The sequence below is a fragment of the Plectropomus leopardus genome, chromosome 12, assembly GCF_026936395.1.
Source record: "Plectropomus leopardus strain MGB_pleo_1.0 chromosome 12, ASM2693639v1, whole genome shotgun sequence".
In the NCBI taxonomy this organism is placed as follows: Eukaryota; Metazoa; Chordata; class Actinopteri; order Perciformes; family Serranidae; genus Plectropomus; species Plectropomus leopardus.
This window is the reverse complement of record NC_142187.1, coordinates 34,467,179-34,577,437: the sequence shown is the minus strand read 5'-3', so window position 1 is coordinate 34,577,437 and position 110,259 is coordinate 34,467,179. Positions and strand designations below refer to the sequence as shown.

General features: G+C 40.6%; 1 protein-coding gene across 2 annotated transcripts; it reads left to right on the top strand.

The window, feature by feature from the left end:
- Window positions 1–6,628: 6,628 nt before the first annotated feature.
- adcy8 (adenylate cyclase 8 (brain)) lies at window positions 6,629–107,928 on the top strand. Of its 2 annotated transcripts, XM_042497525.2 has the most exons (18): window positions 6,629–8,817; window positions 44,446–44,595; window positions 53,891–54,021; window positions 54,382–54,493; window positions 55,640–55,767; window positions 60,310–60,468; window positions 63,505–63,775; window positions 75,352–75,549; window positions 80,120–80,220; window positions 81,091–81,292; window positions 83,489–83,578; window positions 84,921–85,093; window positions 88,102–88,180; window positions 95,250–95,408; window positions 100,985–101,131; window positions 103,109–103,201; window positions 104,050–104,164; window positions 104,764–107,928. In XM_042497525.2, exons 1-18 carry the CDS (start codon window positions 7,912–7,914, stop codon window positions 105,261–105,263), a joined length of 3,714 nt encoding a protein of 1,237 aa, XP_042353459.1. In that variant the 5' UTR covers window positions 6,629–7,911; the 3' UTR covers window positions 105,264–107,928. The 2 variants fall into 2 exon arrangements, with proteins under 2 accessions (XP_042353459.1, XP_087942050.1); XM_088085924.1 differs by lacking the exon at window positions 75,352–75,549 and having other exon boundaries at window positions 6,631–8,817.
- The last annotated feature ends 2,331 nt before the right edge of the window (window positions 107,929–110,259 follow it).

Below are 110,259 nucleotides of genomic sequence, written 5' to 3'. Positions count from 1 at the left end.
TCATTTTGAGGCTGATAAATTTGGCATTTTTGGAAAAGCATTTGGCAAAGGCTGGCTCCGGAGGAACACCCTTCAGTTCAGTTCAGTTCAGGACCGAGCAGCAACCTCTGAGAAAAACTTTCCTCCTCAAATGTGTATGCAGTCGTCTCTAAAATTCCCCTCACGCTCAGTCTGAGCCCACCTTGTTATGCGGCATCATTCTGTCTTCCACAGTCATGTTTCTGACATTTGTTTTCAGGGCAGCGAGGCTTTGGCTGCCGCACTGCTTCTCATTTGTATTGTTGGTAATCTTTCATTTATTCTGCTGCTCGCTGTAAATCACCGCGGGCAACAGCATCAGTTTACCAAAACTAAAAAATGTACATAATATTCTCGGTGATGTAACGCAATCAGGAATCTAACCTGAGGCTCGCAGGGCCCTCAAGTTACTCACAAACAAAAAAAGCTTTAGATTAACCCTTTGAAACCCGAGCAAACTGGCTGGATTTCTTTCAAAAACATGGAAAGAATATACCCTTTTGTCTTTGACAAAAATCAGTATTATTGCCAAATTTAATGTAGGCTAACTGTTCCCCCTTTTTGTTGTTTTTGTTTTGTTTGTAAATATGACATTCACATTATGTACATGTCTTGCACATGCACTATTTTGTGATTAAATAAATAATAATTATAAATGTAATTTTCTGGGCAGTTTTTTTGGTAATTTTGTGAAAATTCTCAAATTTTCAAAGTTAGTTTTCAGGTAATTTGCTTGTCAACTTTTTTTTGTGTAATGTGCAGGACATTTTTTGCCAAGCTGTTTTTAAAGAAATCAAACCAATTTCTTCAGGTTTCAAATGCTTGAGTCTGAACACTACACAAGAAATCTAAAGTCGATCCAGGGTTTAAAGAGTGAATCCTGAAAGAGGAGCTCCCCAGAGATGTTTTTACAACCACAGATCTCTCCTCACTGTCTGGCCTGGAGGACTCTGTTTACAGCGAGATTAATTCAGATTAATTCACCAAAATGCCCAAAATGTGGAGAGAAAATTGGAGGAGAAATGTGCACGGTGGAGTCTCCATCCTCCCCCCGCTGTGTGCGACTGTCTTGTCCCACTTTCCCTTATCCGAGAGGAGCAGAGCCAAGGCCCGTCAGAGCTTGCTGGACTCGGATTAGCTCGGGTGAAATTATTCCCTGCTAAACCTTGAGGAGCTGCAAGAGGTCCTTATGAGGAGAAGCAACCCCCACTTTGACTCATGCGTCGCTCCGGGCGAGAGGAAAGTTGCCTCATTGCTATTCAGTCTATTTTTACTCTCTTTTCGTCTGCCGTGTCTCCACTGTAGCTGTTTTTCTGCTGATTCCCAGGAAAGGAGAATTACTGAAATCCTTCCTCAAACTGAAACTCACTGAGTGAGAGCCGGCTATTATTCACATTGCCCTTTATTTGTCCTTATAAGAAGGGTGTCCTAAATGAAAAAAAATCTTAATATTGAAATTGTAAAGCTGCACATGACTGCAGTCTGAGCTGCAGGAGGAGAGCTGCTCCAGAAAGACAAGGTGGCGGGGACAGAAACTGCACGCCAGAAAAACTCAACAAACACGTCTCCAGTTTCTGACATCTTGTAATAAATAAAATAGTCTGGAGAAATAATGTGGATATTTATCAAAATGTAATAATGTCTTCCTTTTAATGTGTCCAAAATATGATTTGACTCAGTCCAATGACTCTGCGGTGCATTGGACATTGGAGTTGTCATAGCTGTTACATTACTGAGCCAATTTTTGTGGTAAATTGTTGCATATTTTAATGTAATTAAATTGTCTTTATTTATGATTCTTGATATGAAGCTTTGTGAACTCAACCAGGCATTTGTACATGAATCTCCAAAAAAAACCCCTTTCTTGACCGTTTGAATCCTGAGCAGAGGTTTGTTAAACAAAAGAAGTAAAATGGAAATGTCTAAAAGATCATTTATAATTTCTGAATGTATTTAACCCTTTAGGCCCACTTTAATATTACACACACTTATATCGCTCCAAACACAAAATGCTTTTCAAAGTCAAGCTTTAAATTTTTTTACGCACAACTATTATATTTTACTTTCATTGAGTTAATTTTTTTACACACCAGAGTCCTAATCCTAAATATCAAATATTCATTAATTTTCAGAATTGAACCTGTTAAATGGCAGGTGTTTGTCATGATGCCACTATGTTTTCAGATGAGGAAAACAAATATATTTTTAATATACGACACGCAAAGTAGCTGTTCTTGTTTGTTTCTTGTTGTTTTTTGATGATGGCAGTGTGGGATACGTTAATGATTAGCAGCAGCATTGGTTGTGACAGTGCACTTTTCTCCATATGCCAAAAAAAAAGTTAAAAGTTCTTCCAAAACAATGAAGCAGACTGAATTTCTTTGTGTTAATTTGTTAAATTATGAAAATCAGGTGCTAATTTAAATTTGATATGTCTCCTTTTAAAGTGAAAACCTTCATTTACTTTCCCCCAGTCACATGACAGGCCGCATACATTATCTGAAGTGCATGAGTGCACGCGGCCCCCTTGGCCATCAAAATGTCGCAGTCTCCTCCGAAATTAAGCCATTTGCCATTTCGCCCGGACCTGCTCATTTCGGGGTGTCAGCCCCCTGACAGCTCCGCGGGGTCGCCCCTGACAGCTCATCAATTCCACCGCGCCGTAATTTGAGGTTTCAATGAGGGGATGACAGGAAGTGAGGGACGGCTCGCCCTCCGTTTATATGTACAGAGCTTAAGGGCGGCGAGCGAGCGTGTGAAGCAAGGACGGATGTGTCCTTTCCCCGAGCTGCCACCTGACTGTGTGTCAAGGCTGCAGTCCTGGCGCGGGCCGTGCCCCGCAGCTAGCTGCAGAGCGAAAATAGGTCTTACCTTGAATAATGGAGCAAGACACGGGAAGGTTTTTAACACTGCAGGAGCTTTTATTCTCATCATTCGTCCCTGCTGGCGGTTACAACCTGCCGGGAACAGGAAGTGGATCATTCTTTACTTTCTTCTTGTCCAGTTTAAGTTTTGCACAAGTTATTCTAGCAGCTAATTTGTCTATGAATCATATTAAGGCCCACAGCAGACACATTTATTATCTAGGAAACACACAGCCGTGGTCAGGGGTGAAAATTTGCAAAGATTTGTAATGTTGGAAGGAAAATTTAACCCTTTGAAACATGGATCAGCATCAGTTTTCTTGTTCTGCGTTCAGATGTCTTCCACTAGCGTTTGAACCTTTCAGACTTCAGATCGGTTTGATTTCTGGAGGAAACATGAGGAAAAGGGCAATGAGGAACTTGACAAGAAATGTCTCAAAAATTGCAAGAAATAAGTAAAAGTTGAAAAAAAAAGCAGAAATTTTGCTTTAAAAGAACAGGGTTAAATTGCGAGAACATTATATTTATATGTATTTTTAATTTAAAATTCTGTTACAAAAAAACAAACTGTTACTCAATCTAATATAATTTTAACACTATATTCAGGTCATGTTTGTTTTTCTTTCTTTTTTTTCTCATTTTAAGGTATTTTTCTTTTAACTTTTTTTGGAGCCATTTCTAAAGTTGCTCATTGGCTTCTTCACAGGTTTTTAGAAAGAAAAATCAGGCCAGTTTGCTCAGTTTTTTAAGGGTTAATGGTAAAATGTACTTTGTCTTTGAGACAAATATATTAGTTGTGTATTAGTAGTGTTATGTACACATTGTGTGTATTGCAAAGTCAGTGGGTCAGGTGCCTGCATGTGTGTGTGTGTGTGAGGATTATTATAGGGTGATAATGCCATCAAATATAACAACAGTCATTTGAAGTTTAATTGTTAAACCTCAGTAGGAGCTTTGAAGTAAAAAAAAGGGAGATTTGGTAAAAATCCTCAGAGAGAGAGACCGGACTGACCGGCAGAAACAAACGCTGTCTGTGTCGACGCCACACGTGTGTAACCGTACAGCGAGGCGGCCGTCACGCACAGGTAGAGGTAAGCTGAAGTTGTGGTGTAATGATGGACAGACCCTCTTTTTTTTTTTTTACTGAATGTGCCGGAGCAGCTGTTAAAAACACAAAAAAGCAACATCCAACCAAAATCAGTGCTAATGTTAGCAAGCTAGGCTAACTAGCTTCCTCTTCACGAGTGAAAGACAAACTTAACAGCATTTCAGGTGCTCTAAAATCCTTAAAAGTGGGAGAGAAACATGATTTGAATCACAAACAGTAGATATATTTGATTATAAAATAAGAAAAGATGTCACATGTCAACATGTTGTTAGCTGACTGAACGCTACAGCTAATGTCGCTAAATTAGCTTCTTGTGAGAGGATAAAACATTCAAAAAAAGAGACTGAAGCTTAAATGCTGACTGCAGCTAAAAGAAAAGTCTTTTTATTATATCTTTATTTGATAAGCAAGATATAAGATGACAAATACACTGCTTTTGAATTATTAAAAGATGTTTTTTTGTTTGCTTTTAATGAAGCTAAGCTAGTGTTTCCCCCCTGCTACCTGGGTCAGAGACGTGACATATTTTGTTTCCAGTTGCATTATCTCCGTTTAAAATTACTTAATTAATTCATGACTTATATTACTTTATGATATAAAACCTGTTTAGTTTGAACACATTGTCAGTACATTCAAATAATATGTTATTTTATGTTTTGGCATATCAAACCCCAAAATGTCTGGTGGTGCAACCAGACTAAGAAAACTGTTAAAAAAAATGTGTTTTAATGATAATAAATTCAAAATAAAATACTATGGCATGATGTTTTAAACCTTACAAATACTTATAGCTGTTTTTGTGATTAAAAATAAATTTGTCCAACATTTTGCATGTCCTCAAACGTGAGGACAGCACAACCGTGAATCCGTCTGTTTATAGCTGCGTTCATGTGATGTCGGGAAGTCATAGTTTCCGAATTGGGAAGTTGTTCTTCCGACTTTGTTGTGTTTTTGTGCTCTGAGGTCGTAAAGTGGGAACAACATGGAAGCTACAAAGAAGCTGGGCTGCATTTTAATTTATTTCAAAGCGTTTACACAAGAGGTTGATAGTTGTTTCCAGTTCATTTATATTTTTATATATAATTTTATTTTATTTTATTTTATATTTAATCAAGGTCATGTGGACAGCAGTCAACATTAATACCATATTACTCTCTTACATGTGAACAAAAATTATATTTAATACCCAAGTTAATAAAAAAGTCTCTTACCATTGACCAAACATTGAATTTTGCCCGTCATGTTTATGCATGTACGACGTCAAGTTGGCGACTCGTGTTATAAAATAACGTTGTTATCAATGTTGTACTCGCCTGGCGTCCTTAATAGTTAAATGTTTGCTTTCTGCAGTTGATATATGCAGATGTGAAACTACTAAAACCACATTATAGCTACTAGGAACAAAATAACGAAATATATAATATTTTTTTGTCAGTTTTTTGACAGTTGTCATGTTTTGCTTACTTTCTAAGCAAACAATCAGAGAAAGAAACATCAAAACTTGGCAACTCGGGTATCATTGAAATCCCCTAATTTCCCACTTGTAATTCTGACTTTGTGCTCGTAACTCATAAATACTGTAAATACGGTATTTCCCAGGAGCACGTGAAGGCAGGATCACATTACCTGGATATAGGTCAAGGTCAAAAGGTCACTTATTAGCTTTAATCACACTTGTGTGTTTTGGTAGTCTAATCATATAGAGGTGTGGTCATTTGGGGTCGTATTTGCCATAATGCTGCGTTCACATGGAATCTGGCAGACAGCAAACCGTACCTCATTTTAGTGAACAACAGCAGGACGGTAAAATTAGCCGAAGCCGGCAGAGAATGCTGCCAATGGCAGACGTCATTGGCGGCCAAAGTCAAAGATTTTAACTTTTTGCTGTTCTCCGGGACAGAATTTAATTGGGATATTGTGTAGCTCCTACACTAGGAGAAAACGTGGCTGATCTGGACTTCGAAAAGCTACTAACACTAATAAAGCATGTAAATACTGGCGTGCAGATACAGCACGCTCTCGTTGTTGTTGCCCGAGCGTGTGCATGTGAACATGACTCCCACACCAGGAGCTACAAGGCTAAAAACATGACGTCAGTGATGATTTTTAAAAGTACATTGGGGCTTCATATCACTTGGATTACTTTGCATGCGCAGTCTGGAGCGTTTTTGTGGTTTTATTATGACTTTTTTAATAATGTTTGAATCCTGGTCACCGAATCCTGGTCAGGCATTTTCTTGCAATGCCTTTTCCCTGTGAATCTCTGGCAGTGTTTGTGGACTATAAAACTTAAAATGACCTCCCACTGACATGAGGGTATATATACATGAGGTAGACATGAGGTATATAACAACTAAATCTTAATCTCTGAGTGAACTATTCCTTTAAAGCTGGTTACATTTGCTACATTACGTTACATTATACAGAAGAGTACTGCAACAATGTCAGCAAAATGCCATGACTTTTCCAATTTTTTGGAATTTTTTCTTAATTTCATGAGTATTTCAGTACTGAAAGATGAGATTGTGGATTTCATGATTATTCCAGGTTTTCAAGGACCGTGGGAACACTGGCAAACTTGGGATAAAGGAGAAGAAGAAGCGAGTGGGATCAGAAAGACGGTTAAAACGTCAAACACACACACACACACACACACACACACACACACACACACACACACACACACACACACACACACACACACACACACACACACACACACACAGAGGTGACTGTGACGTCAAACCGGAGCCCAGCTGACTCGCGCTCTCCGCGGTGCCTCTCGCTGACCAGCCTCGCGCTCTCTGCACATCAACTCCACGCGCTGCTGCACGCCCTTTTAAACACCGAGGAGGAAGACGAGGGGACGAAGAAGAAGAAGAGGGGGAAACCGTGAGGACGCACGCGGGGAGATGAGGCTCCGTTCTCATCCTCGCGCGCAGCACGGGGACATATAGGACGTTATTTTTTGGGCACTTGGAGCCGCCTTTCCTCGCGCAGTTGATTGTGCAGGAGGGTTGTGTCTTCCCCCATCTCCTCCCCCCACCTCAACCAGGTGTTGCATTCAAGCGCGAGCCCCTCGTGTCGATGGAGAGGCACAAGAAGGAGGGTTGATCCGCGCTGCGGAGCTCGCGCACTCGACTCTGATCCTGTTCGCGAGCCTCTTGAGCAACAACAAGTTGACTATTTTAAATTTCGTCTGGCTCGCGACCTCGTTTAAAGACACGGATTTTATCAACGGATTTTTATTTTTCATTTTTTGGCATTTTCTGTCCGCTGTCACCGGATTTGTCTTTTTGTCTTCTGTGAACGTTGCAGAAAACAGGAATTAACGTGATTTTTTTTTCGCTCCTCGGCTGCACGCGCAAATTGGAAAAGAATGGCAAAGTAAACCAGCTGTGCCAACGACGCGCGTGCCATTTGGGGTTGTATTTAAACATCACATTTTTCTGCCATTACCGAAAGCTGCTGACTGACATCGCGTGCACCCCTCGCGCCTTGTTTTTTGGCTCTCCGTGGCGCCGCGGCACCCTGATGGTGCGGACGGTCGGCGCACGGTGGCTCGAGCTGCCGCTTGGACACAACACCCGGTGATTTTCAGCTCGGAGTCACGGTGCACGGCGGTGATGATGATGATGATGAGACGCGGTTAATCCGAGGGATGCTTTGCCACTCGAGTCGGATTTACATGCTGTTTCTTCAGTGGAATCGCGTGACGATGACCTCCAACCGCGCTCTACCCCGTGCCGTGCTCGCCGCAACCCGAGAGACAAGCACGCACCCCCGGTTCAATGCGCACGAGAGGACATCGTCTCCCCAAAATCGTTGAGCGCCCTCACAACCGGGAAGGAAGGGAGGGATCATTTTAACCCACACAACCGAAAAGGAGGACAATAACAGCGGCAGCACGCGGCGGCAGTGATGGAGCTGTCCGAGGTCCGGTGCTCCAGCGCGAGCGAGGAGCTGTACACAATCAACAAGACCCCGAGCAGCAGCAACAACAGCAACAGCAGCGGCAGCGCGCGACCCAAACGGCTGCTGTGGCAGAACGCGGTGCGGCACATCACCGAGCAGCGCTTCATTCACGAGCAGGGCGGCGGAGGCGGCGGGGTGAAGGGCATCAGGCCGGACGAGCCCTACGACCCGAGCCAGGATGCGCGGAAGCAGTCGGCGGGGCGGACGTCGGTGGGAGACCGGCACAACAACGGCGGGACCAAGGTGTTCCCGGAGCGCGCGAGCAGCGACCTGGGCTTCCTGCAGATCGACTGCGCGCCCAGCAACTCAGACTTTTTCCTGAACTGGGGCTACACGTACCGGGGCGTCATCTTCCCCACGCTGCGCAACGCCTTCAAGTCCCGAGACCTGGAGCGGCTCTACCAGCGCTACTTCCTGGGCCAGAGGCGCAAGTCCGTGGTGGTGATGAACATCCTGGACGTGATGACCAAGCTCACCCTGCTGGTGCTGCACCTCACGCTGGCCTCCTCCCCCATGGACCCGATCAAAGGGACGCTGCTGGGCTTCTTCACGGGCATCGAGGTCGTCATTTGTGCCTTAGTGGTGGTGCGGAAGGACACCACGTCGCACAGCTACCTGCAGTACAGCGGCGTGGTCACCTGGGTGGCCATGGCCACGCAGATCCTGGCGGCCGGACTGGGCTACGGGCTGCTGGGGGACGGGGTCGGGTACGTGCTCTTCACCCTGTTCGCCACCTACAGCATGCTGCCGCTGCCGCTCACCTGGGCCATCCTGGCCGGCCTGTTCACCTCGGGGCTCCACATCCTGGTCCAGCTGCTCATCTCCCAGAATGCACAGCTCTCTACCAACCAGGTGAGTCCACACCTGTCCTCCTCTTCTTCTCCATCATTGTCATCCTTCCCTATTTACTTTTAAACTCCCCCCTCCCCCCTTCTTTTCCTCCTTTATTGACCTTCTCTTCTTTTGACTTCTACTATAGTCATATTCAGCGTGAAATGCCCTAAAATCTTAGAAACTCCCTAAAATCCAAGAAATGTCCCAGAATCCCACAAACCTTGTAAAATCTTGTAAATGTGTTAAAATCCTGGAAACATCCTAAAATCCTAGAAACGTCTTGAAATCCTTGAAACATACTTAACTCTATAAATATTTGAAATGTCTAAAAGTTCTGTAAACATCCTAACATCCTTGAAATGTCTTAAAATTGTAAAACATTGCTTAAATTCCAGAAATTCCCTAAAATCCTTGAAATGTACCTAGCTGTAGAAACTTCCTGAATTCCTGGAAACGTCTTCAAATCCTGGAAATATCCTAAAATCCTTGAAACATGGGGCTGCTGTGACTGCCCCCTCAAACAAAGCAGGCTGAGTATCCCTGGTCTACCACCTCCTGCCGATCCTCCTCTTTTCCATCTTTCCCTCCTCTTTGTTGCTCATCTCCTTGCCTCCTTTTTTCTGCCCCCCCGACTCCCCTCTTTCCTCCTCCATTCATCCCTGCCTCCTCTCTCCCCCCCTCTTCTCCTTTATTGACCTCCTTCTCTATTTACTTTCCTTCCTCTCTTTAGCACTCCCTAATCCTCCTCTTCTCCTCCTTATCTCACTTCCCATCTTCCTCTTTTCTCCTTTTCTTCTTCTCCTTTATTTTCCATCTCTTCTTACACCCTCTTCCTCCTTTATTTTCTACCACCTCCTCCTAATCCTCCACTGTTGCTCCATTAGCGTCTTCTCCTTGACTCCTTTTTGTGTTCTCTTCTTTTCATCTTCATCTACACTTCTCTCTCCTCCTCTTCTTTTTTACTAGTCATCCCTGCCTCCTCTCATCCTCCTCTCCTCCTCAGCCTGTCCTTTATTGACCTCCTCCTTTCTTTACTTTTCCTCCTCCCTGCATCCATCACTAATCCTCCTCTCCTCTTTATCTCATTTCTTATCTTCCTCTTTACTCCCCCTCTCCTCTTCTCCTTTATCAACCTCCTGTTTTCCATCTTCCCCTCCTCTATCTCCCCCTTATTCCCCCCCTAATTTGCTCTCCTCTCCTCCTCTACTTTCTTCCTCTTCTCCCTCCTTCATCTCCCCTGGCCTCCCCCTAATCCTCCCCTCCTTTTGTCCACTTTCTCCATCTTCTTCTTCCTTCCATCCTTCTCCTCTCCTCCTTTTTCTTTATCTTCCAATTTTCTTCTTTTCCATCCTCAGCTTCAATCATTATTGACCTCCTGTTCATCTTTCTTTCCTCCTTCTCCTGCATCTCTTTACTCCTCTGTTTGTTTCGGCTCCTCTGCGCCTCCCTGCAGAAACCTACAGACTTGTTGGCTTGTTGTGTGCAGCGTGCTGACTGATGCCTGATGGGATGTTGGTGTTTACTGAAACGCTAAGCTGCGTGAAGGAAAACTGGTTGATTTTCATCCCTCGCTTCATATTCTGATCACAAAACTACAAACTGTGCAGCAGATTACACCAGCGTTTGCTTGTCGATGAAACTGCACTTGGCTGTGTGTGAACAGGTGTTAATTTGTTGTATTACCTGGGTCGTTTGTGTCTGTGACTTTCCGATGTGTGAGATCTTGAATTTGTTTTGTGAAAATTTTCAGCTTTACTAAAGCAGAAATAATGATGTTTCTGTGTGACATCAGCCTCGTCTGAATGCTGCGGTTTCAGCACCGGGAGCTGTCCTACACACACACACACACACACACACACACACACACACACACACACACACACACACACACACACACACACACACACACACACACACACACAGAGATCTGAAATGCACTGCAGCTCCGAATAAGTTCAGCACCCCCTACTGGTGAATATTATTATCATAAACCTGCTGTCACATAACCTGAATGCATCTTCTCCAGTCTTTTCAATATAAACATCAATATACATATTATAGATATACGCAGTATATGATGCAGTATTTGAGCTCTGACTTCTGGTATGTTGGATTTAGAATTAATATCTGGTGACACTGAGGTTAAACTGCTGTTTTTCAGCTTTAACTTCATGTTCTTTCCTTGGTTCTTAGTTTCCACTTCCCTGGATTCTTATTTATTTTTTATTTATTCAGTCTGTGTCTGAAACATCAGATATACAGTTTGTGCAGTGCATTTAAAACCTACAGAATAATGCGGTCTGTGTCTGTGGTTGATTCGTGGAAGCAAATAAGAGCATTTTAAACTGTAAATCTGGGCTTTTATGGGGTTTATTTTACTTGCCTGCACATCTGAAAGCGTTCTATGCCTCTTTGCTGGCGACAGCAGTGTTTTGTTTTCTTGCTTGTCCGTCCATTCGTCTGTATGTACGTATGAAAAATGTGTGTGTGGCGTCCATGATTTCACAGACCATGAATGTAAATGTTAACTGCAACTTTACTGGTGTGCGGAGGCATACAAGCATGTGGTGGTATTTCTAGTTTGCAGTTTATTTTGGGGGAAACTTGAGCTGTGAGAAAAGCCTTCTTCCTCATAATCCTCCTAATGTGTATCTCGTAAGTGGTGGTGCACATGTGTCACATGGAATATCATGCTGCAGGTGATGACTGTGCAAGCTGTAAGTCAACAAAAATGCATTTTTTATTGGACCATGTGGCTGCACACTTGACAGATTGTGCTGTTAAAATGTTTAGTAGTATCTGTTTGCTGTCATGACTAAAAGTGTTTTTGAAGCAATAATGAAACCACAGGCGTGCACACCAAGTTAACAACGTAATTATTTATCACTCAGAAGCTCATTTATTCCTATTGAAAGTTTGCATCATTTGTCGTGACTGGTTTTAATGGAGCCTGTTGGCCTGAATGTGAACAGACGGCTGCAGGTTGTTATTTAGAAGTTGTCATTTACATCTGTGGTTTTGGAGCATTGTTGGTTTAACAGTTTAAAATGAGCCTTCTCTTTATTTGTTCAGTGGTGAATAGTTCAAGGACAAACTGCAGAGAAGCAGAAACCGTCATTGTGTAGCAGATAAGGCGTGTACGTGTGTGCTTTGATTGAAAACTCACCTGAAGTGGATTACTTAACAAATTCAGAAGCCATTGAGTGTTTTCAGTGCGTGAAGAAAAGCCCAATGAAGCCTTCAGATGTGTTTAACTTTTAACTCTGCATTTATTTTCTGTCAAATAGTCTCAAGTGCGGCGCAGATCGCCTTTCTGTATGTCTACATTAAACTGTCCACATCAGCAGTTAGCTATGAAATGTGTTTCCCCGTCAGCTTGCTCATTGGCTCGTGTTGTTAATGCTGTGAGAGGAGCAGAGATGACAACATGTCAGGCATCCTGAGGATCACTTAGAGTCGAGTTTGCATCATAACACAGAGGACACTCACAGGCTGCAGTTTGAGGGTTTACTGGAAACAAATCTAGACAGAACAGAAACATGACATATAACAAAGCAACAAGTCACAGTGCACATCTGGCCTGAGTACTTAACGAGACTGAAGGTTCTCGCTGATTCTTATAAAGTATGAAAATTTTTGTCAGTTTTAAAAAAATTGAGAGTGTGGTGCAGTATATAACCGAATGGTTTATACAGGGAATTCAGGGAAATTGTCAAATACTGCCACTTTGTCAGTGATTTTGGTGTAAGATACCAACGCAAAAAGCTACCTGGTAAACTGTTAATAACGGGTCAGTTTATAATGTGGCCGGACACAACTGTTTGCAGCGCCATGATATGTCACTGGTTGGGTGAATCGCACCAGATGCAGGTGATGATATGCCGAAAGGCGGCGGCAATTGATAACGCTGCCAGATGGAACCCGTTGCGGCTGTATGATATGCCGCTGGATGACATCAGGTTGTAATGCTGCTGGTAACGATGTATTAAAAGGAGTCTGAAGGTCCCTATAGGGCGGGCGGGAAGAGTGGTGGACGTGTTCAACACCTGGAGCCCACTGTTGGCTTCATGTATGAATGTAGAGCCAAACCGTGATGTTTTTTCTTAAACTTAACCCCTCGTGCTTTTGTAGAGAAATTGCAACCATGTGCTTTTGTTGACCTCCTGGAGTTGGTTGCCATGTGCTTTTGTTGTCTAAACATAACCACGTATTTTTGTTGACACCCTGGCGTTTTTTGTGGCTTCCTGGAACGGCAACAGCAGACGCAGGAGGATACCTAGTGCGTAATATGTAGACGTGGAAGACCACTGACAAGGTGGCAACATGTGACGACTTGAGATGAGAATGTGTTGGTATGTGTATTCCAACAGCACTACAGATAAACAGTTCAGCTATAAAAATAACAAATCAACGTGTAGGCAGATGTTTTAATCGTGGCGGGCCGTCACAAAGATGAGTGGTAAACCCTGATTGGTCTCAGTTTGTTTCATCCTGTATTTACTTATTCACATTTACAGATAGTGGCAATTGCACACATTGTCTTTTATTGAGTAACATTTTAAACAGACCAAATCTCGCTGTTGTCCTCTACAAACCCGGGACACGAGGCAGTCCACACAGAAGTTTTGAGTCATGCCTTATTTTCAGTGCGCCTGTTGATGCAGCTCACAGTCATGCATGTTCACGCATGCAAGAAACTCCAAAAATACTCCAGAAACCTCAAGTACTGCAGCTTAAACACAGTGAAAAGACAATGAGCGTGCTCAGTGCGACTCATGCTGCCTGATCTGAGGGCTGGATGAACAGAGCCTCGTCCTCCTACCGCTGTCACACTGAATCCCATCATGCCTCACTCCTAAGTCTCAGCTGACCCTCTGCGTAGCCGTATAGATGACTGTAGATGTGCTGCAGCTGACTGTACGCTGCGCTGCGTGTCTGTTGTTGTGTAGCTCAGGGGGGATTTCCCAGCTTCCCCTTGTGTGGTTCAGCTGTGTCGCTCCGCTCGCAGCCAAAGACCCAGCGAGCCTCTCAGAGGAAGGTCAGAGGTCGAGGCTGCTGGATTCGGGAGTCTGACGCTTTGCTTTGCAGTTAATGACTGCAAATGTTTTATGATTTTTGCAGATCTATAAAACCTCTGATAAGTGATAGATTCAACACAACAGTGACTCAGTCTGTTTTCAGGCCATAAAAGCTTTTCCATTTGCTGTGGTTGATTGTTCTCCTGTTTGTTTGTTGAAGTGACTGAAATGACTAAAAGTCTCACTTTATGAAACATCACCAGTATACAGTTGTGCTATGCCGTAATATGTGGGGCTTTTTTTTAGTCAAGATAAAGTGAACTTGAATGCAGCCCAGCACAGATCATTTTTTAATGAGCAAAATAATCAAAACAAAGTCCAAATGCTGTTTGCAATCAATTGTGGAAGTGTCATTTTGTCCTGAAATTGACTTCGAGTCAAAAGCAATAAGTTGGTGTCTTTTTTGACAATAATATGCAAAGAAGAAAGTTGAAAAGCATTCTGGCGACTGCAGTAAAACATAGCCCTATAGTGGATAAAGCAGCAGAAGCGGTTGGTTTAACACCCAAAGCTACGATATTCTTATTATTTACATGCAACTTTATATTTTAAAAAGTCTTTGGATGACATTTTCATTAACAGGAATTCAGTTTGTTGAGGTTGATGGCTCCTGGCTCTTATGATACAATATTTAAAAGCAAATTTTTCATGAGTCACCAACATGCAGAAGTGTTTTTTAATTTTAGTGACGGTTCCATTAATTAGCCTCCACTCTCGCTGTGATAAGTCTCAGTTTGTGTCATTATTATCAGCTTTAACTCGCTGGAAACTGGGGATTAATTTAGCATTGCGTGTTGGTATTAGTCGACCTGAAAGTGCTCTGAGATCAGCGCCTTACACATTCTGTCTTAAGTCTGCTGTGATGACATGCGAGCTGTATTGTGGCCGAGTGCATGCATCTGGACGGACGCAGTGGCGGAGGGAGGATTAGGACGGCTCTTACTACACTCCTGGGGTTTGGAGGACAGGGCTCGCTGTGAAATTAAACATCCTGGACTCAAGCAGGGCTAATCTGCTCTTATTAACTGTGTTTGCTTAAGGATGTGGTTAATATATACATATGAACCACAGAGAGCTGGGACGAGGAGGGGAAGACACTCACCGTCAGTTTCATTAGCCAAACGTCTCAGAATCACAAGAGTTAAATAGGAATTGAAAATATTCCTGCAGAGCAGCACAAAGACATATTTATGAAGCAGAACTCTTAATTTTAGCGAATTGAGCCACTATTTAAGGAAACTCCAATGCAACAGATGTTTTTTTTCAATAATTTATTTCAATTATAACTTGATTGAAGGCCATGCTGAAGTGTTAATAGGATGTGATCTGGTGCATTTAATCAGATGCTTTGCGCTGACTTATGGACTGGAATATAAAATTGAGACTGGAATTTTTGACCTGTATATTGAATTTGTTTTTTGCAGAGGGGTTTGCAGACTAGCCAATAATTGCTGGTTTGGCACTTCACTTGTAAACTTGTGTCCGTCTGTTTTCAGGCACACATACCTGTGAAATGTAATGCATCACAATTTGTATATAACCTATGTAACATGGAGGGCTGTGATCATGTGACCAAAACACTAACTGATGTAAAAAAGAAAGAGCAAAAGTCTTGTTCTTCTTTAACCACGGTCCCCATATTTCTTTTTCTAACATATGTCATTTTATTTTCTTAAGTTGAACCTATGCCCCTTCCCTACAAAATTAGCATGTGCACGCAGTTTTTTAAACACGAGTAAACCCACTAAATATGAGCATCTGGCTGTACTCCTACTGCCACTGAACTCACCGCTGGAGAGTGAGTCTGCTTTTCTGTCAGCTGGCATGTGTGTGTGTGTGTGTGTGTGTTGTCTTGTTGGTGTGTCTGTGTGACATCACAGACAGGCAGGAGAACAGGTAAACAGTAGACAGCAGTAGGATGAGAGGTCTTTGAAAACTTTTCAACGGTTTGTTCTCTTTATCTGTCTCTTACTTATTGAGTCCCCTTTTCAAACTCGCTGCAGATGCATTTGGATCGATGTTTGAGCGTTGCTTAGAAGGAGATGGACAGTAATTAGTGACAGCATGTTATTGCATCTCGCCTGTTAAGGAGCTGTAATCGTGTTCACTCCGATGTTGCATTTCTATCAATGCCATTCGGGGCCGGAGACGATAAAAACCCGTGTCTACTGCAGTGTAATTTGACAAGGGTGTGAATGCCAATTGTAGGCAGACCCTTTGCATTGACAGAATGTAATAATCTAATGTTAGCGGGTGAATGAGGCTCTGCATCACTTCGTGTGTAAATAACCTTACACAACATCTGTGATGTGACAATGCCATTAGATATCATACAAACCTTTCTACGTGCATTTATGCTAAATGTCATACAAACTGTTGTGTGAGCATATGTTGCATTCGTACACTATGCACTGTGTAGGATTATAGACTTTAGTCAAGAAATCTGTCCAAGATATCTAGTGTTGAAAATATATATAATAAGAGAAAAGTGCTATGGTAAGGTTATATTTTTCTCCAAAGCCTGAGTTGTGACTAATTTCAGACTAGTGTTTGAGACTTGAATATGTGCCAGAAAAGGCGACTGCCAACTATGATCAAGCCAAACATCTCTGCCCTTTACTGTCACTGTACATTATGGAAGTTAAATACTGACTCCTTACAGAGTATTTGAGTGCAACCAAATACTGAATAAGACTTTATCGGCGACAAAATCATTACAATTAACTTTCATGAACTGAAAACACACTGAAATAGAGACAGCTACGGCTGTACTTTGTGAATTTGGGGTTGCATCATGGCTATTTATCCAAAGTTATCACTGTGGTAGTGACTTGTCAATGGATGGCACCCACCTGTGACACAATTGGCCCCTCCCATAATTATGCATAGCTTTGAGCCTGAATAAAATGTAAACGGGTGAGTTATAAAAACAATTCACCCCTCATGCAACTGTCATGAGTGTTGAAATTATCTATAGAGACCAGAACTGTTTATTGCACAAGGGTGTTGACATGTTTATTTCTGCTGCAAAGTTGGGCATCTTAACATGGGGGTCTACGGGGATTGACGCAGCCTTGTGCAGAACTTAGCAACATTTTCAAAATGTCGATGAAACACAATATGACGGCTTTTCCACTGAGTGATGTTATGCAATTTCCCATCAACCATGGCGATGGATGTTCAAAACATTAGCAGCTTTATTTCTATTGCAGACACCGCACTCGCCGTCATTATTTCCAATCCAAGGCCACGTAGGCGTGTTATGGAGCCATGATGAAAATGCGAGCCCCTTATACGTGGGAGCGGCCACGTATGAGGGATTTCTGGGAGCTGATAGTCCACGATTTCACAGAGGAATTGTGGATTCAAAACTTCCAGGTGATCCGCTCAACTTTCTCAGAGTTATGTGATGCAATAACAGCTCTGTAGCTCCTGCTGCATCATGAGGGAGCCAGTTCCTACTGACAAGCACATAGCTATAGCATCATGTGACCTAGAAAAGACTAAAAAGTGTTTCCATTGCAATTTTGCAAACCAAGGCTTTTTTCAAATTGCCTGAAATCCCACCTCATGCGAGCATAAAAACCTTACTGTGATTGTTTGAGAGTTTTTCGAGGGTTAATGGAAAACCTGCCTGATTGTATGTAATGTCCACGCAGAAGCATGCCTGGGACAGATGACCATATAAGCAATTTGTCTCTAAAGTCTGAAGAGTGTTTAGAAAGATCTGAAGCCTGAGGTTTTCGCTCACAGGAATTACTTTTATGTGTTTATGTCTTTTTTTACCACTCTTACTATTTGACTTTGTGATATTATATATGTGACAGAAAATAAAACAAAAGCATAATAGGTGCCCTTTATGGATGTAGTACTCTCCTAAAGTTGGATGTTTTCCCACCCTTGCTGTTGCAGCAGAAATAGTAAAAGCTGTTAAGAGTCGTGCACCTCTCCTCTCTCTCTCTGAGCCCGATTCTCCCTGTTAGACTCAGAATAGCCTCCATCGATCCGGCTCCGTCTCTTTAGAGCCCCTCTGTGCCCCTGTTGGCCCCACATCCTTTGTCTGCGAGCCTTCGAAGGCTTTGGTATTGGCTGCCGAGTTTCCATTAAAGCCCTCACACCAATACGATCACGCCCCATCTTCTCTAAACAATAACCTTGTATTGACCTGCTGTTTGCTTTTTTCTCCTCCTGAAAAGACCCCAAATAGACCTGATTCTGGTTCTTCAGTCAGCGCCGTATCGATGGCTGCCTTTGTGCACAAGTCATTTGGCCTTTTTGCTTGCTGTTAAATGAACGGAGGCGTTGGTAAATAACAGATTAGGTTGTTCTGGGCTGTGCAGGCATGTGTGTGTGTGTGTGTGTGTGTGTGTGTGTGTGTGTGTGTGTGTGTGTGTGTGTGTGTGTGTGTGTGTGTGTGTGTGTGTGTGTGTGTGTGTGTGTGTGTGTGTGTGTGTGTGTGTGTGTGTGTGTGTGTGTGTGTGTATGATAATGTGTGTTAGTGTTCGGGGAGCGCTCCACTGCAGCTAAGAGCATTATAAAACTGTCAATAGCACTGTGTCTTCTTCCCTCTGTTCACACTCATTTTCACACACACACACACACACACACACACACACACACACACACACACACAGTGTGAGCCTTGCACCCACTGATTATTCGTTTTTTTAAGCTCGCTGTCGCTTCCTCTTTCAAGGTCAAACTCAGCTTACCTGGAGCGCCGGCTGCACTGAGGAGATAGAGCTGGAAAAAAGAAAGAAGGGCAAGTGTGGATTTCAGAGGGAGACAGCATGCATTTGCAATCTCTTGCCCTCAGCGCGCCCTGAAAAAAAACCTTTTTGTGCATTTTAATATTTAAAAAGGTTTTTGCTCTTTTCAAGATGCTGCCACCCGATCGCAGGCATTCAAAGACGTCTGCCTCGTTTTATTTACATTTTCGATTTCAGATTCTTGTAACAGAGAACTGATTCGATTTCCTGGGGACTGTTTTTTTAACTAGTGCTAGTGGCGGATCAAGACCCCAACTGCTGCTTTAAATAAAACACCACCACACTTATACACAACAAACATTTGTGTTTCTGGGGTTATTCTCCTGGCTGCGTCTGCATGTGCAGATAAATGACAGGACAATTTCAAGGACAAAATCTTGAAGATTTCATGAGCCCCTTGTATGCTGCTAGTTCAAAGCGGGATTATTGCGCCTTTACGCCGCCTTGTTGTTTTGTATATAAGATACAATCGTGAATTGGAGGACAGAGTTGTCTCTCCTCTGAGCCTGCAGGAGACATAGTCAGAGCGCTGAGACAGTGTCTGTATAAAAGGGACAGCCGGCAGGAGGGGACCATAGGCAGGAAGGGTGTGACGTTTTGACAAAGTCTTGCCAAATACCTCTGTTTTGTCAGTGGTTCTGGCGTCAGACACTAATGCCACAAGCCACCTTTCACAGCGATATGATTCGCTGCTGTCGACGCTTGGTGTCGCAGTATGATACGTGTACTTGTGGCATCAGTTCATGAGGCTGCTTGACGGTCCCTTTTGTGGCCGTATGACATGCTGCTAGACTGTAACAGGTTGAAATGCAGCTACTGACGATGTAATTCAAGGAGCTGGAAGGTCCGCATCAACCTGTTCTCATTCCGAAGCTGCCAAATACCGCCGCTTTTTCAGTGCTTTCAGTGTAGGATCCTGACGCCAAAAGCCACCTCTGTGTAGGCATGATACGCCGCTGGACAGCGTCAGCTGAGAACCTGGCAGGACAGAACCGATTTTAAAAAACGGCTTTAGAAAGCGCTGCTGACGCATATGTTTTATGTCATACTAGAGGCCGACGCTGTTGCATTAAACATCACACTGTTTTTAAATCCACAATGCTGGCACGTATCACACACTGGAGTGGTGTGATGTTGCCATTGTTTGTTTCTGTGTAAAAGTGCAAAGATATCACAAAAATGTAAAGGGACCTTGTATCGACTCTTTAGTGCCATCTCTGTATAAAAAAGGCTAATTAAAATACTTATGCTCAAAATAATCTGTGATTATTCTTTTTACTGAGTCTGTGTGGGGCTTTTATATTATAGCAGCATTCCTTGCAGCCTGTGGTCACTTGTTACTTGACCCTAAATACTGTGTGAATGACAGGCAGCCGGGTTCATCCTGACACGAGGCAGGTTTCCATTAACCCTTAAATTGTGCAGATTGAAATTGCGAATATTAAATAAACATCAGTTTAGAAAAAAACTCCCATTATTGCAAAAAGGTTTTTACACTTGCATGGGGTGGTATTTCAGTCTACTGAAAAAAAATCATATTTTGCAAAAATGCAATGGAAACACTTTGTTTTTTCTAGGTCACATGACACTATGGCTGTGTGCGTGTCGGCTCTTGTAGGGAACTGGCTCCTTACAAGAGCTGTTATTGTAACTCTTCAAAAATTGAGCAGATCATACAGAAGTTTTTTCCTCTGTGAAATCGTGGACTATCATGGCCGCTCCCACGTATGAGGGACTTCTGGGAGCTGAAAGACTGGAAAGGCTCACCTTTCCATTACGGCTCTGTAACACGCCTACGTGGCCTCAGTTTGGAAATAATGACGGCTAGTGCGGTGGCTGCTATAGAAATAAAGCTGCTAATGTTTGAACATCCACCACCATGTTTCTTGAAATGTTATCGTGAGAGGAGAAGTTACAGAACTTCACTCATCTCACAATTGTCTTTTATAGAAAATGTTGCTTAAGTTTTGCACAGATTTGTAATTGAAACCAGTTTTTGTCTCCTGAAGTCTTCGTGACCTTTAAAGTGTAGTTACCATTCAGGTGACGTCTCGCTGCCGTCCATCTGCAGCTTTCCTCTTTCTTTACCTCGGCGAGCAGCCGCGCGTCTTCAGACTGACTCAGCTCGATTAAAAAAACCATCCCTGAGTGAGGCGAGAGACGAGGCGCCGAGGCACAGAGGGACAAATCAGTGACTTCATCCTCTCTCCTTCCTTCCACCCCCCTCAGCCTCACCTCTCTTTCACCTCCCTCCTCCGCCTTTATCTCGCCGGTTTCATGCGGTTGATCCCGGACAATCTTGCTGTTACTAGACACTGCACTCAGCCGCTCTTAATATTTAATGAAGGATCAGGGCCGTCAGCAGCAGCGGCTTTTTGAGCTTTTAATGGCAAGAGTTTTTCCAGTGACATTTCCGCGCCGTGACCTCCAAGGCATTTCCAAAAATTGCCACAGACGTAAAAGCTTTTTACCGCCCTTCATTTGTATTCGTCCGTCATGAATGAACCCCAGAATCCGAGCAGGAAATAAACATTTTTCATCCATTTAGAAATCAGCAGGCATTATCAAAATGTGACCACACAAACATTTTTTAAAGCTGTATTTTTGTTTTTGTGGAGATGCTTTAGAAGGGGAGTGCTGCGGCGCAAGAGCGGAGGAAAGTGTCTTTTAAAACATTGTGCAATATTTTAAAAGCTTCCTCCAAATGCAGCTAAATTATGTGAGTCTTGGCTTCACTACATATTGATTTTGTAGGTAAAATATTTCATTTAAGGGTGCTTTGACACCTCTGGTTTGGTTTGGTTAAAAAAACTCAGGTTTGACTTTAGGACGGTTTGTTTGTGCTGGTGTGAGAGCTGTCCAAACCTGGAGCGGACCAAACGACCCGGATCCAGACTGCCTGAAAAAGTGGGTCTCGGTCCACTTCCAAGCGGACTCTGGTGTGGTTCGTTTGTGGTGTGAAAGAAAATGAACCAAACGCAGGTTTTTATGATAACAGACATGATTTTTAGCATAATTTCAACAGCTAAACCAATAATAATTCCATCGACTGATCGTGAAATCTTTCCCCGATCTCATAATTGATCCTGATAAAGGCCAGCGCCACCACTACGGGCACACGTAGCCGCATGGGGGCACTTTTACATTATCATTTTCCAAAACTTGAGCTTTTTAAAACATACTTGTGTTCAGTAGTAGGACAGGATCGTCTTAACTGGTCTCTCTGTCGTCATTGTCACTGCAGAATTCGCTCATATTATGACCTGATTATTGACCTGGCAGCAGGCGGTGCAGACGTGTGTCTCTGTCGACACTCAGCAGCTGCTTTAAAGCGGTTTTATAGTTGTTCTGTGGTGGATCATATATGCAGAGTTTATTTAGTTTTGTGATTTTTCTTCTGCGATGTGTGAGCAGAATAATTAAGCAGTTACGATGGCGCACCCACAGCGTCCCTGACAACATGTGATGGATTTGCAGTCTAATAATAGTCGCCTAATAACACTTACAATCACTTTAATGATTTCTCTGTGAGCTCTCTGCGACACCAGAGAACATAAATATTAACTCTGTGTAAGCATTTAAATGCTGCGTGAACTGTTTTTTCATTAGGAAATAAAAAGTAGAGAAAATGTGAAACAAGTCCACACCGTCTCTCAGTTTTATGTTGGTGCCTATAAGATATTAAAGGAGAGAGAATAAAATGGATTAAGCAGTAAAACACAGTGTGGCCATTTTCGGTCGCTCAGGTCTGTTTAAAGGCAGACAGAACCAAGAGCTTGATTTAGTATCCGGCTCATCGCCATCACAAACTTCGCTGAGGCGATTGCGGCCTTGGCCACCGTCTGTCACCTTGTTTATTCCTCCGGCCTCGTCCTCGATGAGACCAAATGAAACGGTCTGTCTGGCAGAATTACAGACCCTGAGTCTGGGCTCTAAAACGATAAAAGAGGCGCCTTGCAGTGGCTCATTTCCTCCTGTCGCTTCTCTCTGCTTTTGGCTCTTAAGGCTTTTTGTGGAGCTTTGGTGCCAGAGGACCGTCCCGCCCTGATAAATGACATCTTACCGAGTTTTACAGCCGTCCTGAGACCCCCTTCAGGGAATATAGAAGCTATTTTTCCACCGTTTTCTTGACTGAAGTTTAATCCTTTGTTGTTTTCATCCATACGTCACGTCTTGAGTCCAAATGTGTTAGTTTGGATACAGAGTGTTCGTCAGGGGTGACCGACCTCCAAAATTACCTGCAAGTCATTCAGTTTTTTTTGCCAAGCGCTGACTCGACCCTCCTCCTCTTCCTCTGTTATCATCCAGGCAGCCAGACATTCATCTCAATGAAAGCTTCTCTTTGTGTCCCTTTCACTGAACTGCTGACAGAACGCTATGACTGGTTGCTGGAAAATATAAAAAGGATAAACGCTCTGATATGAACTCTTGGGCATTAATTCAACAAACTCAATCAGTTTCTCGGAGACTCAGACTGCGTCACGCCAGCAAAGCGTCAGCACGATGTGCTTTGTCATTGTCCTCGTGACGCATTTCTGCGCAATCAAAAGCTTTTGATCACTGATGTTGTTTGATGTAGAACCGGGTACGTCTAGGGCAGAAAGATGTTTTAGGAGCTGTTCTGTTTCAATCTGACATCTATAAAACAGAACTGGATCACGTCCAGACATTAACAAGACTTTTACCCGTCCCAATGTGTCTCTGTTTATCAAATTTAACACCAAAATGTAACACATAAGTGCTCCTCCTATTTTACTACTACTATTATGTTTGCTGAGAAGCTGCTCAAAATAGTCCCGACACCACAGAAAACATGTGGCAGGGAGTGCAAATAACAGTCAAATACACCAAGTAGCTCAGTTTAAAAAAAAGTGTAAAATTAGTGCAGGTACCAAAATTTTGTGCATGTGATTTTAAACATTACATGTATTACATGTTACATGAAGTGCGTGTACACAGAAAAAGCATATTTTTAGCCCACATATACTAAACTGAAACAAATAATCAATAAATCGATTAGTCAATCCTTAACGAAATTATCGACAACATTTTTATTTATTCATTTATATTTATTTATTTCATTCTTCAAGCCAAAAGGACAATAAAGTATACCTGGCAGTTTGGCTGTTGGTCAGACAAAAAAGACCTCTGTTTGGAGAATTATAGTTGTCTTTTTTTTCAGTTTTTTTACAGTTTATGTTCTGATTTTTTGGAATTGAAAAAATAATTGGCAAACAAAAACAACAATTTGATACAGCTCTAAAATATAAGAAAAAAAAGTGAAAAATACGGCAAGTTAGTGCTTAATTGAAGCAGAAAAAGAGGATGTAAAACCAAGCTGTAAATGTGCCAAATTAAATGTTTTTTTCAAAGGTTTTTTAAGTGCATGATGAGCTCAGCTGACCTGAAACTGAGGAGCTCAAACTTACTTTGTTCCGAGTTTGGAAACTTTTGAAAGGTTTTAGTCAGCAGATCTGAACGTTTTTTTTATGCAGAAAATTGATTAAGAGGATCAAAAATATATGAGAGAGGCACCGTGGAGCGCTTCAAATCTAATTAACAGGATCTTAAGTTGAATTTAAAAACTCTGGAAGCCAGAAAACTGGAGTTAGAGTCTGATCCTCGTAACGAGCAAAGATTTCAGACAAAAACAGAACAGCACCTCTAACTTTCTGTGTTGTTATTCTCCCTATAAGCCCCTCAGTGCCCCCTCACCTCTCTGCCGCCGTATTGATGAAGTAAGGCCGAGCCCTGAGGCGGGGTCAGGAGGTTAAAACACTCAGCAGCTCTCTCTGAACAGACAGCGAGGTGAGAGGTCTGACCCGGGGACCTCTCCTGCCACGAGGTCTCCTGAGGTCAAACAGCCACAAACAGAATAATGAGGAGAAACAGGTGAAGAGCTGACTGATGATGACACACGATTGGGATCATGACTGCAGGGACGCATGTTTGGCATCGCAGTGTCAGTTCAGAGACCCATCCGTCTTCATTATGTCAAGAGATTCACTCCCTCCGTGTGCTTATCTGTAATCTGCACTCACGATTAGAGGTGTAACGATCCATCACTCCGCGTTGATATATCGATGAAATGAGCAGCGATCACGTATCATCGATCCATGTATTCCTCTTTCGGATGCGCCTTTATTTAGAAAGGCTGTGTCACCGTCAAACAGTGTCAGGCAGATAATGGCGAGCAGCCAAGAGAAGAACGATTCCGTGAGTGTGGAAATGTTTTCTTTTTGGACAAATTTGTGGTCAACAGACAACACATACGACCAATGTAAACAAAAGCGGTACTCAGAAACATCACGTCCCCGCATGCAGCAACATTAGCTGCTCAGTTTCAAAAATGTGCATGTTCGTGCATGTGTGTATGTATATATATATATATATATATATATATATATATATAGATATATGAGGGCTGTCAAAATAATGCATTCATTTTGATTAATTATTCAAAGAAAACGTTCCGTAGTTTGCTTTGACTGGTGCATCATTGAACACCACAGTGACTTTGTAACAGGACTTTTCGTACCATCGGAGTACTTCGAGCCTGTAATTTTATCTCAACGCGAAGCATGAAGCAGCAGCGCCGTGTTAACAGGTTAGAGCAGCCACACCGCCTGCACCAGCAGCGCTGGTCAAGCGGCACATCTAGAGAAATGGTTGCTCGCTGTTTTTTCTGCGTGTGGTTTCCAGCAGAAACAGACAGTGAAAATGTTTTTATGATTGTATTGACTCTATACCACCTCCTGATTCAGTTTAAAAGTCTCTCTCTGTCACAGAGATGAGGAAATACAAAGACGTCTGTTTTACTCAAAACTTCCCTGCTGCCGTTTCAAAATAAAAGCACAGTCAGACAGAATCCCATCAGTTGCTGAAACATTCAAAGCATTTCATTTGAAAATATTTGCAGGACCGTGCTGTGGATGCAGGAGCTGCACAGCTTCATAAATGAGAGGAATTTTTTGCTTAAAAATGTGAATTGAATTTTAACAGAGCTAGAGATACAAAGAATGTAGAAAACATGTACAATGCATCAAAACACTAAAAAAATCTGACTTAAATGGCTTCTTCAGACCGAAGTTGATCTTAAGTGTGAATCATGATATTGTACAACAGACCATTTAAAACAGGGTTTTAGTTCCCGTCCCTCGCCTCCACTTTATGTTCAGTAATGTTTATTCCAAATAAAGATTTGCAGGATCTAAGGGACGTTGAGGAGAGCAGCTTTCTGAAAACATGAAGGGTAGAAAACGTTTTCAGATGAAAGCAGGATTAGAGTCCCCTCTCGTGTCCACCGAACATCACTTTCCAAAAACAACATGATTTATTTCGTGAACTTGAGATCGTCATTCTTAGCTTCCTGTGTTTTCAGATTAAAGCGGGTTTGATATGCAACAACATTTGTCCTGTTTGAGTCTGAGAACATATTGAGAGAGGTTTTAAGCTTAAAGTGAGGGTGATTTTCGGCTTATTCTTCGCATTGAGGATGATTTCAGACAGGATTACCTCCCAGCTGTAATCTATTCATAGCATTGGGCGCCAGGCCGCGGCGCTCGCCGCTCTCCTCCGGGGTCAGTGTTTAATGAGATTACTTTTGGATTACTGTTATCTGTTTGAAATGTGGAAAAACAGCAGGTACTGGGAAAATGAATGAACGGCGTTTGTATTCAACCCTTGTGGTGAAAATGTTTGATGTTAAAAATTGTATTCAAAAGTCTTCAGTGTCTGAAAATATAAATGATGAAATTAACCCTTATGGACAGTTTGTTGCATTTTACATGCTTTTTTAAATCAGGCTGTGATCATCAAAAAAATCTTCCCAGCATGTAGTTTATTGAAAATAATTCATTTTTTTGTGTTTCTTTTTTAAATCTAAAAACAGTGGCATCTTGTCCAAAGACCTGGCATTTAAAGGGTCAAAATTAAAAGGTTAAAATGAATGAAAAATAAACTCAGAAAATAATAATAATGTTTAATCATTTTTAAAGTTTGCTTTTGAAAAGTGCATTCACGCAGTTTTTGCCTCAGAAGTGGTTATGTGTGATTTTGACTGATATTTTTAAGTTAACCATGTCGGCAGCAAAAGAAGTTTTGATTTCTACAAAACAGCAGCACAGACGGCCAGTATAATTAGCTTTCTATTGGCTCTCTGTGGTATGGTGGCCACCAGGGACAAACTTCTCGGAAAGACCAGAGAATTGAAGCTTTTAACTGTTTGTTTCCAGTGCTGTGGCAGCGCCTTGTATTGATTTATCCATCAGACACATTTTTACAGGCGTCTGGCCTTCGCTCTGACCCTGAATCTTCGTCTCCTCGGGCAGTTTTGACTGAGAAAATGTTAAACTCAGCCTCCATCATCGACTCTTCACAGAAAACTTAAAATCCTCTCAAGGGCTGGGTGATATGGCTTTAAAATGATATCACAATATTTTTAGGCTATATAGCGATACACTATATATATGTCAATCTTTTTTAAATCTCCTCTAAACTATTGTAAACTACTAAAATACAAAATTGTTGAATGAATTACAGTTACAAAAAAGAAGCTACTGACATAAACTAAAGTTACATAAACCATTGTTATAATACACTTATAACACATAAACACTGTTATAATGTTGAATAAAGTGAAATATTTAGTCACATTTTGCGACCAAGGAGCACAAGTGCGACTGGGAAATCTTTGAAATATATGAACCGGAGAGCCGTTTGTTTCCAGCTTGCAGACCGATGTTATGGTTTAACTTCAGCGCCATTGTTTTCACTTTGATTTATCTAATTATAACAATACTTTATTCAACTTCTTCATTATCATGTTTCATTAAATTTTATTATAAAAGTAGTGCATTGATCTTTATGATATGACAGTAGCCACTTTATTTAACTTAACTGAAACTGCAGTTCATTTAATAATTATGAATTTTAGTAGTTCACATGAGTTTAAAGGACATATGAAAATATCCAAATATATATAATGTATCCTTTAAACATCATGATATTATTTTAAAGCCATATCGCCTAGCTCTATTTGGAGGTATACACACCGGGCCCAGATGACCCTCAATTCAGCACTTATAACATACAATCATAAAACAGTGATAACAGAACATGAACTATAGAAAGACAAAGGTGAAATATTTTTGAAACAATTGTCAGATTTTTTTTACATGATAATGATAATTAATAAATGCAATAAATGGCATGCTTCTCATGGAAAGACATGGAAAACATAAAGAGATTAAAAAAAACCTGGCATGTAAAAAATGATATCAGAAAAGAATACATATAATGCATCCTGGCATGGTTAAAACCCACTTAATAGAATGCACAGAATACATAACAAAAGATGGAAAATAAAACCCATTAAGGTGATATTAATAAAATGAAGCTAAAAACATAGTGTATAAAATGCATAAAATTAAGGAAAAATAAACATTTTAAGGAGCAGCAAAGATGGTACTTAAGATATAAATTCTCTGCAGTGACAGCACAGCTTTCGGCAGTTATTTGTTTATCATTTCAACAATAACTTGGCTTCATGTGGGAAGCAGCGAGAACCCGCTGTGTTCACGAGCTGAAGTCAGAGCTGTTAGCAGAGGGGACACCGAATCCAAACAGAGCAGTTTGACACTTGCCAATGAAATTGCCAAGCTTACCGTGAATGTGCCTGCGGGCCGAGTGCAGGTTGACACCCCGGTATTACACAACAACGACTAGCTGTCATGTGTGATAAGATTCTGCCAGCGGGAAAACCATTAGCTTTTAGAAAATATCGGAGTCAGTAGAAACATCATCACAGCCAAATGTTTCATAACCAGGCAGGGAGACTGAGAAACGGCTCCGCTGAGAGGAGTGGACATGTGAAGACTGCTGTCTCATGGATGTGTAATTTGGGATTTTTCATTTTCTGTCCTAAAAATGAGCCGCTGAGCTGTGTTAGTTCTAGACACATGAATATGTTTTCTCATCAGGACTGTAGTTTTCAGTTGTTTAGGACAGTTTCTCCAGGACTGTGGGTCGATACTGATCACTAACACTTTTGTTTTCATGCTGTTATGAAGACTTTGTGCAGAAGGAGCTTTGTTTTTCTGCTGTCATAGTGACTGACCACTCGTGAACCTTTTAGCCGACACAGAAGCTGTTAAAGTGGTGGCTTCTTGACAAGTACTATGTTTCATGTCGGCTGAAGACAAATTTGAGCCTTTTCACATTGAGCCTGTGCCGGGCTGTAAGTTTCTGTGTGATATGAACATGTCATACACTGTCATACTGGCTGAAACTCTCGCTGCTATGCTTCAAGAAGGAGATAGTAGGTGGTTTCCATCACAGATTTCTGCAAAACTTGAAATTTTTGACATTTCCATATAAATGAATTGCAAGATGACTGCATCACCACTGAGTGATGTTGTGGGACTTCTCCTCTGGTGATAACATCCCAGTAACCATGGCGATGGCTGTTCAAAACATTAGCAGCTTTATTTCTATTGCAGCCACCGCACTAGCCGTCATTATTTCCAATCCAAGGCCACGTAGGCGTGTTATGGAGCCATGATGGAAAGGAAAGCCCCTCATACGTGGGAGCGGCCACGTATGAGGGATTTCTGGGAGCTGATAGTCCACGATTTCACAGGAATTGTGGATTCAAAAGTTCTGGATGATCTGCTTTACATTTGAAGAGTTGCAAGAGATGCGATGCAATAACTGCCCTTGCAGCTCCTGCTGCATCACGAGGGAGCCAGTTCCTACTGACAAGCACACAGACATAGCATCATGTGACCCAGAAAAGACTAAATTTACTAGTGTTTCCACTGCAGTTTTGTGAAATATTCTACAGATAAAGATAAAGATAATTTAGTCTCTTCAAGAGATGCAAATACGGATAAGTCTGTCTTTTCAACAGATACAGATAATTTAGTCTCTTCAACAGATACAGATACAGATAATTTAGTCTCTTCAACAGATACAGATAATTTAGTCTCTTCAACAGATACATATACAGATAATTTAGTCTCTTCAACAGATACATATACAGATAATTTAGTCTCTTCAACAGATACATATACAGATAATTTAGTCTTGTCAACAGATACAGATAATTTCGTCTCTTCAACAGATACAGATAATGTCGTACTCGCTCATTCTTAGTTTCACCAGCGTTTCTCTAACTGTGTCTGTCTACTGTTCACTGCTGAGCAGGTTCAGTACCTGAACCAGACTTAAAATGTGCAGTAAAACCAAAACAATCAGCAGAAAGAGGCTGGTCTCTGCAGTCTGTGCTCCTCCCCGTCCCCCATGTTTGTATTCGAGTGCCGTCTCAGGATGAACTGGACCGTGCGGCACATGTTTTTGAGGCTTGTAGTGGCTTGTTGTGTGGCGTGTGTGCAGTGTCCCCTGGGAGGGTCGGTCTTGAGCGGCTATGCTACCATAGACTGTTTCTCCCCTCCCTCAGGCTGTTGTGTTAAAGCTGCTACCTGCTCTCAGGGATCTGTCGCCCAGACGGTGTCGGGGAATAACCCTGAGCTCGCCTCGCAGCAACAGTCACGGCCCGCCACACTGCAAAAAATGTCTCACAGGCTGGCTTTCTTTTAAAGTTTGGATTTTTCCTGTCAGAGAGAAAATCTGAGTGATTCATACATTTGTTTTGAAACTGTGTGATTACTTTTTCTTTGTAAAATATGAATTGATTGGTTTGTTGTTTTTGAGTACAGGATTAAATGAATCATTGTTTAGACTTCTCAGAGTTGCATGTTTTGATCTGGTGAACTGGATATTATACTTTTGCAAAAATCCCATTGCTACAGAGGCTTTTGTGTGTCTCTATCCAGCGGGATGTGAAAGCAGCACTGAATGTTGAATGTTTATTGGCATCCAAACTGCCTCCTCAGTTGGGCATTTTGATCGTTTGTCTGTGTGCCAAGTTATTACACAGAGCTTTAAAAGTCTTTTGAAATTGGGGAGGATTATAGGATAAGAAAACAGAGATTGTTTCTTCTCTACAGATGCTGGTTTAATTTTTCCACCCAAAATCTGATTATTTGTCAGTGTTCATTTTTAATACAAAAAAGTGGAAATGAATTTCTAACAAAAACAGTCATGCAGATATTATAGTAATTTGTTCATGTTGTCGCCAAATATCTCCTCTCTTTAGAAAAAGCATTTTCAGGACTTTCTGCATCACAAAAAGAACTTATCAAATGTAAACTTGTGTATTGAGCTTCATCGTGCAGCAAGAAACACCAAAACTTTGGGCACATAGTGACATAAATTCTTCTTAAAAAAGTTTACTCATACTATTCTTTTTCTTTTTTGAATTCTCTCTATTTTGGGTGAAAACTGGTAAGCAGAATACAAAAATAAGATTGGCTTGTTTGCTTTTAAGAAGCTTTTAGTACTGATTTATTTTTCAGGAAGTGAGAAATTTGAAAAATGCAATCAGGGAAAGTTCCACTTACTGTGTAAAGCAGCGTATTCACACCGCGTGTTTAGGGGACTTTTGACGTCTGCATATGGCGTGCGAGGTGTGTCTGTGGTAACTTGCTTTGTTTCTGAACTGTAGTGGAAGTATGACGTGAAGCAAGTTACAGTCAGTTTTGTAGTGAGATCTGCATCTCTCAGTACACGTGTATTTGTTTACTACAGAGTTCACGCAGGTCCTTAAAAGGTCTTAAGAGGCATTGACTTCATTCATATAAAAATAAGGCCTTACTTGGTGTTGAAATGTCTTAAATCGATATTTCAAAAGTCTTAAAAATGCTCAGACATGGCAATTTTTTTTTATAGGTCGATATTTTTGATGTTGCATTGTAACATCTCAAAATAAATGGTTGTATCTGTTTTTTAAGCTAAAAATCACAAAGAAAACTCCCAGTATTTCCCAGTTCTCACTTTTTGGCTGGACTGGAATGTTTTATGTAACAATAAACATTTGGCGGGAAACAGTGAAGCCACACACACCAGCAATAAAAGAAATACATTTAAAAAAGAACTATTTATGATTTTATGATTTTTGTTACTATTGTGTTTTAATGTATTTATTGATGTACAGCAGTTAGGTCAACTCTGTTGGTTTTAAATGTGCTTTATAAATAAATTTGGATTGGATTTGGGCAAAATGTCCTTAAAAATAAGTTACAAAAATAAATAAATACATTTTGGGTACTATAAAATTATTCTTTAATTTAATCTGTGGAGACATTAAAAAAAATCTTTAAAAGTTTTAAATCTAACTTGCCTTAAGCTGTAGAAACCCTGTGCCAGCGGATTTTGACCTCCCTAATGTGGTGCCTGTGCAGATGCCGGTCAAATTGGGAACACCGTATCTATGTTTCTATATCCATGTCCCGTAGCAGTGCTCAGAAACTGTCCTATGGTGGCGCTTCCTGTGGTAGGGACATGCGCCAACAGGCGAGACCCTGGAAAACGACCCCGGGGTTCCTGCAGTGGAAATGGGCCGTTGCTGTATCTCTTGTGCGGACGGCTTTGAGGAGGATTCCATCAGTGATACCAGTACACATACAGCACAGTACCCGTAGAAACACACGGATGAAGTCACACCGTGGACCACACATATCAGTCACATGTGTGTCTGCACTCAGTGAATCTGTGCGCTCAGGCAGCAATCCATCAGAGCTGTTTACAGCCACGCGGAGCGCTGATGGAGCTGCTTTCTGCTCCTCCCGCTGCTCCTCGCTCTGAGGAGCAAACAACAAGAGGTCACATCCATAAAGTGACTTTAAAGAGGCGAGCACGCTGCGGAGCTGCGGGCCGAGCTGTGGGGAAATGTCACGATCACATGCTCGGGAGAAGCTGCGCCAGAGGCCACGGCAGGGGAGAGCGCGCACATGTTGGAGATTCTGCTCGACTCGGAGAAGGTTTGTCAGGGGTCAGAGGTCGCTGTTATGAAACTACTGTGGTGGACGAGCGCCACATACATGTGACTCCAGCCTCTGTGTTTAGGACATCCTTAATGAGTCTTTTTTAGGTACATTTACATACATGAAAGGCCTTTGAGTGTGGAGATTATTGTGTTACACATAGTCGCTATTAGGCGGACTTCCATTACGAATTGGTGCGAAACTCAGGCACTTATATCGAAATGTCAATAAAACACAATTGTGAGATGATTGTTTCCATTGAATGATGTTCTGCGACTTCTCCTCTGGCGATAAAATTCTAAGAATCATGGCGATGGAGGCTGAAAACATTAGCAGCTTTATTTCGATTGCAGCCACCGCACTAGCCGTCATTACGTCTAATCCAAGGCCACGTAGGCGTGTCATGCAAACGATAAATGAAAAAAACGAAGAATGAAAAGTGTGTAAAATACGTCAAACAGTCCCCAAGGGTTAATTTCAGCACTATGGGTAAATGACTTACTGTCAGTCACTGATGTCCATCGCAGAAACACACGTGTTTTGCCACATGGATGTGGTTAATTTCGAGTGCTGAGGCTTCTTCCTGCTGATCTAAAAGCCTCCGCTCTCTCTCTCTCTCGTTAAAACGTTTATTCCAACAGCACACGCTGAAAATTCATTATGTGCAGCACATGCAGCAACACAGCTGATATGCAGAGCTGATCCAGAGCTTCGTCACGGGTTTGCCTCTGATCACACATTCAGAACATATTGGTGAACATCGCAGCTTTTGTCGCTGCGTGTTCGAGAGGAGCTGCCGTAACACACACACACACACACACACACACACACACGTCCTCCTGCAGACGCTCACTTGTCATCGCAGTCGTTAGCCAAATTTACACGTTCAGCCCGAGAAAGCAGCCGAGCTGTGATGCGGGAGGTGCCAAGAGGAGCTGCTTAGACTGTCAGAGAAAAGTGTTTATGATTTGACTGTCAAATCAGCCTCTTATACCAAAAACGTCTTCAGTGTAATCACACTGCACTGTGGGGCCATTCAACATTAACGCCAGTAAATCATCACAGTCATGCAGCAGTTTGATGTCTGAAAATAAACGTGCTCATTATTTTGGGGCCTTTTCGCTGTAGTTTACACTCTGCGGTGGACTGAGTGACGTTTGGCAGGAAATCTCCTGGATTTCTTTGTGGGCACAAAAGAGGAAGAAGGTGTTTTCCTTCCAGTTTCTGATAATGACAGAACGGAAAAACTGATGGCAAGAAAAAATTAAAATAACCAACCCGCGGTTGTGTGCCGCCTGTTCACAACCCTTGAAAACATGGATGCTTCACACAAATCCTCCCATGGCAGCACAAGAGATCTATAAAAATCAGCAGTTAACAGATTAGTGTCACCAATTCAGTAACTCGCCAAACGTCTCCCCTTCTGTTCCTAATTTATGATGTTGAGTTTTGGCCAGAAAAGTGTTTTTGTGGAACATTTTGACATCACAGTGAAACTGATCTTTAAACTTTCGTTATAAAATGTCATCACATTATCGTTTTACTCATATTTTTTCGTAATTAGCTCAAGAATTCCTGAACTGTGGTCAGAAACGTGTTGTGTAAAGGTCACGCTGACCCTTACTGGATCGTACATACTTGTATGATAGCCTCAGATGTTCATATAGGTTAGTTTCCTGCAAAACCTGCATTTTTTGCACCCATCACACTGCACCATATTGCACACATGTGATTATATATACAGCATATGTATGTATATACATCATGTCTATATTTTCTTCTTTCTGTTACCTGATTATTTGATTTTATGTATGTATGTATTTTAGTATTTACTTGTTTTTTTTCTGTTCTCTTTTTTCTTTGTCTCTTTGTTTTTCTCTTATTTGCACTGAGGGCATGGAGAGGAATGCATTTTCAATTTCTATACGTCTAAAAAACATGTCAGAACGATAAAGCTGACTTTGACTTCAATCACTTCGGTTTCTTTGCGTACGAGGAAAGAAACAGCGAGCCGTGGAACAGCCGTGTTCTGGTTTGCTCGCTCTGCTGCGCTGCAGTGTGTGATCCTTGAAACGCTTCACTCGTCCTCAGCACTAACGATGACTAAGACCAAAACTGCCACGCTCCAAAACTGTCTGTGACAATCGTCTCTGCTGGATGACATCAGACATCGTCATGGTAACGAGTCCCATATAGGTCACAAGCCGTGGGATTCATATTTGGAGCACAGATCCGTGCGGTCTGGAATGGCATTGAAAAATACAAAGTGCTTGAATGCAACCTTGTGATGTTCACACAGAAAAGAAGACATCAGATCTGTGTGACAGGAAGGGACATAATCCTGGACTGGGACGCTCTGAGCCGTAGTGGGAACAGAGCCCTTATGTCACTGGGAGAGTTGGAGGACAGCATGAAAGGTTTTTGTCCTCTTCGCAGTCACTAACTTTGACAAAATGTTGATTGAATACTGCAGGGATCAGTGTTTGGCAGTTAAGATTACTTCAGTGTTTGTTGAAGTAAATTGTTATTTTTAGGTTTTTTGAGTATTTTGTCCAGCTCATTTACACCCCTCAGCCTCAGAAATGATGGTCAGGTTGCATCAGCTCCGCTCTGACTCGAGACAAATATTATTACCAGACTGTTGTGTCATATAATGTTGCACTACAGAGCTCTGCATTTTTTCTGGTCACTCCGCCTAATTTTGTCTTTCAGTGAGCTCGAGTACATCTTATATCGACAAAACTGATCCGGTGTAGAGACAGAAAGAAGGTTTTCATTACAGATTTGCACATAAATTCTATTTTTCCACCCAAAATCTGATCATTTATCAGTGTTCATTTTTAGTACAAAAAGTGGAAATGAAATTTGAACAAAAACAGTCATGCAGATATTATAATATTTAAGTCACAATGATATTTGCACATGGATGTTGCAGAATCTCCCCATCTTCTCTCTTTAGAAAAAACTTATCAAACAAGAAAAACTTCATCGTGCAAAAGCCATTTTATAAATTGCTCGAACAAACCACAATAAATCGAGCATATTTGATATATTGTCCATCACTAATGTCAGCTGATAAAAAGTGCAATATTATGCTACGTTTGTGCGTGGTACATAGCTGAGTTACGTATCTAGCTGGTGTAGGTAACATGTATCGACAAGATACGGAGTTCACTCATTTATTTACAAAACTAAATGGTTCTCAACAAATCTACGACAAACTGCTACTTCTCTCAACTTAATAATTAATTTTTCAAATTGAAAAACATCACAATTTAAACTGAATGAAAACATTATTTGTCTCTTACCATACATATTTTTACTCAAATTAAGTCCAATGGTGGACACTAGAAGGGGATGGACGTCACGTCTCTGTCCCCAAACTAAAGCTCCCTGTATTGTTTTTCATTCACAACCGTACGCTGTTCGTCTGCTGCAGGCGCTGCTGCTCCGTTAACGTCTGCATCCGTTATGTCTTCAGTGTAGCCAGAGGACACGAGCTGACTGTCTCACAGCGCTGTCTATACATTTAGCCAATCAGAGCAGATGTATCAGTGCACCTGCACGAGTTTGGAGGATGACCTTTGACCCGCAGCTTCTACTATAGTCATATGTTGCTTTCTCTTTTTTGCAACAACCTCCAAAATTAAGTTACTTGTTTAAAAATATTTGTCGCACAGTGTGGTAAATCAACACTGTCAGGAAATGACTCAGAGAAATCTGCCAAATCCACAGGAGGATGCTTTAATCCAGTTAAAATAGAGTCCACATTTGGAATAAATGCTGACAGTTGGTCCACTGAGAGAACACACAAAGCTTTAGTTTGTTTTTCCACAAAGTCTGTCTGCAAACATCACAGCGATTTTTCCGCCCGGTTATGAATTATTAACGCAGGCCGTCCACGTCATGTTAAATTTAAAAAGCAATATCTTTTGACGGCCCGTGTTGACTGCGGAATATCTTCATCGAGTCGTCGGCAGAGCGTGTGGAGCCGAGCGAATCATTGGCCGTCCTCTTCTGCACCTCAGAGCCGCGCAGCAAATCCCTTCATCTGGCAGAGGAGTGTTTTCTGCAGAGACCGGCGATGGCGGCGGGAGCTCCAGCTCTGCTGCTCATAGCCGGCTGCCCCCCCCCAACATGTTTTCATACAGCTGTCATCAGATACGAAGAGCTGGTTAAACTGAGGTGGCCCGACAGCTTTTAAGAGCGCCGATGTTGCTTCTTCTAGAGGACATATGTTATCCTGTAAAGTCTCCTCCGCAGACGAAACACAAGGCCGGTCATTGTGTAACTGAGAGCTCTGAAATATTGATGCTGGGTGGGTGTCTGATCTTTCCAAATCATTTTGTCATGTTCAAGATGACACTCATGAATTATTCGGCTGAGAAGTTCCCACACATTTCTTAACTTCCTTTTCTGCCCTGAAACATATTGTTACTGGAGTTCAGGATTTAACTTCTTGTGATGTTAGTGTAGACCAGCAAAATGACAGGAGGCCAGACGCAGCCTCAAAAACATTTCTCGGATTTTAGAACATTTCTTGGATTTTGGGACATTTCTCGGATTAGAAGAACATTTAAGGATATTTCTCGAATTTAAGGATATTTCTTGGATTTTAGGGTATTTCTTGGATTTTAGGGTATTTCTTGGATTTTAGGGTATTTCTTGGATTTATTGTGTGCCTTATTTGATGCACCTTTTAGGATGTTATGCTTTGTGATATGTTTTGTTTTGTTTTATTTTAGACAAAAAAGCCCAACCAGGGACTGGGGTTGCAAATTAGCCTATAGACCAGAAACCCTGCATGAAACACATCAGTGATTTGTTCTCGAACATGTTACTTTGTTCATTACATTTTCCCTTTTGCAAAGGGGCTGCTGCGGTGGCCAAACCAGTGTTTGGTTTGTCCCTTCTGGGCCACTGTAGAAACATGGTGGTGAAACATATGGCTCCGAAGACGATGATCTGTTCTCCACGTAGATATCGACGGCTCACTCTAAGGCGGCAAAAACATGACAGCTCTTATTTTCAGCTGATTATACACTAAAGAAAACAGACTTATATTAAATGTGAGTTCTGCCAATATATCCCCCAAATCCTTCACACTGGAGCTTTAAATCTGTTTTGTTTTTTCATTGTTAAGTTTGCGGTGTGGAAATGTTTATTTTCCATGTCAGGCTGCACGCCTCTACTCACCCTTGAATCAAATTGAAAACATTATGATAATTATTGCTATTATTAACCTTGCCTCATTATTTTCCATGTAGCTGTTTGTAAGTGGTGCCTCTTCCTGGCCCGCTGCTCTTAATGAGGCCTTGTTAAAAACATCCACATCAGTGGCATTTTCCTTTAATGAGTGCACCGGGGCTCTCCGTGCTGATGCCCTTTATGGCGAGCCGGCGCTGCTCTTTTCCAAAACAACATGGACGCCGTCACAGCTACTGTACCGCAGCTGCAGCAGCTTGTGGGGTTTGATTCTGAGTCTCTGTGGGAGCAGCAGAGGCCTTCAGGGGCGACTTAGAAATTGAATCAGTGCTGATGGCGTCCTGGGAGAGATTCACAGTAACACACCGTAATGCACTGGGAGGCTCCTCAGCTCTGTGAGATACAGTGAGGAGCCTCAGGGGAGAGGACTAGGACAAAGATGGCTCTGTGTGTGTGTGTGTGTGTGTGTGTGTGTGTGTGTGTGTGTGTGTGTGTATGTGTGTGTGTGGCTTAAAGGAAAAATAAATACTCCTACACATATTCAGCTTTGCATGTGAAACACACTCCAAGAGATTTCTTTTCTTTATGGCAGCAACATGCTGGCTCTCCTGCAGCAGTTTGCTCTGTGCGGAGGCGGGCCGCCTCCACTGAATTAATGAGCACCTCCGCCGTTGTCAGAAGAAATGAAAACTGTCTTACTAAATAAAACCTTAAAGGCCCAGTCTGATAGACTGTTAACAATGAAAATCTGAGGCATATTCACAGACCTGCCTGAACATTTTGAGTTTTTCCTGTACAGAAATTATTAGTGAAAACAAGTATTTAACAGTGTCAGAAAACATTAAAGGGGAACTGATTTCAAACATTCAACTTAGGGGTTGGTGATATATTGAATATAGTCGAGGTGCTGCTGCTTGTTGCTCATGTGATACAAATATCACAAACATTAAAAATACATTTTTAGATCGTTTTTATAAGCCACCAGCGTTTTGATTCTCTTGCTCTCTCCTCTCACAGACACACACACACAAAGCAGGGCTTTTGCAGAGCTCCAGTCACAACTGTTTAGTCACATTTTGCGACGGTGGAGCACCAGTGCAACTTGGAAATATTAGTAATATATGAGCTGGAGAGCTGTTTGTTTGTTGCTCTCTCAGGGTGGTTTCTATGCCGTTAAACATAGTTCTGGGTCATTTTTGACCCCTAAGACAACGTAAGGGGAAGTTAACAGTTCAAAGGACATTTAAAAATATTGGGATATATCATTTATCGCAAAATGGCAATAAAATACGGCGATAATATTTTAAAGCCATATTACTGCCATCCCCAGTCAGGATCTGTCAGCTCAGCGGAACCAAACGTCCATCCCAATGTCAGGCCTGAATTTCGGGCAAATATTTGTGAATTGACAACAGCTCTAGTCAGCAGACTCTCCTCTAAATTAACACTAACACCAGTCCACAGAGGTGGAGAGGCCGGCGGGCAGTCGGGGAAAGCCCCCTTAAAAATTGTCAACTCGAGCTGTCGAGAGCTCCAGAAATCAGAAAGTCTCCTCTTCACGTTCAATCCTTTCCTCTTGAAATGTTGCTCTTAGTGCAGCAATTTTACTGCCAAGGCAAACAGCACAGCGGCAGAGCACTTCAGAGCTTCTCTCTCAGCGACAGAGGACACTGAACTGTCTGTTTGAGGTTTTTATCAGCTGTGACACAATTGTGCCTCGAGTGTGAGAGCAAGAGCACTTTCTCCTCCCAAAAAAAGGAAAACAGAGAGGGCAGAAAGGGAGCAATGAAAGGGGCTTAAAAGTTATTTAATCACCATCACTTTGATTTGCCTCGTGCTAATGAGGCCTCTCTAACTCCGGAGTGAACCCTGAAAGAAGCATTTAAAAACACATTTCCTTGTGTAGATTTGACAGACACCTTTTCACTGACCCCTTGAGACAAACAAAAGTCACATTTTCAGATTCAAAGGGATAATTAGAGCAGAAATCAGACAGAAACATGTTGGGCAGAAGGAAAATAGCACCACAGTAAATCCTGGAATAATAAACCAGCCTTGACATTTATTTAGTTTTGGAAAACAGGTTGTTTTATTAGCTTTGGAGCTGAAACGCACTGAGTCACCATCGAGTGTTTATCATCTGAACAGCTCAGCCTGCCTGGGAACCATTCAAACAGGAAGTAGTGGAGGGTTTTGTATCGTGGCGGCCCCACTGGTGGATGGCTGCATAATATGTTTCTGTCATCACATCCCTGAAAACATACTTTTGTGTGCTTTAGTGAGCATCTTGGTTCCTATAAAGATACTCGCTTTGGTTGGGGGCCACTTTTGCAAAATGACAGGAGGCCAGGGGCCAGCTGCAGCAGCCCCATATTTGTTTCTAGGATTTAAGGACATTTCTAGGATAATAAGCAAGCAATACTGAATACATGATTAAGGTCTTGAAAAATAAAAATAAAACACTAAGTAAAAGCCAACATATATGTTGAAAACTGAAATAATTAAGGTTTTTATGGTAAATTTTGAGGACCCAATGATGGCATTTTATCATGACAGTTAATTTTGTGCATTTGAGATGCATATTCCTTTATTTCCAACAAAGACCCTGAAGTTCTGGAGCTGTAGGGCTGTTAATCCAGCTTTGCTTGAAACACGTCCGAGGATTTGTTTAAAAGCCAGAAATCTTCTCTCCTGGGCAAGTAATCATGACTTATTGATCGACAGCCTTATCGGCCACCTGCAGATTGAGTACAGTCTGTTCATTGTGTGGGGCAATAAAATCTGTCGTCAGTGACCTTTTGATAGAGACAGAGAGACACTAGAGATGGTAGCAGATGCTCAGGACCTGTCCGGGCCTGTCTGTGACTCTGATTAGTCCCAGTACATGCATGCACACACACACACACCCACACACACACACACACACGCACACACACGCACACACACGCACACACAAGAGTTTACAACGTATAAACACTCTTTCATTCTTCTAAATCAGGAATACTCATCTTGCTTTTTGCTTGGGGGCCAACTTTGCAAAATGAAAGGAAGCCAGGGGCCAGACACAGCAGCCCCTTGCACGTTTCTAGAAATTTTAGGACATTTTTAGGATTTTAGGATGTTTCAAGGATTTAAGCACATTTTTAGGATTTTAGGACATTTTTAGGATTTTAAGACGTTTCTTGAATTTTGAGATGTTTCTAGAATTTTAGGACATTTCCAGGATTTTAGGACGTTTCGAGGATTTTAGGACATTTCTTTGATTTTTGGGCATTTCTCGGAAGTTTTGAGGATTTGGTGGGACCTGGCGCCCTATCTGGTGCTGTAGGTTGAGTATTACTGCTATAAAGGGAAATCTACATCCTATAAAGGTCTGTAAAGCATTAGTTTGTTTAAACGTTTGTGTTGAACAGTTAAAGGGAGGCCATTCCTTATTGCAGTGTAACCAGTGTAATACACATGTCTGCATACTTTTGGCCATGTAGTGTATTTTTAGGTGCCTACTTCTGCGCACTAATGATCCACCTCTGCAGGTGTTTTCAGTCATTTCACCTGCCTTAAAAGAAAAATAAAATTTCCACTGTGAATCACTTTATTTTTACTGAATTAGAAAATGTTTGGGGGGCTATCCAGTCCCCCTAATTGGGGGCCAGAGTTGGCCCGCGGGCCTGAATTTGAGTATCACTGATCTAAACTGATGAAAAACAGTCCAATTTTACATCCTCAGCTCGTGTGAAGCAGTGAAGGGTTTTCATTTGTGAGGTTTGTTGAACTCTCAGCCAACCTGTTTTAACACTTGCATCATGTGAGACTCCGGCAGGCAGGGGGATGCTGAGGGGGTGGAGGTGGTGGTGAAATCCCCCGTGCGGCCGCGGAGGACGGTCATGTTGCAGAGTGTTACATCAGCTGTGCTTTCTGGTGGTTTAATGGGCCGAGCTGCTCCTCGCTTTAGAGGATCCCGCCTGATGAAAACCTTCGGTCTTTACACACTCATCCTTCAGAGGATGAAGGAGGGCAGCCGTGTTTTTCTGAGTCACTGGTGTGTGCTGTTGTTGAAACCTTACAGAGCTGCTTCCTGCCACGTCTGCTTGGGAAACTTTGCCTGTAAATATCTAATCTACGGAGGATGGTAACAGCAGATAAATTAAACCTCCAATTGCTCACTGGTGCACTCAGGTTCCAAATCACGCCTTAAATTGATCATCTGTGTCCTCAATATACTTATATTGTTTCCTCTGTTGAATAATTTCCACCCTTTAATTACTTGTAAATATGAAATATTTCTGTCGAACTGCTTTATTTGCCTGCTCCACTGTCTCACAGATAATACAGTGCTGTTTAAGAGACATGAAAATATATACTTGCATAGAGATAAAATCAAATGGTATTCAGTAGAAGCATAATGATCTAAAAGAACGCTGTTTTAAAGTACAAATTACAAACAAGGTAACCAGAGAAGGGCAGCGAGGATTGGTGTGATGTGGTCACTTCTCTTAGGCTAGTACTAGTACAAGGGTTAATTAAAATGATTTCAGATTTTGAGTCATTAAGCTTCAGGTAATTTTTTGTTCTTGAATTTAGTAAAGCAGGGTATAAAACACCAAAGAATGGCGGAGCTATTATGGGACATACAGCTGCGTATCATCTGCATGGCAATTGAAATCTATACTGTTTATTTTTTGTCATAATTTTACCCCGGGGTAACATTAAAATTGCAATTAGCAGGGGACCCAGGGTAGACCTCTGGGGAATCCCAAAAAAGAGAGGTGGATGAGAGAAAGACACATCCACAAGAGATACAGAGAAGGACCTGACTGCGCCAATCCAGAGCCACATCACCCATACTGACAAAGTATTTTCCAAAAACACAAAAATCCCTAGATAGGAGTTACAGGCTTCCTTTTTTTCTGGTCTCAAAAATTTAGGTTGTTAAAATATCACAAGCTCAGAGAATTATCACCCAACTCTGCAGCTCCCCTCCAGCTCGACGCAGCTTTTTACACTTTTTCAGTGTATAGTTTGGGTTTTTCTACGCATTAAAAGAGGAAATATGGATACAAGCATACCTTCATACCTGCTGGGTGCGTAAATGGACAACTAAACAACTGTTTGTTAACACATTCGTCACTGTGATTAACAATTCAAACACTATATGTTGATTTTATCGGGTATAAAAATGATCAAATGCAGAATTGTTTGACCTGTGAAGTCCTGACACTATTTGGTACTGGGTTATTTCCGCTGATACTGTAAAGGTATCGAGTACCAATACCTAGCCCCAACAAGAGACTAATCTATTAATGCATTTATTGTATCTTAATGTCCATGGCACCATAAATCCATGAAAGTTCTCCGTTGTGCGAGTGTCCCGTAGGTATAACAATGGGAGGTAACGGCTAAAACTTGTGACGGGTGAGCCGTGCGGTTTCAGTGTTCACTCCTTCGATGATGATCAGTGACCTGGTTTTATTCTTTTGACTCCATCTCCTGTCTTCTCTGGTTTCAGACATCTCTTTTCAGAGGGCGTCTTGGCTCACTGACTTGTTATGATGGTAGAAAGAAAGCTCATCAGTGATGCCACGCTCACCTCAAACATTCATTTTTCATGTGATCTTGACACACTTTTATTGCAGCTGAGGTATAAATTACATAATCACAGGGTCTGTGTGGGCTCTTTGGTCAGGTTTTTGTGTGTTTGATCTTTGGAAAGTTTCAGGAGCACACAGCATCTTTGAGACACAGAATGAGATACAGCGTCCCTTAGTTCCCTCATGAAAAACTCGTACAAGCTGCTTCTGCTGGCTGTAAACACAAATAAATGTCATTGGATGATAAATGTGTGAAAGCGGAAGATGTTGTGAATTAAAACAGGGATCGACGCCAGGCAGCTTAACCTGGCGGCACTCCAGCAGTTTGCAGGACTTCCCCTTAATAATTTCATCTTCATTTCATGTCCACATCAGACTGATCTGTTTAGTCAAACGCCTCAGATGTGAATTAGGACTTAGACAATTTCTCATGACAGCGTCTGCAGCCTAGAAGACAGTCAAACCAGGTCACTGGGCATCTTTAACATACAGCGTCTAACTGTGCGCCTTTAAAGAACCAACAGTGGGCTTCATGCAGCGACATTCTCTTAAATTTCTCTTATGTTTTCTCTTAATTTTCTGAAAATATAAGACAAATCAACTCCAGATGCATCAAATGCTCTTTACCATCCACATCTGCCGTGACCAGGTGTGTTCAATGATGAATCCCACTGACCTTATTCACCTATTAGCAGAGGTAACGCCTCCTTAACACCATATAAGGGAAGGTTTCGTGCCAGACTCGAAAGCCATTTTTGGTCATTTATGTCTCCAGACTTGTGCTAAAGTCTTTGCACAAGTCTGGAGACATAAATTGCCAAAAATGGCTGTTGGACGAAGAACTTCAGCAGCAGTGAAACTGACGTTCTGTTAACTTAAACAAAACAGATGTGATTTCAGGGAAATGTATTTAAGTATTAGAATTAAAAGCAAACATGCAAAAAGTTTAAATAAAATCAATAAAGCAAAATACTTACAGTAATAAAAAAGCAAAAACAGTCAACTCATTGTTTCAGCTGCACTTGTATACTTGAATATGCTTTGTGTGCAAAACTCTTAAACAGAGAAAACGTGCTGTTCTGTGTGAGCTCACTTCCTGTCCGCCGGTCTCTGTGTGTTTCAGGTAGCGGCTCAGGCCGTGTTGTTCATGTGTATGAACACTGCGGGGATTTTCATCAGTTACCTGTCAGACCGGGCTCAGCGTCAGGCCTTTTTGGAGACGCGGCGCTGCATCGAGGCTCGGCTGCGACTCGAGACAGAGAACCAGAGACAGGTGAGTCCACGATATGACAGGGGACAAAAACGCTGCTCACAAGTCAAAGCTGCTTGTGGTGACCGTTGCTTTCCGAGAAAAAGGCTGCCATCGTATTTACACTGGAAAAAAATGAAAGCACCTTGTGGCTAGGGAAGGGTTAAGATTTTTTTTTCCAGAAATTGCATCGCTGATCTGCTGTCCAGACTGACATAAACAACGTTTTGTTATATTCCAAATTCTAAATACTGAGAGAAAGATTTTAATTTTTAATTTAAATGCATATAATTTCCAAATATCAGTCTCATTAACAACTAATAATTGGTATCTGAACTGGCCCTGAAAACCCAATATCGGTCGACCCCTAGTACACGGATGGATTTGCACAAAATTTTGATACTGATAACCAGGCCTAAAGGGAGTGTGCACCTGCAGAGATCTGACCACATATCTATAGATTTTCTGCAGATTTTAATTTTATTTCTTTATATTTTTAAAAAATGTTTGTATTTATTGCTGATTAGCACATGCTGGCCGGTTATCTCAGTGGGCATGCTGAACAGTTCATCTGCATAACATCAACATGCTGCCACTATCACTTTGAACACTTTAGCATGCTGAAACGTCTTTGACTCTGGCACAGCTGTGGACTTCTGATCTTGTTTCTGTGTGTGTGTTGGTTGGGTAACTACTGGCCAACGAGAGCTTGATGAGCTACTGTTATTTATTTCTTTATTTTTATGCTTCATCATAATGGATAGGCTCATAACTTACAGCAGTGATGGTGGAGTTTTGATGTTTTTGGCTTTGGGTTCGTGGTTTTAGTTTGGATGGAAAAAAGTGTCAGCGCTTTGGTCAGAGAGATTTAGAGATTTTGAGGCATGTGCAGCAACATTCTCTTAAATTTCTCTAATATTTTCTATTAATATCTGGTAAGAGAAAGAAATAAGAAAAGTCAGCTCCAGATGCACCAAACGCTTTTAACATCAGAATCTCCTCAGGTGTGCTGAGTGATTAAACCCATTTGATCATGAATTGGAGGCATGTGGTTGATAACTTGTTGTTAGCATATAACGCCCAGAGAACACTATTTAATAACAGGTTTAATCCTCTGACACATGCCCAAAAACGTAAGAGTTAACACTGAAAAAGACCGTACGCAGAACTTCTGCAATACTGAAAATAATACATATTGTTAAATGAACAAAGTAAATGTGATTTCACTGGTGTTACAATGAAATTCAAAATCTCAGCAGTGGTTAAAACATTTGCGGCGCTGTAACTGGCAGCAGAGGGAAGCAGAGGGAAGCACACTAACTGAAAGTGATGTGACATAAAAATCGAAATGGAAAAAAAAAAAAGACACAGTCATCCAAAGGTTTTAATAGTCTTAATTGGGATTAATGGACTAATAGTATGTCTTTAGCCCGGAAATTTAGTATTCCAATAATTATAATTACTCTAAAACAAACAATAATAATGTAAATTTGATTGTATCATAGTTGAAAAAAATCAGTGGTTCCTAACAAAACATGAAAAAATATGACCAAAAACAAGAGAAATGCATATATATATATATATATATTGCTTTTTGCATGAGGCCCAATTGAACAGTGACCTCTAGATGACCTTCAACAACCACTGGACCACCGCGGCAGCCCAAAATCCAGCAGTACAGAAGAGAACCGCGTGCTTTTCCTCCCTGTTATTCGGTTTAGGAGCTCAGAGTGAACAGAATTTGATAAAGGAAGCAAAGCGATTGATGGATTTCTGTTGACAGCACTGAATGTTAGCTAATGAGCCCGCGGAGAGGAGAATAACATGGACGCCGCATCGATCCGCCGCTGTCACGCAAACCGCGCATCAGTGCAGTGGACACACAGACACGCACGCATGCACACACAGCTGCAAACACTGCCTAACAAGGCAACACACACACACACACAAAGAGAAAGAATACACACAGTCTGAGTTAGACGGGCACAGAAGTACACACACACACACACACACACACACACACACACACACACACACACACACACACACACAGAGCGTCACGTGGAGAGCTTTGTTTACGCAGTGGAGTGGACGGCCTGGCTCTGAGAAGCCACAGAAAGCTTTTACCGTGTCGTGTTTCCTGGAAGGGTTCGGCTCTGATAAGCTCTGGGATGGTTGTAATGGAGCGAGATGGGGCCCCGCCCTGAGCGGACCACTTTAAGGTGAACCAATCAGGGCCTGGCATTTCTGTCAACATGCTGTAAGAACACAGTTTCTGTCCACACATGAGCGTCTTTTCTGAAATACTGTAGTATTTTCTCAGTGTGACTGTGACATAAAGACACGTCAACACTTGTCAACATCCTTCTTACCCCCTCACTTTTGTTGCTTCAGGTTAATTTTCCTGCTGACGTTCCTCTGAGCAGTGTTTCCTCAGTGTGTAATGATACATCCGGTGTATCCTTGCATGGATTTATATTCCTGGGATCATACTATATTGTTAACTAGACAGCAAATCATCCTTCTAGTGTGACTTGCATTGATCTAAAGTAATTTTCCGAGGCATGAGTCGATGGTACTGATAATAAGGATTGTGCCCTATATTTAGTGGGGCTGGAGATAATAAATAAAGATTCGGTTTTGATGGATGCCGTTTCAGTGTTTGTGATCTTGCTGCTGCACCTGTCACACACACAGGGACAGGAATGATCATTTAACCCATTGTTAACTGAATCGAGCCATTTCGGTGTCCAGTGTGAGCAGCACCCGAAACAAACACGTGAGCTCAGTCCGAGTGGAGCTCTGTCCTGCAGCGCAGACCAGGAGGATTTCAATATCTTCCATAAAATGATAACAATAACAATGATAATGATAATAATAATAATACATTTTGGTTTGTATAGCACCTTTCATACAAGAAATGCAGCCCAACGTGCTTTACAAGAAAGAAATAACATGCAAAACTATGTGCTTCACATCAAAAGACAAAGACACATAATAAAACCTGCAGGTAAGAGTAAAACAAGACCAGAATAGATTACATACGATGCATCTTCAAATGGATAAAACCTGCATGATAATACTAGTAAAAGTAAGATAAAATAAGGATAAAAGCGAGCAATTATGCATCTTTAATTCTTAAAGAAAGTGATCTTTATTGTTTTGGAATGAACCCCTCATGGTTCAGTGCAGAGGCACAGTTTATGAATATGTATCAACTTTAGACGCTGACATTAAATTGGCCCTTAAAGCTCTTTCGCTGGTGACTTTCAGCTGAAAATCACAAGCGACAATAAAAGCAGGACGAAGGAACAAAGTGTTTTCTAGTGATCCTTAAACACGATACGAGTTGTCAGTGAGCTGCTGCAGGGCTTCGGCTCTCGGCTAAAATCAAGCTGCGCTAATGACTTCCAAAGCTAATCTGACACTGAGTCCGCTGGCTCTCAGCTGTCCAAACCAGAGACCGTGTCCAGTGGAGCAAACACACACTGCAGCCCCTGTTAACTGTCCACGCTGCAAAAAGTGTCCACCTGAGCCAGTCCGTCGCTGCGGTGGGTGAAACAATAAAAAAAGCACAAAAGCAAACAGCAGATGAGATGCAGTTTGACTTGTTTGGATCATTGGGACAAATTAGGTTTGTTTAAATATTGATTAAAGGTTAAAAATAAATAAATGTTCGGTATAATCAAATGTAAATCAAAATGTGTTGCTTGCTTTAAGAGAACAGGGACAGAACAGAAAGTCAGTCCAGGCGCTCCAAAGTAAAAGAAGAAATCTATTAGACTTATAATGATCGAAACACGTTGGCTCTTTTAATGATTCAGCCTCTATCGTAGAGGCTTTTTTAATGTATCTTTACTCATCAATATATTTCTTCTTATATTTTGCCTTTATTGTCTTTCTGTTTATAATGATTAAATGTTAAATATTTAAGAGATTTCTGGAGAAAAGCCAAGCCAAATTTTTTTTTCTAGAAAACGGAAGTTGTTTTGAGTAAATAGGATTTCTTTTACTTTTGAATTAATGTTCTCAGCCCCTTTTCCACTGCACCAAAAACCCGCTAACATCTGACTTTTTTAATGTAGTGGGAAAGTGTACAATCAACATTTACACCTGGGTGAAATGACTGCTAATGAAAAGGATAATTATCACCTTATCGCCTATTTACTGCCCAAGCAGCGCAAAACCCCCCCAAAAAACAAACATAAATGCAAATTAGTCTGCATCAAGTTTGAAAGAGAGACTGAATAAGTAAGAGTTATACAAAAAAGGCAATAAAGTAACACCCCCAAAAACACCACAGACACACACAGAAAGGCTTATTTGTCTGCTGCAGAGCCGTGTACACAGCTCTGGTTTACAGGCAACGGAAAAGGAGTCTATTGCATATATTAAAGCATTAATGATTTTTACTGTATAAATGTTTGTATTTGTTTCCCCAAGGGTCCTTTATGCTTTTAGAAACGGAAAAACATTATTCCGAGATGTCTAAGAAGTGTGTGTAGATATTCCAAAAATTAAATGAGAAGGTAATTAAAGAAAAGAAAAGATTTTTAGAGGCATTTCTGTGATGGGAATCAAAGGTTCTCATGTAAACTCAGCTCCAGTTTGGTGACTGTTTGCAGCGCAGCACAGAAACATCAAACTTTCAGTGCAAATTCAAGATGACTCTGTAAACCCAACATTTCTTACAGTGAACCTCCACCACCAAACCCCCGAGCGTTTGGTTGCGATGCAGCAGCCGAAGCATTAGCAACGCTCCGCTGGAATGTTTGTCTGTCTAGACTTTAATTTGAGGATGCAGCGCTCCGCTTTCCAGCACAGACACCAGGTCAACGCAACACAGCCGAGCCGAGCCGAGAGCAGAGAGTGCAGAAAACACACCTGCTCTCCTCCGACACAGTTTACACAGTTTACACACTCAGCTGACGTCCACAGAGGAGCCGTCCAATCAGCTTCATGTCCTCCAGTCACAGCATCACAAGCTGCAGCTGTGAGAAAACAACACTGCAACATACTTTCACCTTTACTGCAATGTAGGCAGAATTTAATTCAGTTATTGAAAATTATTTTTTAAAAAGCTACCTGAAAAGTGCCAGACTATTACTGATTTGGAATGTTTTTGTTTTATTATATGCAAAACTTGTGATATGTTGTGCATGCATCTAAAGACAGTTTTATTATTTATTTTATTTTTTATTTTAGATTTTTTGTCGTTGCATGTCAGCTCCCATGTTGGATTGAATCCGTCATTTTGTTTTTTGTGACTTTGGTGTTTGTGTGTTATGTAAATGCTGTTTATAACAGAATCAAATCAAAACAGATTTATCAAAACAAGCAGCAGACAGTAAAGAGTCACCTGGTTTATGCAGAGCAGTCAGATTGTCATATCGAATGAAAATCAGAACGGTTTTATTTTTTTAGAATCAGTTTAGTGTGTGTGTGTGTGTGTGTGTGTGTGTGTGTGGGGACAGGTATTAATGTTGTTGTGGGGACAGCTGTGTACTCAGTCACATTGTGGGAACCTGCTTTCCTTTTGAGGACAAAACCCAAGTGCCCACAAAGTAAATTGTTAAATTTTAGGGTGCAGACTTGGGTGAAGGCCAGGTTAGGGTTAAATTTAGGTTGAAGCTGGAGCACTGAACTTATGTCTCCCCCTCTGGCAGTGAGAGGAATTACACTATACTTATTTGGATTTCCCTCCTAACTGCTTCTTTGCCGTTATCCGGTCTTTGAGTCATGACAAAACGCCCTTTGAAAATACTATATCTGGATCCAAACCTCCTGTTGTTTTCAACGCCACAGTGCTGTGTTTGCACAGATCTGAGGCAAAAAAAAAAGACAGAAGCTCCAGAAGCACCTTGGAAACGCATGTTGAAAACAGCCGGGGGCGCCTGTGGAGCTGCATGTGCATGGCCAAAAGTGACTGATGTACGGTGCAACTCCACACCCTGAGCAGAAAACATGAAAATATTTTAACATTCACGCACGCCCCAAAACTGCCAGAGAAACACATCACACAGCAGAAAGAGTGCCAGACAGGCGCGCAGCACCATCGGGAAAGAATGGGCGGTCCAATCACTCCTATAGCCTATATTTCCCATCATGCCTAATGCTATTTTATGTTCATACTCACAAATGTCACTTTGTCCCTGAAATGCTCCTTGTCACATAACTGGTGAATATTTCCAAAACTTCTTTAATTTGTGTAAGTGCAGTGCTTAAGAAGTGGCAGGAATATTTTCAGTGATGAGGACGGTGTCCTGTCATTCAGATTTGAGCACATCCTCCATGTCTTGTCGACCAATCACATTGTTTGGTTGGAGCTGCTTATTGCATAATAGGGAGACCGACGGCAGCGATGAAACAGCGTCTCTGGACTGTTTTGCATTCAGTGTGACATTAATGAATGAGGATAGATGTGTGTTTGTTTTAGTACAGGCTGAATGGAGAGCAGAGGATGCTCTCTGTCTGTCTCTGTCTCTCTGTCTCTTTCTGTGTCTGTGTCCCTCTGTCTCTCTCCACTTGTGCTCGTGGTTTGAAGAGGCTCTTCAGAGCTCTCAGACAGCGTCATGCAGCGTCACTGAGTTCACAGGAGGTTGGAGGTTTATGTTTGACAGAAAACTGTGCAGTCTGCATTACAGGCCGAGCGCGGAGAAAACGGCATTTTAGTGTTCACATCAGAGTATGTTTTTCACCGCGGTGCTGGAGTGCTCTGCTGGTTGTGTTGTGACACGATGATTTACTCTCATTTAAAGAGACGTTTAGACTTTTTTTTCATTCTTGCTTGTTGACAAAAGACGTCATAGAATCACTGAAGCGCAGGAACAATAAATCAAAACATCTTATTTAACTAAAGTCATCACCTCAAAGCACTGAGAGTACTCCACACAGAGACGGTTTATTCTTTCCAAACACCAGACTTTCTTCCAAACTCTTCTGTGCTGCTCATGAGGAAATGTTCGCCTCTTTGTGTCCTTGCAGTCATTAGAAATGTTGTTTAAAGTGAACAGAAAGCATCGGTATAATACGACTGAAGGTTAATTCATGCATGAAGATGGAAATGATGAACTCTTCTGGTGTCTTAACATCAAATCATAGAGATTATATTGTTCTTTTTATTTCTGTCATTTTCTCTAACCAAATCGGCAGAATATATGTTTGCATTGTAAGTTTCTGCAAAATGCCAATATGTAACATTTGTACATTATACAAATGTTACAGTTCAACAGCGCTACAATGTTAGGCTTAGGCACAAATACCACTTGGTTGTTGTTCAGAAAAAATCAAGGTTTTGCTTTAAAAAAAAAAAGTTTGGGTGGCTTAAAAGCCACGTGAAATTTAGTGATGCCTCAACAAAAAGCTGCCACTTTTTTATGTCACTATGCCTTAGGAAAAACAGCAACAGGTTGCTAAATACGGCCACCTTTAGTGGCTAAAAAGCTGATGGAAATGAAGCAATGACTCACAGAAAATAAAAGTCGTAAAACTACTAAGAATCATTTAAAGACTTGCACATTCTTAAATCAACAAAACTCCTGTATATATTATTAAATGCTTTTTTTCCTCATTAAAGGGTTTTTTTGGGGGAGTTTTTCCAAACTCGATGTGAGGGTCTAAGGACAGATGGATGCTGTAAAGCCCTCTTATCGCAAATTGTAATTTGTGATAATGGGCTTTGTAAATGGACCTGACTTGGCTTGTAAATTTGGGAAAAAGTGGAGCTCTGGTGTCACATGAGGACCCGGTGCCAGCAGACCTCCTGAGTTGAGACATCAGAAAAAGTTTTTTTCTTCGTGATGTGGGATGAGCAGATTGCAAGACAGCGAGCTGACGATACTCAGACATCAGCGCCGTCACGTGATCAGCAGCAGAGTTTGTATCTCGGAGTCTCATTTTCTGCCTTTTATTACAGAAACCTGTTGATCCGTTGCTGACTGCTGAGTTATCGTCACCCCGCTGGCAGATCATTCACTTGTTTGAAACCAAAAAAGTTTCAATGAGGAAAAACTGATGAGCTCAGATTCTCACTGGATGTCATTCACTAAGAGTTCAGCTGGATTTTTGAACATTTCATGTTGTGTGCTGACATCACAGACAGGATTTGGGGTTAGAGAAACTTGAGACCTGCTTGAAGGATTCAGTATCCGAAGGAGGCCGTTGCTTGGCGCCGGTGCCGATCCCCGAGGCCAAAAACTACTGAGGGACGCTGCGTGGCTCCCACTCCAAATCTGTTTCTGCTTTTGCCAAGTGGCTCTGCGTCAGTGCAAAAACCACAAGACAAATTTGGTTTGTTTGTGTTGCTTCTGTGGAGCCGCAGGCTTTGGAGGATCCTGTTAGAGGAGCTTAGGCTGGCAGAGTCAGTCATCTTTTAAATCATTTCTTACAGACAGGCCTTTATGTAATTTGTTTTTACCAGATTCTTTTACTCGTGCTTGCCCGTTTAATACTCAGGTTTTTCCTTTAATTCCTCTTTGCTCCAAATCTCGATGTTGTGTTGTAGAAAATTAAATGTAAACACTTTTCATATTTACTTAAATGTACATACTTCAAGTTTGTTAACTGTTTGTTTGCTGCAACTAATTTTAAGCCGATTATATATTTTTAACCCTTTGAAACGTGCGCAAAATGACTTGACTTCTTTTGAAAACAGGAAGAGGGAAAAAATATAGTCAGAAAAATGATTGTGGTTACAATAAAAGTACCTGAAAATACACACAAACAGAAAAAAAACACAAAAAAAAGTCAACCTAAAAACAGAATTCTGTAACAGAATTGAAATAATTAAGACGATTAGTATATAATATAGTTTTCCGGACATTTTACCTGTTTTTTTTATCATATCTAATTTTTTTTCCAGCAGTTAACAGTTTCAAATTAAGTTTTAGTTTAAATTTAATGCCAAGCTGCTTTTTATATTTTTCTTTTTTTGTTTTTGTTTTTAAGAAATCAAACCAATTTTTTTGAATAGCATCTGAATTCAGCACAAGTAAACTGACATCGATCCAGGTGTTAAAGGATTAATTTACTGTGTGCATATGGAGCCCTAAAAATCTCTGCAATGAAACTTGCTTCAAAAAAATAGAATAAAAACAGATTAAACACTCATAAACATCATGAAAAAAAGTTAATTAATAATAATTTAATTGTAAACTGGTGAAAATTGCCTCCTGACAGTGGTTTATTCCCCTTTAAAAGAGTAAATATTACAAAAAGGCCTTTATGAGAATGATATTTTTGCTTTGCAGGTGTTTTGGTTATTATCCGTCTTTTTTTGTTGCTTCAGAGAACTTAGACGCTCTGTTTTTCTCCTCCACAGGAGAGACTGGTGTTATCAGTCCTGCCACGTTTTGTAGTTTTGGAAATGATCAACGACATGACAAATGTAGAGGACGAACACCTCCAGCATCAGTTTCACAGAATCTACATCCACCGCTATGAGAATGTCAGGTGAGGCCGCCGGTTTGGTCGTGATTTAGTCATTTGGTCGACTCTTTGGCAGCGACGTGTCTGAAGTGTCAGCAGCATCGTCTCGGGTGTCCGGTTGGATCAGGTGTGACAAAATGTTTGTGAAAGCTTTCAGAGTTTTTCTGTTGTTTTTAAAGTGGTCACAAAACATGTTGTGTTTCTGAAAATTTAGAGAATGTTTTCATAGACTTTGTTTCCATGTAAGAACAGCCATGAACAGGAAACAGAACTTCATTTAAACGTTACTTCGGTTATGTTTTTATAGCATTAAATACTGAATAGCATATAAACTGTTAAAGAACTGACCTGGATATTAAAGTGACATTTCCGTATTTTATTCAGCATTCTTTTCGCAGATGTTAAAGGCTTCACAAACCTCTCCACGACGCTGTCAGCGCAGGAGCTGGTGCGAATGTTGAATGAACTCTTTGCACGCTTCGACCGCCTCGCACATGTAAGTGATTTAGCATTTGACCCCAAATGCACGTATAAATATGAAGTGATTTTGTCCCGTAACTGAACAGCACCAAACACTCACCCAGGCTTAAAAGTTGACTTCCTTAAAAAGGTCGACTGTGAGCGTACAGAATGTCCAGATGGACCAACAAGTCCACGTGCTAAAGTCTTCCAAAACCACCATGTCCACTCCAAAAATTGGTCAAAATTAGGCAACTAAAATACTCTGTTATGGTTTGGGATGGTTCTTCTCTATAGTCAAAATAAAATGAACTGCACTCACAGAAAGATTCCTAATTTGATTTGATAGAATCGCCAAAATAATGCAGAAGGTTTTTCAGAAGTAATTTTTAATTTTTAGTTTTCCAGGACACTGCCCACTCCTAAAAGATTGAAAAAAAAAAAAACCAGTGGAGTATCACTTTAAAGTTACAACACAAGGATCAGCTGTTCTTGCAGATCAGACAGATTAAATTCAGTATTAAAAGTATGTAAAATTTGCTTTCTAAACTCTGCCTTTTCCGCATCTTATAGAAAAACAAGTCTTTTTTCTGATTATTATTTTTTAATTTTATAGTTTCAAGAGATGCATATGTAAAAACAGCAAGGATATGCATGACGTATAGCACTGCAGTGAAAGAAATGTTTAAAAAAGTCTTTCAAACATGTTTAAACCCAGATCTGCCTGTTTGATGTTCAGAGCTCATCTTTTCTGCGACAGCCTCTCAGGCCTGCCAAAGCTCATGAAAACTAAAAACAGAAACTCTGGTAGCCGGATGAATAATTTATTCAAAACAGCAGAGCGAATAATTGATTCAGAATTCACTGTGTTGGACTGTATGTTTGTCTGATATTAGATTGAAGAGCGTTTGGGGCTGTCATGCTCGGCCGGTCAGAATTTCACAGTTAATGCAGAAGCAGCCTGATGTGGGAACAGTTTTCACTGCTTTATTTATGTAAATCTGCCTGTAATATCTCTCTGTATTTCTAATGTAGATCACATACGGTAATGTTATTTCTCATGTTCTTCTGTTTTAAGGTTAATGAAATGATTTTATTGGATTTTGTGGATTTTGTAATAATTGCTTTCAGAGACAGAGCGTGACCTGTCGGTGTGTGAACTGCTGTGGTTGTTGTGTTGCAGGAGAACCACTGTCTACGAATAAAGATCCTGGGAGACTGTTACTACTGTGTGTCTGGTCTACCGGAGCCCAGACAGGACCACGCCCACTGCTGTGTGGAGATGGGCCTCAGCATGATCAAAACCATCAGGTACCGTCTGCTGCCATTGTGTTGCTATGGTGATCAGTGTGGAGACTCAGCTTGGTCCGAGACCACTGCAGGCTCAAACTGAAGTATGTCGGCAATTGTTGGAACTCCGTCCAATTCTGTATGAAAAGGAGGACGTTCAATCATTTTATCATTCATTTATTGATTTATTTTTCTATTATTATTATTATTATTAGTAGTAGCAGTAGTAGTAATAGAGGTAGAAGCAGTATATTTTTAATTAATAGTTTAAGCAATCCCCTGACTGTTTATCGAGTGATGGGCGTGTGCTTGTCAAATTGTTTTAGTGTTTTTCAGTCTGTTGTTGGACTGAAAACCATAAACTTTTTGAACGTTAGACTTTTTATTGCTGTTGAGCTTTTCACTCTTTTTGTTTTTGCACGCTTTTAAACGGGGTGATTTTGAAATTGTTGCAGCCTGAAATGTCTGATTTTATGGCAGCTGGAAAAAGAAACACATGTTGCAACTTTTATGTGTATTTTTGCAACGAATTGCAAGTGAAGTCTCAGAGCAGTGTTTAAATTCGACACCGAGCTGTTAATCTGACTCCGAAACACCTGGACTCTGTTGTTAAACTTGGTAATAACCGATGAGCAACTTTAGCTGTGTGATTCTTACAGTATAAAACTTGAATGCAAGAACCGATCCTTCTGGTACCTAGATCAAGAAGAAAAAAAGAAAAAAATGGCTGCAGCTCCAACCGCTGACTGTGTTGATATAAACGGTCTCACATATTGCCACTTTGCAGCGGACTCAACAAACGCACATGCTGGCACGGTGGATCAGGAGAAAGAGGCTCTTTGAGGAGAGGCGAAGGTCACGGGTGACTTTGACGAGGGCTGTTATATTACATTGTTACCATCAGAAATTCAACCTGATGCCGTCCAGCTGCGTGTCATTGTGCCATTACAGGAGGCGAATGGGTCTGTCCAGCCGCGCTCTCAGCTGATGCCGTCCAGTGGCGTATCATGCCGATGGAAAAGGTGGCTTTGACGTCTGGATGTTAAGTTGAAATCACTGCAAAAGTGATGGTGTTTGACGTCTTCCGGCTGAGAATCGGCTGGTGGATAAGAGGGTCAAATCTTACTGCTCCTGTTGCATGCACTCACTTCTAACCACTCCTCCTTACTCACCCGGTGTACTGAACATGGTACAACTTTGCTATTTGATTTGCAAATCAGGATTTTTGATGCACACATAATTAGATTCAGCTGCAGTTCTTTCCTGCAAATATTTTGAATTAGAGAAGCAGGATGCCTGTGCTTTTTTAATGCAACTTGCAGAGGATCGGCTTCAAAAATAAATGTCTTTTACCCCCGAGGTATTGGACAGCAGTGCTTTTATCTGTACATTTCTTTCATCTCATTTCTTGCAGCACTCTGTGCCAGCGCTGTGATCTGAGAGCAGCTTCCCTGCAATATTTGCATTTGCAAGAATTTGCCCCTAGCTTTGTTTCTACAGAATATCAGTGACAAATAATGAATGCAATTACAAGGTTCAACCAGATCACACGGCCGTGCGTCACTGAGATGGGATAACATATTATTTTTCACTGATGATATATTTTAGAAATTACACAACAGGGATTTTCAGATCTGATAAGCTCATGAATCATGACACATAACCGACTGTGTAATCTTCAGTTGGTGTAAGAAAGGAGGTCTGCAGCAGAAATCAAGGCTCTAATCGCTCATTTACAACCCTCAGTCACTCTGCAGTGACTTGTGAAAAGGCTCACTGACCGCGGCGGTTGTGCTTTTAAAGCCTGAGGCCTTTTCATTTTGATTATCTTCTTTGTCGCCGTAGCATTTTGGCCCCGTTGCATCACTTTCACAGTGAGGGAGAGGGAGAAGGACTGGTGTTCAGAGGGAAAAAAAGAGGGATTAGTGATGGATAAACTGTGAGATTTGTACTGTATACTATCAAGTCAATATGATGATCTGCTTACAGACGACCACTTTGTGCTGCAGGAGTGCAGACTGGTGCGTGCTGCTGTCTTCAGTGTATGTGCTGAAACCTTAATTGAAAAATATAAGGTGTTCAGACTAGGGGTGTTGAAATTTATTGTTTTATAAGATGCATTGTGTTGCAGATGTGGACAATGCTGCATGGATGCAGTGACAGCACATAATCGATTTTAGCCAGGTAACATTGCTTGTTGATTTTCCGTTTGTGAGTGGATAATAAAGTTCCGGTAGCAACCGAGAGAACAGAGCTAGCTGACTGCTTGTATTAACTGATGAAAAGGTAGCCATGTTAATATAGAAAATTAAGGATGTGATGCATCACGATGCATCAGGAAATAGAATCAAATCGAATCGTTGACATGATAATCAAAATTGAATCGAATCATGAGACCAGTGAAGAAGCACGGCCGAGGTTCAGACTGACTGAAGTTGTTGAAATTGATTCCCAGTAAAAAGTGAAATGCCAAAATATGAGAAATACGGCAAAATTTAACATATAATAAAATACATTTTTAAGGCAAAGATAACAGTTTAAAACATAGGAGAAGTAGGCCTACTCAAAAGTTAGAAGTAAAGTTAAAACCAGAGTAAAATGATTAAAAGCACAGTTTCATGAAAGCTGAAGTCAGAGTCCTGCAGTCAGGAGAAGTTTGTTTAAGATGGAGCTTTTCTTTTTTATATAATGCTGGAAAGTTAAATGAGAACGATTAGTTGAATACCCCTGCTGTGAACCATCTTCAAGGTGATACAGTTATCATTGTAGATCGTCAGACCGATTATTGATGATTAATTAATAGCTCCAGTGCGCAGACACATTCACAGCCCGCTCCAGCACGCGGACATGCGGACATGTGCGACAGGCCGCTGGAGCAGTTCCTGTCATTGCGCTTGATCAGTACGCACAGAGGTGGCTTTTAATAGCGCCCATACCACTGACTTATCACATGTACCTGTAAGCCGGCATCCCCAGCTGGCGGACCGTGGTCCGGATTCGGACTAAAACTATTTGTGCAGGTGTAGCAGCTGTAAAAGCCGAACGATTGTGTGAGTAAAGAGCGTCTGACACGGCTGGTGTTCGTGAGGTGGGTGTGACTGTGGTGCTGCTGACCTCTGACCTCGTCTGGGAGCTGATAAACTTCCCCGCAGAGTCAATAAAGTATCAGCATCATCATCGTCATGACTAACTGCAGTTTGTCTGAGTTTATTTCCAGCCCCGGGTGCCGTTCAGCACTCGACTGACTTTAAGCACCTGTCACAAACTCCCAGGATGCCTTTCACCTCACATTCATCACTGCTCTTATGAAGCATGAAATGAGGCCTGGAGGCAGGGATGGGCGTGACAGCCGCGTTTGCTCTTCACAGACTTTCATCAGCAGCAGTTTGTCCTGCTTTTATTGTGCTCGGGGATAATAAAGTATGAAATGAGAAACAAATGTATTAACCAGTGTGAAAAGTCTGCTGAAAATGTTTTTCACCTCTTTTTTTTCGGGTTCACTGATACACGTGAAATGTATTACGCTCATTTCTTGGTGAATTTACGAACAATGTTTGTCTGCCAGCGTTATCGGTGTTCTGTTCTGCCAAAAGGTCAATTTCATGTTTATTTATTTGCTGAATTAATGCACACAGACGCTGGTTTGTGCACAGTGACCTGAAGTTACCCCTCGAATATTTCAGAGAACAGAATGTGCCCATAAACGCTAAAGAAAATAACTCAACATAAATATGTTTTAAACCGTTGTTTATCATTACATTTTTATTTTCACCTTCATACAGGATGCTTTTATCTACTCAGTGATAAACTTTTATTCCAGGGTAATATTCTTCTATAAGCAGTGTTTGATTTTTAACACATGGATCACCATCAGTTTTCTTTGACAAGCATTAAAACCTCCAAAACCTGAGGAAATTTGAAAAAAATATTTTTAAAAAAGGGAAAGAAACATAGAAACTTGGACAGAAATGTCCAGCAAATTCCAAAAAACAAAAAGAAAAACAGAAAAAAGAGAGAAAAAAATAATCTAAAACTAAACAATATTTAAAATTATTTTAATTATAAATTTAAAATTTTGTATTTCGCACTTTCCTGATGTAATTTTTATTTTACTTTTCTATTTTTGTGCTTATTTTCAGGTCATCTTATTGTAACTTTTTTACTAATTTTTGCTCATTTTTGGTCCATTTCTTGTTAAATATTTCGTTGCCATGTGTCACATGTTTTTGATGTTTTTGAGGAATAAAAATCAAGCAGATTTTCAGGTCTCAAAGGGTTTGAGGACAACACCTGTCCCCTTGTGTATTTTCTTTCAAAATTACAAATTAATCATGAATTTTCAGTCATAGTGAAGCTAAATTAAAAGGTTGATAGTTCAGTCTTGTTGTTTATGTGTCCTTGAGCAAGGCACTAAACCTCAGAATGAGTGTATATGTGTAGGAAAAGGTGATATCCAATTACGAACTTGCAGAGAAAAGAAATAAAAGTGAACATAAAGTTTCTGCTGGATCCTTCTGGTGGTGACTTTCTAAAAATCTGAACTGGACTCTGTTTCTCTTCCAGATATGTGAGATCACGTACGAAACACGACATCGACATGCGTATTGGGATCCACTCGGGGTCCGTGCTGTGCGGCGTGCTGGGACTCAGGAAGTGGCAGTTTGACGTCTGGTCCTGGGACGTGGACATCGCCAACAAGCTGGAGTCTGGAGGGATCCCGGGGTGAGTCACCCTCAAAGATTTTTGGGAGGTTTAAAAACTCTGAAAATTAACAAAAAATTTGTGGTTAGGACTGAAGTTGTTTAAAATATTTAACAGAATAAATGATTGAAAAAATATTAATCCATCATATTTTCATGGTGGTTTACCGACAGACAGGCAATTTTGCTTGTAAAGGGGAATAGGTATAAGTATTTTTTTTAAAACTGACATGGCGCAAAAAATAATTTATCATCAAGATGACATATTCAAGCCTGCAAAAATCAAGAAGATAAAAATAAGATCAGGACTGAAGTTGTTTAAAGTATTTAGCAAAAGAAATAATAATAATAAATCCATTATGTTTTTATGGCGTTTTTTTGGTGACTTTTTGGTGGCTAAAATTGTTGAATAGAATAAAATTATGTAAATTCATTTTTGGTGACTAGATAAAACATATAGTCCATGTTTGTATATTTTGGTTTTAGAGCTGTTTTTGCTTTTGAATGATTACACGTGTGTCTGGTATCTGGTGTATATGATGATGACATCATCCTAAAGTAATATTGTATATAATCTAACACATCAAGGTACCATTTATTTTGTATTTGTTCCTGTTGGAATAACATTTTATTTTATTATTTTTCTATTAATTCTTTTGCTAATTTTCAGGTAATTTCTTCTACTTTTTACTCATTCCTTCCTAATTTTTGGGTCATTTCTTCTTTTGCTGCTCATTACCTTCTTCACACGTTTTTTTTGTTTGTTTCGTTTTTGGTTGTGTTTCCCAGTATAGACGCTTGTGTTGTAACGGAGAGGTCGCGGGGTTAAGTTCTGCCTGAATCCTTTAATGTCATTTGTCTCTTTGACATGAAAACACATCGCTGCAGCCCAAACTAAAACCACTAATTTTACTCTGTTAATGCTCAGCGTTCATATGCAGGGACACTTTAGTGAGATTATTTCATCATTCTTCCTTTTGTGTGCTCGTTTTGTGTTCGTTTTAGTTAAACACAGCGACGGGATACTTTCTCATCAGTTTAAAGAGTATTTCTGCCAAATACTCTCTGTGTTTTCCCTCTGATGCTCCTGTTTGGCCTTGAGGCACAGAGTGGGATTAGTTCTCTAACTGCTGGTTTTAAATATCCTGCCAGCATCTGCTGCTGAGCCACGCTGTAACCCCGACCTGTGGTCTTTACCCAGCGCTGTTGCGTAACGCGGGATGCACGAAGCCGCAGTTTCTCTGCAGCGGACAGAACGTCTCTGAATGTGAGATGATGTGTGAGTCCATCTCAGCCAACACTTCAGACACCCTCCATATCGTGCTGGAACATGCTGGACCTGAACTTGAGTCTCGGACCCGACACCGTGCGGGATTTCATTCTCACCTGCACGTTTCACTGATGAGCCTCTCTGACTGAAGGCGTCTCACTCACTGACATCACCTGCAGACTCTGTAACTGATAAAATGTTTGTGAAATCTCCAACACCGTCATCATAACACCAAAAGAGGGAATATCTCACAGAAGAGACTCACAGACTGACGAGATCTACCGAGCGCTGAAGCTGTTCTGGTGCAGAGTTTGTGTGGTTACAGTCATGAAAAACTCTGAGATGATCTGCAGATCCTGCAGGAGAGGATCTTGGCAGAGCCGCAGTACATCTTGTAATGTCTTACCATTTGGCTGCGCGTTTGCTGTTTCTTTTGTTCGGTTTTTCTCCTCAAGAAAAGTGACTTTCACCACCACGGTCAGCTGACTATTGTTGAGCTACAAAACTAAAGAAAGCAGCACAAGTACACAAAAGAGCTGATGTTTCCCAATCAATTTAAAGGCTGATTCTGACTATTTTAATGGGTTTCTACAAAATAAAGCCCCAAAATGTTGCTTTCATATGGGTTTGATACTTTTAATGACATCTAAGTGAGATCAGATGAATTTTACTGTCATCTGGCAGCCAAATAAGGTGCATGAATGTAGCTTAAACGGTCAGTTTGAAGATTTTGCCAAAGCATCTCTCCACTAAAACCTCTTTAAACTCGGTCTGCTTCGTCTTATAACCATCTGTCTCTGCAAAGGTGTTTGTCAGATGTTGCTGTTGGTTTGCTCAAGGTTTGAGGCAACTGCCACACAATTTTAAAGACATATTCATTGTCAAGTCTAAAGTTTTTTTTTTCCAAGTCTTGATAAACAAGTCAATTTTTCTGTCTTATTTTTTATTTGATCTGAACTAGTAGCATCTATTGTGACGCTTACGGCTCTCAGTTAATTTGAGACAATGGTCACATAGACCTTGTGGTTGTCTTGTGCCACAATTAAAATAGCCAGTGGAAAAAAACAAAAACTGGGACATCAGATTTCAAAACACCTTCCAAAGAAATTTATCATGAAAAGAGATCGATTTGATTTGATGTATTAAAAACAACATTATTGTACATTTCAAGAAAAGGAGACATACAGGGGAAACCCAGAAAACACTTAAGGGGCTCCACAAGTGAGGTTCCCCACGAAACTATCAATCAGTGCATACAGTCTCCTAACATTGTTAAGAAAAAGACAATTAAACAATTGTTTAAAAAAAATATATATGCATGACATATATTTGATGATTTTGCTCTATGCCTGTTGGATGTGCAACAAAGTAATTGTTTCTCTAAAAAATGTTAACAGTTTCTGCCTTTTGGGGCACCTGCTACATAAAATTAAAGACATATAAATTATCAAGTGTAAAGTTGTTTTTTTTCCAAGTCAAGATAAAATAGTCAATTTTTTTGTATTATTTTTTAGTAGCTCAGTTGGTAGAGTGGGTGCCCCACGTACAGAGGCTACGTCCTCGCCACAGCGGCCGCGGTTCGATTGTGACCCTGGCCCTTCGCTGCATATCTCTCCTTTTGTCCTATCAAACAAAGGCAAAGAGCACAAAAAATTATCTTAAAAAAAAAAACAAATAAAACACTATTTCTGCCCCCTAGTGGCCCAATAATCAAGTGCTGCAGCTTTAAACAGGATTTTAAAAAATAAATCAATAAATTTGACCACACTCTTCTTGTTATCGTTTCAGGAGGATTCACATCTCCAAAGCAGCTCTGGATTGTTTAAATGGCGACTACGAGGTGGAGGAGGGCCACGGGAAGGACCGCAACGACTTCCTGCGCCGCCACAACATTGAGACGTACCTCATCAAGCAGCCGGAGGAGAGCATGCTCACCCTGCCGGAGGACATCATGAAGGAGGCGGCCAGTTCAGCAGACCGCCGCGCCAGCAGCACCACCTTCAACGAGGCGTCCTGGAGCCCAGAGCTGCCCTTCGACAACATCGTGGGGAAGCAGAACGTAAGTCCCGCCGCTGCCTGTGATTCAAGTCGTGTTTTGCAGTTTATCACACTGTGAAAAAAACGTCTGTCTTAACAGCAAACTTGTTTTGCAATTGAGGATTAAAGTGTTATTTCGGTTCTAATGTGGGAAAAACTGCATTTTTCAGGAAGAAAAATTATGTTAAAACTAAACTTCTACAGCGATGTTTTAACTTTGTCAAATTCTTTGTCAAATTTGAAACATTAAAATAATTGTGGTCTACAGATGAATGTCGGGCAGACTTTAAGCCTCCCTGCAGGACTAAGTGGGCTCTTAAGCTGGATGTTTTTTGCAGTGCATGGGATCTTCTCAGTTGCCTCTTTGTTGGTTGTTTTGGTTTTTTTTTGTTTTCCTTGGAATGAGTGGACGGCTAGCTGCAGAGAGACTGCGTTACCGTGGTAACGCTTCTGTGTGTCCGCCTGCCTGTTTGTGAGGATGACGAGCTTCTGATTATGTGGCCCATTTAAACATCCTCCTCATCCCTTCTTCATTTGTCTGCGTTCCGCCTGTGACAACAAATCAGCCCCGAGGCTTCGTGTTGACATTTTCAGTGTTTTGTCTAAGATGAGTGATTTTTCGAGAAAGCAGTGTGGAGTTTTGTTTTTTTTTCTTTCTTTTTTTTTATGGAGGGAGGAAGTGAGAGGGAATTTAAATTTACCTGCCGTAAAATAAGCTGTAAATTCTGAAGCCTTTCTTTGACACATTTGGTGATAAAAAGCATAGCCTGTGGACTTTTTTGGATTAAGTTCTCAGAAAGAAAACAGCCTCCATTGTGGAGAGAAGAATGTGTCCGTGAAAAGTAAACTGTAAAGTGAAGACTCGCACATCCCAAACCGTATCCGGTTAGATGTTTGCAGGCAAAGGCAAATGTTGTGACATGATTCAAAGTGGATGAGTGAGCTTTTGTGTTGCACTCAGCCCGCAGGTCCTGCTATTGACCCAGAGCTGAAAGTTACAGTGAAAGCATTGATTAGTGCGATGAGCGATGTGTTCTCTTCTTGAACTCTGGCTCGTGGTGTGACAGTTTGCTCTGTTCTGGGCAATATGGCTTCAAATAATATTGTGACATTTAGGCCAAATCGTGACACACTATATATATATGTTTTATATTTAAACCAATTGAGAATGAACGATGAAAAGATGGATGTGAAACATGACACGTTTAAAGCTGGCAGAGTTCAGGACACGCAGCTCCCCATGACACCGATCTGGCTCTGGGTCAGCTTTATTTATTCACTCTTTCCGGCGTTTATTCCGAACAAGTTGTTGATCCAAAAAACAGCCACAAGTCATTTGCAGAATAGGATGTGTCTACTGTCGCCCACACTTCACTCACAGATCTGTCATCATACAGCGGGGAGGGGATAAATCTGAACATTCAGGCCACATTTGCATCCCCAGATTGGTTTGAGGGGACGAGCTGTTGCGTCCTGCCCTGCTGGTGGACATATAGAGCCAAAAAAAAAAAAAAACTGGCTGGGACTCAGTGTTCCTTCTCCAGAACCAACGGGTGACTTTCTCCAACCTGCTGCTTCGCCTTCAGGCTGGTTAACTTCACCACGTCTCATCAGGAACATTTCTAAACTCTCGCCGGAGGGAGCGAGATCAATTAGCTTCATGTGAGATACGTTGGCAGGTTGTTTCAAAGCTGTGGGCGGAGATTCTGGAGATGTTAATTTAGATTTGACGCATAGGAGAGAGAAGGAGTGAGGAGGTCCTTTTATGTACTAAGATTTGGAGCATATAGTTCTAATTTTGCATGCTTTTTTTATAAGCCTGAAAACATTTTCTACATGCAAAAGTAACTGCAACTCTGCAACATAATGCATGCTTCAGTGGGGATATTGGAATATTGTTTGCATCTTATTGCATCAAAATTGCATCAAAATTGCAAGAACTGCTCATATAAACACCTTCACACTAGACACTGTGCTTCTTTGACCCCTGAGCAAAACACCAGGACCCCAAATGGAGATTTTTATTGATGTTTAGAAGTAAAAATGTTCAATCATGTTGCTCTTCTTAGTCATTATACGCCAAAATAACTCACAGAAAATCCCCAAGAACTTAAATATGCAACTCAACAGTATATTACTTACTAACTGTATACTTATACTTCAGAGGAAAACATTTTACCACAACATGAACTTGACAGAGAAATGTTACTGGTTACATCACAGATTCGGATTTTGCAAATTAAATAATTAAAGGCTGATGCATTGTTTTTCATTACACTATTCGTCATTGTGTCAGAATCAATGGCTCAACCTTAAACAGATATGAAGTACATCGTGCCTTTATCTCTTCATACTGTTCTCGTCTGTCTCCTTCTCCATGCATCCCTGAACACATGCATTACAGTTTTTAGTCTGCATGACATACAGAGAAATTAAATTATTTTTCTTAAACTCACCATGATGAGAATCCAAGCTGTGGAATCTCACACGCAGATTAAAACAAAAAAAGCCCAGAAAACTAGCCGTAAATGCAAGGGATTCCCACTTTCGTTGGTAAACTAAATATATACTTTTATAATACCATAATATGTCCATTGTCATATGTTCCACTGTAAAACTTTTTTTTACATTTAATGGAGATAATCTGATTTTTTTCAGTGGACAAAAAAAGTTTTATGTTACAACAAACATTTGCTCTAATAAATTGTCCTTCAATTTTGGTTATTAGACAATTGGTTGTAAACTTCTGAGTGGTATTAGAAAAAGTCTTCGTTCTCAGCTTGTGACGAATGTGCGGCGCCACCGTTTCTCTGTCTCATCTCCAGCAGCCATGAGCCAACACTGAACTCTGCGTTACCTCTTGTGTATATACCAAAATGCGCGCAGCTCCCCCTCCGCTGCGGGCCTGTCAGGAGCTCATGGCATTTGATGGAGCCGTGCGTTTAGATACAGTGGAATTTTTTATTTATTTTTTATTTTTTTCTGAAAAGTGCCACTTCTTTGTTTCTGGCACAATGAAAGCCTGTCAGGACAGCCATTTCAAAGATTGTCTCTTTGCATATCAAAGGCTTCTCGGAGGAGTTTTGAGGAGTCTTTTATGTCGTCGCTCGGCTCTGCTTGGAGATGAACTTCTCCCTCTCCGGTGGTTCTCTGTCCTCCAGGTCCCCGTCATCCCTTCCTGTTAGTCTGATTCAGTTTTCAGCATCAGTGGATTGAGGACGAGGTAGAATAATAGGTGTGTGTGTGTGTGTGTGTGTGTGTGTGTCAGTCAAAGGAAGAGGAGTGAGTGAAATGGAAAAAACAAAGCGAGCATATAGTTTATTTTGGTTCAATTATGCAAGAGTGTGTGAAAACTTGCACTGTTTTCATGTCACTGTGGCAGAATCCAAAGAAGCACCGAGAGGTCTGTAACTGTGAGTGACGTTCATGCATAAAATAAGAAGTGAATCTTACTGAAACATCAGCCAGGCTCTCTGTAATGGAGACAAGCACAGAAACAAGATGACAATAGGCGGGTTTCCATCACAGATTCGCACAAACCTTATTTTTCGATATTTTCGAAATGTTGGTAAACAACATTATGAGATGACTGCGTTTCCATTGAGTGACGTTCTGCAACTTCTCCTCTGGTGATAGCACTCCAAGAAGCATGGCGCAAAATATCAGATTTATTTGTATTGCAGCCACCGCACCAGTCGTCATTATTTCCAATCCAAGGCCACGTAGGCGTGTTATGCGAGCGATATTGGAAAGGCAAGCACCTTATACGTGGGAGCGGCCACAATTTCACAGAGGAATTGTTGATTCAAAACTTCCAGATGATCCGCTCAACTTTTTAAGAGTTATGTGATGCAATAACAGCTCTTGTAGTTCCTGCTGTATCAGGATGGAGACAGTTCCTACTGACAAAGTAGAAGGTAGATTTATTAGTTTAGTAATTAAACTTTGTCCTTGATCCTGCTCTATTTTTTATGCTGAGTTGATTAAAATCAGCAGCTACTAAGAAAATTCCATCTGGTTGCTTGGTCATGTTGCTGCTGATGGCATTATTCAGTTCCTGCAGTGCATTTTTTGAATTTGAAGTCTTGTGTCCTGTCGGCTCTGAACAAGGTCCGTCCATCCAGTGCAACAGCTTGATCCGGGATGTTAGGGGTTAACCATGTCTCTGAGAAGATGTCTCTGATTTCCTGTTGCTGAGTGAGCCTTAATTGCAGCTCATTGACTGGCTGCTGCTTCTACATGCACTGCCATCAATCAGCACAGCATCATGTGACCTGCAAAAGCCAAAAAAGGGATTTCCATTGCAGTTTTGCGAGGTATGGCTTTTTCTAGTCACCTGAAATACAACCTCATTTAAGCTTTAAATTTTTTTTGCCATAAATGGGATTTATGTTTTTAATTGACTTGTTCTCATTAGGCATATTTCATATTTGGTCAAAGACATGCAGTAAACACAGATGATGCATGGTCTTCGCAGACGTGTGTGAAACAGCAGTAACCAGGTAACAGCTCTCTGCTGATGACTGCCATAAAAACTCTGTGATATCTTTGGCCAGCCATTATCTTCTAATCATCCTGTTTTTATTGTGAAGCGCACTGATAACCATTGACAAGATGACATCTTATCCTGTCCGTCACTGAGTTTACTGGAACCATCATCCGTCCCGGACTGATTGCCGTTATCAAACCCAGAAGATGGACGAGACGCTGGGTTTGGAGGACCTGTGAGTCCTGGAAGCCCTGAAATGAGACTCACAGCTCTGTGTAGGCTCTCTGTACCGGCTGAGTGGCTCTGTCTTTACCTCTTTCATGCTTCGCTGTGTGCCTGCTGGCTCCCATGATGCACAGCACTGTCACAGCGCTTTCACCTCAAAGGAGGTTGTGTGTTCCCTCAGAAGACCCAGTTACTCAGTGTCTCTTCACTGTGAAATCCAGGCCAAAAAGAAATGGGTTCATTTTCACATTTCTCTCTCGGTTTGGGTCTGTGCCGATGCTGGTTTCTGAGACGTTTGCTTTCACGCCGGCTGACGAAAATCTGCTAAATGTTTAAAATGATGAAAGGTGGCTCAGCTGTCTGCAGCGCATTTCAGCTCCCCCTTATTTCACTCTGACCCCATTTGACTGTTCACCTTAAAGCTGTGCCATAATGAAGGCTACAACACTAATTACCAATACTAGTAAATAAAAATATAGATATCAAATTAAGTGAGAGTCGGTGATTACACGGTCTTGAAATAACCTCTGGTTTTATAAAGAATATACACAATGTCAACATATCAGACAATAGCCACGTCTTCTTAAATTACTGTGAACTAGCCTGAAGGAGTCCGGATGGGTCCCACAAACAACCGACTTTCTTGCGGGAGTCCGGAGTTCGTGTACCGTGTGGATGTGTGTGTTTTCTACACCTTATCATGAGACTGTTTTGCCTAATCTCAACCATTGTGACGGTCCGCGCTGTTGTGTGAACATTAGGCCCGTGCCACGTCATCCCACCACATGTGCATTTGTTGACATCACCGCAGCGGCATCCTGGAACGCCATAGGTTGACGCAGCAAAGATAACTAAAATGTCATAGGTAAAAGGAAGGTCACTGACCAACCGTCACCATGTGAGAAGTTCATAGTGAGGACATGTTGGTCCGGTAGTTTCGAAGACATGTCACTGTGTGCTACATCGCTGGTCCAGATCCTTCGTTTGCCCAGAAGCATGTTTGCCGTTTACGTAACGGCCTGCTTGAAATCCTTTGAAGAGCACCGCTTCCCAACAAGTCATGTTGCACTGAATTATACTTTCTGGCTCTAAAGTACAAGTTAATCTGTCACACTATGAAACATGTGAGACATCCAGCAGATGAAAATCCTTTGATATTACTGTAGGCACTCACTCTCTGATCTAACATCACCGCCCCCCAGCTCCACCTCCACTTGCCCTTTTCCTGGCATCATATGTTGGCATTTCCACGAGGCAAATATGTTCTGTTATTAATACGTATCATACATGTGACCCCATACCGCTGGCCCCATACAGGCCGCCACCGCTCCGGGCAACATCACGCCGAAAGCACAGAGAAATGTCAGCGATGGAAGCATGTGCCCTTTAGGCTGTGTGCCTCCTCGGGGACGTGCACGCCAAAAACAATCATGCAACCATCCCCTCTGAGCTCCTGTGTCTGGAGTGTATGGATGAGGTTATATAGTGGTCCATAGATCCGCCTTTCTGATATAACGGCTGCACCCTCTCGTCTATGAGCAGTGTCACACCATGCTGGTCGCCAAAATGCAGCAACATTTTTTTTAATTTCTCAAAATTTTCTAGAAAAATAAACTGCATGGCAACCAGACAGGCCTCTAATTGAGGCAGATCTTTATTTGTCAAAATGTGTCAGCAAGCAAGAGGGACTGGGTGTTCAGTTGGGATTGGGCTTTTATTTGGATTTTTGTTTTATTTTTGTATTCACTAAAACACAGGCAGGCCATGCAACATAAAGTTAGACAGGTTGTCAATAAAAAGGAGATTTCATACATACCCGTACCCAAGTTAGCAGCAGATTATCCAGAAATAACAACAGTAGTGTTTTATTGAACAGTGTGCAGTGTTGATTAGGAATTCATTTTTTTGCAGTCTTTATGTAGCACGGACGATGTAGCAGGATTTAGGGACAAATTTTTGTACCTTTTTACCTCATGCTAAGCTAAGTTATCTTCCTCAGGCTTCAGCCCAGAACTAATATTTCAACATCAAACCTCGTCATTGTTCTCTTTTACTCAACATTTCTCAGAGTCTGGAAAGTACAACCTTTGAACCGACTTTATAGTATATTAAGACATGAAACAGTGTTATTGCAGCTGTCAACAAACATTAGCTGGTCAAGCGTCTCCCCACAGATAAAGAACGCCCAAAACAAACACATCAATAAACCAGCAAGCAAATCAAACTGTCTCAGCGCTCGGCCTTTTACGTGGGAAAAATCAACGCTGTCCTCCTCCAAAATACTCCACATGATCTGTTTGTACAAGGAAGAATTACAGCCCACATTTAGATCGATTGTTAGGTGGTATAATTATGACGGGAGCAAAGGAAGAAGTCAGGTGAAGTTGTGTCGAGTTATTTTAACCACTTGACGTGACGTTAGTTACAAAAATGCTTATTTTAATCCAAACCATGATCTTTTTTCAAAACTTAACTGAGTAATGTGCAACTGCAACTGTCAACAGTGACGTATGCATACATTTTTGAACATGTAAGATACAGTTTTTGAATCTCATCCGTTTTTTATATAGGTTATCATCAGTTTTTGTTATTGCCATTTTTGTTTAATTTTTGTCTTTTTATGTCTGTTTCACATGTGTGAAATATCTTCTATCGATCGATCGATCTATCTGCCCTGCATTTTTCAGTGTACTGTTGGGTGAGGAGTAGCAGTATTTTGTTTTGTTTCAGGCTTGGAGGCAACTCACACTGAAAACTGCAAATTTTGATGGCGATTTGGATCGTGCACTGAGGAGTGTCTGCTTTGTTCTTATGGTGAATTGAAGAACTACAACAAAAAAATCAACTTGTGAACGCACTTCAGAAAAGCCCAGACTCCGTCTTCTTAGTGCACAGATGTTTTTGTGGCACTTTCAGGATTTTTTGGTTGGAAATGACAGTGATCACTCCTTTTATCGACATTTCTATATTTTAATTTCTTTTTTTATGGTCGACTGGGCTCATTCCTTTATTGACACTATTAGATGACTTTTATTGACACTTTTGCTTAAAATTTTACCGTTGATCGAGATTGCTTTTAGTTTAGTTTGGTTATGTGTTGTTTTATTTTTAAATTGTTTGTAACGCCAGCTGCAGACCAGACAACAAAAGCTCTGAAGTGAGCTGATGTGCCACATCATTCGAAACGTCTCCAGTCAAATGATACCTAAATACGATCCTTTTTGCACCAGGGGTCTGATCTCAGACCAGCCGGCTCCCCAAAGAAACGCCTCAACTCTCTGTTTAAAGCAGCTAAAAATACATTTTTAACATTTCTATTTTTGGCTTCATCCTGACCCAAACCCACAGGATGGCCGAACCTGAATCGTCAGACATGTAGCATGTTTCACTGTTACATAATGACTCTGTATCCTCCGCAGAATGAGCTGAACTCATCCCATAATGAGCCGATAAAAGGGTCTACGTGTCATCGCCGTGAACTGGCCCCGAAACACAACGGAGCTCCAATTGTCTTCCTTCTAATGAAACTCGAGTGTTTTCTGTGGCCGTTCCTGATATGTTAATGATTTGACACACAGGCCAAACATTTTCATTCATATGCAGCGGAGGTTCTGTCGAGTTCGGGTTCAACTTCAGTTCAGCTCTCTCTCCCTTATCTCTCGTGTGCCGAGAACGAAAATGGCCAATTTACATGCAGTTGAAGCTCTGTACTCTAGTTTTGAGAAGTGTTTTGCAGCCAGTCAGGACTTTTTTTTTGATTCTGTATTTAATTTCAATTTCTTTAACATCCTATTGACTTTTGTGGCACTGAAATTCTTTTATTTCCTCTTATCATGAATTGGGGATGTCAGGGGTCAGCCACTGAGAATATTGTTGTGATACATGTCATCTAGAGGCGAGGTCTCTGTCGCAAACTTGGGGACTTTCTCTACTGTGTAGTGACTTTTCAGACGGCGAGTGCTGATAACACAGTTAACAGCGTTACCAGTAGTAACTGTAAATGAGCGAGCTAACCTGGGTGTGGTGGTTCAGAGTGGCTTCGAGTGACAACAGCAAACTTTCAGTTTTTTATGCCTGTACATTATGTTTTCGGGTTGTCTGGCCGTCTGGCTGGCTCATTCTTGTGAGCACTGTGTCTCAGAAACAGCTTAAGGGAAGAGACATAGCATCATGTGACCTAGAAAAGACTAAAAAGAGTTTCCATTGCAGTTTTGCAAAATATGGCTTCTTCGTTGCCTGAAACACCACTTCATGAAAGCAGATAAATGGGATTTTTTTTTTTTTCAAAATTGACGTGTTTTCATTAGGTGTATTTTTATTGCACCATTTCAGTTTGCACAATTCGAGGGTTAATGGAAACCTGCCTACTATGTGAGTTAATTTTCATAGTGTGAAGGAAACAAATAAGACCAAGTTTACTTGTAAAACTGCAGAACAAACTTTATATAATGAGCTTAAACATACAAAAAGCTCTGGTCTGCTCTGTGGTCGAGCTCTGCTCTGAAGTAAGTCGAGGTGAGCTCCTGTCCGTCCCCGTGGGGACGTCACATCGTTTCAGGAGAAGCATTTGCTGTTAAACTGATAGAGGTCGTGGGGGTCATTTTTTCTGAGCCGTTGACATTAGCTCTACACCATTAGCTGCGAGTTAAAGCAGCCGCGTGGCTACTTCGGCCAAATTACCCTTACGGGTGTCAGAGAGCCCCGTAGAGCCGGCAGCCATTAGAGTCATTACGAGAGAGATGTGTGACGATGGAGACGTGTGTGAGGAATTCAATATGTCTCTCAACAACTCCGACCAATCAAAAATGCCACCTCGCTTCGCTCGATCCAACACTTTAACAAATGAAATCCATCGTTCTGAGATCATTAAAATTTCATTATCAGACAGAATTAATGTTCCCAAAAAAATCTTTATTACTGGATTTCTTTTTTTTTTTACCTCTTAGGGCCATTCGGCCTCCTTCACCGGTGGATTAAAGTCTAATCAGAGCTACCTGGAGATTATAAATGACTGCAGTTTGGAGCTTTAACAGTCAGTGACTCACAAATCCCAAGAAACTGCACCATTTATCAACGCCAGCAAAAGACACCGACAAGTCAAACGATTCATTTCATTCAGCAGTACAAATGATTTATTATCATATATATATATATATATATATATATATATATATATATATATATATATATGTATATATGTTCCATTACACCCAAACAGATAAGCATTGGCAAAAACGACAGAGGCGACAAAATGATTTAAAATTAAGTTTAAAAATACGTCTGTAGTCATCAGCGGTGTAAAAAAGGATCGTTTCTAGCTTTGAAAAAAAAAATGGCCAGAGGCTTGTCGAACCTCATCTGGGAGGCTATTCCATCAAATATCCGTTATTCATTAATAAATAAATAATTCTTTATTTCCACACCAGAATATTAACTTTAGAAATTTAAGAGAAAACGTGGGAAACTATCAGTATGGCCCTTTAAAGTTCGACAAAAAAATGAGTTATGGAAAGTCGTGACCTTCAGTGTATTTCTTGTCGCAGAGAGAGGAGGAAGGCCAGGCGGGACGGGAAGTGATGAAGTGGTAAATTAAAACCCGAGGAGACCCTTGTAAATCAAAGAACCTTGTGCCATTCAATTACTTTTTACAATATGGCATATTAATGTCCTGCAAGATTGTCCTTGAGACCATTTTAAGTTTGCCTTGAAAATGTTAATTTGGAGGTTGAATTCATTTTCTTTTTTGAGGATCCAGTGTGTAATGTGATTATTTTCTCATCTCTACTTGCTAAAGGTTTATCCTTTTATAGCTGAGCAAATTGGCTTCAAGTCTTTTAGTACCATGGGAAAAGGGCGAAGAGTAACTTAACAAGAAATGGCTCCGAAATTAGCAAGAAATTAGGAAAAACTTACAAGAAAAGCGCCTGAAAATGAGCACACGCACACACACACACACACACACACACACACATACACAACAAAATAAATGAATAAATAAAAAACAAACAAGGAAAAAAAAGAAAATTATGCCAAGAAAGTGCTAAAACTTTTTCTTTTTTCTGTAACATAATTTTATCAATATAGTTTTCCGGGACATTTTCCCCACATTTTTTTGATAATATCTAATAATCCCCCCAGCTAATTTTCAGATAATGTCCTTGTCCTCCTTCAATGCCATAAGACGTAGCAGGATTTAGAGACTCATACGTTTAAAAAGAAATGACAAATAAATCTACTTAGTACCTTGTACTATTTTTTTTTTGCACCATGAAGGACATTTCTTGACAAGTTGCTCATTATTTTTTTCTGGTGTTTTTTTAAGGAATCAAACTAATTTTCTGGTTTCAGAGGTGTAAGTGCTTGTTAAAGGCATCTAAATGCAGCGTAAGAAAACTGATGTCAATGCAGGGGTTAAAAGGATAACATAATTAAAAAATAAATGTGTCAGAAATTGTTTTTATTTCGTGCACTTGGTGTATTTATCCTGACATCAGCTGTGTTTTTCCCTCCATTTCATGCTTTATATTTTTTAATTTTCATCTGTTCTGTGTGTTTTCTGTTCCCAGTTCTCTTTGCGATCAGAGCCGTGGAAATGAATTACAGCTTTGTTTTTAATGTGTGCATAATTGCAAGCTTTGTCACCACTAACATCGATGCACAGCGCTGCGAGTGAATGAGAGATGCATGACTTGCTCCTGTCTGATAGCGAACGTTGCATTTTGGTCTTCCCTTTTCTTCCTTTTCCTTAATTTTTCAGTTTTTTTTTCTTCTTTTGTGTGTATGTAATGAACGTAACTGTGTGTCTGTTCTTTTTCATTTGTAACTTGAATGAAACAAAAGGGGGACAAGCAGGTTCATTCTATGTGCATGTGCTTTCCCCCTAGACTCTGGCTGCCCTAACGAGAAATTCGATAAATCTGCTTCCAAACCATCTCGCACAAGCTTTGCATGTCCACTCTGGTCCTGAGGAAATTAACAAGCGAATAGAGAGCGCCATCGACTTACGGAGTGGCGATAAGTTGAGAAGAGAGCATATCAAGCCTTTCTCACTGATGTTTAAAGACTCCAGCCTGGAAGAGAAGGTAGCTGGGGTTTTAGACAGATAACTGTTTTTTTTCTTTCTCTCTCCCTCCTCATATCTATTCTTAGATCAAGATTTTCAGAAGCAAAACAAGAACCAACAATTTTTCTCTCCTATCATGAGTAAGCTAAAGGCACTTTATTGTGGTATTGCAATGGGGGAAAAAAAGGAGCATTTTTATTTCATTTTACGGGAATTACATGAGTCACTTTAGGAATTTTTATTGTGTATCTGAGGGATGTGGTATAATTTAGGGGACATTATTAAATACAATATATATCTTTATATGGCCCAGGGTCAGTGCTTTCCTTCGATCCAGTGTATGGAGTCTGAAGTGTGCCACAAGAATAATAATGGACTCTCAGTCTAAATTATAGACAGTTCAGGAATTGATGCATTTTAAAGAGCTATTATGAATTAATTTGGATTCAGATGAAGCTTTTAGTAAAGTCAGAGATCATTGATTGACCATTAGTTTTTTTCTACATTTAAATAATAAATTCTAATACAACTTTAAAATGTAATCAAAAGCGTACTTTTAAAACATTGTCTCATTTAAAAAAAAAGATTTACTGTCTGCCTTTCATGTTTAATCACACTGTTTTTTTGTTTCCATTTTATAATATTTCTAATTTAAATTAAGTCCAATTTAAATTATCGTTGTAACTGATTTTTTAATTTATGATTAACCACGCAGTTGGAGAAAAAAATTAATTGATTAGATGATTCATCATCTTTATCTTTAATTTCTGGTTTAATAGTAGATCCATGTTTGCAGATGCAGTGGTGACCTCTGAAAATGAGATAAGTCACACTACCGTCCATGGCCACAATGAAGGGTTGTAGAAGCGTAATTATTCAGTCTCACTTCAGACGCCATACCAGTGTGCATGAATTAAGTGACTCTTATTTCTAACAGTAGATACTAACTCACATTGAGATTTTTTTTTTAAGTTCCTACAAACATTTTGCAAACATCAAACTAACGTAACCATGACTCATGTCTGATTCTGAAATTGAAAATTAAAAACGTACAGCTTTAATTGTAGAATAGTGTAGGATAGTCAGCTGGGCGAAACACTGATGTTTGGCAATGCTGATTTGTTTTTCCAAGATTGCAGAACCCCCTTCAGTTTACTCATGACCCAAAGGTCCATGCCATGGACCTGTTACATTTTTACAGTGTTGTTGAAAAAGTTGGCTTGTTCAACTTTTTTTTTCTTTTTACAGAAGCACATTGCTGAAAAAAAAATGAATATGAGACATTTTCTCGAATTTATGACCTTTATATCCTCAAAGTATGACACTTAATCTCATAATTTTGATACCTTGACCTTTTTTTTTAGATAAATGCTAAGGTTAATTCCTACTAGAAAAAATAACTAGATGACTACCAAATATGACTTCACCAAATTCTAGAGCACATAATTACATAATTGCAGTTCGATTAATGACAAAAAACAAAGAGCAGGACACTCAAAGAGTGCATTCAGGAAATAATTCAGTGAAATTTTTTAAACAGTAAAATGTGTACTGTATTACAACTAAATATTTCACAACAATCTTAAACTATTTCATAAACCATGATTGCAATGACATGCACCCTTAACATGCAGCTAAAGCTGAAGTGCAGCCAAACAAACCCAAAAAACTGTATTGTGAATTCTGTTGGAATTTCCAACGATACTAAATTTATCAAGATAAATTTTGGTTAAACCGGTCGAATGTGCAAGACAACAAGAGTAATTCAGTTTAGTGGAACAGTGAAATCATAAGACACACACAGTCTTGGGTTTGACTGAATATCGACCGGATCACTGTGTTGATGCGATAACAAAAACTATTCCGGATATGTGTACAATTGTCAATTTTATTTATTTTTGTTGTCATTTTAACTGTAATGTTTAAAGATGTATAATCAAACATGGTTCGACCAATCTATGTGACGCTTATTTTACGTACAGTGTGGCTTTGCCAGCGTCTTTGATAAACCAAATCTACCGACACGGAAGCTAAACAATGTAATTCCCTGAACGTAGCTATTTTAGCCACCTAAAAAACTCTACATGAGTTTATGTGTGCACTGTATTAGGAATATTTTCACTGCTTTATCTTACACAATAGCTGATGGAGGCAGCGGTTAACAAGTTACTCCCATGTTCTGCAAAGTAAAATTACAGTTTTTGTTAATAGAATCTGTTGAGAAAACGGCTTCACTTTTCTTTCAGAAAGGTCTGTCTGACGGTAAAGTGATGAAAACATTCAAATTATAATGCTAAGTTGAACTGATGTTGAATTTTTAGGTTGCTAAAAACTAACCACTAACGGTTGCGTTTCCTCAGCACTGTTTGGTTTTTGACAACAAATATTGCTATTTGGACAAAGATATTAAAGACTGGATATCATATTGTTAGAATGGAGAATAAAAAAGTGACTTGAAGGGGCAAACAGCAATTTTAAGAGCTTTATTTTTATTTTTCATCTGTTTTTTTATGGCAGGTGCAGGTTAACACTAACGCGAATTTTAATTACAGCTGCATTCTTTAAAGTCGACTTAGACAAGTTGTTTCCATAGCAACAAATTCCAATGAAACAGTCATTATTAGCATTTTGATGTTGAAAATCCACAGTTTATTCTCTTATAATCATAAGATGATGATATATGGAAGTCATAATTCGAGGAAAATGTCTCTAAATATTATTTTTCTCTGGTGAATGCAATGCACTTCTGTAGCTTTTTTTCCCCACATTTTTTTGTTCCATGAATAAACTCACCTTTAACCTTTGAGTTGTTAATTTGCCCCCCTCCTCCACATCTATGTCCCCCCTTTTATCCCACCGCCATCTTCAAAACTTTTCCAAGAACCTTATTTTTTTGGTTGACCTCTTGACCTCTTCAGTAATTGTGCAGTGATTTGCTGTTGGCCTCCCTTCATTCCTTTTTTTTATTTTTTGCCAAAGTTGTGACAAAACGTGAAGCATCCTCTTGCTAATTTCCCAGCACCCTTTGAGAAAGAGACAGAGCGAGGACGGGGCAGCGGGGGTCATGGGGCAGAAAGTTTAAATTTGAGATGAGTCAGGCGGTCGGTCCAGACTGGTGACTCATCAGTGGGGAGCTTTCACAGTACAACCAAACCAATGGCAGCAATGAAGCCAAATTTAGACTAGTATTAAAGTAAAAAAAGTCAAATTTAAGCAAAATTTAAAACATTTTCCAAAATGTTAAAAAATTTCAAAATTAGACTTTATCATTCAGTTTCTCTCTTTTCTATTAATTTCATAGCACGGTCCCTGACAAATAAACAAACGCGATACACGCAGAAATGATCAAATAATCAACTACATGTGAAGTTACTGCGTGACAAAACAAGCATCAGCAGTAATGTGCTAAAAGCTATTAAAAGTAGAAAGTCTCTTTAAAAAGTATTAAATCCTGTAAGTAGATAGTGAAATAAATGCACTATTTGCAAACTAGGAAAACTTTATTTATGTAGCATATTTTATTCAAAGTGGAAACCAGCAACAGACCATAAAAAAGAACTCAAATCCATTAAAACTAATTATAAAATATCACAAAATAGTAGTTAAAACGAAGAATAAAACTACAAAAGTCAGTCGTGTGAGTCAGAGCGGATAACTTTATTAAAATTCAGTATAAAACTAACACTAAGAGTAGACCACTGAAAGAGGATAATGCATATGAATTAAAAAAATAAAAGAAAAAAAAACAGAATGAAATATATATAGACCAGTAAAAGATGATAATACACAAGTAACCCCCCCCCCCCAAAAAAAAAACTAAGATAAAATAATACAGAAATCAATAAAAGATACAAACATGTAAGTCAGACATGATCTTTTTCTTAATGAAATTAAGTAATAGTACTAAATGTAGACCATTAAAAGAGGATCAGACATATGCATTTAAAACAAATAAAGGAACTAAAAACGGAATAAAATAAAATAAATAGACCATTAAAAGACTGATAACACGAGTGAAACCCTCAAAATAAAACAAAATAAATAAATTATGCATAAACTAATTAATCATTAGAAGTAAAAGCGCACCTGAGTTACTATCAATAAAATAAATAAAACAAAATGAAATGAAATAAAATTAAATTAAATTCACTAAACTTTAGGTTTATATATATAATTACAACTATCATCCAATTATTTCTCAAATCCAGAGTTTTCTCTTTTTAAGTTCAGCTTTTTGAAAACTCTAACTTCCACTGAGCTCTGCAGTTAGTTAGCAGTTAGCAGCTTATTTTGGCGCAGCGCTCTCCGTTTGTCTCTGACTCAGCTAACTGCTAACGGCTACCAGCTAGCGCTGTGCTTGTCGGCTTTGCGCCTCCCCCAGGACCCCTCGGCTAACCCTCCGGCTCCTGTCTCTCTCTAACGCTTTGTGGTTGAGACATTGAATGCATCTGTGGCGGTGCGTTTGTGTGCTTGTGGTGCATTTCAGTGCGTCCGCTTTTCTCCGTTTGTCTAAAAAACTTGTTTCTCCGTCTCCCCCTCACCTCCTCTTCCTCCTCTTCTCTCTTCTTCTTCTTCTTTTTTTCACGCAGTACTCCCAGATGAGGGACGAGGTGTTCAAGTCCAACCTGGTGTGCGCCTTCATCGTGCTCATCTTCATCACCACCATCCAAAGCCTGCTTCCCTCCGCCAGGTAAAAGATATTTTCACACACACACACACACACACACACACACACACACACACACACACACACACACAGGCATGTGAGAGAAAAAAAAAACAATTATTCTTAATTAACACACACCAGAGGCTCGATATAACCAATATATAAAAGATAAAAATAAACCAATATAATATTAATCATAAGTAAAATAAATAAATAAAATACACTTAATATTTGATCAAATGTAACTTTAAGATAATAACAATAAAAAAATAAAAATAAAAGGATAACTAAAGGATAACAGACTAAAATGTATAAACAGTCAATAAATGAATAGGTTCGCTTCTGTGTGACTTGTTTTTAATTTATTTTCTCAAAGAGTTTTTTTTGTCTTTCTAAAAGCTTTGAACGTTTCAAAAGTTTTAAAGCAGTTCTTAATATTCAAAGATAGATGAGTACTAAGTTACTGGACAGTATTTTTAATTGAACATTAATTTTAATTGCACATTTATTTATTATATATTTATTATTTATCTATATTTAAACTAGATATTTAAAAAAGAATATGAGAAAAGTCAGAATGTTGTTTACTTTTGGACAATAAAACTAAAAAATAAAATCAAATAAAAGAGAGATTTTAACTGTTCGATCATCTGTATCTCATATTTAGAGATATTTTTTTAAATTATGGGATATTGATCAAGTTTTAATGGGAATATAAAATAAACATGTATGAAGTGTTTAAAAAATGTTTTCATCTCAAACGTTTTTACACTTGTCAATTTTTGTTCTACGATGTGTCACTGTGTTTGAAGTCTGCTCCTTAAATATTGCAGCATCAGGCCTTTAGCAGCTGATGTTATTACTGTTATTTTGCTGTTTATTGTGTTTCTGCAGGATGGTAACCATGGTGATCCAGTTCTCAGTCCTCATCGTGCTCCATTCCTGTCTGGTGCTAGTTACGACGGCGGAGGACTACAAGTGTCTGCCTCTGGTCCTGCGCAAAGCATGCTGCTGGATCAACGAGACGTACGCGGCGCGAAACGTCATCATCTTCGTCTCGATCCTCATCAACTTCCTGGCAGCCATGATCAATATAGTGAGTTCACTTTCAGCTCCCAGATCTGTTTGATTGTTGAATATTGACAGAGCTGATGGGTGTTGTTTACACTTTGACCTCATCAGCACCTGCAGGGTTTGGTTCTGTTCGATATCCTTGAAAATAAGTGCTGAAGCTTAAAAATTGGTTGTAATAGTTTTAAGAGAAAGAGACATTATTATCTCGTATTCTTTATCTTTATTCATGCATCATTGAAAATGAGGGTCTGATAACGCTAACTGCAGCTGCTTTTTTCTGCCTTGTTTTGTTTGGTCAATTATTCTAAGATGTGTTTAGAAACAGCTGAAAACGAGACATACAAAACATACACGAGGGTGTTGGACTCTGTTTCTCCGAACTTAAGATGGAGGTTTTTAAACCGTGTCTGCCGCCGTTTCTCTGTTTCTCTGTTAAACTTCTCGCCTTTATGTGTCACAGCCAGAAAGTAGCTCTTGTTTTTTTGTAATTTGACCGGTTGGCACAGCCGTAAACAGCCCAAAACTTTGGTATTTTCATAGCGCTTCTCCATGCAGAAATCACTTCCTGGCCCTAATCTGCAGTTCTTGGCGGTGACGTGACATCATGTGCAAAAAAACCCTGTAAAGGACAGTGTTGTCAGTGTGAAAATGAAAATTACATTTGTATGATAAAGAGGCAATATTGTTTATGTAAATGGTGAAAAGGACGGGCCCAAGGATAGAACCCTGAGGGACACCCCATGTCACAGGAAGAAGAGAGGACCGGTAATTGCCTATCTTGACACACTGCAAACTTTCAGAGAGATAATTAATTATATATATAATTTAATGCACATCTCTGAGACACTAAAACCACCTTCATACTGAAACCAATCACAAAAGGGGACAAATCACACTAAACCAGACCTTGAAAAGTGAAACTGAAAAGTGGTTTTTCAAACATTTATCCATGAAATTAGTTTGAATTCAAAAACAATGAGGATTATGTGATCAGTGTGCCACTTTTGTTGCAGCAGTAACAACAGCATCTGTCACAACTTTGAGATTAATTAATCCAAAAGCCTTTTCTAAAATTCTTATTATTATCATTGTCTGAAAGTCAGCTTCATCGACCACATTTTACCCGACAGCGGCGGCGATGTTCTTCAGCAGGGCGGCCTGTGAAAGACACCGGCCTCGCGAGTCATTACTTAACTAAATCACATAAACAACAAGCTAATAATTAGCTTTTGGAGTTGCAAGGTCTCTGATTGCATAAAGCGGAGTGTAATAAATACAACCCACGGCCTCTTCTGGCAAGAAAAGGATCATTTAGTCAAAGAAATGAGGGACTCCCTAATCCCAGAGAAACTAACAGAACCTTGCAGAGGTTTGTTTGTGTAAATGAACTCAAACTGAAGAAACTGCAAGTTGTTAGTTTGTCTTACACGGAGTTTGTTAAATAATCCATTTAACACTCTGAGTTATTGATGCTCAGCATCGCTTACTGCTTTGAGATGTCGTAACAAAACCGTAAAAATGTTAATCGTGCTTAAGCTGCCTCAAGGGGAGATGGCAGGAAATTAAATGTGCTGTCAGGGAACAAGTTGCAGATACATTCAGTGTAAATATTTTGTGACTTTGGAGTTTTGCTCTGAGAAAAACATTCTGCTGTTACTAATCGAAGCCACTAAAGTGTTGCAGACGTAAAAAGAGATCATTGTGGTTTATACACGCCTAAAAATTGTTCTCTTCTGCTGCAACTAGTAAACAATGAATTATTAAATGATGCGCAGAAAGTTGTGGTCAAACTTTATTAATGTTTGCTTGAAGGAGATGCACTTCGAATAAGGACTAGTCTGATTTTGGAGAAAAGATTTGTAGCAGGAATGTAGCACAACATGGAAGTGAAAGCAGCGAGCTGTTGATTTAAATGTAAAGTTAAATAAAAATATTTTGAGTATAAAATGAATGAATAATCATGATAAATATTCGTGATCTCAGTGTTGATATATCATTTTGACCATAATCCTGCAGCCTTTAACGCTGTATCAGTTGTTGTTGCAGCTTCCTGCAGAGAGTCGACTCACGTCCCATCGGCTCACAACGAGCTGTGAACTTTTCACACAAACACCTTGAAAGATTGAAGGCTTAATAAAAAAATGCATGAAGAGGGGATTTGAGTATTTTCACGTTGATCCTTCACAACAACAATAATCCCTCTGTTGGTCTCCTGCAGCTGTGGTGCGACTTCGACAAGTCCAGCACCTTCAGGAACCAGACGTACAACGAGTCGGCCTCCATCCCAGACATCTGCTTCTACCCAGAGGTATTCGCTAAATGACGTGTCTGAATTTTGCAGTCAGGTCCATCTGTTGTGGGTTTTTTTTTTCACTTCAGCGACAGTGGCAAAATGATGAATTAAACATCCTCGACATCTGCTCGCACCCAGGGGGAGGTCTCGCCTCAGACAACGGCGACTGATGGAGCCATCAGAACGTCACGGAGAAAACATCCATTACGTTATTTTGCTCGCGAAATATGCAGCTGATTGATGGACTCAATGAGGGAGTAACATTTTTATAGCTGCAAGCTCCGGTCGAGCCACATATCGTTGCATGTATACGTTACCCCCCCTCCTCCCCCCGAGGTACAGGAGAGATTGTGTTTGTACAAATCAGAACGGACACACAAACTTTCAAACTTTATGGCAATAAAATATCAGATTGTAACGTTTTTTACTCCTCCAGCTTAACACATATAGATCAGTTCAGTTTCTGGAAACATGATCGATATTTCAAACGTATGAAAAACAATAAAAACAGCAGTTAAAACCATATCAACAAAAGACGAACAAAAAAAAGACTTAATAAATTCCATCTGCAGATTGCATTGATTTACATGTGCGAAAGGGAGTAGGAAGAAGTATAAACTTATTTAATCCCTTTATTACATAATTAAACTGTTTTCCAAATCTCCCCCATAGAAATTCAAGGCTTGTCATATATGTACCGACGTGCACATACCTATATCTAAATATTAACAATTCTCACCACAATATATACTATTTATTACACACCCGTATAGACTCTTGTTTAGCTTATACAAAAAAATATGAAATTATTACTTTACCTGTGCACTGTAAAAAGTCATTAACCAGTCATGTTGCACCTATAGGCAAGGCAGTTTTTATTTGTATTGAAAATAAATTTTAAAAAATGGACAAAAAATGACAAAACTCTGTCTCTCTCTCACTCTCTCTTTTTTAAATGAATACTTTAATAATAATGATAATAACAAGGTTACAAAGTGCTTTTCAGACAAGCAACAATTAAAAATGAGGCAGCAATAAAACAACAAAAAATGAAGTGCAAACAACGCAGTCATAATTCATTAATACGGGGGGTATAAAAGAGACGCACAGTGGCCGAGGAGGGATGAAAAAGCTCAGCAACGGCCACATATTAGTTATTCATGAATGCTTTCCTGCAAAAGAAAGTCTTCAGAAGGTATTTATCTACATGAAATACACCTGAAGTCAAGTTTTAACTTTATTTCTGTTGACTCTTTGAATAAACTGGAATTAACTAAAAAAAATAAAAACTATCTTGTAAAAGTACAGAATCCTGGACGTACTGGTTTTAAACATTAATGTGTCTTTGTGTCTTCAGTATTTTGTGTTCACCGGGGTCCTGGCGATGGTGACGTGTGCCGTGTTCCTGCGGCTCAACTCGGTGTTGAAGTTGGCGGTACTGCTGGTGATGATCGCCATCTACTCGCTGCTGACGGAGGCGTTCTACACCTCGCTGTTCGTTCGCTACGACACCGTCCACCACAACACAGAGTGAGTGTTTCAGGATGGCGTCTTTAACGTGTCCGTGTCACATCTGGGCGTCTGCAGAGTTCGTTTGGTTGTCGACGTGTATTTGGCCACTCGGCACATTATCAGTATCAGCCTGATAAATTAAGCCTCTGTTTTGTAAAACAAAACAACCCTCTATAATTATATATTTGATATTTTGTTCCAGGAATATCATATATATATATATATATATATATATATATATATATATATATATATATATATATATAAAGCACCTGTTTAAGGTAATTTCTTTGTTTAGTTTTTGTTTTTTGATGAAAAAAATCAATATTCTTTTCTTTGTTTTTTATGCAAATTTTACAGTAATTTTCTCATAACCTTTTTTGTAGTTTCTAGCTATTGTTGGGTAAATTAAGTTGTTCAAAACTTTCACTCCATGTTTTTGACAGAAGTCAAGCCAATTTGCTCAGGGTTGAAAGGGTTAATAGAATCGAACTCTTAAGGTCTTGCAGAGTTCATATTAACAAAGTGCACGTAAGTGCAAAGTAAAGTAAAGACGGGTTCATTACCGTCTCGTCAGGGAGCCACGTTGACCTTTTTCCTGCACATAAGTGTTGCAAATGTGAGAAAAGTCATCGCACACGTGTTCTCGGTGATAGTGCAGTGACCTTTACTGTGACGTTGTATGAAGGCATCCTGAGCATATAAGCATGAAAGACCTGTTAGGAAAAAAAGTGGAGGTTTCCATACGAGCTCCGCAGGGAGCAGATGGGAGTCAGATTTGTTTCCTTAAGGTCCTCTCGGATACGAGAGAGAAGGTCAACACGAAAAGACCTCAGAGGGAGAGGACCATATGATCTCCAGTCGTCAGGACAACAGTGTTTCTTCCATCGTAAAGTCGCATCAGTGTGATAATACCAGCATGTTCTGTTTTTCGAAGAGCTGTGTGTTTGTCTAGCTGCAGCCCAAATGCCAAAAGAGTTAAAGAAATTAAAACAGAACGAAATGATCTGACGATGCTTTTTGACCAACTATATTCACTACAGTCCAAAGACAAAACATTTGGTGTTTTAAACACAATTATTTATTTTTTTTTTTTTTGTAAATATACACTCATACTGAATTTAATGTCTGCAGCACATTCCAAAAAAGTTGGGCCCGGGGTTTCTTTCCTCTGTGTTACGTCACCGTTTCTTTGAACAACACCAGTAAGTGTTTGGGAGCTGAGAACATTTAAGTGGCCGTTCACACAGCAACGATTCCTGCACGAGACGTCAGCAGTGTGTGAGCAGCGCCGAACGTGTTGTTTTTTATTTCAGCGACTAACGGGATTCTGTCCGCAGAGACGCTGTCAGAGGGCAGCAGACGCTTGTTTTGAAAGGGCAGCAGACGTCCTTGTATTTCCTCATCTCTGTGACAGAGACACTTTTAAAATGCAGTAAAATTGGTATAGAGTCAATATAACCATCAAAACACCATTTCACTCTATTTCTGCTGAAAAACGCGCGCAGCACGTGTAACAGATCGTTGAGGCACTGTTTCTCTGAATGTGCAGCAGCCGACAGGAAGCTGAGACTCGCCTGACAAACGCTGCTCAGGCGAGCAGTGTGCACGCTATGACTTGATAACAAGGGCACCGAAATAAAAAACTGGTTCCAGGGCCTGAAGACGCATTTTTTTAAACCAAGAGTGTAAACGTAAACAAGTATGAAAACGCCATCCTTTCTGTCGCGGTGTAAACTGGGAATGTGCAGATCCTGGATCCCCAAAACCATCACAGATGCTTTGAACTTTAAGCTGGATGGTCCTTTTCCTCTTTAGCCCGAAAGACACGACGTCCAGCAACAATCTGAAATGTGGACTCGTCGGAGGACAGCACGCTTTTCCTCTTTGTGAGCTCGGGTCCAGAGAAGCCAGCTGTGTTTGTCCAAACTATTTTGGAATCAGGGATGTAAAAAAAAATATTTCTGTCCAAAGATGATTTTGTAAATTAGCAGCTCGTTATGTACCTTCTTCATGTCAGGGATCAGTGTCTTCTCGCAGCAGCAATCATGACAAATTTCAGAGCGTGAAGAGGCTTAAAATTTGCACGAGAATCTGTTTAAATGAACTTCGCGTTTTCTGTAAGAAAAGCAGCGACTTAATCACATTTGGATGAGCACTTTTTTCTGGACTTCTGGACTCAGACCACTTTGTGACTCGTGTTTCAAATAACATTTTTGAGGTTTTAAGATGCAGCCGGTGTTTATTGCAGCTGAAGCATAACCACAAGCTTTAAAACCTTTGAAATCTCCATCTGCATGAGTACTTTCCAAGTCCTCATATTTTCTTGAAACAAACTATTTGTCAAAACTCTTTGCTTACCTGCTGATGTTGGGAAGTGTGGATGTGTTAGTTTTTCTGTAACATCTGTAACTTTTATAACCCTATTCTCTCCCCCAAAAACCGATGATCTCCTATTTTTCACTTGTTTTTGGAGTCCAGCATCCATATCTCTGTTAATCCTCAGTGAGACGTCTGGTGTCTCTAAAGTCTGAGCTGAAAACAAAGAGTCAGGGAGGATTTTTTGGTTTCTACAGCAGGCCCCTGCTGTGCAGAACAAACTGAAGAGCAAATTAGGCGAGAAAATTTGTCGTCTTCTTTAAAAACACTTCTGAAAACTCAACTTTTTAATGCCACTGTCTCTCAGTTGTTTTTGAATTCTTTTTTTTTTCCAAAATGTTACTTTTGTCTTGAACTTCACTTTATTAGTGAACCGTTTTGTTTACACACATTTCTTCAGCTGGATTTTATTCGTCTTGAGGCAGTGTTGTGCTGGTATGATACAAATAAAAGTTAAATTGTGAGAGGATGTTTTTTTTTATTTTAGAAAGCCATTAAGTCTCATGTAGAGCTCAACAAAGAAAACATCATTTTTTATTTGTCATGGTTTAACAAGCTGCATTTTGAATCAATGAGTGGACAGAAAAGCTTCAAAATGAACCAAATTTTAACTTTCAGCTGCATTGTTTCTCCTTTTGTTGCAACAGAAACTTCCTGGGAACCAAAGAGACGTCTTTACTCCTGATGGCCATGTTCCTCCTCGCTGTGTTTTACCACGGCCAGCAGGTAAGCTCACACCAAAGCTCTCATCCTCTGTGAACTCTGATTAATGTTCAAGTACAGGTCCATTACACAGAAAATAGGACAGAACACAACTACTCAAAGAAGTATTTCACTGCTGGAAAAAGTGGCTTTTTAATAAAACTAAGATGCAGTATCAGAAATACTTTCTACTGAAGAAATAGATGTGAAAATGTGAATTCATCAATTCTGTGAGCATCAAACGCTACACAAATTTGCATTAATATAGGTGTCAGGACAAATAGGATATAAGAAATAAGGATATCTAACACCTGGAAAAATAAAACCAAAAGTGTCTTTAAACCAGTGCTCTTAATGTGGGGTTTGGGATAAATCTCGACAGTGGGTTATGCAGTAAATCTGAGAGTTTACGGCATAAATAAAGGAATAAAACGGAGGAAAACACACTCTTTAGGAGCTTGTTAACATATATAAGCTGTGATGAAGCTGGCAACACTTTAAAGGGTCAACAAAGCCTTTGATTCGCAGCTGAAGCGTTGCGTTCAAAAGCATCCTGTCAGGTGTTACTGCTGTAATATCTGACCTCAGTGACACTTGTTCAGGAACAAAGAAACACGGAAACAAACCACTTAGTTTAAACATCTGATACATAACAGGAGCCACTTTAACAAAGATGCGGTCGGAGTCAGCAGCCTGATGGAAACTGGTATCACGGCGCCGCTTTCATGCTCTCTCTATGGCAACCTTTGATCACGCAGTTCAGCAGCGCGGCGTCGGTCAGAGATGGAGGGGAGCCGGCTGTAATTGAGGGTCCTTTGTCGCCCCATGAAAGTAGAAAGCTGCTGCATTTGAAGTCACCCAGTGGCATATTGATTTTCGCGGGGGTCAATTCTGCCACTTGTTCGGCAGAGCAGAGACAATGACGGCTCACAGCGGGAAGTGTGTAACGCTCGCCGCTCTGAAAAGCTGTTTGTGTGCAATGCATCAGGCACAAAAGAAAAAATGCATTTAAAAAGAGACTGTTTACTCTCTGCAGGGAGGTCCGGCGTGCAAAATGTGATCCAGCTTTGTTTTATTAGTGCAGTGTTAATGGTTTGATGCGTCGGGTTTATACACAATGTGAACTCTGTCACTATCTGCAAAACATGCTACATTATCTATGATGCTGGGTGAGAGAAAAGCACTTCTGGTTTTTATTTCTCACGCTCAGGCTCAGAGCAGGTGTTGTATTGCATTTCCTGAAAATAATGTTTATAATTGACTTATTTCCATCCTTTATCACCCAACATAATGACTGAATGTTTATGGAAAAAGCTAGCAGAGGAAAGATAATCAGGGTGATATATTTTAAATGTCAGCTTTAAACATGAGACTGGGTTGCTTCAACCTTTTGATATTTTTAAAGCAATTTTCTTGAATTTGTTTTCTTTACATCGTGTTTTGCTAAATGTGACACTGCTTCACAGTGGAGACGTGCATCACATCCTAAATCTGTGCAAGTGTGGAAGGAAAGCAAACATGTCAGAGCAAACCCAATACGTTTGCTTAAGTTCAGCTCCATGCAAACTGCACACAGAAGAGCCTGAACCCTGCTGCTGTGAGGTGACGGCAAAACTGCCCCTGCCGCCTGAGAAATGCTGTTTTTCAATAGTTAAGTGGAGGATCCTTGTAGAGGTGGAGAGGAGGTGGTATTTCAGGTTAATCGAAAAAGCCTTATTTTTCAAAACTGCAATGCAAACAGTTTTTAGTCTTTTCTAGGTTACATGATGCTGTGTCTGTGTGCTTGTCAGTAGGAACTGGCTCCCTCATGATGCAGCAGGAGCTATAAGAGCTGTTATTGCATCACATAACTGAGAAAGTTGAGCGGATCATCTGGAAGATTTGAATCCACAATTCCTCTGTGAAATCGTGGACTATCAGCTCCCAGAAATCCCTCATATGAGGCCATTATTTCCTTGGATTTAAAATAATGACGGCTAGTGCGGCGGCTGCAATAGAAATAAAGCTGCTAATGTTTTGAACATCCATCACCATGGTTACTGGGATGTTATCACCAGAGGAGAAGTCGCACAACATCACTCAGCGGAAACACAGTCAGCTGTGTTTTATCCACATTTCGAAAATATTACTTAGTGTTGCGCAAATCTGTGACGGAAACCTCCTCAAAGTCCGTTAGCTGCTCCACGTGATGGATGCATGTGTCATTACCAACCTAAGTTTCTGAGTGTATTTTATGAAAACACACCTGCCACCAATTACAGGAAACAATTTTATTAGAAGGATAAACTCCTTGAGATGAACCATCTCATTTTCAAGTGGGTCCTTGACACAAGTACACTAAAAAACAGCATTTTTGCTTGTTTAACTTTTATCTAAACAGGAAGCCTCGAGCTTAAAATCTCTCTCTTTCAAGGGAGAAGTGGTGAAGAAAGGACACCGTTACAAGGTTACACAAATGATAAAATAATAATTCAGAGTGAAGCAAAACGGCAGAAATACACAGACACAGACTCGTTTGGTTCTTGAACAGCGTGTGTCAATCGCAGAGAGCGTTAATGCACAATGAAAGCAAACACTAGTAGCAAAATTTCGGATTGCATCGTTTAACCCAAACCATGTGAACTTGTGAACTTTTGTTCTGTTACTACAGATATTCGTTGTAACATCAAAAACAAGCACTGAGCAATGAGACCATTGTATGCTTTATTTCTGATGATTCCTCCCATAACATCTGCCTTGTTTATTATTTATTGATTTATCTTTGGTTGCAGCTAAGAGTTAATTTCTCTGCTTCTGAACCAATTTAATTTTGGTCAAAATGCTCTGAATGTTTCAAAATGAGGGAACTGCTCTGTAAAATCTGACAAGTTCTTAATCTTAATCAAAATAATCAAACCCATGGCCTTGAAAAAGGAGTCAATATAACAATTAATCTTAATTTATGTTAACTTCATGTTAGTATTAAGTTCACTCAAAATGTAGCTGTATTTAATTAATTTGTGAATTTGTAGCAACTAAAAAATGACAAGCTAAATTGCCTTGTTCTTTCTTAGTGTTTCTAAGTGCAACTTGCGTAAACCAAGCTAATCTGACTTATGATTAACTTCACAGATCTGCAAGTTCTGTTTTGTTTAAGAAAATACAAATATAATTGACTAGTTTACAACCAGCAGAATATAAATATATAACTCAGCAAACTTAGTTTGTTTGCTAAAACTTGCAAATAGTCATTTTTAAGGTGCAACAACTTTGCAAAATCACATAAATATTACTTAATTTTAATTAAACTCAACAATTAGATATAATGTAAAGAGAAATTAACAGTTATATTAACTTACACTTTCATTTCCTGGATTTTTCTGAGTAAGATCAGCTTATCAGATGTTACAGTGTGAAACGGTTCCATGTTAGTGGAAAAGCAGCACCACCAAATCTCCTAAAAACACCAAAATACATGCCATAAATGCTGCATACTGATACAAAGCTATAGCACATGTGTCACTAGATTGCAGTCTTTAGAGTTATATATTTGATTTCTTTACGGTTCATGACCTCGTGGAGCCAGAAAATACAAATTGATGGAGCTGACATGGCAAAAGTTTGGAGAGGAGCGTCAGTGAATAAGGACTGAATGGATATTGATCTGTTGGATCAAAATAAAGTGAAACACAGCCACTCCTCTTCTCGCAGTCAGTAATCGACTCAAACAGTAATCACAAACCGCACATTTTCACAGAGGGGAGAGAGTTCGCTGCTCGGAGCAAAGATCCAACAGAAACATTTAGTGAAGGAGTAAAACAGAGGTAATATGCTGCATAACCAAACTAAACACTGCAGTAATGACGCAGCTTCATCATTTGGATTACAGGGAACAAAAACAAGGCTTTTCAATCCTTTTGTGGCTGAAAACTCCCAGCGTCGCCGTCTATTGTTGAGAAAATGCAGAGGGTGTGAAAACATTGGTGCTTCTGTCAGAGGAGATTTTATTGTGTTGTGAAGAAGAGCCCATTAGAGCAAAAAGATGGAGGGGACTCTTTATTCTTCTTCTTTTCTGCCTTTTTCATTACTAGAATCTCATTGAGGCTCTCATACAGCGTCTGTTAAATGTGTTGGAGGTGTTAACATTTGCACACTCTTAATATTATGTTGAAGCTGCACAGCTTATTATGTGAGCCTGGAAAAAACGATCTTTGATCATAGATACAAAGAAATTCACTGAAAGATGATAACAGGGAGGAATACTCCTCTGTTTAACTGTATTATTGTGCATTTAACTGTGAGTAATGCCAGATAATGTGTTGAGTTGAGCCCTTTGTTGATAGTTTTTATGTGTATTCAGCTGTTGAATTTAGTTTCTTTAGAAGCCAAACTACAGTCCGGACACATAACACTAAAGGCCGCAGAGCACTGAGGCCAGATGAGGTTGTTCTTCATGAACGCGGCTTCCTGTCAGAGCAGAAATTACATTATCAAGCAACATGAAGCATTTCATTGAGAGGCAGCAGACAAGGCTCTTATTTTGAAACGATTAGGATTTATCTTCTCGACACACTGCTTTTCTCCTGAAACGTTTTAGGAGCAGTCGATCAGTTGAGTTTACCTAATGGATCCAGTGGTGATGAAGAAGAAACGCCGCAGAGTAAATGTAATAACAAGTCATCAAACTTAAGCCTCTTTCACCAGTAAAAGGCTGGTTAAGCTTAAGCATCTAAACCGGCTAAGTTTAAGTTAAAAAAAGATCTGCGACGCTTTAAGATGCACATATTTCAACACGTTTTCATCCCAAGTCGTCACATTTCACCGCTTTGTCAGCAAACAATGGAGACATGAAAGTCCTGGGTTTGTTTGAACCATCCACCAGCCATCCCACCCGCCCTAAAGGGACCGTCACTACAGGCAGAGTTTTAACCTGTTGCTGTCCAGCCGTGTTCTCAGCTGACGCCGACCAGCAGAGTATCATGCAGACATGAAAGATGGTTTTAGGTGTAGGGATGCAACACGCTCTCATCCCAACTCGTCACATGATGCCGCTCTGTCAGTCACCTTCTGTGTCTACTTATGACGTTCTGGGTCTCCTTCTGCGTCAGCTGTTTACGCTCCGGGATGGAGCAAGGTGCAGCGCGGTCCTTACGTTTACAAGACAGCACGGACTATCACGATGGTTTGGATTAGCCAACGAAGTCACGAATGGTTAGGTTTAGGCAAAAGAGGCTCATGTTAAGGTGTAGAGAAAAAAATACACTCATATCCACATGGGCAGTAAAATCAAGATGTTTGTGGGATCCATCCACCTCCCCACCCGCCTGCCCTGAAAGTGCACTCCTGCTCCTTATGTTACGTGGTTACCCGCAGCAGGATTACCTGATGCTGTCATTTAGTGTTTCATGCACATGCGACCAGTTCCGTCTGTAGAGCAGACGCCGCATATATAAAGGCGGTGTCCTTACCCCGTTGGCCGCTGTTTCGATTCTAGCCCATGTCCCGCCACACCTGTCACTTATTAAACAAACAAAAAAAAAAAATAGAACTTAAAAAACTTTCCATTCACTCAACAGCATCTTCTTAGTTTCATGTCAGCAGTAGAGGGCCGGTACACTTACCTCACAGCACTCCCGTTCACTACCGCGGGATGAAGGCCATTGCACTATGATCAGAGCAACATCTGCATCCTAGTTCAGGGTAACGGAGTGATGTTCAATGCAGAAAGTACGTGCGAGCCTGAAGCCCTGTCAGATAAATGAAGAGGTGCAAAAAGCCTAATATTTCCCTCAGACAAATATGAAAAGTTCTTATTTGCTCCCCCAATTTGTACAAATATGAACTCTTTTTTTCAGGCTTCATTTTTGCTTCAGTGTGCTTTGAGTTTAATACCCTCATACAGTTTGACCCTTGCTGGGTAAAGGTCTGTACAGCTGATCAATACTCTGCAATAAACCTGATTACGCCGAGTGTAAGAAGAGAAGTAAAAGCATTAGTGCTCAATTTAGTTTTCTCTCTAAACCTTGGGTTTATAGAGGCTGTTTTAAATGCGTGTGTGTGTGTGCGTGTGCGCGCACGTGTGTGTGTGTGTGTGTGTGTGTGTGTGTGTGTGTGTGTGTGTGTGTGTGTGTGCGTGTGCGCGCACGTGTGTGTGTGTGTGTGTGCTCTGTGGAGGTCATGTTGGCTGATGCCCGAGCGACCCGTTTTTTCACCGGCCACCGTCTCATTTTCCCGTCACCACAGCGGCCCCGCAGGCTTCGCATTCATAATTATGACAGAAAATGAGATTGAAGTTTTCTGCTCACTCATATGATTAAGGGACTAATTGATACCAAGATTAATCATAAAACTGTTTCCACCAATCGCCACAGAGAGATGCTCAAATCCTCACAGGCTTATCTGCCTGTCCCTGAAATTAATTTTCAATATCAGTTTTTATTTTTTATTTTTTCCCCGCTCTCTCCTGTAAGTACAGACTAAATGGTACCGACTCTTGTTTGGCTCTAATCTGTTCAAATGACTTTGTATTAATTGTGCATTCAGAAAAGTAATTTATGTTGCATATTCGATGCACTTCAGATTGATCGCACTCTCTTATGTACCGTAATTGCTCCAGCCTTTAACGGATTTTTAAGTTTAGCTGTTCGGTCTGACAAAGGGTGGGAAGAATCAGAAAAGTGTGTGTTTTCAGGTCTTGAGAAGTTGCACCAAATGCCTTCAGAAAATGGAAAATAATTCTGACGATTGTGTTGTTCTGCGAACAGAAACCTCTGGATGCTGCATCGGGCAGAGTTAGCAGGGTCAGGGTGAGGAGAAGCCGAACTGGGACAGGATTTGGAAACTAGCAATAGCTGTAATCTCTGTATGTGAAACAGCAGTTACTACAGCTGTTTGTAACAGGCTGAAGTTGTTCTGTAGTAATTTGTCCGTAACAAATAATTTGTTGAAATAAATGACCTGTGACTGACTAAAGTCTCACAAGCTGATTTTATAAAGTCTGAATTAGGGCCAAGAGGAGGTGCAGAATATCGGTTTTCTCTCATAATATTCTCAGAGTTTATAACAGGAGTTTCTGCCCAACGACGCCAACAGACTGTTATTTTTCCATCTTCAGCTGGAGTACACGGCCAGGCTCGACTTCCTGTGGCGCGTCCAGGCCAAAGAGGAGATCAACGAGATGAAGGAGCTGCGAGAACACAACGAGAACATGCTGAGGAACATCCTGCCCAGCCACGTGGCCCGACACTTCCTGGAGAAGGACCGGGACAACGAGGTCAGCACAAACCCGAGTCACAGCTTTCTCATCTGTCCTCACGGTGTCGTCTGATCGTGTCCACGGGCGGTCACGAAACATGCACGCAGCGGTCACCATGAGTACTCCGTTTGATTTATGTAATTTATTAATTTGCAAATGAATCACTATCGTGATGTAGAAACACAGCTGCAGGCACAATCCTTTATCCTTATCGATGTGTTAAAGTGGTTTTCGAATTGAGCAATAATTAACCTCATATATTCAAAAACAGAAAATCATGATGTCATTGATTTTTAAGTGTTGATCTTCACATTTTGAGGATGCGACACTGTAACTTGATGCTTTTTTCATGCCTCCGTCTGTCCATACATCTCATTTTTGTAAACGGTAAATCTCAAGAACGCCTGGAGGGAGTTTCTTAAAATTCAGTACAAATGTCCACTTGGACTCATCTCACTGATTAGATTTTGGTGGTCATAGGTTAAAGGTCAAGGTAATTGTAACCTTGCATCTGAACACAGTATGTCGCAAATATCTTGAGGAAATTTCTAATTTGGCACAAACGTTCACTAAGACTCAAGAATGAACTGATACGACTTTGATGCTTAAAGGTCATTATGATCTTGCATCCAGAAACACAGGAGACTGTTCTCTGTGAGGGATTAGCTGTCTCCAGCTCATTTAAAGTGTCAAAAACTCATTTTAAACCTGAACCAGTCAAGAGGGCAGGAAGTCAGTTTAATCTAAAAGAAAGTTCATTACAAGTTTGCTCTTATTTCTTCTAGTCTGTAGACTCATTCACCTTCGTTTTTCTCTCCCGAATATGTTTGTCTTACCTGGAAGTTTGTTTCCAGCTGGTGTAATCAGATTTTTTTGAGCAATGTTGATCTCAGCTATAAGGTTCATGAGTAAAATGTAATTAATACTCAGAAGAATAAAACCCAGAAGCAGGACTCTCTATAAACAACGCTGAATATTTTCAGTAAATCGCAACAGATCTGAACACAACAGTGACCCTGACGTTGAGTTTTTCAGCACTCAGCTCAGAGTTTTTACAAAGGAGCACCTCCTCTCACACATCTGCATGTTTCAGCTCATTTTTCACCGCAGACCAAAATTAGTCCCCAATTTGTTCCCTGAGCCTCAGTGTTCCAGCCGGTGAAGAAAAGAAAAGGCGCCGTAATTGCTTTTCAAGCGACTGTACAGAGAGAGCGAGGGGTGGGGGGGTGCTGGTGCTGGTGGGGAGGCTCACTCAGTCAGGGAGCGTTTTTATTTATTTTTTTTGCCCATATGCATTTGATTTGATTTTAATAACATGTTGTCAGCAGGCAGCAGAGAACACAGTGATTTGTCTCTCCGCTGCAGGAGTGACTCAGCGGCCTCGGCTCTGCACAGTCAAACTTTAACAGAGTTTCTCTTTCTGCTCACGTTATCTCTGCTGCCCTTTTACTTTCGTGCTTTTAATTTCCATCGGCTCAAGCGGCTCTGCACTCGTTAAAATGGCAACACGCTGCTTAACACTTCTGTGAAGCTGCTGCGTGTTTGTGCATGCTTCAGCCCATTTACTATGAAATTATAGGAACTTTTCAGATCCTTGAACGCTTTAAAATGTTGTGATTTTGCTCCCAAACAGACATTAAACCTTCAGTGAGGATTAGCACTGATGATGGGGGATCAGGTGGGGCTCCCAGTTGATGTTTCAGTTCATCATAAAGGTGTTGGATGGGGCTGAGGTCAGGAAGACCAGTTAAGTTCCTCCACACCAAACTGGGAAAACCTTTTTTTTTTTAGGGAGCTGGCTTTGTGTCACGTTGAATCTAGGATTTGTACGGTGTGAAAATTTTGTTATATAGCCCAAAACTGGACCAGACTGGTGTGCCGAATTAAATACGTATCTCAGTTACGCCATGTAAACCAACAACATAGCTATCAGCTGTGTGGTTAACCCTTTTAACCACACAGCTGATAGCTGACATCATCACTTCTGGCTCCAAAATTTCAAAATGCTGAACCAGTGGGTGATTTCAAGATAGCAACGTTTCATTCAGTCTATGATTAATATACTGATTTAATGTTCACTTTCACGTCTTTGCATGTTAACATTTGCTAATTAGCAAAATTCCACTTTTGGTGACAGGAGCTCAAAAGTCAGGCGGCGAGGTTTCATCCTTTTGGGAGTCGTGATTGTTTTAAATGAGATCTTTGAGATTAATTACACCTTAAAAAGTGAAAAGTTGATCATCAGATGGTGACTGATAACTTCAGCGTACGCCGCTAATGAGCTGCCAGCAATTAAGATGAAAGATGAGATGACTTTGGGATAAATCCATTTAAAAATCCATCAGCAGGGTTTGACATTAGTTCACACAAAACAAACTAAAGTCAAATATTTATTAAAAGGTGACAAGAAAATGGCTTCATCGCCGTCTTTCTCACTTTGTCCCGCTGCATTCTTCTCGTACGCCAGCTGGGTAACGACTGATTGTGCCGGTCGGCGGAGCGGACGGTTATCACACGCCAGAGTCAAATCACCGTATTGTCCTCTTCTGTCCTCGTTGGGCTCCTTCATTATCGTCTCCTCCAATCTTCTGTTGCCTCCCGAACAAAAGGCGAGCGGCGGATGAATTATGAATGTCAGTTGAGGAGAGCTGATATCATTCGGCTCCCATGCCTGTTCCTAATTAAAAAGGACACGATTAAAAATGCATCCATTAGGAAAGGTTGGGTCCTGATCGCTTGTTCCATTATTAAACAGGCTGATTATTGTTCTGTGATTTAGACGCTGCAGCACTGGGTCATTAATAGGCTCCTGAAGAGGTGCTGATGATGTGTGGAATTAATCAGGTGACAGGAAGCTGAGCGTCATTTATATCATCATTTTCATTTTTAGGCTTTTTTTTTCTCTTTTTTTTGGTAGTTTTCATGTGCAGCAGCGTCGCGCTCAAGGACAAACATCCTGTGATTTGTTAAAGATTGATGTTTCTCCTGTGCTTGTGTGACGGGCTGGTGCTTCAGATTTAAATGAGACGTGTGTGTTAAAGCAGAGAAATGAGGCTCGTGTTGCTGCAGAAATGTGTTGCACTTTGTCTTCCTCAGTCCAATGCAGTATTTTTTTTTCCAAATCTTTTTTGTGGAAACAATTTAGATGATTCCTTTTAAGCATAAGACAAAAATTTTAGAAAGTGTTTTGTATTAAATGTTTTAGATGGGAAAGTCTTGGAAAAAACAACCTGATTGTCATGTTGTCGCCATTGTGACTTTCTGAAGAAACACCCATGTTTGGAGGCCGGAAAATAGCACCGGGTTGCTAAAAAACACATATTTTGGAGTAAAAAGGTGCTGCAAAAACAGCCACAGGTCCTTGATGAACACCCATGCCTGGGGGCAGGAAAAACAGCCACAGGTTGCTCATAAACACCAGCAATTAGGAACTAAAAATCTGGTGGAAAGACAGCCACAGATCCCTGAATAGCATCTATGTTTGAGCCATGGGTCAATAAAAAAAAACATCTTTTGGGGGTAAAAAGCAATCGGAAAAACTGCCACTAAAAACACCAAATAACTGAGAGCTAGAATCTGCTGCACCAACATTTGGTAACTAAAAATCTGCTGGAGAAACTGCTTTGGGTCACTAAGAAACACCCACATTTTAGACCTAAAAAAATGCTGGAAAATCAACCATGGGTCACTAAAACATACCAACATTTGGGGATTAAAAACGCGCTTGAAAAGCAGGCACAGGGCTTAAAAACAACCTCATTGTTTGTTGGTCTCAGACGTTGGTCTGCAGCTTGGCAGGTATCTTGCCTGAATGTCTCGCCAACCAGCATCACCTCCTCATCCTGATGACGACATCAGCTTATATTTTACGTCACTTTAGAAACATTTAACGTGAAACATGAAAATATAAGTCATTGTTAAAATGTTAACTTCAAAAGCGCTTCACAGTCATGTGACCACGACAGAAAACAACTCAAAGTTACCTGTAAATGTTGGAAACGCTGACTGATCAATCAAAAAAATAATTAGGTAACGTTGGCTCATTAAACAAGTTTCGAACTGATGTGAGTCATATGCTGCAGCCTTCACATTCAGACCCGAAAAATCCACGATGCACTGACGCCGTTCTGGAGCCTCGTGGTGCAGCACATTACTAACATAATAACACATTTTGGGCTTATGTTTGTATCCACCTGTCCATGCAGTGTAGAGAACGTCTCCTAACGAGGCTTCGCCTTTAGGATGAAACCCCGAATCAGCCTCACAACACAAACAGACGTGATCCTAAAGAGAGAAATTCAATTAGTTTCACTTTCACCAACTTTCACTTTGAAGCTCTGACATTTGACTGAGCTCATTAAGAGTGTATAATGTCAGCGAGGAGGTCACTATGAAGGAGGAGGCTGATTTTCATAAGTGTAATTAATTTGAAAAGTCAAGCAGAATACACACACACACACACACACACACGAGCCTGACATCTGACTTCTTAATTATTTATACATTATGTTTACCAGCCTATTACTGAAATATTCCCACTATTACATGATGAATTGCTCCGTGTGACATAAGTATGTGAGAGCATGTTTCCTGTCAGCCGGCCTGCGGCTCTGTGGTCACGTGCCAACATTGCCCCCTAGTGGTGGAGGCTGTGTGATGCAGCTGCAGCCTCACCTGCTCCATGATCGTCAGGTTCTGGTGCAGATGTGAGAATTTATTTTTCAAGCATTTCTTAATATTTATTTTATGTCTCTTTTATTTGTACGTGTTGAAATCAAATAAATTACGTAAAAAAACCCAAAAAACTTCAAATCATAACAGTAAGCAAACTGCTGGGATAGAAAAAAAATCAGTATGAGGTAATAACGTGAAAAGTTTCTTACCCTTTGAACCCTGAGCAAATGTATGGGTTTTCTTAAAAAAATATGGGAAGAAGGCAATGAGCAACTTAAAGAGAAATGACCTAAAAAAAAATAGCAAGCAATGAATAAAAAGTTACATGAAAATCACCTGAAAAAAAACAAAAAAGAAAAGAAAAAATTGACATGAAAATGACATTTTTAAAGTGTGAAAAATAAAATAAAATAATAAATATATTAAAATTATTTACTTTTGTAACATAATTTTAAATAAATAATTATAATTGATAATATCTAATAATATCTGCGTGTCCGTCCATCCATCTACAGCTAATTTTTAAGTGACTTTGTTGTTACCTTTAATATTATTTCCTCTATAATTTTCTTGGCATTTTTTTGTCAAGTAGCTCTTTGCCCTTTTCCCATGTTTTCAAAAGAAATCAAACGAGTGTTCTCAGGTTTGTGAAATGCGTCTGCACAACAAAACTGATGTCGAACCAGTTTAAAGATTTAAACAAGAACATTTTCTTGTTGTAACATGAAAATATCTTATAAGAATGTGAAAAACATTTTGTTGCATTTGTTGCAAGAAACAGTGATCCTTTTATTCTGTGAAAATCACAATCATGAAAGCTCGCATGAACAGAAGAAAAAGATTTATTTTTATTATTATTTTGCATTTCCATAAGAACAATGTGACAGTACGAGTTGAACGTGTGACGTGTGTCTCCACAGGAGCTGTACTCGCAGTCCTACGACGCAGTGGGCGTGATGTTTGCATCCATCCCGGGCTTCGCTGACTTCTATTCCCAGACTGAGATGAATAACCAGGGAGTCGAGTGCCTCAGGCTCCTCAACGAAATTATTGCAGACTTTGACGAGGTGAGACTGCAGACTTTGAAGTGCACCCACTTCCACTTCAGCCCAACTTTTGAACATGCAGGGGACGGCATCAGCACGGTCCGCTTTTGATTAAAACTTCCAGCTTATTCCTCAGAACACTTGAGAAGCGATTAATGCAAAGACTGAATCAACAGGGGAGCCGACGTCTGCAGGTTATCAGAAAGTATTTATCTCAGACAGAAAGACTCCAGAAGAGACTAAACACCGCTGTAAAATACAGCACAGAGACGACTCCGGGTACGAGCGTCACGACTCACTGAAGGATTTGCTTTGAGGTCGTTGTGGTGGTAGAACTGTGGTGTGTCAGCTCAGGATTCCCTCCAAAAATCTGTTCCTTTTTAGAAAGTTTTCTCACAGATGAAAGAAAATAAGTTCAAAGCAAACTGAAATAGAAAATCCTCCTGTCTGAGCCACAACAGCAGAACTGCAGAGATAAAAGAGTACAATACTTTATCCTTTTATAAAATGAAGAAAACTCCGTCCATCCGTCCGTCCATCCGTCCGTCCATCCGTCCGTCTGTTTCGTTTTTTCTCCTCAGTTAATTGCCCAACCACTCTGAAAGTGAAAATTGAGAACTGAGAATGCAGCATGTATTTATATGCCAACTTGGTAAAAATGACGTCATCAGGTGGAAAATAGTAAAAATTACAAATTCCAAGGTAAAAGCCCAGAATGACATGTTCAAGCATGCATGTTCAAGAATTTCAGTTTGATTTGTTTTGTAAATTAACTCATCAGTATGAATGTAACAGATGTGCTTATTTAGTGTATTTCAGACTTATTGTAGGAGCTGAGCTGGAAATTTCGATTAAACAGAAATACATAATCTTGCCAAAATGTTTGCCATACGCATGAACACAGCCAAAATTACCAAAACATGAAGGATGACAAATGTGTAAAATGCACCAAACAGTCACGAGAGGGTTAAATTCAGGATTAAAATTTCTGGAAAATATACCGGCTAGTACCGTTCCGACTGCACAAACTGAACTGTTTCACATTAAAAGTGTCCTGATTTCTGACACTGGCACAAAAAAAGTCCGATTTTAGAGTAAACGTATGCAACACGCTTCCTGACGCCCCCTAAAGCTCCTGCACGTCTCAGGACTGTTGGTCCTCATCGAGCCTCCAAACTGAGTTTTTGACAGACAATGTCAAAGTGTCCTAATACAGAGACAGGCGGACACCAGCTGAGCTCTCCGCTGCCTCGGGCCACACTCCTCACTTCCTCCCCGAACACGAACAGACTTCTCTTCTCTCCATCAGAGGAGCTCGTCTGCAGACAGACACGGAGGAAGACAGCAGAGCGGCTCACGATGTTAGCAGATGATGATGAGACCAGAGGACAGTCAGCAAAATCATTAATCACACATAAAACTATGTTTTCCATGACAATTAATCGTACCTTTCATGCTGTTTTGAAACATTTATGCAGTTTCAGAAGGTGCTACCTTAGTGCTCCTGCTGAGTATTTGAATTAAATTAAAAAGAAACGATATCCCCAGCTAGAAATGTTTGGTTCTAAAAACGTTCTGAGAATGGTACAACGTAATGTTTTAGTGACATTTTCACTGGCAAGTTTTCTTTTAGTTCCCTGAATGTTCCTCTTAAAGTTAGGAGCACATTCTCTATAAACATCAAAAAATGTTAACGCTTTTTGATATTAACATATCACATTACATCACGTGTTCTGAATGTTGCTTTGAAAATGTTCTTCCTGTGTTCTCACGTAACATTTTGTCAAAATTCTTGAGCCCTGAAAATGATTCAAAGTTGGACTTCCTGTGCTGCAAAGAAGCCCAGACAGAAAGATTTTAAAACAAATGAGTTTTTTTGATGAAATGTACAGAAGTGTTGGTTACAAAGCAGAAGGCGAGAACACGTGTAACACTGATCACATGCTGGCATCATGTCCTCAGTGAAGGAAACGCTTGTCTCTTTATCTCTTGTCACAGTTGCTCGGTGAGGATCGTTTCCAGGACATCGAGAAGATCAAGACGATTGGCAGCACCTACATGGCCGTCTCTGGTCTGTCGCCGGAAAAACAGGTGAGATCCTCCAGGTGTCATCTGAGCTCAGATCAGTCAGTCGGTTACCTGCACGGTGAAGGGGAGCTACAGTTAGAGCTCGATTGGGCCCTTTAATTGGACTGCTGTCCTTGTCCCAGTATCCAAGCACTGAGAGAGAATCCATTTAGGCCACTGTAAGTTGAGATATGCCCCCTTTCAGCTACGCTGTAAAATCTGACAAGTTAAGTTTACTTAAAATTTGCTGTATTCACATAAAGTCTTTACTACAGTGGATTGTTGATATGTGTCTAGGTGAGTATAAGTATTTATAATGCTTCATTAGTCCTATTGGGCAAGCTCTAGTTTATAACTAGTCAGGAGCATCCAAAAGACCTTTGCCAATTTAAATTCATTGTAAGTCACATCTATAGTGTTTTATGACTGTTTATATAGGGCATTAGGAGGCATTTTCTTACAACTTAAACTTTTCTTAAACAAAATTCTTTCCAAAATTAGGAAAAGGTACAGCTGAGTTGGCCACTGTCATGAGTAAAAAAGCTGAAAAAGACTCACTAACTCTAGTAGCAATATGAGCAGTTAAAGTGGAAGAAAATCTAAACTCAGGAGTCAATAAATGTAACATCATGTACTTGAAAATGCACCCATAATCTTACGTCAGTGCTGTTACTTCAGGACTGTCAAAGCTGAACACTGAGCAGTGGTTTGGCTGCCAGATTGGAGACTGTTCCCTCTGACACATTCACACACTTCACAAGTCAAGGTTAAAGTTTCCAGTTTAATCTCCGACACGCTGCCCTGCAGTCCTGACGTCAGTAGAGTCCTTACGTTCGGCTGACTCAGACTCTTCTCCTCTCTGACTCCCACAGCAATGTGAAGATAAATGGGGTCACCTGTGTGCGTTGGCTGATTTCGCCATCGCGCTCAACGAGAGCATTCAGGAGATCAACAAGCACTCGTTCAACAACTTCGAGCTGCGGATCGGTAAGAGCTCAGTGTCATTCAAGGAGGACGCTCAGTTTTCTTTTTTTATTCATTTTTATTATTATTTCTTCTGATTTCAGTTTGCCTGCCAACTCATCTCATCATAATTCTTTGAAAAACAACAAGACCTCAGAGCTCAAGATGTTGAGAAACAGACATTTAGTATTTTGTTTGACAATAATTTTACATTTTCTATGAATCAATCAGTCAGCTGTTCTCATTTACTGTTTAATCTCCTCAATTCTCAGTTAGACATGATGCATATAATACAATAACAGGGTTCCAACACCCAAATCTTTGTCTTTATTTGACAGGAGTGAGACATGTTGGTATTGTTACATTTAAATAAATTGCAATGAATGCATTGTCTATAGGACGTCTAACATAGCTAATTTGCAGACCTGTCTATGGTGAGGTAAAACACAAAATGCAACACTCTGAAAAGGGCAAAGAAACTAACAACAGCAAAAAAATAACATGAACACAAACTGCGAACAGTGCCTGAAACAGCAATAAAAAAAATACAGTGATTCCAGGTGTAATACGGATCACCAAAACGAGTTTCCAGAGTGACTGCGCGTCCTGTGTGTCTCTGGCAGGTATGGCCCATGGCTCGGTGGTGGCAGGTGTGATTGGTGCCAAGAAGCCTCAGTACGACATTTGGGGGAAGACGGTGAACCTCGCCAGCCGGATGGACAGCACGGGGGTCAGCGGCAAGATCCAGGTACCGGAGGAGACCTACCTGATCCTGAAGGAGCGTGGCTTTGCCTTCGAGTACCGCGGCGAGATCTACGTGAAGGGCATCAGCGAGCAGGAGGGCAAGATCCGAACGCACTTCCTGCTGGGCCGCGTGCAACCGAACCCCCTCATCCTGCAGCCGCGTAAATTCACCGGCCAGTACTCGCTGGCGGCCGTGGTGCTCGGCCTGGTGCAGTCGCTCAACAGGCAGAAGCAGAAGCAGATCCTCAACGAGAACAACAACTCGGGCATCATGAAGGGGCACCACCACTACAACCGGAGGACGTTGTTAGCGCCCGGTAGCTCCGAGGTGGGAGGAGGGCATCACACGGAAGCAGCTGATAAGACTGAGCTGTCCTGAAGAGCAGACTGGAGTTTTAGTTCCACTCAGATTTCTCAGAGTCAGAGCAGCTCCTCGCGAAAAAATCATCCCAGTGGTTGAGTTAAACTTCAGTGCGTGCAGCTTTTTGAGGTGGAAGGTAGAAGTTCTTCAGGAGTCCATGCAACTTTGGCATTTGAGTACTGAAAGCTTTGCTTGATTCAAGACCTGTAGATCTGAGGACGTATCCACAAACCTTCTGAGAACAGAGAGCTCCTAACTTACACTAAAAATTAACTTAGTGATTTTGGAAAAATCTCCAAAGCAACCCCCAGCAAGGAGGGTGCGATTGACCCCGTTGTTATTCATGATCCACTCTTTTAAAAGGTGTGATTGGTTGTCATAGATGCTATGCAATCCTGTTGAGCCTGCAAGGTGTGGACACCCAGTTGAAATAAAATGAACTGCGTCACAATATTAGACAGTCAAAGCAGTTTTCCAGTAGCCAGGTTTATTAGTTTGTGGTCACTTTATATCTGGCGTTATTGCGTTGGGTGAGAGATTTGAGCTTACCTCTTAAACGACAAACGTAATCCCTGCACCATCCGATCTGTTTCATTTCAGTCAGAATGTTAACATAATGTTGGAAAATGTGAAATTATTGTGTTAGTCCGACTTAAACTAGACTTTTAAATTACATCTAAACATGTTAGTCCGACTGAAGTTGAATTTCTCAAAGTCGGACCTCGATGATGCAGTTGGGGGTTGACTTACTCTTTAATGTACACGCTTGAATCGAACCTGATCTGGCCTTGGTGTTCCTGCATATGCTCCGTAAGTCCGGGCTTTGACCTGAAAGTTGAACAGCATAAATTTGTACAAGAAAGCCAGTAAAAAAACAGAAGGATAAGAAAACAAAACAAGACATAACTAATAATTCGTAATTCAACTTGCTCGGTTTGTGACGTAATAGGTCGACAGAAAGGACTAGCAACTAGCTGAAATGGTGCATGTCGCCACCTACTGTGGAGGAATCAGACATACTTTAGTCAATGAATTCATTCTCCCTTGATGCTTGTATACTGTGACAAGGACAGCAGTCCCGTTGAAACGCCTAATCGAGCTTTAACCATGCGTGTGACGTACTTACTGTCATCCAGCGTTTGGAGAAGTTTCTCTTCTTTTTTATCTCCTCTGCTTAAAAGACTCTTGAAAGTTCCTTTCTAAACTCATAACAGTTTTTCACCTTAAAAGCTCTCTTAAGGGCTAAGACACAGTGTGATTAACTTTTATCTTCACCAAGATCTTGTTTCAACTTCAAAGGGAAATTCTTGGAAGACATCAAAAGAATTTTCTTCAAGTTTCGTCACTAGAGGCAACTCTTTGTAATAGAGAGCGTTGTGAATATGACCCCCGGTGTTTTGCTCAGTGACGGCTGTTTCTCTGGTTGGAACAGCAGTTTACCCTTCAGAGCTTTATAGGAGGGATTAATAAAAGGATCCTGTACTGGAGACAGAATTCAATCCAAACAAAAATGGTAAGACGTGTGAATGAGACAGATGCAGCTTCTTGGAGTTCATTGTTAGGTTCCAACAAACCCTTTCAAACCAGACCCAAAAAGCTCATTTGTGGTTCTACGATGATAGCTGTAAACATCGCTACAGGTTCACGCAGAAAAAGGGTTTTATCGGACGCGAAGGATGCTCCCAAATCCCGAAACCTTGGTCCTATTTCACAAAAGTTGTTGCGAAAGCTGCTTACACAAAAATCGCAAATGGTGGATGGCAAATTACAGCTAAATTTGTGAAGCCTTCTGAGCACTAATATGCTCGTGCATGAGTCATAAGTGTGTTGCTTGTTTGGTGTGATTAATGATGCAAATTGCAGCTTGCATATTGCAAATTTGGTCATTCAGGCCCCTTATCAATAAACAAACTGATTGGATGATACAAATCCTGTTGTCACATAATGGACAAGGAAATACTTAAGTAATCTGAACAAGATAAAAACAAACAACCGCACATCTCTCTGTATGTTCACTTACTCGCAACACAGAGAAGCTCGTTCACTGTTTGACTGATGTTTGCACAACAATCATGGAACGCTGAGTGTACTCTGGGCACAGATGGAGCAGTAGAAAAGCAGGCAAAGTGACATTTAACCATTCATTGTGCTGGGTTTAAAAGTTTTCTTGCACTTACCTCTGCAGCAGCTGCTCCTCTTATCCATTGATCTGATCTGATCAGCTCTTACATGGTTGACAGATCAATAATCTATCCGGCGACTCTTTAAACTGTTGCTGAGATGAAACACAACTCATGACGAGTTCTGCCGAAGCTGCGCAAAAACAGACGCATTTAGAGAGGGGACACAGAACGGTGCAGAAGATCGAAGTAATTTTGTACCTGACAAGTAGTACTTTTTGGGTTTATGACTCACTGGGCAACTTTCATAGAAATCAATGTCTCCAATGCAGTATCCAGCTCCCTCTGTACATCTATGAACACAGTTCTGCCAATAATGTCACTTTTCTACTGATCTACAAGTGCCGGTAATATACCAAGAAATCCAACAGTAATGCGCCAGCAGAGGCGAGGAATAATAAACCAATAAAGGGCATTATTTAAGTGCTTCACATTAAAATAGACAGAATGGACGTGAAACAGGCCGACAACGCAGGTAAATATAAGAGACATTTAAATACAATTTAAAAACAAAAGACAAGATAAAATAGAGCACATTTAAGGCACCTTAGCTCAATATTAGCAAAATCATTTAGTCATTATATTATAGACTTTATTATAGAATCCTAGAGCCATCAATACATAAATCATAAATTATGATACAGCATTTCATAGAGTTGCAGCCAGGTGAAGTGTGAAATTTCAGTCAGAGGAGTCATAGATAGTTAAAGACTAAACTTAAGAGATACGTTTTTAGTTTTCTCCAAAATATATTTAACTTCCCAAAGCAAGGGAGCAGAAGACTGCCTGCTGAAATACACAGATGTGATCAACGTAGATTGAAAAGTTTAGAAAAATGTTTTGTGAGAAAAAAAATGTGACCTCAAAATCAAAATGTTTTGAAAACGCTGAATGTAAACTAGAAACTCTGCAGGCTGACGTTAATTCCAGGACGGGTGTAGGCAGGATATCGGGAGAAAACAGTAGGTCCGTACTCGTCGATTATTTTGTTGTTGAGATTAGCTGCAGCCTGAATCTAAACTGCTCTTTACTTTACTTTATACGGTTCATTAGCTGATTAGCCTCGATAAGATAACCTCAAAAACAAACCTGCTGATCTTCAACATTATGAATGTAAAAACTGGACGAGGTCATATTTTCACCAAAGTTGCTTCATATAACTTCTCGAGGTTTGGCAGTTAGTTTTTCTGACTCCTCCCACTCAGGTTTAACTCAACCAATGAGATTGTTTCTGACTCCCAAAGCTGCTCCACTTCTGGTGAATGTTCGTAGACCTGAAACTCCACTTTGTTCCTGGAGGAGGAAGAGGAGAACGATGAAGAGGAGGTGGTTGGAGGTGAAGGAGGGACTGGACGGGACCATCGCGTTGTGTTTGCGTCCCGCCTCGTCTGTTCGATGTCTGTTGGAATGATCCCCTCGGACTGTCTGACGTCCCTCCTGTCGTTTCCACTTCCCCTTTTTATGTCGCCACCAACCCGCCCCCACCCTCCCCGCCCAAAACCCAGAAACCCTGTCCCGCTCTGACCCTCGCCCGGTGTCGATGTTTCTTTTTTGTATTTCTTTTATATATGAGAACACAATAAAAGGGGTCTAATTTTTTATATAATCCACGTGTCTGGTTGTTTTTATTGAGTTATTTCGACATAGCGAAGAAGCATCCGAGGAATGGTTTTGTTGTTGTTTTTTGTTTTTTTCCTAGTTAGGAGATATTATCTCCTACAGTGGAGATAAACTTGGTTTTTGGTTTCATATTGTTTTTTTTTACTGTTCTACAAAAGCCCTGAGAGACCAGGAGAAAAAAAAATTGCAGGCAATTTTGACCAAAACCTTAGTTTGTCTGCTACGTAGGAGATACTGTCTCCGAGGAGAGAAAAAAAAAACGGGCAAGATTGGCCAGATTTAAGTTTTTCTTCTCTGAAAAATTTTAGCTGAAAAAATAAAGAAAATAAAAAATATATATATATGCAAAAAGCAGTAAAAACAAAGAAATATAAAAATACATAAACTCCAATGTCCGCTCTCATTCTCTGCCGGTGTCTCCACCGGTGTCTCCAAATGTCCATCCCCTCTCATTCTCCGCCAGTGTCTCCACCGGTGTCTCCAAATGTCCATCCCCTCTCATTCTCCGCCAGTGTCTCTGCCGGTGTCTCAGCCGGTGTCTTCGAATGTCCTCTCCGCCCTCATTTTCGGCTTGTGTGTCTGCCGATGTGTCCGCCGGTGTCTCCTAATGTCCACTCCGCTCTAACCGCTGAACACCAGTTTAAGCGACCGCCGTCTCCCCCCTCCCTCCTTCTGCTCCGTGCGTGTGTGACGGGGACATGATGAGAGGACACAATGAGAGGACACAATGAGAGGACACGCTGGACGTGGTTTGAGTTCAGGTGTTGTGAGTCTCGGTTCTGCTGAGAATAAACTGATATCTGATGTTTGATGTAAATGTGCAGAGATCACAGCAGAGCGGTGACTTAGGGACGGTTCTGTAGCTGCTGCTTCCTGACAGTTTGGGGAACGTTCCTCTGTAGATCCACTGGAACTCAAACACAATATTATTTTCAGCATTATTTTTTTTATAATTCAAGTTGACATAAGAAGATAAGGGGGAAGCCCCCCCCCCAAAAAAAATAAAAATGAAATTGATTTTGCACTTGAAAATGACTTTCTTTTACAAAAATGCGATTTTCCAGCTTTTTGTCTGAAATGTCGTTTCTTTGATGAAAATGTACAAATTAAATTCATCTGTCCTCAGCTCATCTCAGCCTTTCAGACCCTCAGATGATGAAAAACACACAAAAAAAAGTTACGAGAAGCTGGAAATTATCAGTTTATCGTATCGG

Bases quoted from the DNA above. Each gene is read 5' to 3' on its own strand.
- adcy8 (XM_042497525.2), top strand. From the start codon at position 7,912: ATGGAGCTGTCCGAGGTCCGGTGCTCCAGCGCGAGCGAGGAGCTGTAC. The intron at 44,596-53,890 runs GTGAGTCCACGA...TCTCCTCCACAG, and splicing joins AGACAGAGAACCAGAGACAG to GAGAGACTGGTGTTATCAGT. The intron at 60,469-63,504 runs GTGAGTCACCCT...TTATCGTTTCAG, and splicing joins GAGTCTGGAGGGATCCCGGG to GAGGATTCACATCTCCAAAG.